Source organism: Bos taurus, chromosome 27 (genome assembly GCF_002263795.3).
Source record: "Bos taurus isolate L1 Dominette 01449 registration number 42190680 breed Hereford chromosome 27, ARS-UCD2.0, whole genome shotgun sequence".
In the NCBI taxonomy this organism is placed as follows: domain Eukaryota; kingdom Metazoa; phylum Chordata; class Mammalia; order Artiodactyla; family Bovidae; genus Bos; species Bos taurus.
The window spans coordinates 42,044,339-42,185,877 of record NC_037354.1 but is presented as its reverse complement, the minus strand read 5'-3'; the positions used below and the strand labels follow the sequence as shown (position 1 = coordinate 42,185,877).

The 141,539-nt window shown below is 47.4% G+C and overlaps 3 protein-coding genes, 2 long non-coding RNA genes and 1 pseudogene across 15 annotated transcripts; 5 read left to right on the top strand and 1 right to left on the bottom strand.

Annotated features, from left to right (window-relative positions):
* The first annotated feature begins 21,603 nt into the window (after positions 1-21,603).
* On the top strand, positions 21,604-43,758 carry LOC104976142 (uncharacterized). Its single transcript, XR_816112.2, has 3 exons — positions 21,604-21,824; positions 36,474-36,608; positions 43,554-43,758. It is a non-coding gene; the product is annotated as an uncharacterized lncRNA (long non-coding RNA).
* Positions 43,759-46,255: 2,497 nt separating this feature from the next.
* On the top strand, positions 46,256-107,074 carry UBE2E1 (ubiquitin conjugating enzyme E2 E1). 2 transcript variants are annotated; one of them, NM_001206216.2, is made up of 6 exons: positions 46,280-46,362; positions 47,264-47,448; positions 50,972-51,022; positions 103,691-103,823; positions 105,205-105,352; positions 106,283-107,074. In NM_001206216.2, the coding sequence occupies exons 2-6, from the start codon at positions 47,297-47,299 to the stop codon at positions 106,378-106,380; spliced, it is 582 nt and encodes a 193-aa protein (NP_001193145.1). In that variant the 5' UTR covers positions 46,280-46,362; positions 47,264-47,296; the 3' UTR covers positions 106,381-107,074. The 2 variants fall into 2 exon arrangements, with proteins under 2 accessions (XP_024842071.1, NP_001193145.1); XM_024986303.2 differs by lacking the exon at positions 50,972-51,022 and having other exon boundaries at positions 46,256-46,362; positions 106,283-107,071.
* Positions 106,613-110,367, top strand: LOC132344085 (histone-lysine N-methyltransferase SETMAR-like; annotated as a pseudogene).
* A 139-nt stretch (positions 110,368-110,506) lies between these two features.
* NKIRAS1 (NFKB inhibitor interacting Ras like 1) lies at positions 110,507-130,306 on the bottom strand. 9 transcript variants are annotated; one of them, XM_015460899.3, is made up of 7 exons: positions 126,507-126,557; positions 126,321-126,359; positions 125,969-126,026; positions 124,119-124,738; positions 122,053-122,163; positions 116,147-116,388; positions 110,507-111,037 (listed from the first exon to the last, which is right to left on the bottom strand). In XM_015460899.3, exons 4-7 carry the CDS (start codon positions 124,255-124,257, stop codon positions 110,795-110,797), a joined length of 735 nt encoding a protein of 244 aa, XP_015316385.1. In that variant the 5' UTR covers positions 124,258-124,738; positions 125,969-126,026; positions 126,321-126,359; positions 126,507-126,557; the 3' UTR covers positions 110,507-110,794. The 9 variants fall into 9 exon arrangements, 8 of the variants coding, with proteins under 8 accessions (XP_015316385.1, XP_015316386.1, XP_059738220.1 ...); XM_015460900.3 differs by lacking the exon at positions 126,321-126,359 and having other exon boundaries at positions 126,507-126,567; XM_059882237.1 differs by lacking the exons at positions 124,119-124,738; positions 126,321-126,359 and having other exon boundaries at positions 126,507-126,567.
* Positions 111,037-124,507, top strand: LOC104976141 (uncharacterized). The gene is made up of 2 exons (XR_816111.4): positions 111,037-115,377; positions 115,497-124,507. It is a non-coding gene; the product is annotated as an uncharacterized lncRNA (long non-coding RNA).
* Positions 130,307-130,507: 201 nt separating the features above from the next.
* Positions 130,508-134,451, top strand: RPL15 (ribosomal protein L15). Of its 2 annotated transcripts, none has more exons than XM_005226176.3 (4): positions 130,508-130,653; positions 130,949-131,131; positions 131,255-131,391; positions 132,608-132,960. In XM_005226176.3, the coding sequence occupies exons 2-4, from the start codon at positions 130,960-130,962 to the stop codon at positions 132,911-132,913; spliced, it is 615 nt and encodes a 204-aa protein (XP_005226233.1). In that variant the 5' UTR covers positions 130,508-130,653; positions 130,949-130,959; the 3' UTR covers positions 132,914-132,960.
* Positions 134,452-141,539: the final 7,088 nt, after the last annotated feature.

Here is a 141,539-nt window from a genome sequence, read left to right as displayed (position 1 = left end):
GAGCGCAGGCTCTCGGTGCACAGGCTCAGGAGTTGTGGTGCATGGGCTTAGTTGCCCTGAGCGTCCTGTGGGATCTTCCTGGACCACGGATCAAACCCGTGTCCCTTGCACTGGCAGGCGGATTCCTGGCCACTGGACCACCAGGGAAATCCAAAATCTGGATTTTTTTAAAGAACTTTTAACGTAGTAAAAATACACATCTAAAGTCTTCCCTCTCGGCGATTTCTGAGACTATAATTGAGACCTCCCTGGTGGTCCAGTGGTCAGGACTCCCGCTTCCACATGGTCAGTTGGTGGACAGGGAACTAAGATCCCCACGTGCCTCAAGGCCAAAAAAGTAACAGAAGAGTTCAGTGAGATGAAGCCTTTTCACACTGCTGTGCAACTGCCACCACCGCCTCCAGAACTCTGTTCATCTTGCAAAACTGACTCTGCCCACGTTAAAAACTGACTCCCCATTCCTGCCTGCCCAGCCCCTGGCAACCGCCATTCTCCTTCTGTTGTGATGAGCTAGACACTCAGGGACCCCAGAGAGAGAAGCACACACTATCTGTCCTTTGGTGACATCAGGTCTTCGAGGCTCGTCCACGCTGCAGAAGAACCTGCCGGCTCTCCTACGACTAGGCTGAGATGGGGAGACAGCATGTCCAGGGCAGACCTGCGGAAACTCAGGCTTTCTCTGCTACCCTCCGCAGCCCCCTCTGCGGTCACCTCCAGGGCCACATGTGCCAAAGCCGACGTGGATTCTCGTGAGCGATCGCACAGGCTCCCCCAGCTGCCAACATACAAACAGCTAGACTGGCCTCTGGGTGTAACGCGAACATCACTCCCACTGCAGCAGGGGCAGGGATGTGTCTGTGGCTGGACTGCTGCTGGGGTTCACACTTGTTGAACTGCACACACTTACACAGTGCTGTCTGTGGTTCCAAATGGTTATCAAGCTTCAGCATCTTTAAAGGGTGGGGGAGAATGAAAAAAAATAAAATAAAATAAAGGGTGGGGGAGGAAAAAAAGCTTCAACAGCTTTAACTTCCATAGTGATCCTAGGAATAGGAGCTAGTATGATCCCCACTTAACTGACAGGGAAACTGAGGCACAGATGGATTAAAGTCCCACGGTCATAGGGCTGGTAAACTGTCCCCTTCCCTCCCCCATACTCCCCCTCCCCTCCCCCATACTCTTCCTTCCCCTCCCCTCCCCATACTCTCTTCCCTTCCACCATACTCCTCTCGCCTCCCCCTGTTCACTCTCTCACCCCCTCCTCACTAAACTCAGTTGCTCTCTTGGCTTCCAAGCAGATAAACCCCAAATTCATGTTGCTCACTGGGATCCTTCTTCCTGTTTCCAGATCATATCTAATTGCTTCCTGGCATCTCTGTGAAAATGTCACACCAGGATTTCAAATGCAGGAGAGGCGGGTTTGATCCCTGGGTTGGGAAGATCCCCTGGAGGAGGAAATGGCAACCCACTCGGGTATCCTTGCCTGGAGAATCCCATGGACAGAGAAGCCTGAAGGGCTCAGAGAGTCAGACTGGACTTAGTGACTCAGCCACCACACTGCAGACCCAATGCCTTGCAACTTCAGCACACTTTTCCACATAACATCCTACATGGAGCCCAACCCTTTGAAGAGTTAGGAAATTAACCTGATACATTGCTGCCATGTAACCCTCAAGCCCCATTCAAGTCTTAACAACTAGCTCGAAAACATCCTTTTCCCAGCAGAGGGATCCAATTCAGAGTCACCCATGCGTAGGTCGTCCTGCCTCTCCTGGCTGCTTCATTCTGGAGCAGCTCATTTCCCCTTGTTTTTTATGCCCTTGACACTTTTGAAGATGATGGTGCAGACTTGTATAGAATGTCCCTCCTTTTGGGTTTGATTCGAGGTTTCCCCTGGACTAGACTTGGGAAGGAAGAATGCTTCTTTGGCAGGAATGTTGCGGAGTGAGGCTGCGTTCTCCGAGTCCTGCTGTGTGGGGCGTGGTCTCAGTTTGCCCCGTGCTGGTGATGTTCTGTTGGTCTGCTTGTTTGTTGCGCTGGAGTATCATTGCTTTACAATGTTATGTTAGCCTCTGCTGTAGGACACCACCAATCAGCGTAAGTGTACATTTACCCCCTCTCTCTTGCGTCTCCCTCCTACCTCCTGCATCTAGGTCATCACAGAGCTCTGAGTCCAGCACCCTGCCTTATTCAGCAGCTTCCCACTAGCTATCAGTTTTATACAAGCCATATGCCAGTCTTTCGGTTCTTTGATGGTGTTTCCCAGGCTCCTCAAAAGTGATTCTCTCCTCTTTCATCAGTATTCTGTGGACGCCATTGAAACCATGTAAATACTTCATTTCTCATCAAACTTGCAATTGAGTCATTTATTTATTTATATCAGTAGGGACTTGTAGTTTCCTATTTTATTCACTGTTATGTATAACGTTACCATCATGGCTTTTCTGCCCTCTCTCATCCCACACCAAGCACCTGTATAAGGAAGTTTTTAGCCGCATCTCTGGCCGTGGAGCCCTGTGTTTATCAAAACCATGTGCCTCATGCCTACACGGAATATGGTTGTTATTTGAGAATTTGTTGCCCAAGTGCCTACAGTTATGACTTGCTTAAGAAGCAAAAGTTGTCGTAAGGTGAAACTCTGTGCTCATGGACCATAACACAGTCTCTCCCTGTTTCACACCAGCGGCCACCCCCACCCATCACATCGACACTTGTGTGGTTTGTAGCAACATCCAAAATTACAATTCAAATTCAATGCAAATCAGTTCATCAGGTGAAATTGCAAATCTTGCAGAGTCTCCGGGTTTCCTGAAGTCGCTGAAACTCACTTAGCAGGCCTGTGAACGACCACCGTGACTGAGGCCAGTTAACAATTACCAAAGGGAAAACCCAAAAATAAGACAAGATAGCAGAAATATCAAGGATTCAGGAAAGGCCTTAAAAATTGACCAGGCCTTCAAATATTTTTGTGGGGGGAGGAGGGAAGTACTCCTCTATGAATGTGACATGCCAGTCAAAAATGCAGTAAAGAAGACTATAGTTTTATCAGAAAAAAAGGTTCAGAGTTTTTTGTTGTTCTCAGAATGAGCGCACGGCTGAGACTACACTCTCAATTTTGTTAGAGGGTAAAGTTGTTTTCATTTGGCCACCTCATGTGAAGAGTTGACTCATTGGAGAAGACTCTGATGCTGGGAGGGACTGGGGGCAGGAGGATAAGGGGACGACAGAGGATGAGATGGCTGGATGGCATCACTGACTCGATGGATGTGAGTCTGAGTGAACTCCGGGAGTTGGTGATGGACAGCGAGGCCTGGCGTGCTGCAATTCATGGGATCGCAAAGAGTCGGACATGACTGAGCGATTGAACTGAACTGAACTGAAAGTTGTTTTCATACTTTTGTGTTTTGTTGTTGTTGCTGTTTTTTGTTTTTTTTTTTTTCTTTGGCTCTACCACTTGGCTTGCAGGATCTCGGTTTCCCGATGAGGGATCCGTGAGTGAAAGCTTGGTGTCCTAACCACTGGACCACGAGGGAATAGCCTCTTTTCTTTGGCGAGATAAAATGCCAATCAAGTCTGTTCCTCTCTTCACTGTAAAGTCTCGGTCCCTTGCCTGAGTGGCCCCTTAACGCTCTGTTCCAGTTCTCTGGGCCGGGGCCCCTCCTGCACACTCCGCAGGGGACTCAGACTCACCCAGCGCGTGAGTCTCTGCCCCCACGATGCTTCTGGCAATGTGTCACCAGCCAAGTGAAGTGAAAGTCGCTCAGTCATATCCAACTCCTTATGACCCCATGGACAGTAGCCCACCAGTCCCCTCTGTTCATGTAATTCTCCAGGCAAGAATACTGCAGTTGGTTGCCATGTCCTCCTCCAGGGGATCTTCCCAATCCAGGAATCAAACCTGGGTCTCCTGCATTGCAGGCAGACTCTTTACCACCTGCGCCACCAGGGAAGCCCTCCCGACCCCAAATCTCCTCTTTCTCACTCCATGACCTCCCCAGCCCCCAGGCTTGTGTTTTCACTTTCTGGTCTTACTTTCCTCCTTCAGCCAAAGAAGAAAATATCTTCAAAAGAAGAAAATGACTTAACGGGGTTATTACAGTCAAATGAGTTCACAGATCCTAACAGCAGTCGCCAACTTGTATTGAAACTTTATTCCACATCTGACCATGAGCTAAGAACTTCATATGATGTGTGTGCACACTCAGTCACTAAATCGCATCCGACCCCTTTTTGCCAACCCCATGGACTGTATTCTGCCAGGCTCCTCTGTCCATGGGATTCTCCAAGCAAGAATGCTGGAGAGGGTTGCCATCTCCTTCTATAAGGGCATCTTCCTGACCCAGGGATAGAACCTGTGTCTAACACGTTGGCAGGTGCATTGTTTTCTGCTGAGTCACCTGGGGAAGCTTTCAAGAGTCTCACATGGACTACTGCAATGAACTTTCTCTGAAACTGAGATCAGAGGCCATATCCTCTTGGAGGTTACAGATAAGCAAATGGAGGCTCCAGGAGGATAATTTATTGAGGTTTCCTCACTGGATGAGTGAAGATCTGAGTCCAGTAGCTCAAGTTCTGAACTGCAAGGCTTTACCCTCTGTATAAAAGGGTTCTAGCCTGTGGTTGCCAAGGGGTGGTGGTGGGGAGAGGAAGGGCTGGGAGTCTGGAACTAGCAGATGCATACGATCGAATATTATATCAAGAATGCATAAACAACAAGGTCCCGCTGGATAGTACAGGGAACCGTATTCAATCTCCTGGGGTAGACTACAACAGAAACGCACATGAAGAAGAATATTTACGTGCATAACTGAGTCACTTTGCTGTACAGCAGAAAGTAACTATTGAAAGTCAACTACACTTCAATAAAATAAATCATTAAAAATTTTTTTTAATGTCCTGGGGGTCCAGTGGTTAGGACTCCATGCTCTCACTGCCGAAGGCCTGGGTTCAACCCCTGGTCAGGGAACTAGGATCCCGCAAACCTCACAGCACAGCCAAAAAGAAGGAGGGAGCTTCTGAGAACTGAACGAGGCTCCCTGAGTATAGGCATCACGGTCATCGTGGTTATTACGCTTCCCTGTGTATGATCTGATCCCCGAAGACGTCGAATGATAGACATCATGCTTCCTCGTGTGTGTGACAGGTTGTTTAGCCCCCAGAACACTCCACGAGTGGCACCCAGTGGCACCCACAGGCATTGCTTAACCCCACCCAGACCCATGACCCTGACCCATCAGCCTTGGGACACCCGTTTGGCTGTGAGTAGTAAAGTAGAAGCAGACCAGCTCACCCCGAAGGACACTGCGCAGACCCCAGTCCCGCCCAGAGCAGCTCCTCGGGGTCTAATCTTGGCCACTGTGCCCTGGCTTTCCCAGGTCTGAGATGGGCGGGACCAGGCAGAGGGACCCAAAAGGAAGTTTGGTTTCTGTCAGATAACAGAGTCATCAAGATCCTTGTGGAGCTCTGTACTGGCACTAGAATTTGCTATCATTACATGTAAACCTGTGTGTTAAATGCCCACCTATGGGATCTGTATGAATCCATCTGCCCCTCAGGGGCTCCCGGGGCCAGCGGGGGAAGTTGGGGTGTCAGTGCAGCGTCCTGCCCTCCCCTACAGAAAACCCCTGTTTCATGGTCCTCCCTCTGCCCAGCCAGCGAGTGCCCGACCCCACCGGACAGAAGTCCCACTGCTCTGCTTTGCATCCTGCCTCTTCCGGCCCCAGCTTTGCAGGGCCCGTTGGTGAGTGGGCGCCGATTTGCCTAACAGGCAGAAAGGCAGGGTTGTGTGTCATCAGCACAGAGGCGAAGGGAAGTAACACCCCGAGGACGCCCTGGAGCTGCGGGATCTGACTAAGGCAGTAAAACCACGAGGTTCACACATCTGAGGGACGGGGGCCAGCAGGTAGGAGAAAGACTTGCTTCTGCTGATACTGGCTCTGGAAGGCTGGGAGGAAAGCAGAGACCCCCAAACCGCCAGACCTCCTCCCAATCAGGGCTTTGGGTGGGAGGGGGGAGCGTTGGGGAGGGTCCTCCTGTCCCGCAGGGGCCTCCCTGGTGGCTCAGACAGTAAAGAATCCGCCTGCAATGCAGGAGACCCAGGTTTGATCCATGGATCGGGAAGATCCCCTGGAGGAGGGAAAGGCCACCCACTCCAGTATTCTGGCCTGGGAAATCCCATGGACAGAGGAGCCTGGTGGGCTACAGTCCACAGGGTTGCACAGAGTCAGACACGATTGAGCTATTGACACTTTCACTTTCATTTTCTCGTCCCCCTGGGGAGGTTGAGACCCAGAAAAGCATCAGGACAGGAACAGGAAGGCTTAGATGCTTAAGGACAGAACCAGCAACCGAGCCAGGTCTGGCCCGGTCTCCAGCACGCCCCCACCATGGGTTAACCTCACACATTCAAGGCTGAACAAACACGAAGCTGTACAATGAATACTGTGTATGGCCTCGTGCAGAAGCCATAGCTTAAGCCTGTCAGATAAGGACCCTCGGGGGAAGGAGCTCTTCTAAGATGTCTTGGCTGGTTGTCAGGACATCTGCCTACCCAACGGGGCCGCCAAATACAGCTGTTCAGGTGTTGCACTGTGCAAGAGTGTCTGGCTGAGGAGGCCAGTGGGCTGATACCTGGCTTTATCGCCACCCACTCAACCTTGTGTCCTGGGCCTGGAGTGGCTTTCCGCCCAAAGGAAGTTGGGTGCCATCAGCCCCCTAAATGGTGGGCGCACCAAGCTGCATTAGCTCACAGGGGGTGCCAGCTGTGGTTCACAAGGGCTCCCATGGAGGGTAGCTACAGTGCTCTGCAGCCATTCACCCTTCTTCTGAAAGGTTTTTTTCTCTGTAGAAACCTCAACCTAAATTCAGTCCTCGGGTTTCGTGGAGCGGACTTCATTCCCATCTCCAGGAATGGACCAGGGACCCACAGCTGTGATCAGTTTAAGGTCGGGCGCCTCACTCAATGAGAGTGTATTCCAGAATCAATCCCGGAAGTCTTGGCAGGGCTTTCCCAGTGGCTCAGTAGGTAAGAATCTGCCTGCCAATGTAGGGAACGTGGGTTTGATTCCTGATCCTGGAAAATCCCACATACCGAGGAGCAATTAAGCCTAGGCAGCTACTGAAGTCCATGCTCCAGAGCCTGGAGCCTCAACAAGAGACGCCACTGCTGTGAGAACCCCGCACACCACACCTAGAGACCAGCCCCCACTCATCAAAACTAGAAAGAAGCCTTCGCAGTAATGAAGACCCAGAACAGGGAATAAATAAACAAATAAAATTACAAAAATAAATACATAACATTTAAAAATTTTAATAAATCTTTTTTGAAAAGGAAGTATCCCAGGCAGCCCTTTGATTGGAGTTGTTCTTCTTGGCAGAGTCAAGGGAAGAAAGAAAGCAAATGGCGCTGTTTGGTGCTTCAGAATCAACTGTGTCTGGCCAGATTCGCTCTCTTAAATGTCCCAGGTCTAGGAACCAACTCTCTTCTCTGCTTAGGCTGGGTTGTACTGCGTTCTGTCTCTGGCAGAGTCCCGACCACTGGAGTGACCGTCAGAGTTTCACCTTCCAGGGAGGCTCCTGTTGCCTCCTCCACTGGGTCAGTCAAGCCTGAGCCAGTGATCACAGGCACCCCGCCCGCCTGCTTGTTAGGAAGACTGGGCAGTGGGCACGCGTCAGCTCACACCTGTCACTCTGCCCTTCCTCTCCTGGTTCTGGGAGAGGCGGCTGCACTGACTTCTCACGTCACTAACAGGACTGTCAAGCAAAGGCCTGAAATTGAAATTCCATTTAAGCTCTTTCTGCAGAGCTGGGTAACCAAATGAGACAGCCGTGGAAAATATATGACTTTCATTTGACGTGGAAAGCAGAGCTGTCTAATTGCTTTTGTCCACTGGTGTATAAAGATTGAGACCAGATGTGTTAAAAAAATAAATAAATAAAAGGGTGGCAGCGAGCAGGGGAAAGAAAGAAAGAAGAAGGTTTCTGCTGGCTGTTGCTTGGAACAGTGCAGCCCGATTTCCTCTGTCTCTCTCTTTCTGTCTCTCTCTCTCCGTCTGTCTGTTGTCTCTTTCTGGGCCTCTGGCTCTCTCTGTTTCCCTCTCTAAGGCAAGGGCCACACGTTAAGTCTTCTAACCGCTTGTAAGTTTTCAGAGCCTCGTTGATTTTGCTTTTCACAGAAGATAAAATTGTGACATTGGCCTCAAAAACTTTATTTTCACTTTCCTCAATTCAAAGGGACGCCTGTGGGAGGAAAGGGCTGCGCCGAGGTCGGCCGCCTGCCCCTCTCGGGGGCGGCCCCGCCAAGCGCGGGGGAGGAGCGGTCCCCGCCCGCCCGGCTCAGCGCCAGGAATACAGGCTTCCCGTGTAGCTCCACTGGAACGGTGAGATGGTGATCGCCTTTAAATAGAACCACCCAGGGCTCAGCTTCTGGGTTTCATTTTGCAGAAGAGCCCTTAAATCTGCTTCCACATTTTTTTTTTTTAACCTCTCCGGTTATTTATAGCACCTGCAGCCACAGAGCCCAGCAGGCCTGCTGAGGCCCTAATGACGTCCTGAGTTGGACGGGTGGAGTTCATATCCTTCGCCAAAGATGCATCTGAAGCATTAAAAAAAAATGTGCAGACTCCAGAGAGAGGTGATGGAGACCCAGGGTGCACAGCCCTGCTGCTTCTGTGTCTGGTGAGGGCAGCCCACCAAAAATGGAGTTCATTTCATTATTACCTTGTTATTTCCAAAATTAATTATTTTCCTGAAAATGAAGACTGCATGGGGGTATTGGGAAAAGAGAAGTCTTCCCAAGTGTCATTTCCTGAAGGTCACCGTGAACCTCGCCTGGGAGGAAGGAGAGGCAGACTCCGCCATAAAACCTCCAGGGGCTCCCCCAGCCTCTTCCCGGGCAGTCATCCTATTGCTTGCCTGGCAAAGGCGCCCCTTCCCATTTCTGCATCTGACTCCGTGTAGTTTCATCTCCAAACACAAACAGGGATCTCAGAGCTGCCAGGGGTCCTTCCTGTGCTCTGCTAGAGTCCCCCATCGTTAATCCCTGGCTGGGGGAAGATAAATAACTTTGATTAATTTCCTTCACAAGATTTACAGGCATCCAGCCCTCAGTGATCATACCGGAAGAGAAAGAAAAGATGGAGGCAAAGAGGCTGAGGTTCCCAAGGCTTGTGCTGGGGCCGGCGGAGCCCCCACTTCCAGGAGGGCCCGTCCTCCACCCCCACTCCCCTACACAGGCCTATGATCGTGCCAGATCTGAGCGCCGAAGAATTCAGGCGTCTTTCCTAACAGGGCACCCTTGTGCATGTGTGCTACATCGCTTCAATCGAGTCCGACTCTTTGCAACCCCATGGACTGTAGGCCCTCAGGCTCCTCTGTCCATGGGATTCTCCAGGCAAGAATACTGGGGTGGGTTGCCATGCCCTTCTCCAGGGGATCTTCCTGACTCAGGGATCGAACCCGCGTCTCCTGCGTCTCCTGCATTGGCAGGCAGACTCTTTACCGCTAGCGCCACCTGGGAAGCCCACGGCACCCTTGGCATTAAATTAACGCCAACCTGATTTCCAAAGGGAGTGACTAATGTGTGGCATTAACGAAAGCAGTCATTGCTGAAAAGAAGGTGATGGGATGCTGAGAAGAAGGTGATGGGATGCTGAGAAGAAGGCGGCAGACTCATCGGGCTCTGTACGTGGCAGCCAGGTGACCTCGGGCAAGTCATTGAGCGGTTCTAGGCCTCCGTGTCCTCGATGGCTCCGTGGGGTTGGGGCAGGGCTGGGGACTCCTGTGCAGTTTTGTTGCAAAACTTCAATGAGAAACGAGAGGGATGATGAATCAGTGGGAGGGCTGCTCTGATTACATCATTACCAGAGCCTCCCTTATAATGTGACCTCAGGATTCAGGCTGACATCTTCCCCAAAACGTGTCTCCCTGTAAAAAGGAGTTTGGCACTTCAACGAATGGAGCTCAGACCCAGGTACAGTGCGGAACCCAGGATTCCACCATGTTCTCCTCCAAGGGCCCACGCAAGAGCTGTCTACCCAAATACCACGCCACCCCCTCTTAAGGAGATGCTCTCCACCCCCTCAAGGAGCAGGCCTGGGGGACCCTTTCAGAGTCACGTGTTTCTGCCATCCCCGCCCCACAGGGCCCTAGGTGACCAGTCCAAGGAAAAGCACTTGAGCCAAGATCAGGCTGTCCCGGGCTGGCCAGCGCCTGTCAACACTTGGGAATCTGAAGGGGAAACCTGAAGGCCCTGGGTGAAGCAGGGGATCCAAAGCTGAGGGTCGGGAAGCTGGCAGGGGGGCGGCGGGGGGGGGGTTGCGGGGAGCATGGTGGGAACCGGGAGCATCCAGAGGAATGGAGCATCCAGGCAAGTGGTTCTCAGGCCCCTTTCCCCCCACTGGTCCCCGACCACGGAGCGCCCTTCTCCTGGGGCAGAGAGGGGAGGCACACCCCACGCCTGGGGCAGTGGCTGACCTGGGTTCCAGGGAAGACAGGGCCACCTCTTAACGCCTGGAAACTGTGAACGCAACCTTATTTGTGATGGATTAATAATTAAGGAACTGGCCATGACATCACCTTGGATCATATGGGTGGACCCTAAATGCAGTGACAAGTGTCTTTCCAGGAGACAGAAAAGAAGACATACAGAGAGAAACGCAGGGGAAGGCAAGGCCTGGAATTCTGCCCCTAGGAGACAGGGCAGCCTGGAGCACACCCCCTCCCAGGCTGGGGGCGGGCCATGGAGATGCCCCCCTCGAGCCCCTGGAGGTGGGCAGGGCTGCCCACATGTCTATTTCTGACTTCTAGCCTGTCACATTTCTGTTTCCTTTTTTTGATCATTGAGTTTTATTTTTTAATTTAATTTTTATTTCAGGTTGGACTAGAGTTGATGTAAGTGAATCATATAAATATATATATATAACTGAATCACTTAGCCATACACCTGAAACTAACACATTGTAAATGAACTATACTCCAACATAAAATGAAAATTAAATTAAAAAAATGAAACTCAGTGATGAAAAAAAAAAAAGAAACAGAAGTGTGTTCTCTCAGTTTTAGAAGCTAGCAAGCTCCAGGAGCTGGTGATGGACAGGGAGGCCTGGCGTTCTGCAGTCCACGGGGTCGCAACAAGTCAGACACGACTGAACAACAACAAAATCTTTTTTTTCTTCAGGTTCTTTTCCCATACAGACCATTAGAGAATCCTGAGTAGAGTTCCCTCTGCTATCTATAGGTCCTTGTTGATCACCTACTTTATGTACAGTAGTGTGTGTATGTTAATCCCAAAGTCCTTATTGATCCTGCCCACCCCATCACATTTCCCCTTCTGTAACACATCTCTGTTGCTTTGAGTCACCACATTTGCGGTGATCTGTACCAGAGGTCACAGGAAGCTAAAACATCTTGTGAACCAAAACCATCTGACTACAGCTGATGTGTCAGAACTCAGGGACAGTTTCCCTTTGAGGAGCCATGCCCTAAACACCTCCTTAGTTTTCATCCCTAAATTTTGCGTCCTGCTGCAGCTGCAAGAAAATAACAGAAATGGCTCCCATGCACCGAGCACGCATTAGGTACCAGGAAACGTAATGTGTTTTATCCTTAACCCTCACCAAAAGCCTTTTTCTTTAACCCTGCCCTCATGCCATTCCCGTTTCATAGGTAAGGAGATGGAGGTTTGGAGAAGAGAGGGAACCAGGGCTGGAAGCCAGAGGAAGCCCTCCAGCCCCAAGGCCGGGTGTGTTCTCTGCTCCCACTTCTTGGGGCAGAGGAGGAGAGGGAAAGAGGAAGAGGTCCTGGTAGGCTATGCTGACTCATCGGATCGGGTACACGTGCCGGCCCCCTGGCAGCTGGAAAGAAGTTGGTCTGAATCGGGTCCCTCTTCTCCTTCCTGGCTGAGGGATCTCTGGCCACCACTCACCCTCTCAGAGCCTCTGTCCCCTCCTGAGCGATGGGATTAGAAAGCTCCTCGTCTGGCGTTAGGATTAAGGCAGAACTCTGTTCAGCAGGGTGCAGAGGTCCAGCGAGGCTTGTATGAGCAAGCAGAAAGCCTCAGGGCCCAGGCTGCTCTGAGACGTGTTAACAGTCTCTCTCCGGGATTTCCCCCTTTGCCTTTAAAACTATGCGTTTCAAGTATTGCTTAGCAGAGTTCTCTGAGCCAAAGACTCACAGGGAGGCTTGGTACAAATGCCCATTCCAGGGCCTCGCCCTGGGTGCACTGGATTAACCTCTACTCCCAGGTAGCCTAGGAATCTGAATTCTTTCATAAGCGATCCCAGATGGTTGTTCAAATCAAAAAAGTTAGGAATCTCTGCACTAAGGCAGCACTTTTAAAAAGAATGTTTAATTTTATAATGGTATATAGTTGATTCACCCCTGGAGAAGGAAATGGCAACCCACTCCAGTATTCTTGCCTGGGAAATCCCATGGGCAGAGGAGCCTGGCGGGCTACAGCCCATGGGGGTGGCAAAAGAGTCAGACATGAGTTAGCGACTAAACAACAACAAAATAGTTGATTCACAGTGACGTGTTAGTTTCAGAGTACAGCAAAGTGACTCAGTTATACATATACATACATATATTCTTTTTCAGAATCTTCCCCATACGGGTCATTACAGAGTACTGGATAGAGGTCCCTGAGCTACACAAGAGAGCCTTGTTGATTCTCTGTTTTACATATTTGTTGCTGTTCGGTTGCTAAGTCATGTTTGATATAGTGGGTGCAGAAGCAGTGCTTCTTAAGCTCTAAGTGAAGTGTTGGTTGCTCAGTCATGTCTGACTTTTTGCAACCCCATGGCCTGTAGCCCACCAGGCTCCTCTGTCCATGGAATACTCCAGGCAAGAATACTGGAGTGGTTCCCATGCCCTCCTCCAGGGGATCTCCCTGACCCAGGGATTGAACCCGGGTTTCCTGCACTGCAGACCAACTCTTTACCGTCTGCCCAGGGAAGGCCCTTAATCTCTGGTGAGCTTGCCAAATACCTGCGGATCTTGTTGAAATGCAGATTCTGGTTCCTCCAACTCGGGGGGGCCTGAGAGTCTGCATTTCTCACAAGCTCCTGGGGGATCCCCATGGGGCTGGTTAGGGAGCCACAGGCTGAGGGGCAAGAGGAATGACCGAGCAGGATGTGGATGGAATTTACAGGCTTTAGTCATAATCCTCAAGATCTGTCAGCGCCTTCCAGGACTTGCACTGTCTGCTTTAAGTATCGGAGCAGTCATGGGGGGAACTTTACCCTCTTTCTACCCACGAGGGTCCCAGCAGCCCGACACCCAGGCAGCTTTCTGCAGGGGAAACAGCAGTGCCCACGGATGCGCACGGATCAAAGTCCAGTATTGGTGCAAGCTCACTCGACCGCCGTGCGCCCACAGGGCGGTAGTGAACCTCCGCCCAGACGGTGGGGCGCACCGTGCGCCCTCCACGTTCCCCGGGCTGGGTTTCTGGTCCTGGAAGTGCTGGGGTAGCACTTTCAGACTGTGTCACCCCTGATAGAAGTTTCCACTCCGGAATCTCCCCTCGAGCTGCCCCACCTGACTCTCACCCTCCCAGTCTCCACGCCTGTCTGCTCGGTGAGGTTAAGCGCTCGGCCCTTCCCACTTTCCTGAATTTTGGTTGCCTTTCCCTTCCGCCTGGGTGCACACACTAATTTTTGTTTTTTTTTTAAACTTTTTACTTTGAAATAATTTCAAGCTCTGAGAAGAGTTGTAAGAGCAGTAAACATAGTAAAATGACGCAGCCCCTTTGAAAACAGGCTTTGGCAGCTCCTTTAAAAAGTTGCTGCTACTAAGTCGCTTCATTCGTGTCCAACTCTGTGCGACCCCATAGACGGCAGCCCACCAGGCTCCACCGTCCTTGGGATTCTCCAGGCAAGAACACTGGAGTGGGTTGCCATTTCCTTCTCCAACGCATGAAAGTGAAAAGTGAAACTGAAGTTGCTCAGACGTGTCCGACTCTTTGCAACCCTATGGACTGCAGCCCACCAGGCTCCTCCGTCCATGGGGTTTTCCAGGCAAGAGTACTGGAGTGGGGTGCCATTGCCTTCTCCATTTAAAAAGTTAAGCCCCCATTCACCATCGGACTGGGCAGTTCTACTCCTAGGTATATTCCGCAAGTGAAAACAGGGACTTGAACACGTAGCAGCATTATTCACAGTAGCCAAAGGGGGAAAACAACACAAGCAACCATAATGGACAAGTGGATGAACAAAATGTGGCCTCTATGTACAACGGATATTAGCCAAGACAAGGACTGACGTTCTGATAAATGCTGCAATGGGAATGAACCTCAAAGACACAATAGTAAGAAAGTAAAAAAAAAAAAAGAAACCAGACATATAAATCCACATATTGTATGATTCCATTTGCAGGAACTCCAGAACAGGTAGATTCATAAATGTAGAAAATATAAACCAGTGATGCAGGGAAGATGGACACGCACTGCTTCATGGGTAGCAGGGATTTTTTGGTTGTTGTTGCTGTCGTTTTGGATTTTTGGCCACACCACCTGCCATGTGGGAACTTAGTTCCCTGACCAGGGGCCAAGCCCAAGACCCCAGCAGCGGAGTCTCGGAGTCTGAACCACTGAATGACAGAGGCGGCCTGGAGGTTTTCTTTTGAGATGATGGAAGCGACTTGCAACTAGAGAGAGGTGGTGGGTGCACAGACCCGTGACTCTATTAAATGTCCCTGAATTGTACACTTTTACATGGGCAACTTTATGTCGTGGGAATTTCACCTCGATTTTTAAAAATTGTGCTAAAATTTATGGGATTCTATTTTTTTCTTTCTCTGAACCATTTATGCTAACTAAATAGTTCAGCATGTATCCCCTAAGAACAAAGACAGCTTACATAACTCCAGTAAAATGATCAAATTCAGAAAATTTAATATTATGCCATACTAATACCTAAGCTACAGTCCATAATCAAATTTTGCCAATTTCCCGATGATGTCATTTACAGCAATTTTTCTCCCAGTGCTGGATCCAGGATCACGTAATGTATGAGTTGACAAGTCTCTTTGCTCTCCTTTAATCTGGAACATTCTCTCAACCTTCAAGTCTTTTTAAAAAATTATTTCTTTTTATTAAAGTATAAATTTACAATTTGTGTTAGCTTCAGGTGTATAGCAAAAGGATTCAGTAATAACACATATATATATACTTTTTCATTATTTTCTATTATAGGTTATTATCAGGTTACTGCAAAAGTAATTAGGGTTTTGCATTGTTAAACTTTTCTGTTTGGTATTGGATTACGTTCTTAAATAAATGTAGTTATGTTATACATCATTTTAATGTGCATTTCTCAATTCATGTTTTTTGCTAATGACTTATTACTAGCTATTTATTTTATATTTATTTTAGACTAGGGAAATGATACTAGACAAAAAGCAAATTGAGAGATTTTCTTGAGTTCAAAATGGGTCGTAAAGCACTGGAGACAACTTGCAACATCCACAGTTGGCCTAGGAACTGCTACCAAATGTATAGTGCAGTTGTGGTTCAAGAAGTTTTGCAAAGGAGACAAGAGCCTTGAAGACTAGTAGGGCAGTGACTGCCATGGGAAGTTGACAGTGACCAATTGAGAGGATCATCGAAGCTGATATTCTTACAACTACAAGAGAAATTGCCAAAGAACTCAGTGTTGACCTTTCTACAGTCATTCAGCATTTGAAATAGCAAATTGGAAAGGTGAAAAGCCTCGATAAGTGGGTGCCTCCTCAGCTGATCACAAGTCAAAAAATCATCCTTTTGAAGTGTCATCTTCTCTTATTCTACAAAACAACTACAAACCATTTTTTGATTGGATTGTGATGTGCGACAAAAAGTGGATTTTACAACAACTGGTGATGACCAGCTCAGTGGCTGGATTGAGAAGAAGCTGCAAAGCACTTCCAAAGCCAAACTTGCACCAAAAGAAGGTCCTGGTCACTGTTTGATGGTCTCCTGCCGGTCTGACCCACTACAGCTTTCTGAATCCTGGTGAAACCATTCCACCTGCAAAGTACACTCAGCAAATCGGTGAGATGCACCGAAAACAGCGATGCCTGCGGCCGGCACTGGTCAACAGAGAGGGCCCAATTCTCTCCATCCAACAGTCACCGCGCGTAGCACTACCAACGCTTCAAAAGTTGAACAAATCGGCCCACATTCTTGCCTCTTCCGCCATATTCACCTGAACTCTCGCCAACCGACTACCACTTCTTCAAGCATCTCGACAACTTCTTGCAGGGAAATCTCTTTCACAATCAGCAGGAGGCAGAAAATGCTTTCCAAGAGTTCATGGAATCCCGAAGCCCAGATTTTTATGCTCTGGGGAATAAACAAAGTTACTTTTTGTTGGCAAAAATGTGTTGATTGTACTGGCTCCTATTTTGATTGATGAAGACATGTTTGAGCCTAGTTATAATGATTTAAAATTCACGGTCCAAAACCACAGTTGCATTGGCACCGACCTAATACAAGGTATTGAATACAATCCCTGCGCTAGAGAGTAGGTCCTTGTCGGTTCCCTGTTTTACATGCAGGAGTGTCTGTTCACCCTAAACTTAATCTGTCCGTCCCCGCCTTTCCCCTTTGGTGACCGTAGTTTGTTTTCTAAGTCTGTGAGTCTGTTCCTGTTCTGTACGTTCGTTTGTGTCATGTTCAGATTCCTCATGTTAGTGACACTAGATTGTCTCTGAGTCACTTCACTTGGTGTGATAACCATCGATAGCTCCTTTTCTCTGTGTGTGGTCTTTGCCGACAGCGCCATTCCTGAAGCGCCTAGATCTGGGTTTGCAGCTGTTCTCTTGATGTGAGTCTCTCACGCTGCCTTGTGACTTGATTCAGGTTGTGCACCTTTGGCAGGAATACCCTGAGGTGATCTGTCCTTCTCAAGGCACCGTGTCAGTTTGTCCCCTTACCGACAGCATCTCCCTTTTTGATATTTGTTTGTTTGTTTGCTCTGGGTCTGTAGTTGTTCCATGTGGGAGCTAGTTCCCCGACCAGGGGTCGAACTCGGATCCCCCCTGTATTGGGAGCAGAGTCTCAGCCACTGGGCGCCTGGGACGCCCCTGATGTTCCCCTTAATCACGCGTTTCAGGCACTGTCTGCCAGCGCTCTCCATTCTAAAGCTACCATTTTCCTCTTTGCATTTAATAACACTGTATGGTGTTGTTAGCCTAGAAAAACTACTAATTCACAAAATCATTTTTTGGTGCCAGGTGCTATTTTCCATTCATTCATTCAGTCTCTATTTAGTCTGCATGTGTGCATGCTTAGTTGCTCAGTCATGTCTGATCCCATGGATGTGGCCCACCAGTCTCCTCTGCCCACGGAATTCTCCAGGCAAGAATACTGGAGTAGCTTGCCATGCCCTCCTCCAGGGGATCCCAAGCATCAAACTCGTCTCCTGCGGCTCCTGCTTTGGTAGGTGGACCCTTCACCACTGAGCCACCTGGGAAGCCCCCTGTTTAGTCTAGGGAGAATATAAAGCCATATATATATAATGATTTAAGGTAGTCCCTGCCTTCAAAGAGCTCATTGTTTTGTTGGGGTGACAAGTCTCAAAGTCTCCAAATTCTGGAGGAGTGATTCTGTCCATTATATTAACTACTTCTTTTCTCAATTTTATAGCTGAAAGCATAAAATGCCCTGATACTGGGAAAGACTGAAGGCAGGAGGAGAAGGGGACAACAGAGGATGAGATGGTTGATGGCATCACCAACTCAATGGACATGAGTTTGAGCAAGCTCCGGAAGATGGTGAAAGACAGGGAACCCTGGTGTGCTGCAGTCCATGGGGTCACAAAGAGTCAGACACGACTGAGCGACTGAACAACAAGCTGAAAGCAAGAGAGACCTGCATGAAAACCAAGGACGGATATATAGTCCGGATGGCCATGAAAACCAAGCACTTGTTGAACCTCTTCCAAACAGTAGGACTGTTTGGTTTAGAATATTCCACTAGATTGAGCGAAGAACTGAAATAATCTTAAACAGGCCAACGCACAGAGTTTTATTGTAAAAACCGTCTCAATATTGTGTGCTTTTAAAATGATCAATACTTTTTCTTTAATATTTTTAGTGGACTGATTCTTTGACCTGTTGGAATAAAACTTCAAAGGAACTGAGAGTCTAGTGAGTCCCACCGAGAGGTGGGTTAAAGGGCTGCCTCATGCCTATAAGCAGACTTATTTTCTCCTCATTTCCCCCATGGGACTCATCTTTCTCGTCTTCCACGTGCATTGTCTCAAGGAGGACACTGACAAAAACACGTTTCTTGTGCTTCTTGCAAGTACTTCTCACACTGTGGTACTTTGTTCCTCTTGAGGGCTAGAAACACGATGATACCTTGTAGAGTTAAATAACAATATATATATGGCTCAGATATTTGAGAGTTCCCACTCTATTATTTGCTTGATTTTCATAATTTCAGATCAATTTTACTATAAAATTACCTATTTTACTGCATAATATATATGTATGTGTGCGTATATAGATAAATCACTTAACAGAATGGAGGCTCAGTGGCTAACGATTGGACAGCAGCTTGGAATAAATGCACTGGTCAGTCATGCTTTCCATGACTTTTTCTAGAAAAGGGCACAACAACCACCTCGTACCTGACAAAAGAGACAAGTAAACAGCCCAGAGAAGGGAGGGGTCAATGGGCATTTTAAGTCACCACTTTTCAAATGTAAAAAATGTTTATTTGCTCTCAACCTGCCTTCGCATAGGTCTGGTTACATTTCTAAATCTGTCAGCTTTGATGTCGTTTTGAAAGCAGCCCTTATTTTGTACTATTAAAGTCCTATATACTCACCATAGAAAAGGTAGAATACAGCACAATAAAAGAAACAAATCACTCACCGTTCCCATCCAGAAATCATCTCGTAGGGACCCCCACGGCGGTCCAGGGGTTAGGGCCCCAGAATCGCTGCCTGGGAAACTAAGATCCCACAGGCCCCACGGTGCGGGGGGCGGGGCGGGGGGACCAGGAATAATCTCACGGGAGTGACTGCAGGGGTGAAACTTTTAAGGCACATTGTGTTCTCTTTCTATGTGAAAGACACGTGTGTGTGCAAAACCCATGAAAAGCGAAAGCTCATCTCTCCACCCTCCCATCCTTCTCCCACCAGAACTCGTGCAGGTCCTCAGAGGCCCAGTCAGGGAGCAAGGGCATCTTTCCCTACCCTCGATTCCCAGTATACAAATAGGGACTGTTCCGACTGGCCTCCCCAGCCCCACCTCTCACTCAGGATGGTCTAAGCCTCTGTGCTCCCAGTGCAGGGGTCCCGGGTTCGACCCCTGGTCAGGGAACTGGATCCCACCTGCCGCAGGTAGAGAGACCACATGCTGCAACTAAGCCCTGGCAAAGCCAAAGAAACAAACATTTGGGGGAAAAAAAAGCAGTCACCACCTTCAAGGCTCTCCCAGCAAAGGAGACACTGTTGGTTAGCCCTGATCACACACTTGGCAGGCCACATGTGGTCCCTCTGTCTGTCAAACGAAGCTGCCTGTCCAGGCCTTTCCAACCTCGTGGTACCTGACACCGGGAGCCAGGCAGCCAGAGGGCGTGGAGGCCTGAGGTCACACCCAGGCCCGGGCCTGCTGCAGCGGCAGCAGCAAGGCTCTCTCTGTTCCCAGACAGCCTTCCGGTGGCCTTGGGCTGGCAGAAGCTGGGGCTTTGCCCTCCGTACGGAAGATGGGCAGAAAGTCTGGGCAGTCTCTGGGCCTGGCACACAGCCCCAAAGGACACACAGATGTCTTTGTGGTGGGTGCCAGGGCCAAACCATGCCATGGAGAGCCATGTGATGGCTTTTAGGGAAAAAAAAAAAAAAGAGAGGCATCTTTCCTTTCAAAGGAAAACCCGTGTTTCAGAACCCCTAGGGAGTAAACAGCCAACAACACGAAATCATTATCCTCTGTCCCTCTGGGACTGGGGGTGAGCTTGCAAGGTTCCCAAGGAACGCATGTGACTTTTTTCTCTAAGGCATGATTCATTCCAGAAAAGTCCGCTTTGTTCTCCGAGTGACAGAGTTAGAGTCAGTACCTTAAACATATACTGGAGCAGTGTCCCCTCTTATCACAAAACAGAAGGCACCCAACTCTACAAGACTCTTTGAAAGAGGAAGGGATACGGGGTTCCGGGTTTTGGGAACGTTATTACTATCTCAGATTGTGGAGAGATCCATTTTAGGTACACATCTCTATTTTACATTAAAATCTGCTTTCGCGTGGGGCATGCCTTGAAGTCTGTTGTGGCAACCCCGACGGCAGCGCCCAGGGACTCTGGATTTGCAGGAAGGACCCAGGTCCGCATGGAGCGGTAGGCAGCCCTCTACAAAGAACCCGCCTGCCAGTGCAGGAGACACAAGAGACTCGGGTTCGATCCCTGGGCCGGGAAGATCCCCTGAAGTGGGAAACGGCAGCCCACTCCAGTTTTCTTGCCTGGAGAATCCCACAGACGGAGGAGCCTGGCAGGCTACATACAGTCCGTGGGGTTTCAGAGAGTCAGACACGCACGCAATCCCCAGGTGGGCAGGACGCAGCCCTCCTCTCAGAGGCCAGCAGGTGCCACCAGCCACTGGGCACCTGCACGGACCCCTTCAGGCTAACCTTCAGCAGCAGGGGCTCAGGCCTTGCTGCCAGCAGAGACCACGCCGCAGACAGTCCGGCTGGCAGGCCCCTTCCCGCCCCTCCCAGCGCGCATGCGCTCTCCCACTCTCGGAAGCAGCCCCGTCTCTCCAGCCTAACGCTGTCCTCCCAGCCGCCCCCTGCTTGTGGCCCTTTAGAAAAGCCCACGGGCCCTTTTCACAGCGAGCTCACATCACAGATTGCAGGCAGGTACACGAGGAGGAAGAAGACCCACAGACACGGGAAAGAAGATTTTTTTTTTTTTTAACCATCATCAAATTACAGAATGGCTCTTGTGAGGATTCAAAAGGGTTTATAGAGGAAAAGTATCCAATCCGAGGAGACAAGAGAAACGGTAGAATTGCAAGGTTGTGATACGGGCTGAGCCAAGCTGAAATGTCTTCGCCACCCCTTTATGGTCCCACACGAGGGGTTAACGCAGAGCCCTCTACAGAAAACATGATGCAAACCACATCTATGATAAATTGTCTAGCAGCCACATTTTAAAAAGTAAAAAGGAACAGGTAAAATCCACCTTAATGGCATATTTTTAGCCCAATATTATACCTTCAACTTGGAATCAATATAAAAAATTATTGAGACCATTTACCATCTTTTTTTTTCACTAAGTTTTATGGTCATTTTTATGTAGTCATACACAACAAGACCAGATATGTTCAGGTTCCACGGGCTTAATGGTCATGGTCATCTTTTCTTCACGGAGACTCTGAAACCTGGTGTGGATTTTACACTGAGAGCGTGTCCCGGTTCAGACCAGCCGCGTCTGGATAGTGGCTGGCATACCAGACAGCCTTGGTCTAAGGAGTCTGATTTTATTTCTCCTCTCTGCTGGATGAGGACCAGCACCACTCGCATTGTCCAGGGAGGGGACTGAGGCTCAGAGCTGATAGTGGCCTGTCACGGGATCAGCAGCAACAGTGGTTTGGTCCTTGAACAGGGTCCTGTTTGAGCCCTGATTTTGCCACTTCTGATTTCTGTGACCTCTGGCAGGCTGTTTCAAGTCTCCTAGGCTCAATTTCCCTACAACTGAAGTAAAAGAGAAAAAATAACTCCTACTCTTAGAGTGCAAGGATTAGAGAGCATGTTTGCAAAGGACTCTCAAGTGGCTGGCACATAGAAAACGGTCAATAAATGTTGGCGATTCTGATAGCAATGGACCAGGCAGAACCTCTCCACTGGGGGTAAGTAACTCACGGCTTCCCTGGCTCTATAAGCCTGAATGGGCCTCTCCTTTGTCGACCTGCCCTCAGCACCTCATGCACCTGTTTGCCCCCAGCAGACCCTGGCTGCCCTGCCTGCTGGTACCTTCGTCCCTGGCAGCTCCCTGTCCCTCCCCTGGGGCCCAGGAATCCCTCCCCACCACCCCATTTTTTCCCCTGTGAGACCTGTTTTCTCCTGAGTGACTGTGAGGCCCATGGAACCTCAATATATCTGGTCTCGTTGTGTAAGACTGCATAAAAACGACCATAAAACAATGGCTTAGAATAACTTTTATTGTGCTCACAAATCTGCAAACGTGGGCATAAATCCAGCTGCCAAATTTGAGAGGTGTTTGTGTTGCCTGTTCAGTGCCAGGCACTCTGCAGATTCTGTGGACGTGGAAACACAAGGCCTCCCCTGGACATGCCTGCCACCTCCGCTCCCGACAGCCATTCTACAAAACTCCTCAGGGAGCTCAGGACTCAGAGATTCTGGGTCTGTTTGCGGGGAGGAGTTTTTAATCCAGGTAGCCCCGTCAGCACTTCCCGGGCTCGGGAAGCCCAGGGTGAGGCTGAGAGGACCGCTGTGTAGGGAGGCTTTGGGTAGGACCTCTGTGTCAGAAATGGACCACCAGGAATTCCCACTAAGTATTTTCATTACTAGAGCTGAAATTTTTTTTTTCCAGTGGTTTAAAATTTTTTTTAATTGAAATACAGTTGATTTACAATGTTGTGCTGGCTTCAGATGTATAGCAAAATGACTCATTTATACATAAATGAAAAAGTGAAGCTGTTAGTCACTCAGTCATGTCCAACTCTTTGCAATCCCATGGACTGTAGCCCATAGGCTCTTAAGTTCCTGGAATTCTCCAGGCAAGAATCCTGGAGCGGGTGAAGTGAAGTGAAAGTCGCTCAGTCATGTCCAGCTCTTTGCGACCCTGTGGACTATACAGTCCATGGAATTCTCTAGGCAAGAACACTGGAGTGGGCAGCCTTTTCTTTCTCCAGGGGATCTTCCGGACCCAGGGATCAAACCTGGGTCTCCTGCATTGCAGGCAGACTCTTTACCAACTGAGCCACCAGGGAAGCCCTTATACATATATACATAGCCACATGTATTCATTTTTACATTATCTTCCATTATAGTTTATTATAAGACATTGAGTAGAGTTCCCTGTGCTATAGAGGAGGTCCTTGCTGTTTACTTATTTTATATATAGCAGTGTATGTTAATCCCAAACTCCTAATTTATCCTCCCCCTCTCCCCCTTGATAACCATGAGCTGGTTTTTATGTCTGTGAGTCTATTTCTGTTTTGTAAAGAAGTTCATTTGCATTGTTGGGATTTTTTTAACTTAAGAAAACTTCACTGTGTTGTTGAGAGAGAAAACCCTAAGAGTTCTCATCCTATATAAAACAATACACAGCAAGAGAACTACAGACTGTGATGAGCTCTGTGAAAGAGGCAAGAGGGTGTTAAAGAGAGACTGAGGGAGGGAAGGCTTCCCGGGAGAGGGGACATCTTTAGGAGACACAGAACCAGAGAATCATCCAGCAAAGTGAGGAGCTGTAAGAAGACCCACTAAGGTTGAAGAAAAGTAAGAGCAGACACCTGGAAAAGGAAAAGGGCTTGTATGTCCAAGCAAGAGAAAGAAGCAACCGAGCCAAAGGCAGCTGGGGAGAGCGGGAGGGAGGTGTCGGTCTGAGAGCAGGGTGTCTGTGGTTGGGTTGGGTACCGTGACTGGTGCTGCCAAGACAAAGCTGTGATGGGAGATGGATGCTGCGGACGGGGAACAAGTTACTGACAGGTCAGGGAACTAAGAGACCCTGAGGTGTATTGAAATGACCCAGAAGGGGGACAGGAGTCAGATGCAGAGGAAGACAGTAAGCTGAGAGAGTAGATCCTCAGTGAATCGAGTGCAGCAGGAAGGCAGCAGGTTGACGGCTGTGTGGAGAGATGCTACGGAGCGGAGTGATGCTGTCCCGACCTTCCAAAGCCATTCGGGTCTTAGAGAAAGGAGGCAGGTTGGTTCGGCCAAAGCCCTGGAGAGCAAAGTGAAAGTGAAAGTCACTCAGTCGTGTCTGACTCTTTGCAACACCATGGACAGTCCATGGAGTTCTCCAGGCCAGAATACTGGAGTGGGTAGCCTTTCCCTTCTCCAGGGGATCTTCCCAACCCAGGGATCGAACCCAGGTCTCCCACATTGCGGGCAGATTCTTTACCAGCTGAGCCACAAGGGAAGCTCTCTGGGGAGCCAGAAAGTGAAAGTGAAGTCGATCAGTTGTGTCCAACTCTTTGTGACCCTATGGACTGTAGCCTACCAGGCTCCTCTGTCCATGGGATTTTCCAGGCAATAGTACTGGAGTGGGGTGCCATTTCTTTCTGCTGGGGATCTTCCCAACCCAGGGATTGAACCCGGGTCTCCTGCATTGTAGACAGATGCTTTCCCGTCTGAGCCCCCAGGGAAGTCTGGGGAGCCAAGTGAACATCTGTTCCTTTCCCTGGCCCAAAGGATATTGTTTTCAACTCTTCAAAACGGTCTGGAATGACAGGACCCAACCTAGAAGCGTGGGGCTCTGTGTATGGGTCTAGCCCAGGGAAGGGGTTGTGGGGATTTTCTGTTTTAACTTATATACTTGTGTTTTGTTTGTTTGAACAAGGAATGTCTGTGCATGATATGTGCATTTTTAAAACAATGAAAACATTTTTAAAACAATTCACGGGGAGAAAGCCAACATAAAGTCTATACCACCCCCACCCAGTAAAGAATCTGCCTGCAATGCAGGAGACCCAGGTTCAATCCCTGGGTCAGGAAGATCCCCTGGAGGAGGGCATGGCAACCCACTCCAGTATTCTTGCCTGGAGAATCCCATGGACAGTGGAGCCTGGCGGGCTACAGTCTATAGGGAAGCAAAGAGTTGGACACCACTGAGGGACTAACACTTTCCCTTTCTTTCACTCCTAACTGAAGAATTTTCACAGGCTATAGTAGCTCTCAGGGTGTACGGTTTGCAGGCCGTTTCCCCAGACCCCCTGAAATCAGCCACTGGACGTCTCTGATGGAGGAGGTGGGCTCAGCTCCGGGTCACTCTTCTAGCATCAGAAACGAGCAGTAAGAAAGCAGAACGGGTCCAGAGGGGCCGCTGGAACTGATGCGGCAAGTTCAAGACAGTCTCAAATATTAAAAGAAGGTGTCCTTATCAATCTGTCATCTGAAAGCTTGTCTTGACAGGATTAACGAGAATTATCTTTTGATAATTGCCAAAGAGAGTTCACAAAATGTAGGAGGCTTCCAAGTCAGTCTCTATTAAAGTGCTGTATCATGGGGTGTTTGTTTCTCCTCAGGCCCTGGTCTGCCCTCCTTTCTGGGGCGATCCCTCAGTTAGTTCCCGGAGAACATTCCAGAAGAAGAACATTCAGTTCCCTCAGAATCTCTAAGGAGCCCCTGGGTGGAGTCTGTGGCATCAGGCGGTGCCGTCCTCGCCTCCAGGGGTTCCGGGCTCTCTGGGAGCTCTGCTGCACCGCACTCCAGGGCACCAGCTTTACCAGCCCCCTCTCGGCCTCCCCCCACCATAAGGGATCCAGGTCTCGCTGCGTGGCGCCCAGGAATCCACACACATTGAACAGGACTCCCTAGGTAATTTTTTCCGCCTCATAAAGTTTGAGAAATATTGACCTAGGGGCTTGACTGAGGTTGTGAAGGGTCATTTCAGAGACATAACATCCGCTCATGAAATAAATACGCTCCCTTTTTCTTGGGCTTCTAGCTTGACGGATGCCATTCATGAAATCAAAAGGTAGACTTAATACATAGAAAGATGGAACGGAAGTTGTCAGGCCAGTGCACTGTTGCATTGTCAGTGAACTTAGTTTTTTTAACGCATTTATTTTTACTTATCCGGCTGCACTGGGTGTTAGTTGCAGCACGTGGGATCTAGTTCCCTGACCGGGGATCCAACCCCGGCCCCCTGCACTGGGAGCTCGGAGTCTTAGCCACTGGGCCACCAGGGACGTTCTAGACGAGGTTTTTAAATAGGCTAAACCAAAAGGCGGGCTTTCCAGGTGACACAAGTGGCAAAGAACCCGCCTGCCGATGCAGGAGAGACACAGGGCCACAGGTGTAATCCCTGGGGCGGGAAGACCCTCTGGGGAAGGGCCTGGCAACAGGGCCACAGGTGTAATCCCTGGGGCGGGAAGGCCCTCTGCGGAAGGGCCTGGCAACAGGGCCACAGGTGTAATCCCTGGGGCGGGAAGGCCCTCTAGGGAAGGGCCTGGCAACAGGGCCACAGGTGTAATCCCTGGGGCGGGAAGGCCCTCTGAGGAAGGGCCTGGCAACCCACTCTAGAGTCCATGCCTGGAGAATCCCATGGACAGAGGGCTCGGGTGGGCTACGGTCCATAGGGTCTCAAAGAGTCGTACACAACTGAAGCGACTTAGCACACACGAAAACCAAACAACACAACCTATCTGTTATACTGAGTTTTGCACGAATTTGTGAATTTTCAAAGTTTTTTCTTTAAATCAAGTTGAGAAAAGTCATCTCTCAACCCCCTGAATGTTTTGAACCTTTGCATTTCAACTTTAGGCCTCATACCCAGTCTTACAGTCCCGCGGCTAAACATGGAAAACAATGCCAGATGCCCTCCTGAACCCAAACTCGGACTCTCCGGCCTTCCTTAAATAACCCAGGAAACCCAGGCGCACAGGGCAGAGTCAGACGGCCACTGTTCCTGAGCCTTGTTTGTGGAGCAAATGGAAAGACTCATTTCATGTTTTATGACATTTCAGAATCGATTTACAACTGCCTACTCCTTCTGAGTCTGGATTTTCCTTTGAAATAAAAAACACTGTAATAAAAAATAATAGGAACATTGAATTGGAAAAATGGTAATGGTACAAAAATAGTATAAAAATAAAATAAAATCATACCATTGTTCTTTAAGATTCATTCAATATTCACTTAAAAAAACAATTAGAATCCAGGCAAGGTTCTAGGCCCTGGACCACAGCAGTAAACTGAGCAAGCATCCTTGGTCTCAGGGAGCTTCTATTCTAGTTGGGAAAAAGATAAAGAAACAAATATATCAAGTGTCGTGTGGTGAGAGATGCAATGAAGAAGAATAAAGCAGGTTTGGCAGTAGAGAGGGCTTCCCAGGTGGCACTCGTGGTTAAGAACCTGCCAGCCAGTGCAAGAGACTAAGATAGCAGGTTCGATCCCTGGGTCGGGAAGACCCCCTTGGAGGAGGGTACAGCAACCCACCCCGGTATTCACGCCTGGAGAATCCCATGGACAGAAGTGCCTGGTGGGCTACAGTCCATGGGGTCGCAAAGAGTCAGACACGACTGAAGTGACTTAGCACGCATGCATGCATGGGGTAGAAAGTGGGGCAGGGTGTGGGGCAAGGTTCCTGCTTTTGGGTGGACCAGGCAAGACATCTGAGCAGAGACCAGAGAGGAGTGCAGGAGTGAGGCAGGGCGGAGCCTGGGGTGGGGACAGGGCAGCAGGAGCAGAGAGAGCAGGGGGCAAAGAAGCAGGAGATGGCTCAGAAGGCTGGCAGAGAATGCCACGTCACATGGGACTGTGTCGATGTCAGGTCAGATTCTGCTCAGAGGCGGGAGGCCACTGCAGGCCTTGGGGCAGAGCCACCAGCTGATCTGACTCAGAATCTGTAGGTGCAAACGGTCGGAGGCTGCGGGTGGAAGCAGAGGGGTTTATGATGCGGGTGCGCCGCTGGCTGCTGGCTGCAGGGGTGGCGGGGAGGTGGCGGGGGATGTCCCCGTCTTGCTTCCTCTTGGCTGTCAACTGAGAGCTTTAAGATTCTCCCACAAAGACATGACAAGCGGCAAGTCCAAGTTCATGAGCCCCGTCTCAGTTCAGGCGTGTATTCGCTCAGTTCTGCTCGCCACTAGTCCTTCCTAGAGCAAAAGTCTCCAGGTTAGCTATACGTCAACAAAAATTCATTTAAAACTTTTAAAAATAAATAAATACCATTTCCAGGTGCACACACACATACACACACACACACACACACACACACACACACACAGTCTCCAGGTTGTAGGGGCCACAGGGCCCTAACCAGATGATTCCATCCTTACCAGGGAACAAAATGTCACACCCTAAGACCTTTCAGTGCAAAGATTCTATGATCTCTCTGCTTCAGACATTCCTTGAGCTTTCTAAGGCAAATTCTCCTTGCTCCTGGAGACAATACCCTTAAAGGGCAGACAATTTATGAATATTCAAAAGAACAGAGTACTCAGCTTAGGAAGCTGGTTTACCTATAGTGTTATTGACTATGGCAAATGGGAGGAAAGCTTTTCCTAAAATCCCACATCAACATATTTGCAAAGGCTGATAAATGTAACGGGAGCCCTCCCAGGGATGCTCCGTTGTGAAAGCAGGCCCTTGAAGACTGCTGCAAGGAAGTAATCTCGTGGTGGAGCTTGATGCATAGACAGGCCACACCGGTGTGTGGTGTGTGTGCTCAGTCATGTCTGACTCTTTCGTGACCACATGGACAGAGGCCCACCAGGCTCCATGGGATTCTCCAGGCGAGAATACTGGAGTGGGTTGACATCTCCTTCTCCAGGGGATCTTTCCTATCTGGGGATGGAACTTGGGTCTCCTACATCGCAGGCAGATTCCTTACCACTGAACCATCTGGAAAGCCCCAACGCAGGGCCAAGGGAGAGCAGAAGAGATGCCTCGTGTATACCCTTAGGCAGCTGCCCACCTTCTCCACCTCCTTCCTTTATTCATTCACCAACTCATGTACTGACCCATCCATTCATCCATCAGATTTATTCCATCCCTACCGTGTGCCAGGCATATGCTGAGCACTGGGAACACAGAGACTTAAAAGCAAAAACCAGACAATTCCTACTTGGAAGGAATTCGCACAGTTGGAGCCCCAGGTTTCATTCCTCACCCAACAGGTGGAGGGGCTGCGATGCCCAGAAAAAAGGTGGGCTCCCGCAGGCTCCTACAGTCTCCGGACCTGCCTCCAGCCCCTCACCCCCTTTTCATGAGCTTTTCACTCTAAACCCATGGATTTATCTCTGAAATATTCAAGCACAGGGCAGTTTCAATTTTAATTCTTGAATTGATGGATTTAATTCTTTTTTTTTTAGTACTCAGAATTTTTTATTAAAAAATTTTTTTTCAGGGTGATGATGGCTCAGCCCATCTGACTTGTGAGAAGCGCTGGATTAAATCATTTGCTTTTGTTTTCCCTTAACATTTTCTTACAAAAGTTTTCAGGCATCCAAGAATGTTAAAAGCCTAGAATATTCCATCTTGATTTACCAGTTGTTAGTATTTTGCCATACTTTGTGTATACTTAACAAAAATTAAGAGTAATCCATAATATGATACAATATCCTGTGCATATGAAAAGGCACATATATTTCTGGACAGTGAAAATTAACACAACATTGTAAATTAACTGCACTTCAATAAAACTTACAAAAACAAACAAAACTAGGTGAAAAGAACTTTCTGACCCAGAGTCTGGGCCCCGGAAGGCAGTTTTTGTATTCAAGAGTTTAAAGTAATTTTTAAGTGCTCATCATGTAAATGTGAAGAGACATAAATTCAGGATATGAATGTATACATATAAAATGATCCCTATTTGGGAAAAATAATATATTTAATCATAAACATATACATGGAGAGAAAATACTGGGAAGAAAGTCAACTATATGTTTCCTTGGTGATCTCAGGATTGTGGATTTACAGGAGAACTTTATGTTTTCTCCATTATTATTTTCCAAATCTCCTATGCTGAGTGTGTGTTACTTCTATTGTCATTCAAATGTAGCTTTTTGAAAATCAGGTTTAAATTATTGCTTCCCTTTGCATAGTGCCGTTTACTCAAACTTCAAAAATGCTGCACAGAAACCTTTAGAAAGGGGCTGCTAAGTCCCACTGAATTCTCCACGACAATCATAAGCCCATCTTCATGTTAGAGATAAGCAACTGAGCTTTCTGAGAACCCCAGAGAGTCAGAATAAGAACTGGGCTCAGTGCCAGAGGGGAAGGTGTAGACGGATCGCCCTAGGGGGCTTGTGAAAACACAGATTGCAAATACGGCTGAGGCAGGACCACACAGGAGAAGCAGGGCCTGGGGGCAGAGACCCGTGTCAGGAGCCCCGCTCCAAGATGCGCCTCGGTGTCCTCACCTGGACATCAGGAAGATTCGTTTCTGCCTCGTGGGGTGGTTTTGAAGGTCAAACAGGAAGCTCATGTCTATGGGCTTCCCAGACTGCAGTGGTGAAGAAGCCGCCTGCCAATGCAGGAGACACAAGAGACGCAGAATCGATCCTTGAGTCGAGAAGATTCCCTGGAGCAGGAAATGGCAACCCACTCCAGTATTCTTGCCTGGAGAATCCCAAGGACAGAGGAGCCTGTCGGGCTGCAGTCCACGGGGTCGCAAAGAATCGGACACGACTGAACGACCGAGCACACGCACGCACGCAGGGCACCTGGCACAGGGCGTGGTCCTCGGGCACACTCCACGATTGTGAGATCTTTCTCACCACTCCGGGCTTGCTCCCCGGGTTACAGCATCCTCACGCCTCAATGCCCGCCAGCCTTACTGGAAACTCTCAAAGCCTCTCTTATTCAAAGTGCCCGGAGCACAGTCCCCACCCACCCACACGTAGATGTAAATATCGTCTAAGGGGCCTCTGTTTGCAGGAAAGCTTGGGAAAATACTAGATCTTTCTTTGCTGCAGAAACTTACTTGGCACTTTTTTTTTTTTTTTTTTAAGGTAAGGGGATCTTTGGTTGAAATGTTTGCTTGGGGGCTAAGAATTAAAACATGTTCCTGAACCCACCAAAATCATTTTCTGTGACAATCTCAGTCTTGAAAAGGAGTGCCAGGAACCTTGGAGGAAGAAGACAGACTTGTGGGTTTTTTGTTTGTTTCGCAGATGCTTCAAGGGGTTTCCTCTGACACAGATGGAAGAAGAGGGTGGTGACAGGGAGCACAGGCGGGGACGGGGGTGCAGGGAGGGGTAAAGAAGACCCAAGGGAGAGGTATCATTTATGCGCAAGCTCCCTGCTCCCTGGGCTGTCCGGTCAGAGCCAAGGCTGGGGGTCACACATGCGAGGGGAAACCCAGCAAGGAGGAAAGCGTCTTAGAATGGGAGCCATCTGAGTCTTATTTCCCCCTTTTTGCTCTATAGGGATGGAATTGCCCTAGGTGAAATAGATAACCAGTGCAAGTTCGATGCATAAAGCAGGGCCCCCAAAGCCAGTGCACTGGGTCAACCCAGAGGGATGGGGTGGGGAGGGAGGTGGGAGGGGGTTCAGGACGGGGCAGGGGAAGGGGGACACATGTGTACCCACGGCTGATTTGTGTCAATATATGGCAGAAACCATCACAGTATTGTAATTATCCTCCAATTAAACTATGTTAATTAAATGCATTTTTTAAAAAAAAGGATGGATGGGGAGGGGAAGGTGGGGCGCTGCCTCCTCGTGGCTCCTGGACCGCCCACCTGGGCAGGTGCTGGGCTGGAGCCCAGTGTGTCTCTCAGCCCTTGCTGTCTCCAGGGTGACCGCACGGCTTAATTACACAGTCAGATTGTTGGCTCCGTCTAGACAGCGAGGGTGGCGAAGGCTGAGATGGAGACGAGGAAGAGCAAGGGGACTCGGGAGGTCTCTGAGGCATCCAGGCGCCGTTTTCTGGGCCCCCTCCAGGTGGGAGCGGGCCGCTGGCCTCCTCTGCTCCTGGACGCACACGCAGGGCCTGGCTTCAGGGACGTCCTAGTCTGGCCCTAGTTAGTTTTGCTCCAGTGAGTGGCATCAGGGAGCCCTGAATTCTCTCCGAGGCACCGCCCCCCGGGCAGACAGGTCACCCACCCCCACTGAAAGCACAAAGGCTGCAGAGAGCCGGCGGTGGTGGGGGGGGCGCGGGGGCCAGGGAACACAGGACAGGCAGCATCAGCGCTCCGGCCCAGGTGCCCTTACGGGACCACCGGGACCACCAGGGCAGTCTGGGGAGGATAACTTTTTTCTATGATACATGGTTTATTTGCTCTTTTTATATTATTATGGAGATATTGGAGATACAAAGTAAATAAGTCACAGTTATCAAAGACAATAACATCATTATCTTGGTATTTATGATTCCAGATATTTTTAATATGACAATGTACATTTTTTTAAAGCAGGTTTTTTTTTTTTTTTTAATTTTTGGGAAGGATAACTGAATAGCATCATTTTAGGGGACCTCCCTGGCAGTCCAATGGTTAAGACTCAGCTTCCAATGCAAGGGGCGAGAGTTCGATCCCTGGTCAGGGAGCTGAGATCCCACAAGCCATGTGGCACAGCCAAGAAAATATTTTAAAAACCAATAATCACAACCTCATTTTACAACAGGAAACAAGGAGGAGAGATTAAGTGTCTGGCCCCAAACACACAGAAAGTAACATACAGAATGACATAGAGGGCTTCTCTCGTGGTCCAGTGGTTAAGAGTCCACCTTGCAACGCAGGGACACTGGTTCGATCCCTGGTCAGGGAAGGTCCCACGCGCCGCGGAGATACTAGGCTTGGGCATCACAACTACTGAGCCAGTGCTCTAGAGCCCAGGAGAAACACTGAGCCCACGGGCCACAACGCTTGAAACCTGAGCACCCTAGAGCCTGTGCTCCAGAATGAGAGGAGCCACCGCAGCGAGAAGCCCACATGCTGCAGCTGGAGAGTAGCCCTCACTCATCAACTGGAGAAAGTCGTTGTACAGCAACGAAGACCCAGCACAGCCAATAAATAAATAAATGAAATTTAAAAAAGAGTAACGTTGAGGCAGCCAAGTATGCAGTGTGAGTAAATAATATGATATCTAATAAAGAATAGATTAATCTTGCCCAATTTCATATGAAAGTGAAAGTGAAGTCGCTCAGTCATGTCCGACTCTTTGAGGCCCCATGGACTGTAGCCCACCAGGCTCCCCCATCCATGGATTTCTCCAGGCAAGAGTACTGGAGTGGGTTGCCATTTCCTTCTCCATGGGATCTTCCTGACCTAGGGATCGAACCCAGGTCTCCCGCATTGTAGGCAGACGCTTTACCGTCTGAGCCACCAGGGAAGTAAGTTTAGTTAAATTATACTCTGGTCTTCAGACGGTAACAGATCAGCCTGCAGTGCAGGAGACCTGGGTTCGATCCCTGGGTTGGGAAGATCCCCTAGAGGAGAGCATGGCAACCCACTCCCGTGTTCTCGTCTGGAGAATCCCCATGGACAGAGGAGCCTGGCGGGCAGGCTTAGTAGTTGTGGCTCATGGGCTTAGTTGCCCTGAGGCATGTAGAGTCTTGGACCAGGGATTGAACCTGTGTCCCCTGCATCAGCAGGTGGATTCTTAACCACTAGACCACCAGGGAAGTCCCCAAATGATCATGTTTAGTAGCTTTAGAGTAGAAATAGGCTATGTGAAAGTTTCAGGAAACTTTTCTTTTTGGAAACACCCAGGCATGATAAAAGATGCTCTTTCAATTTTGTGACATAGTTATCTTAACCACAGTTTGCTGAGATCTTGTTGTCTCTCTCCCATATTAGGCTGATGTATACACATTTTAAATCTATTTCAAATATCTTGAGTATGTGTGCATGCTAAGTCGCTCAGTCGTGTCCGACTCTGTGATCCCATGGACTGTCGCCCACCAGGCTCCTCTGTCCCTGGGATTCCCCAGGCAGGAATACTGGAGTGGGTTGCCATGCCCTCCTCCAGGGGATCTTCCTGACCCAGGGATCTAACCCTCGTCTCATACTTCTCCTGCATTGGCAGGCGGGTTCTTTACCACTAGCACCACCTGGAAGCCCTCAAATATCTTATTGGCTTTTATACAAGTTACAGTAAACATTTCCAGGATTGGGATTATTACAGTTATCAAAGTAAACATACTGTCATGTCTGATGTTTGTAGCAGAATGAAAAGGGCGGGAAAAAAACCTACCAGCGATTTCAGCGGCAGAAATCTGGTGAAGACTGCAGTTTTCACAGCTATCTTTACTGTGTGTGGACGAAAAACGCGACGGCTCTGACTGAGGGTTCTGGGGCTTGAGATGCCTTTTGCCAAGTATGATTTCACACCTTGGAGAGGACAGATGCTCATCTGAGAGGTTTAACCCAGAGGACCCACTGACGGCCGTGCCTTTTAAAATGGACTCAACCACAGCCTTTAAAAGGGAAATTGCATGGTCATTGTGTTTGGGTATAATTGACCAACGAATTTTCTTGATTCAAAAATCCTGGGGAAGAAAAACCTAAACATCTTTTATAGAAGCAGCAGAACAGAGCCTTCCAAAAACCCACATGGTGTGTCAATATTGTTTTAGGACCACGTGAAGCTATTTGGAAATCAATATGTAAACGTTTTTATGAAGTGAGCCATACGTCAAATGAGAAAGGACAAAAGGAATACAATTGGGAAGAAGAAAATACAGAGTGTCTGTTTATGGCATCACTTAATACGTCTGTTTTCCTCTAGGCAAAGTTTCTTTATTATTGTTGATGTGATTCTTTTTATTCCATTTTCTGTACCACGAGCAGAGTGCAGGTAAGTAAGAAATGATTCTGATTGTTATTTTATATCCATGCTGTATGTCTTCCTTCATAAATACCTATTCATACTGTGGTTATACAAGTAATCGGAAGACATCAGTGAAAGTCTGAAAAAAAAGAAAGAAAAAAGCAGAAACAGAAAAACGTCTTCTCCATCTGCTAATGCAACGCCTGATGGTATTTCTGGTCGCTGCTTTGCTACTATAGGGCACTTTCATAGCTCGGCTTCCCACCCGGGGCCTTGCAGTCAGGCGGCTTGAGTTTACACTCATCTCCCCTTCTCACCAGCATTTTGACCGCAGGTAAACTGAGTTTGAGCAAGCTCCGGGAGTTGGTGATGGACAGGGAAGCCTGGCATGCTGCAGTCCACGGGGTCGCAGAGTCAGACACGACTGAGCAACGGAACTGAAATTGCTTAAACTTTTTGTGCCTCAGTTTCTCAGCTATACAACGGAGATGATAAGAATAGTACCTCTTGGGTTTTGAATCAGGGGATTCAACCAAGTGCAGAACAGAAATACTCGGGGGAGGGGGGGAATGCCAAAAAGCAAAACCTGATGGATGGACACCAAGGAAGTGGGGGAGGGGTGGGAGGATGAACTGGAAGATTGGGGTTGACTTATATACACACACGATTGATATTATGTATAAAATAGATCACTAGTGAGAGCCTACTACATAGGACAGGGAACTCTGCTCGGTGCTCTGTGGTGATAGATCACTAATGAGAACCTACTGCATAGGACAGGGGACTCTGCTCGGTGCTCTGTGGTGACCTGAATGAGAGGAAATTCAGAAAAGAGGGGATGTGTGTGCGCATTGCCAGTTCACTTTGCTGTGCCCCTGAAACCACCACAACGTTGTAAAGCAACTACACGCCAATAAGAGTTAATTAAAAAAAAAAAGCCTAAATACTAGGTGAAATTTTTTTAATTAAAAAAAAAGTTTTTAAAAACTTGAATTTGCTGTATCCTGGCAATTATTTACATAGCATTTACATAGCATTTACAATTATATAGCATTTATTTATTATTTATATAGCATTTACATTGCATTAGGTATTACAAGTAATCTAGAGATGGTTTCAAGTGTACGAGAGGATGTGCAGGTTATACGTATATACTACGCCATTTTACATAAAGAGACTTGAGCATCCTTGGATTTTGGCATCAGTGGGGGACCAATCCCCCAGCCGTACCGAGTGCCACCGAGTGCCAAATGTATTGGTTTTGTCTCTTGCAAGAAAACTGAAGATCAGAGAGGCTAAATGAACTTCACAGCTCTGGATTCAGGTCCAGAGGTGTTTTTTAAGACACATGAGAAATGGTACGTGTTTCAGCTGCTCCAGAGATGCCTTTGAAGGAAGAAATCTTCGCCTCCTGATGTCACGAAGCAGGAAGGATCCAGTGTCACCCAGGTCTGGACTGTCTCGCTCCCCATGTTTAACTGGAATGAATCACACCTTTCTAGGGAAACTCAGGTTTACAAGATACAGAAGAGATAAAGGGGTCATGTAAACAGTACCACGAGAAAAACAATCAAGCAAATCTAAAACACATTCTGCAAAACAAACTGGCCGAGTCTTTTCGACAAGCCAGTGCTGCGGTTCAGGGAAGGCAAGAGACGTGGGACAGCTGGGCGCGGCTCTGGGTAAAAAGGGACGAAACAAACCCAGAATGTGTGGCCTTGAAGAGGACTTTGAGTTGATCCTAAAGGGAAATCAGAGCATTGAACATGTACAGAATATTTAGACAAAACTAGGGAATTATTGCTAGTTAATAATGAAAGTGAAAGTGGTTCTGTTGCTGCTGCTACTAAGTCGGTCGTTTCAGTCGTGTCCGACTCTGTGTGACCCCAATAGATGGCAGCCCACCAGGCTCCGCTGTCTCTAGGATTCTCCAGGAAAGAACACTAGAGTGGGTGAAAGTGCTTCAGTCAAGTTCAATTCTTTCTGACCCCATGGGCTATACGGTCCATGGAATTCTCCAGGCCAGAATACCGGAGTGGGTAGCCTTTCCCTCCTCCAGGGGATCTTCCCAACCCAGGTCTCCTGCATTGCAGGCGGATTCTTTACCAGCTGAGCCACCAGGGAAGCCCAAGAATACTGGAGTGGGCAGCCTATCCCTTCTGCAGGGGGTCTGAACCGGGATCTCCTGCATCGCAGGCGGATTCTTTACCAGCTGAGCCGCTGTAACTGTAAGTGTAACGATGGTATGTGTTTTTTGTTTTGTGTTTTGAAGAAGAAGCAGGTTGAAGAATTTAGGGTAATTCGTCTTGACATCGGTTTACTTTAAACTGTTTTAGTAAATTAAAAGACAAATATTATCAATTCTTCAATGTGGGTGTTGAGGTGAGTGTAGGGGGATCCTTGTGCTATGCTTTCTACTTTTATGAATGTTCCAAATTTTTCATAATAAAAAGGAAACGAATGAAACAGACAAAAAAGGACTTTTCTAGAAAGCAGAAGCTGTGTGTTAAAGATGTTGCAGAGATGGCCTAGTGCCACACGTGACCAGATGTGCACCACTCGGCCACGGCACACACACACAGCTCTGCCTTCCACGCCTTCCACATCACGCATGTTTCATGAGTGCTGGTCGCTCAGTCCTGTCCGACTCTGTGCGACCCCATGGACTGTAACCCGCCAGGCTCCTCTGTCCGTGGGACTCTCCAGGCAAGAAGACTGGAGTGGGTTGCCATTCCCTTCTCCAGGGGATCATCCCAACCCAGGGAAGGTTTCATAAGGAGAGGACTCGAAGTCCCATTTAAAAAACTAAACTAAAACACCCTATACTACTAAGGAAAACCTCTCCAGCCATTCCTATAAAGGGCCAAACCTAAATTATCTGTGTAGCATTTATGTACAATAAATAAACAATGGAATGTATCAATAATATGTGTTTATGATGCAAATATATTGGAGTGCCAATAATTATTTTCTTTAAATAAGAGGATGACAGACGATTTTGGTAACGATGGATCCATAAATGGGGACAGAACTAAGAAAATCTCTATAGAATTTGAGCTCCCTATTCTGGCTGGGCTCTGCTCTAAGCCATTCGTTTACAAGTTAGAAAGTCTGAGCAGAGTAAATGTATGCACCTCCAAGTTCATAAAATCTTGATCTTACTCTCAAGCCAAGTTCAAGGAAAATCACAAGTTTTCATTTCATTCTCTAGCAGCTTCCAAAAATAACATCTTAAATATATACCTCTTTAGACCAACCACCATCCCAAGGATTTATTTTAAGCTAAGACACAACTGGAACTAAATAAACTCTAAATATCGGAACATAAATCTCAGGCTTAGAAAGGATCCTTCTCGTTTTCCCCTCTGTCGCTGAAGGACACAGCAGTGCCAAGGGGTGACCCAGAGTTGTGAGTAATGAGCTTTTCCACTGTTGAAGGGTTTCTGAATACAAATTTCTATACAATTATATGGAAAGAAAAATCTGTTTTCAAAAAATGTTATGTTCTCAACTCTGTAATATAGTAAAAATTTAGAACTCGAAGAGGACAAATATTCCCCCCAGTTACCCAGTTCTAAATCTCTGTCTTAGAACAGATGGAACCTAAATAGCTTATAGATGGTGCAAAAAACGACCTTTGCAAACCCAAACTGCTGCTGCTGATGGTGTAATTGCTTCTGGGAATCCAGTGTGAGAATCTGACGCAGAGAAGCATGTGAACAGTGAGCGGTTTCACCACCATTTCCCACACTCGTCCACACTGTGATCCACAGGCTGCCCTGAGACACGTCCTTGCGTTTCAAGCATCTTTGAAAACCCCAGCTTGCCCACCGCCAGTTTCCTTTCAGACCTCTTGATTTAACACTTTGAAGGGGCCGGACTAACCTGCCATCTACAAAGAAAGAGAATGAATTCCGCCTAAGAGACACAAATCCTCTGGAATGATCCTTCACCTGACAGCTCTCCAAACAACTGAAGCGAAAGCGTCACATACTCGGCTGTTCTGACTCACTCACTGAGAGAGAGGAGCACTTCTGGGCAAACTCGGATGATTTCTGACTTACCTGTTTGTTCAGCCTCTCAGACTCGTGCTACAATGACCCCTACTCAGCAGGTGGCCACGCGGCTCCCTGGATGCGGCCTTGGGCTCGAGCTAGAATGGGGCAGAGGTCCCCACGGCAGTGTCCCCTGGTGACAGGAAGCAACCAAAATAGTGTACGAGTACAGGGTTGGCTGCGTGTGCTTCTAATTTATTAACTCTGGAACAGCCAAAGGAAGTCTGAGATTGCGGGATTAAGTCCTGAAAAATACTAATTAGACCAGAATAATGTGTTAGATTCAACAATGATAGCTCTGGTCATGCCAGGCCCTGGACTAAGCAGTTTATAGACGTTTCTTATTTAACCTTTAAAAAAAAAATCTTACATGGATAAGCAATAAGTTCCTACTGTATAGCACAGGGAGCTATATTCAAGATTCTACAATAAACCATCATGAAAAAGAATATGAAAAAGAATGTATATATCTGAATCACTTTGCTGTACAGCAGAAAGTAACCCATTATAAATCAACCATGCTATCGCTCAGTCGCTCCGGCGGGTCCAACTCTTCGCGACCCCATGGACTACAGCACACCAGGCTTCCCTGTCCTTCACCATCTCCTGGAGCTTGGTCAAACTCATGTCCATTGAGTTGGTGATGCCATCCAACCATCTCATCCCCTTCTCCTCCTGCCCTGTCATCCTCTTCTCTTCTTGCCCTCAATCTTTCCCAGCATCAGGGTCTTTTCTAATCATCAACTATACTTCTATAAAAAATGAAAAAAAAAAAGAAATCAGGTTTATTATTCCAGTTTTACTTAGGCAGCAGCAAAAGTTGGGCAGGTTGAAGAACTTTCCAGACGTCACCATCCATCAGAGGGAGTGTGGGCCTGGGAAGAGGCCTGCCTGTTCCTTAACTGTGTTCCTCCCTGGGATGGAGTCGCGGGGAAGGTCGGAGCCACGGGAAAACCTGGCATGGCTGATTTACAATGCTGCGTTTATTGCTGCTGTACAGAACAGTGATTCAGGTGTTCATACATATACATTCCTTTTTTAAGAAATATATTCTTTTCTATGATGGTTTATCGTAGGACTTCCATGGTGGCTCAGAAGGTAAAGTGTCTGCCTGCAATGCGGGAGACCTGGGTTCGATCCCTGGGTCAGGAAGATCCCCTGGAGGAGGAAATGGCAACCCACTCCAGTATTCTTGCCTGTAGAATCCCATGGACAGAGGAGCCTGGTGGGCTACAGTCCATGCGGTCACAACGAGTTGGAGATAACTGAGTGACTAACACACGAATAGGACTTTGAAGATTCTCCGTGCTATCCAGTGGATCTTGTTGTCCATCCATCCTACACTTTAAAACTTCCATCTGCTGACCCCAACTTCCCACTCCATCCCTTTTGGCAACCACAAGTCTGTTCCTAAAGAGACTTTTCAAGGAGACTGAAGTCAGGGATGAGGCAAGGCAAGCTGGGATATTTGCTTCTAGCTTCACAGTCATGTAGGGCCCACATCCATCCCCACTCCACTGTGAGATTACAGATTGTCTTCCATTCCGTGAGTGTAATTCAGGAAGCAAGTGGTGTGTGTGGGCACGCACACGCAGTGGAGAAGTGAGTCTGTGCCTGGCCTGATGTCTGCAGCGGAGGGTCTGTGAAGCGGATGACTCGGCCCAGTCTACGGAGAGCAGTGCCGACCGGCTAGGACAACGGCACACTCAACCCTTGGAGGTTCCCTCTGGCTGCGAGTGTCCCCACGGGCACCCCACGTTTGAGGCGCAGCCATGTGCATGCCACCAGACCCCACAGTCCACTTGAATTCCTTCAAGGGAAAGTTCTGTAGCTAACCAGTTGCCTGACCTTAGAAAACTCATCCAGCATTTCCGGAAGGTGGCTAGGCGTCGTTTCAGGCCTCACCTTGGGGCCACGCGTGCTTTCCTGGGAAAAGCAACACAGACCCCACATGTCCCTTATTGAGAGTTGGATAGCGTCATCCCACACCTGTGAACCATGGGCCACTGGAGGAGGTGGGAGAAGGGAAAGAGGACACTATCAACGCCAAGGATGATGTCCATCCCCTGCCGTCTATGACTGTGTCAGTTCAGTTCAGTCGCTAGTCATGTCTAACTCTTTGCGACCCCATGGACTGCAGCACACCAGGCCTTCCTGTCCATCACCAACTCCTGGAGTTTACTCAAACTCATGTCCATGGAGTCGGTGATGCCATCCAGCCACCTCATCCTCTGTCGTCCCCTTCTCCTATGGCTGTGTATTGCATGCCTACTAAGTGCCAAGCACTGTTCTAGAATACTTCTAAGCAGACGTGTTCTCGGCTATCGCGGGCTTTAAATTCCCAGAGCTTCGGCATTAAACGTGATTAATTAAAATGAGTGCAGAGAATTAGGACTCAGGAGCAGCTTCCCTAAGCCCAGGCTCCCCCAGTGGCTTCCTCATGGTTTGCAGACTTTTTCCTCTTTTTCCTGGCTTTCCTATCAAACTAATCTTCTTAAGACACCCCTTAGGCTAAAATGCCTCTAGTGTCTTTCTCTTGTACTTTGATCCTGTAGTGAAGTCCGGGCTTCTCAGCTCACCTTGGCCGCTGCTGCTAAGTCGCTTCAGTCGTGTCTGACTCTGTGTGACCCCATAGACGGCAGCCCACCAGGCTCCCCCGTCCCTGGGATTCTCCAGGCAAGAACACTGGAGTGGGCTGCCATTTCCTTCTCCAATGCGTGAAAGTGACAAGTGAAAGGGAAGTCGCTCAGTCGTGTCCGATTCTTCGAGACCCCGTGGACTGCAGCCCACCCGGCTCCCCGTCCATGCTCACCGTGGAGCCCTCTGCAAAAGCCAGGGGACTTCTTTTCACCCTTCCAGCCACCACTCACTTCTTTTGAACAAATTTGTCTACTCGTGGTCTCTCCTGTAACTTCCGGAGTTTTTCTGCCTCTATATATTGTTTTTGTTATTTAAAGATATAGCGGTTTGATTTTTACAATGTACTGAAAGAAGGCACGGGCTTCTCAGGTGGCTCAGTGGTAAAGATTCCGCCTGCCAAAGCAGGAGCCTGGGGTTTGATCCCTCGGTCGGGAAGATCCTCTAGAGGAGGAAATGGCAACCCCCTCCAGTGTCCTTGCCTGGAGAAAGAACCCCAGGAGCAGAAGAGCCTGGCGAGCTACAGTCCAAGGTATCCCAAAGAGGCAACGCAACCGAAGCACACAGAGAACGCCTCTCAGACTTCATTTCTGCCACGACACCGGGCGCTGTGCTCAGCACACACAGGCAGTTAATACGTATTTGCTGTTTGACTAATTTGGGGCTGAGACTTGAGTCCTGTCTGCTGCAAAGACAGAACTCATCAAGTAGGCTTAGCAAGTTCACATTGGTATCTTTGCTGCCAACTGCTTCTGGGCCTTGCAGTTACTGAGGTAACTTTTGGATTCAAAAGTGGATCCTTGACTTGAGATTTGCCACACCAGGGAATGGAGGGGGAGTTGATCTTTTTAAAAAAGTTTCACAATAGCTACTTAAGAGCGTGAAATAAAAAACAATTTTCCCGTACTCTTTCATCCCTCCAAATTTCAGGAAACTGAAAATGTGTTCCGTTCAAGAAAAGGTTTCAGAAACTAATGGACCAACCTGCTCAAGCTGCAATCCAGTATGTTCAAATACAGTGTGTCCTTATGTTATCAACGTGTAGGAGGCTGAAAGCTAGTGTGTTTAGAGAACAGGCTCCTCAGAGGAGATGCTAAATTATAAACGGGGAAGAATGCTTCCATACTAAGTGCCAGTCATTTGTCGACATCAAACCCACCTTTTTGCTGTTGCCTGAGAAACCTTTCAACTCTTATCAAATCTTGGTAAATTTTGAAAATCACATGGTTGTTCAATGCCTCCATGTGGTAGAAAAAATAATTTAGCTCTGTCCTAGCTTTGTGATAGCAACCTTCAGGGCCAATAGAGTCCTTCAAAGGAATTAGTGTTTTTTTGGGGGAAAAAAAAAAAAGCCTGTGGAAAAGACAACCCAAATTGAAGATAAAAACCCCAGATCTCATTAGCCTCATGGAATTGATCTTCTTTGCAAACCTTCTTGATCCTTCTATCCTTCTATATAAGGAATGACTTTTTCAAGCAAAGGAGCAACATAAAATAAAACAAGTTGAATGAAATCTGCAGTGAGTCCATCTTTTCGGAAAACCTTTAAAGAAATTCTTTTTACATTCCCAACATAAGAGCTTTTTCCTTTTGACCAAAAAAAAAAAAAAAAAGGAAGTCTTTGTATCAAGTCATAAGGTAGCTTTAAAAAGTCATAGTAATAAACGTTAATTTGTTTGACAGTTCTTTGGATGTGACGTTGGCCAAAGAGAACGATCAGCTTCATGAAATATTTGAAGTTCCGTGCAAGCAACAAACCAAAAACAGGAGTACTCGAAAGTTCGATGGGGTCTCTTTCTTTTGAATCAACTATGTCGTTTCACCTCCTGGGGATCAGTCAGTACATTGAACTTCAAGTGCTTCTACTTAAAGATAATTGATACTCTAAAGATGGCTTGAGGAAGAGAATTTGGCTTGAGAAAGAGAATTGGATCATTTTGAGAATCAGAAAGAGGCATTACTAAACTGGAGCCCAATTTTTCAAAGCCCAGGGATGGCCGAGGGCTGCACCACGCGGGCCTTTTGGCTGAATGCATCTTTTAAATGTAGATTGAGCCTTCTTATCAAAGCAGCCACTGTATACATGTGCATTTGCCTGCCCTTGACTTTCAGAGTTGGGGGGAGGGGTGGAGGGAGATTTTCCTGGCACACCCTTTGGTTTCTTCAGGATAATATAGCATGACAATGTAGTACCTACTTAAAATATGCCAATCAATATGAAATAAAGACATAATAAGGATTATTCTCAGAGTGGGGAGCAGGGAACTTCAATAGTGATCATTAATTGGTTCAAGTACAATACATGTTATAAATTCAGCGATTCCCTTCACTTGCTTCCATTTTTTTCCACTTTCCCAACTATGCTGATTGTTTATGTTCTTTAAAATATTATCAAAGTTCTTTACATATTGAATATATTTAATATGTTGTTCTTTAACATAATTGAGACTCTCCCTTCTTCCCCCTACCAAACATTGCCAGAAGAAACAAAATCATCTCCAGACACCATGGACCACAGCCGTAATTCTGCCACCGACTTTCTGCTTGACCTTGGATAAGACACCGGGTTTCTTGGCCTGAATTTCTTCATCTGCAACATGAGGAGTTTGAACTCAAAGATATTATATCTTAGGCCCCATTTGGTAAATAAAATCCTCTGACTCCCCCACTCTTATCTTTCTCCTGAGGAGGTCTCTTATACTATCGTCAATTCCGAGTCATAAAGACCCCGTGTCCTGACAAAATTCCTGAGAAGTAGGATCAGGGTGGGATTATGAATACTTTACTTTAAGCAACAGTTAACAAACCATCTAATTATAGATACATATTTGTTCTTTCTTACAACTCACCGGTCAGTACGGCACAGGTATGGCCCTTCATAGATGAGGAAAGGGAGGCTTAGAGAGGTCAATTTGGCTCCTTAGGCCTTGCAGCTAATAAGCAGAAGAGCTAGATGGTTATAAATGAATTATTATTATTTTTTTATGACAGAGACAACTGTTGATTTAAAATAATCTGACATAAAGAATAGTCTTCCGAGAGCAGCAGATTCTTTTCTTAACATTTTGAGGTTTTTATTCCCCCCTTGGCAGGCAGGTCATTCCTGAACCATAAAGCGCTAATCAGGGTTAGAGATAAGAAAGACTAGGACACAAATGCGAGCTAGTGTCCCTCTGGACTGGTGGTTGGGAAGGCACTCCCCTACAGAGGAGGGGCCCTTCCATGTCATGATTTATTTCCCCAGGGAACAGTCTAATTCAAGCATCAACGAAACACAAAATACCATGTTCGGTTTTTTAAAAAAAATATTATTATAGTTAGTCTCCAAACATACGATTTACGCAAACCAAAATTAAAGAAAAAATTCAGCTACCATCCTAGTCATATGAGCAAATAAACCTTTTATTTTCCTGCATTCTTCACTGGTTGTATTCACACAGTTCAGTTCAGCCGCTCAGTCGTGTCTGACTGCGACCCCGTGGACTACAGAAGGCCAGGCTTCCACGTCCATTACCAAAACTCTCGGAATTGCTCAAACACATGTCCATCGAGTCGATGACACTGACAGTGTGAACATGTATTTTAAATAATCAGGAACCCACATTTTAGTTAAGAGGAAGTCTCAATTTTAATAACTGTCTTCATATTATTTTTTTCATCCCTACTGAGTTCATGTTTGTTTACTGTTTTCCCTTAAATTTATATCTTTTACATCCAAAGTACATGTATACGGCCTGGTTTTAAGCAGATTCTTTTGGATTGTTTTCGTATAACATACAACAGAGAATGTTATTCTTATATGCTCTACCAGGACTCCTGAAATCAGACAGACATGTGGGATCTTTTCAAAATTTCTAAGCATCTGAGTGACTAAGGGATTGCTCTGTCTGGAGATAGGAGGCTGAAATGATGCCCTATATATATTTTCTTTCTCAGCTTTTAGACCCCTTGATACCATGACAATTCTTGGTAGGTACATGTTTCCTGGTACCTCACAATTACTTTATGAGTCTTAGTAAAGTTGGAGTTTCATGTTGAGGGCTAGGAGGGGTTTAGGTGGGTGGTAAGCATGCTTGTTTTCCTGGTTAGTGGATATGCCATGGGCTTTATAAACTGTGTTGTACTGTGGTAACTGAAGCCACACTGTTGCCATGGAAAAGGATGGCAATTTGAATGAGATAATTTAGAGTGGCCCATGGAAATCTGTCTGGACAGTCGCTTAATGTACTACACCTAGTACGTGTAACCTCATACGTATTTCTTCAATTTCCTTCAATTGAAATGAGGAATAAATGAGAAACAGAACTGTAATTTGATGGTTAAAAAAATTAATCTTGGTAAGAATACTAAATGAACAATTCAGAATTAGAGCGACTTTTATAAAAATAGTATGATTATTTGAATGGCGTTTGTATTGTAGCTGAAGAACGTACAGCGGTCCCCCAAACTTTTAATCTAAATTCTGACACCAAAAATTCTAAATCCAGTCTAATGTAGTACAGAGTTTATTCCCAGTGATTTCTCATATTCATGAGACTGTCGCACGTTGGTTGGTTTTACCTGTAACGAAATCCTTTGTATCACTTTTAGAAAACACCACCTCTGTCTATAAAAATGACTGGAAATATTTAACATTGTAAAATAGCACGTGTCTGGGCAGAAAAGTCCCGTTTCTCACAGGGGAGCCTGCACCGACCTCTGCTCCTAGCAGGTAAACCGTCAGAGGGAGAAGCCAGGTCAGCCCACAGAAAAGCCTGTCGTGGGGTTCCTCATTTCCCCTTAGGCTGATCACTTTTTAGGAGCAGTTCCCGGGGGCATTCTCTCGTCCAAAGTCCTGGCTACCGGATCACTTTTTTTAAACCAGTCGGCCACCCTCGAGTCCCCTTGGCAAAAGCCCCTTGGGAGAGGACTTCCTCAGGTCACCTCCCAACTCCCGGCAGTTCTCTGCACCCACACCCTCTCCCAGCGCGGGCGGGGGCGGGGTCCCCAGGCCACGCGAGACCTCGGCCCCCGGCCCGGCGCCCGAGGTGCTGAGGTGCGCGGTGTGGGGGAGGGGCGCGGGGCGGGGCCTGCGCGGGCGGGGGCGGGGCCTGCGCGGGGCGGGGCCTGCGCGGGGCGGGGCGGGGCGCGGGCGAGCGTGTGTGGCGGGGGAAGCCATTGCCTGTTTAATAGTTGCTGCTGCTGCACTTCCGCTTCTCTCCCGGCGAGAGAGAGACACGAGTGGCCAGGCCCAGCCGCAGCCGCAGCAGCAGCCGCCGCGGCGGCACGGAGCAGCCAGACACAAAGAGAGGTACGGGGATCCCCCCCGCCGCCCGCCGGCCCCCGGCTGCGCCGCCGGGCCTCGGGGCCGCCCCTCGCCGCCCGGGCGGCCGCTGGGCGCGGGGCCGGGACTGGGGGGCGGCGGGGGGCCGGGCCCGCCCGCGGGGGGATGGGCGGGGACCCCGGGCCGCGTGGGGCGCGGGGGCCGCCCGCGGCGGGGGTCGGGGGGGGCCGCCGGGGCTCGAACTGTCAGCGCGGCCCCGGGAGCCCCCCGTGGCCGCCAAGGCCCGCGGAGGGGGAGGGGAGGGGCGCCCCGTGCCCCCGGGGCGGGGGCCCGCGGGGCTACTAGCCCCCCGGGGCGGCCGCGCTCATTGTTACCCCTCCGCCGGGGAGGCCCCGCACCCCTACCCCGGCGGCGCCCGCGCGAGTGCTGGGATCCCCGCCCGGCCGCGCCCCCGGGGGCCGGCCCGGGGCTGGGTGGGGGGCCCGGCCTCGGCGTCCCCGCCCGCCGCCCGCCACCCCCACCCACCGGCGCCCGCTCCCCGCCCCCGTCCCCCCTTTCGGCTTCCTCCCTCGCCCCTCCCCGGCCTCCCCGCCCCGCCACCTCGCCGAACTCCGCTCCCGGCCCCCGCGACCCCCGGGGGCCGCTGCACACCGCTCGAGGCCGGCGGGCCCGGCCCCCGCCCGGAGGGGAGCCTCGGGGGCGGCGGAGGGGCGGCGCGCCGCGCTCCCGGCCGGTCCCCGCCGCGGCCCCCACTCGGGGCCGGGAATACAGACAAACAGCCCGCGTCCGACTCGCGGAGGCCGTGATGGGCCTGGAGACTCGAGAAAGCGCGTGGAGGGCGGGGGGCGGCCGGGGCCCGAGCCCTCCTGACAGCGCCCGAGTTCCGCGTCTACACCGGCCTTTCTATTTTGTCTCCCTCCCCCTGCAGGGGCTGTTTGCGGGGTGGGGCGGGGGGTTCGCTATGTCGGATGACGATTCGAGGGCCAGCACCAGCTCCTCCTCGTCTTCGTCCTCCAACCAGCAAACTGAGAAAGAAGCAAACACCCCCAAGAAGAAGGAGAGCAAAGTCAGCATGAGCAAAAACTCCAAACTACTCTCCACCAGCGCCAAGAGGTACCGAACCCCACCCCCGCCCCCCAAAGCAGGCTTCCTATTGCCCGCACGGCCTCCGGCTGCATTGGGTCCGCCTCCAGTGAGGGTAGCTTACTCGCTCCTCAGGGCTTATGTGTTCATAAAAAGGGAAAAAAGGACCTTGAAAGCCCGAATTATTTCTCTGTTGCTGCTTCTGTTTTTTCTTCTGATCATTGTCTCCATGCAGCTGTTGTGGCTTGCCTTCCCCATATCTTGCTGCAGTTTGTAAGAATCCGCATGAGTGTTGCTAGTGACCTCCAAATCTGATTTCAAATTATTTGTCCTGTTAATCACTAATCTGTGACCCTCCCCAAGACTGTCATCCCACTTAATTACTAATACCTGCCCGGACAGCTCTATCACTGCGATTTCTATCACCGTCTTACTTCCTTCTCACCTGTTGCACATAGGATCTTTCTTTGAATAGTGCTTTCTCCACAAATTGCATAAGGAATAACTAACTCACATTAGCAGAGTAAAAAATTTAATAGATGGAAATGGATGTTTTCAAATGGGATTTAAAGAGGTTTTTCTGATTTAGAGAGTTGAGGCAAATTAATAAATCAATAAATGATGTAAATTAGTTATTCCAGGCTGTTTTGGGGATTCTTTGTTCTTTTTGAGAACCTCCACTTAAATTTCAGGGACGCTCAAATTTTTTTTTTCATGCTATTTTCTTTTATGCTATAAACAAAACAAAAACACTTTTGTCAACACAAGTTGAATTCACGCAGTAGCTCTTTTTCTTTTTTCTCTCCCTCTTATGTCTCTGATAGAAGTTACTTTTAACCTCCATCATCCTTCAGTAGTATCCTCTGATCCTCACAAGCCTTAGTCTACAGCAGATTCCTTGGAGCCCCCTTTCCTTTTCATAAATCCTGCTGTCCGGTGTACAGTCATTAAACTTTAAAGTGGCAAACCAGGAAGATAGTAAGGAATCGAAATGGTAGCTTAGATAAAGATGTCTGTCTTAAAAGAACGTAAAAAAAAGAAAAGGAGGCTTTAGGTTTCTCCACTGAGTAGTGAGCCAGAACTTTGAGTTAGAAAGTTTGTCCTGTCATTTTCCCTGACTTGAAATTTGGAAAGTTGATGAAATGCTTTGGTGACCAAAGCACAGGAGACGAAGAAAAGGCTCTGGCTGCTGTAAACAGTGTAGACGTGTAGAGTTAAGTGGCAAGGTGCCTTGGCAAGATTCTCATTTCAGAGAGGTCGTTTGATCGCATCTCAGCTTCCCAGGAGTCCTGAGCGGCCCTCTGCGGTCAGCCCTGTGCTGGTTCTCCCCGAGCCTGGCGTCTCCCCTGCCCACTTTGGATGGAGCCGTCTCTTTATTCCCCCTCCCTTTCTCTGGGCTCTCTGATCCAAGCTGGGGGCAGCTTTTGGCCCGACCTAAGGCAGAATATTTGTGTTAGTTCACTAGCATTTTTATATTTTGCTGGATTACCCTAGTGTACAGGAATATATTTGGGGATAAAGGCACAGGTGTCAAGTATAAAATTGTCTGCTTTATGTAGGCAAATTAGAGACGGTTTTTTTTTCTTCATTAGACACAATTTGTCTATTTATGCTAAGGAAGTTAAAAACTCATTTGGAAATGCCTGGGAAAGAGATGGTAGGTGTAAAATAAATGAAAGGCGGGAAGCTTCCAACAATAATTTTATCAGGTTAACATCAGCTTTAGCTCCCTGGGAATCTTGCTGAAGGAGTGGCTGTTACCATAAAGCAGAGCTGTGGTTAATAGTAAAGGTGAAAAAACAGGGGGCCTCGTATCCACGAAAGAACAAGGGGAAAAGGGAGGTTGCTGGGACCCTGTAGATGCTGCTCGGGGAAATTGATCTGGAAGGTGGGAATAGAATTGGGGCGGGCACATATACTAGGAGATGGGAAGAAAGACAAGCCTGAGTTGGCCGACAGGAGGTTACTTAACTGCCCATTAGAAGGAAACCACTTGTTGGTTTTTAGTCTACAGCTGAAGGGAAAGCCCCCACTGCAGGTGGACTGGATAAGAAATACTCTGTGGAACATGTGTGGATTACTCTTACAAATCTTTTCCCAGTATTCTGGAAGTAGTGTGAATGTTTGCTGTAGAAGTGAAGTCCATAAAGCTGTCTGGTATTATCTTTTTTAGGTGTTAAAGAAACAGCTCCCTTTTCAGTGAATGTTTTATCAGAGAGATTGGATTGACAAGGAGGATTTATGCCAGTTGTGCTTAGAGGGAGGTGATTTTGCCCCTGTACATACATACACAGCCATTCTGGTAGATGCAGGTAAAGAATCGGGAAGCCCACGATCCAAACTGCCTGACATACAATAATGAGTCAGACACCGGGGATGCCAAGGCCCCAGAGCTGATAGGATGATCGCAAAAGAATTGACAAAAGAATTGAGCAGGACGCAGATAAGTAGATACCAGAGATAGCAAAGCCCTTTCACGACAAGAAATGTCCTCCAATTGGAAAGTTTAAGGAACTTCCCTAATCACCACCCCAATCCGAAGTAAATTTCTCTTGACTTATAAATGAAAAAAAACTGCTTTCATAAAACCTTTTGCAATCGTAGCTAGCTAGTCCTGTCATCCTACCCTCAGAAAACCTTTGGGAAGAGAAGAGCATCCATTGGGATTGATTGCTTTTAGACCCTGTGTATGTTTTGTACTCCTGTACTGCCTATGTGGGGTTTTTAAATTGTAGCACAGCCCTTTAGGGCTTGATTCGATAGGGTCAGGAAAGGTGATAAAGACACCAGGCTGGGTCTGGAAGGTGGCGGAGGCTTCATGGCCGCAAACTTTGGTCTGAACTGATGCTCTGGGCACCTAGGTAGGCCCAAGACAAAGGCCGGGCCGGCGTGAAGGCCGGGCGGCGTCGGCCCGGGGCGGGGGATGGGCTCCGTGCAGTGGCGGGGCGCTGCGGGGACGAGAGCTCGCGGGTGTGTGTGTGGGGGGGTCCCGGGTTCAGAGCCCGTGCGGGGTGCGGGCCGGGGCTGCCGGGAAGTGCGGGGGCCGCCGGGGTGTGCGGGCCAGCGGGGCCCGGCGGCCGGTGCACCTTGCGGGCCGCGGGCGGGGTGTCCGGGCAGGGGGCGGGGGCGGGCCGCCGGGGTCCCCGGCCGGGCCGCGGCTTCGTGCGCCGCGGGCGGGGCCCTTCCGGGGGCGCCGCGCGGCCTGCGCCGCCCCCGCCCGACGGTCAGGCGGCAGGGCGGTCAGCGCCCGCGGGGCCGCGCGGGGAGCGGCCATGTTGGCTGCGTCCTGGGGACGCGGGCGGCCTGAGGGGGGCGCCGTGCGGGGCGGGGGAGACGCGGGGCGGCTGGCGGGCGGGCTGCGCCCCGCGCGGTCCGCTGCGGGTCGGGAAACCGGCCGCGGGCGAGGCACTCCGGAAGGGTCGCGGCGGCGACGGCGCCGAGCGGAGCCGAGGGGCGGTGCGCGAGGCGGGCCTCGAACCCGGGCGGGGGTTGTCAGCCCTGCGCGCGGCCACCCTGACGCGCTGTCTTTCTCTCCCCTCGCCTCCCGATCCAGGATTCAGAAGGAGCTGGCGGACATCACTCTAGACCCTCCGCCCAACTGCAGGTGAGCGCCTGTCCCCTGGTCCCCCTTCTGAACTGTAGAAGTCTCCTCTTCTCCTTGTTTCGAAGTTTTGCTTTTGTTCATTGGCCGGTGATTGTGGGGCGCTGACCCCGAGCTCACGCTGGAATCCCGCCTGGGCGGAGGCTCCGCCGAGTCTGCGGCCGCCGTGCGGCGGGCCCTCTGAGGGGACGCCTGTCCGCGTGCTTCTGGGACACCCCCTCAGGGCTCCCGAGGGTGCGTGGGACCCAGACGCTTAGGGACATTTCAGTTCAGAAAACTGCCGTCTTTGTTCTTCAAGTTAATGCAGCGGTAACACTGCATCTTCACAAGTTACGTTGTGTGCATTTTTGTGTTGGACTTTGGGCTGACCGATTCAGGATGTAGTTTGTGGCTTTGATAAAGACGTTTTTACTTTATTTTATAGATATTAACTCTTCCGTGGAGATGTTTTTCCTCAAAATTGCTTTACTCGAACTGTGTGTATATCATGCGTGTTTCAGTTTCAAAACAACTTGATACACGCTTTTGAAGGATTTGGTGATAACTTGATTTTATTTAAAATGGCCACTTGGCTTTTGTTGGGTCAAGGCGGAAGACTGGATGATTTTACTAAATCAACGTGAAGTGACGAAGGACTTGCTGCTGCTGCTGCTAAGTCGCTTCAGTCGTGTCCGACTCTGTGTGACCCCATAGACAGCAGCCCACCAGGCTCCCCCGTCCCTGGGATTCTCCAGGCCAGAACACTGGAGTGGGCTGCCATTTCCTTCTCCAATGCATGAAAGTGAAAAGTGAGAGTGAAGCCGCTCAGTCGTGTCCGACTCTTCACGACCCCATGGACTGCAGCCCACCCGGCTCCTCGTCCATGGGGTTTCCCAGGCAAGAGAACTGGAGTGGGGTGCTGTCACCTTCTCCGCTGAAGGACTTAGGTACTACAGTAGCGCCGTTTGAGAGAGGTTAATTATTCCGTTGTCTTACTCCCACAGTCTGAAAATTAACTGTAACAGTTAAGCTAAATCTTAGTTCTCAGGATTGATAATTGGAATAGGGTGAGGTGTTTTAGAAATGTACTAAACTTATATAGCATAGGAAGAAGTTGTTACTAGCGAGTAACAGGGGTGATAAACAAATTTAAAATGCGCCTGTGGAAATATTCAGGTTGAAAAACGAAAGGGAATATTTTGCTTATGAACACTGAACTTTCTAAGCTGTGGTTAATGGATTAAGTGGGGAAAGCTTTAACACTGCCGTTTTTGTAACATGTTCTTACGTTCGGTCAAGTGTGGGGTGTTGCTTGGTAAAATCTTGTCCTGTTTTCTGAGTTTGAAATGCCCTTAAACTATAGTTTGTAGCCAGTTAATCGTTCTGGAGGATTTCTCTCTTGGCTTTCAAGAATCTTTTCAGACTGTCTTTCTGAACAGTTGAGAAATGGGCCAGGCTTAGGCCTGGGATATTTTCCTTTTTCATCTTGGTGGCAGCTTACTTCGGCTGGAGGCCTGTGGCTCCCTTGGTTGGTTGTATTGAACCCATGGGCATTCCCCAAGGTATGTCTGCTGCCTGTCCTTATCACCCACATATTTGATATCACGTCTCTTCCATGCATGTCTTGTGGATTCAGACAGCTTTAGCTGATCTAGGTTTTAAAACCAAGCTTTTAAAGCATAGTTTCAAAACTAATAATGTTTATCAAGGCATAAACTTCTTTCTTAAATTTACAGTTTAAAATTGTAAACAGTTTGAAGGTTTTCATGGGATTAATCATTTTCTTTAAGAAACCAGTTGTCAGTACACTTTAGTTTCCTAGCATTTTAGCTGAGCTCCCGTGTGAGAGATTTGTGTTGCTCAACATGTAGAACTTCTTATCCTTGGAAAACCCTCCTAAAGACCCTTAAAGGTGAAACCTCTGACCATCAATCACCTAAAACTGGATGGGTTGTTGGGTTGTGGACGCTGGGGACACAAGCTTTAACATAAACATTTTGAAAAAATTTTTCTTCAGTTTCAGAGAAAACACAAGACATTTTTATTTTGGGAGGGAAATATGTATTATGTTGATTTCAAAAGTAAAGACTGCCTTATTTTTCTGAAGACATTTTTCAGTAGGGCTGTTTAAGTGCTGTGAACTGTGATTTCTACTTTTGGTTGGTTTACTAGTGTTACTGATAGAGTGTTATACAGTACCCCAATAGTCAGCTAACGTAAACGAGTTTGGTTTTAGGTTTTGTGTTGGTACCTTATAGGATTGAATCATTTACTATTTTAATGTATATTGTTATTTGAGATGGAAATGGGTAATTTGAAGCTACTTTTTGAAGTTCGTGTTCAGCTCTTTGTGATCCCATGGACTGTAGCTCACCAGGCTCCTCTGTGCATGAGATTCTCCAGGCAAGAATACTGGAGTGGGTAACCTTTCCCTTCTCCAGGGGATCTTCCCCACCCAGGGATCTAAACCAGGTCTCCCACATTGCAGGCAGATTCTTTACCTTCTGAGCCACCAGGGAAGCTAGCTTCCAATTAAAATGTGTGAATTAAATGATACATTGAATGTATGCATGTTTATTTCTTTATAATTTTCTTAGTGTTACTCAGCATGAAAACTTGATAGCTTGGTTCTTAAAATTTTTTAATTTCGACAATTGTAAACTATATTTTGAGTGAGTTAAATAATTAGCTTTCAATTGATGTATATTAAGCTTTTGTAGAACTGCCTTTCTTCAGTCACTATTGAGTGTGTGGCTTTAAATTTAGCTACATTACTTTATTAAAGTATAGTAGTTGGCGCATAGTAACCTCTCAGTAAACCATTGATTATTGCAGATCAATGGGAGAATTGCTTCTCCTGAAGGTGCACTGGATGTGTTGAGTATTTTTAGCACTTGACAAATATATGTGAACTTACTGAGCTTCCAAACCTGTGTGAAATGCAGTTTCTAACAGTTATGTTTGAGCACATCAAGTTAAATTCTCAGCGTTTCATATTGAGTAGATGTTATTTTGAAGAACAAAATGAGGAATATATTCAGTTGTTGTTCAGTTGTGTGCTATTGTGTGACCCCATGGACTGCAGCACCCCAGCTTCTCTGTCCTTCACTGTCTCCCTGATTTTGTTCAAATTCATGTTCATTGAATCAGTGATGCCATCCAACTATCTCATCCTCTGTCACCTCCTTCTCTTCCTGCCCTCAGTCTTTCCAGTCATCAGGGTCTTTTCCAGTGAGTCGGCTTTTCACATTTGGTGGCCAAAGTATTGGCACTTCAGCATCAGTCTTTCCAGTGAATGTTCAGGGTTGGTTTCCTTTAGGATTGACTGGTTTGATCTCCTTGCTGTCCAAGGGACTCTCAAGAGTCTTCTCTTGCACCACAGTTCGAAGGCATCAATTCTTTGGTGCTCAGCCTTCTTTGTGGTTTAGCTCTCACATCTGTGTATGACTGCTGGGAGAACTGTAGATGGCTTTTACTAGATGTACCTCTGTCTGTTTTTTAAAATGCTGTCTAGATGTGTTACAGTTTTTCTTCCAAGGAGCAAGCGTTTTCTAATTTCACGGCCTCAGTAACCGTCTGCAGTGATTTTGGAGCCCTGAAAATAAAATGTCACTGTTGCCACTTTTTCGCCATCTATTTGCCATGAAGGGATGGGATGGGATGCCATGGTCTTAGTTTTTTGAATGTTGAGTTTTAAGCCAGCTTTTTCATTCTCTTCTTTCATACATTCAGTGACCTCAAAAGTGTTTTAAACTGTATTTTTAAAATTACTGTGTATTGCCAGTTAAATAAAATTCCTTGGTATCTCTGAACTATTACATTTGTGCATATAAATATGATCATAACTAGTCTCCCAGTTCATGTACTGTGCTTTCGGTTAGGCTTTTTCCCCTGCATTTTGGCGCTCTCTCGTTTAGGAGAAGAGTGCTGTCTTAACTACTGTAATGATTTCCTAAAGCATTGGATTGTAAAACTATGCCTTTTAGATAGCTGGTGAACTCTGGGCCCCTGGAGTCAGTTTTGTAGCTGTTATTTACAGCCTGAGGCTCAAGCTTTGCTAAATTGACTAGTTAGAGCTATATAACTAACCTGTAGCCATAAATGTCTGTAGCCTGTATGTCTGCACATAATAAATGACACATTTTGCACAAGTCCTTTAAACTTCAGATTTCTCTTATTAGATATATCAGAATTTTGAGTAAATACTCATTTAGTGCCTCAAAACCTAAAAATTAAGATTTGAGGCAGGGTGCTATTTAGGACAAAGTGTCTTAGAGAAGTCATTAAACATTTCAGGCATGGGTGAGAATAATAAAAATTTCCTTTTATATGAGATGACTTTATTACATTTTGAGCATTATTTTTGTGTTTTCTAAATATATGAACCCAACTAAGTCAGTGCTTTTTATTTTGGGGGGAGACCTAGAATGAAACCAGATACAGTGGTTTTAAAGTTTTACAGCTACACTTACCCTTTTTTTAGTATGATACAAAGGCTAATGTCAGGAGCATTAAAAAAAATGTAAAGCAGTTTTCTCAACCTTCTTTTCCTCATTGACTGAAAGGGCTGAGCACCTGGCCGGCCTGCCTTGCAGTGTTGTGAAGCTCACAGGAGAGTAAGAGTTTCCTGACGTGTTAGATGGTGATACTGTTAGAGCTGCCCATTTAGCTGCCTTTAACAGCTCATCATTTTTCCTAACATTGCTTGTATTTTATTGCTTGTATTTTAAGTACAATTTTAGGCTGTTACATGATTATAAGAATGTATGTTTTTGAGAGGCTGAGATGCAGAAGTTGTGGAGTAAAGAGTGAAAGATACTCCTGGTGGTCTCTTCTGACCTTGCCCTTAGAGAGGTGCTCTGGGTCAGCACTGATTGTGTCTGCGACTTTACATTTTGTATTCTGTGGTTTTATAAAATCTCCTGGCATTAGTGGTAATAATAGTGAGATGTCAGTTTAGAAATCCCAGGCTGCTAACCTTGGACTGAAAAGAGATGATCCTCTTTGAATAGTAAAGGCTGATCATTTCATCCAAGCATGTTTTGTATGCTTGCTTGGGTTTAAGAAACAGGTTCAACAGAAGTCTTCCTGTACAAAGCCCTGTCTCACCTGCTGAAAAATAGCCTTCCTTGTATATATCTTTAATTTATCTGTTACCTGTCTAAAAGTGAATTGTTTCCCAGATGAGTAGGAACTCTTGTGGGTGTTGTGCTTCCCAAAAGGACCACATTTGTAAATTGTAAAACTATACTGCTGTTGTTTCCCATAAAGCGGAAAAGAATTCCTGTGTGACCCAGCAATTCTACTCCTAAGTGTTGTCCCAAAAGGATTGAAAGCAGGGACTCTGCATTGAGTCAGTGTTCATAGCTGCTCACAGTAGTCAAAAAGTGCGAATAACCAGGTGTCCATCAGCAGATGAGTGGATGCACAAAATGTGGCCTATCCGTATAATGGAATATTTTTCAGCCCCGAAAAGCTGTCCCCACCCACCGCTGCACTGCACACACAGCACGTGGGATCTTAGTTCCCCCGGGGGGGTGAGGGGTGATTGAACCCTCACCCCCCGCAGTGGAAGCGAGAGTCAGCCACTGGACTGCCAAGGAATTCCCGTGGAGTGAAGTTCTGATTCACGCTCTACACCATGAATGAGCTGGAAAATAAGCTAGACAGCAGGACAGACATTATTACATGATTCCGTTTACATGGTGAGCTAATTAGAACAGGCAGATTGGAGGGTTCCCAGGGGCAGGAGGGAGGGGGAATGGGAAGTTATCTCTTAAGGGGCAGTTTCCGTTCGGGGTGATGAAAATTTTGCCACCAGATAGTGGTGATAGTTGCACAGTGTTGTCTTGTAATTAATGGTACTGAAGCTTACACTTTCAAGTGGTTTAAAATGGCAAATTTCGTATTATATACTTTACCACACTAAAAGAGGGAAAAAGAAAAAGACTATATTGCTGTTAAAATGTTGTTGGCATCTGAAGGGAAAATTGCTTGTGGTTTAGGGGGCAACACTACAGTTTTTTGGATTTGTGTAAAGGAATGTTAGGTTCCTGTCATAAACCTTTAGTGCCTGTCACATGTAAAAGTCGTTGCCTTCAGGGACTTCATTGTTTCGGAATCTTGGTAAGAAATGCACATATAGATCTTGGGTTGTACTCGGAAGTGTCAGTAGTACTTGCAAAGTAGTAAGTGCATGTGACGTTTTTTTAAAGGTTCAGAGGAGGGCGATATTACCTGGCATGAGGGTTCGTATCTGGGGCCGCGCAGGAGAACAGAAGTGAGTGGAGAGAGTGAGGGAGCCTGCTGCGGGACAGGGGGTGCCTGTGCAGGCCACGGGGTCACAGGAAAGCAGCCAGGGCACTGCTGGGCGCCAGGGAGCCAGTGTGTGGCCAGGGGCTTCCCGGGTGGCTCAGTGGAGAAGAACCTTCCCGACAAGCAGGAGCCGTGGGTTCCATCCTGGTTGGGGATGATCCCCTGGAGGAGGAAATGGCAACCCACTCCAGTATTCTTGCCTGGGAGCACCCATGGACAGAGGAGCCTGGTGGGCTACGGTCCATAGCGTTGCAAAGAGTTGGACACAACTTGACAACTAGACAACAGCAAACGAGGCAGTGAGAAGGGGTGGGAGAAGCAGCAATGAAACACGTGCTCCTCGGGGTCACTGGCAGGCTTCGGGTGTGACTTCCTGGTGCTGGAGGGTCTCCAGAAACCCTTCAAACCGGAAGTGTGATCCAGTTAGAGCTGAGCATCCAGACAGAGAAGCAAGGGCTGCATGGAACTCCTGCCGCAGAGTCCAGGTGAGAGGGCAGGTGGGCCTGGGATGGGGGCAGGTGGTGGCCTCAGAGTGGAGAGGGGAGAGCGGTGGAGAGTACTGGAGGCAGAGACCTTGGCCACTGATTGAGGTGTGGGCTGCTTGAGAGGGCTCAGGGGTCCGGGGAAGACGGTGGTGCCGTGAGCACAGGCTGGGGAGGCTGGGAGACTGGCTCCCGCTCCCGGGGCGAATGCTTTGTGGACCCTGTACACACAGCGCTGAGCGCCCTGCTGCTCCTTGGTAGGCCGTCAGTCAGGACTTGCATGTTGATGGTACGCTTAGGCTTATTATTATCAGTCATCGAGCTCTCAAATCTATCTCACCTATTGAGATTAGACAAGTTAGACTTACAAACTGCCCAAAGGACAGCAACCACGATTCTTGTTTTTATTCTGATCCTACATATTCTTTTCCCCCAACTTTTTAAATCTGGAAACTTTCAAACTACAGAAGAGTTGAAAGAATATTACAGGGAGCACCAGCCTTCACCCCCATACATCAACTGTTAAAACTGTACCTGTGCTTTGCCTCCATCTCATCTCTAAATACGGAGAAGGCAGTGGCACCCCACTCCAGTACTCTTGCCTGGAAAATCCCATGGATGGAGGAGCCTGGTAGGCTGCAGTCCATGGGGTCGCTGAGGGTCAGACACGACTGAGCAACTTCACTTTCACTTTTCACTTTCATGCATTGGAGAAGGAAATGGCAACCCACTCCAGTGTTCTTGCCTGGAGAATCCCAGGGACAGGGGAGCCTGGTGGGCTGCTCTCTATGGGGTCACACAGAGTCGGACACGACTGAAGCGACTTAGCAGCAGCAGCAACATCTCCATATATTTATTTTGCAGAACCATTTGGAAGTGAGTTGGGATGCCTGTGTGTGGGTTTCTGTGCATTGTGTGTGTGGGCTGGCGGGGTGCCGAGGCTGGGGCTGGCCGTGGGCGACTCCGGTAGATGCGAAGGTGGGTAATGACATCCACCCGATCGCCCCGGGAGGAGGAGAGTTGAGATTTGCACTCTGAGGGATGGGGGAGCAGCGAGGCCCTGGCCAACACAGATGCCAAGTAGGGGGAGCTCTGAGCTGTAGGGGAGGGCAGGGACGTTTTTCCTGTGGTCGTGAAGTATAAGCGCACTCTGTAGACGCAGAGGAAAAGAGTGAGAAGGCAGGAGAGGGAGCGGCAGGGTTCTTTGAACACAGTTTGTAGGGAAGACAATAGGGTCAGAACTGAAATGGGAAAGTGAGCGCTGGTCGCGCCCAACTCTTTGAACCCTATGGACCGCAGCCCGCCAGGCCCTCCTGTCCACGGGCTTCTCCAGGCACCGACACTGGGGTGGGTGGCCGTGCCCCTCTCCAGGGGCTCTTCTGGGCCCAGGGGTCAAACCCCTGTCTCCTGTCTCCTGCATGGGCAGGTGGATTCTTTGCCACTAGCGCCACCTGGGAGATGGTGAGTGGAAAAGCGTGTGTTTTGGAAGGCTGCTGCCCCCAACCTGATGGTGGAGTGACCGTGTCTAGAGGACTGAAGCCTCTGTGGCCCTCGAGGAACACTCCACTCCAGCTGCTGGAAAAGCAGCACCCGCCCCCGTGTCCTTCCGTTCGTTCTTTCCTGGGAGACTTGAAGTTCCTTGAGAGCAGGGATTACGTCTTTGCATCCCTACATTGTCCAAGAGAGAGTAGATAAACTACAATACATGTTTGTTAAATTAAAATACAAACACAGTAACCCAATTTGAGTCTGATAGTTTAATGGGATGCCCTCATTACCCTCTTCAGAAATTACTGGAAAGAGCTGGAGAAACGGCCATCGCAGTTTACAGCTGTCCATTGCTGGCTGTCTTTCCAAGATGGCATCCAGTCTCTCTCGGCAATTTTCACCTTCCCGGCATCACAGAGGAACTCTTTGTGGTATGAAAGACGGTGCTACAGCTAGTTTGGGAAGATGTATGCAGAAAATACCAGTACCAATGTTCATGGGTTTTGACTTCAGAAGATTAGTTTGCCAAGAAGTGAGCATGGGTTTAGGGGTGCTGAGTAAATTGGGCTTCCCTGAGCGGCTCCCTGTGCCCAGAGCCTTTCCAGAGTGGGGTATGTGGAGGTGCTGGCACCTGCTAGAGGCATCTGACAGATTCCCCACCACCAGCGAGTGAGGTAGGGCTGCGTAATGAGCCCGTGCTTGTTCCGCCTCTCCTATGCAGTCGTGCCCTGAGTGAAACAGCAGGCCCAGAACCTGCTGTCAGAGTGTGCTCCTCACCCCTGGGAAACCTCCTCCTCCAGAGGCGGAGGCACTCAGCAGGGCTCCTTGCTGGAGCGTGCCAGTGATGGTGGGCTGTTGTAGAGTCCTGGCCACGCTTTGTTGTCGTTTAATCACGGAGTCATGTCCCACTGCTTGTGACTCTGTGGACTGTAGCCCTCCAGGCTCCTCTGTCCATGGGATTCTCTAGACAAGCATGCTGGAGTGGGCTGCCATTTCCTTCTCCAGGGGATCTTCCTGACAGGGAATTGAACCCACGTCTCCTGCGTTCTGGGTGGACTCTTTACCACTAAGCCACCGGGGAAGCCCTGTGCCACACTACGTAGCTTATGATAAACTTGCAGGAGGCCAAGGTGATGTTTCCGTCAGGAAGGTCCTGTTGACTTTGCATAACTGAGCGCCAGAGAATTGATGCTTTTGAGCTGTGGTGTTGGAGAAGACTCTTGAGAGTCCCTTGGACTGTAAGGAGATCCAACCAGTCCATTCTGAAGGAGATCAGCCCTGGGATTTCTTTGGAAGGAATGATGCTAAAGCTGAAACTCCAGTACTTTGGCCACCTCATGCGAAGAGTTGACTCACTGGAAAAGGCTCTGATGCTGGGAGGGATTGGGGACAGGGGAGAAGGGGACGACAGAGGATGAGATGGCTGGATGGCATCACTGACTTGATGGATGTGAGTCTGAGTGAACTGTGGGAGTTGGTGATGGACAGGGAGGCCTGGAGTGCTGCGATTCATGGGGTTGCAAAGAGTCGGACACGACTGAGCGACTGAACTGAACTGAAGTTACCACTGGGTTTTGTTACCTGGGCAGCATACTGTTCATTAATACTGTAATCACAGGGGGTGCAGAGCTCTCCTGGGCCAGGCCTAAGCTGTTTTTTTGGTAGTTCGGCGCATCAGTCACCTTCCCTGGTGGCTCAGACAGTAAAGCGTCTGCCTGCAACACGGGAGACCTGGATTCGATCCCTGGGTCGGGAAGGTTCCCTGGAGAAAGAAATGGCAACCCACTCCAGTATCCCTGCCTGGAAAATCCCATGGACAGAGGGGTCACAAAGAGTCAGACACGACTGAGTGACTTCCTTTCCTTTTCCTGAGGAGGAGCGTGGACTTGAGACACAGAGAGTTGAGATGTGTGCACTTGGGAGAAGCCAGCTTGTAGAGGTTCTCAGAGGCCTCCAGCTCATCTGGAGAGGAAGGCACGAGAAGAGAGTCAGGCTGAAGACTGGGATGCCTTCTAGACAGAGGTGGTGGAGGCTGAAAGAGAAGCCAGAGGAGGACACAGAGAGAAAGGAGAAAAAGGAAGAGCAGGGGGTCAGGAAGCAGTGAGTGGGAAGAGTTTTGAGTGGAGTGGCCATCAGCTCTGAAGCAGTGCTGCTGAGGTGGGAGGCGCGGAGACCGGCAGGTGTGTGTCGGGTTTTACACCTTCTCGCTGTGGGTGACCTCCACGAGACAGAGCCAGTAGAGGGGCTGACTGTGGAGAAGGAAAAGGTGTTTATGTGTGTTACTTTTCCCAACTAGCAGATTTCATTGTGTTTATCCAGGGAAGTGATTCGGTGTTGCCAGATTTTTACACTAGTGTAATTGTTCTTAACATTGTGTATATTATTTCTCTTGGGAGGGGGTCTGTCATTTTCAGTGAATTCTCAAAAGGACTGGGGGGGGTTCCTTTTCCCTTCCTTCACTAGAAAAGTTCCTGCTTTCCTAGATTCAAGGCCTTTGTGATCGTTGCGGCTAACAACTGTGGCGTGGATGCCGTATGTAAACAGTGCAGAGGTTCATATGTTGTATTTTGATAAATCCCTTCTGCTGGACTTGGTTTGAAAATACTAGGCAGTGGATAAATTGGAAAATCAGTAAATTGCTGCTTGCATCCTTCAACTTTTTTACCTGCTTTGATTTGCAGTGGTTTGTGCTTTTCACACTTGTGAATGCCCTAGAATAAATGGGTTTATGTGTTTACTTTTAACACACCGGAAGTTATTCATCATAGTTGATTTTTTTTCAGCCTTTTAAGGTTGACTGTCACGTTGTTTTACATTGAATGTACCTGGAACTCTTAAAGATCTTACAAGCATCACCTTTCCAATCATCTTCCAGCCCCATTTTATTAATTTGTTTCAGATTATCCCAGGCACTCTTGGGGCTGTGTAACTTGATAATTGAAACTGACCCTTTTTCTGAGGTTGATTCTCCAGACACGTACTTGTAAGTTGCACACCGTATGCCCAGACAGTAAGGCGCCTGGGGTTACTGCTGCGCGTGGGCGATAGGTTGGTCTCCCCTGGCTCCTCCCATCAGAGCCACGTGTTCACGCAGCAGTCACGCAGAGAAGCAGATGCCAGCTTCCCATTCCGGGTGGGAGCAGGGGTGGGGGGTTGCACAGCTGTCCTAAGGGATCTAGTTGGTGTCTGGTTACTCACCTCACAAAAGTTGTCAGTCAAAGCACTACGCTTTTAGCTCCAAAATACACTGTATTTCATTGACATTATTCCACTTTGTTCAAAAATGGAATTTTGGATTATGATTGCTATTTTTCACTTTTTAAAACAGTCAGAGGTCATTATAGTAAATGAGTACTTGGAGGAGAAATTATTTATGATCTCTCTTATTCAAATAATTTTGATAAATTTGTAAGGTAACACTGATGACACAGACTACCTTCACTTGCATGGTGGGGGGCTTCCGACTTGAGTCCCGCTGCTGGCTCACGTGGGGAGATGGAGGTGTCTCATTTAAGACTGGCCCAAATTATTTTCCAGCCTGCTGTTCAGTTACTCAGTTGTATCTGACTCTACGACTCCATGCTTCCCTGGTGGCTTAGATGGTAAAGTGTCTGTCTGCAAGGCAGGAGGCCTCGGTTCGATTCCTGGGTCGAACCAGAGAAGGAAATGACAACCCGTTCCAGTATTCTTCTCTGGAGAATCACAGGGACAGAAGAGCCTGGCCTACAGTAGATGGGGTCGTTTGGATAAGTTAGTGGCTTAGACCACCTGGAAGAGTCAGAGCAAAGGTCTGGGAGTTGATGACAGAATAAAGAAATTTTCTGGGTTGGGAGACATTCAGCTAGTTGAGAGTATTTGTTGGTGTCACAGAAGCATTAGGTACTGGCAGAGGAAGACCGACAGGAACTGTGGAACCACAAGGGGTTTGGTTACGTGGCACTTTGCTCCCCAAATAACTTAAATTTCTCCTGCCACCATCAAAGCCCTTCCTCCTTTATGGAAATGTATGTCAGTGTTAGGAAAGTTACTGGAATTGGCTTTGTAAAATTTTATTTCTTAGCTGACTCTGCTAGAACACATTTATCCTAAAGAAAAGAAGATGGTTAAAGTGGTGTCCATCAAAGATTCTGAAAGAAAACATTTGTTTTATAACAAGCACCCAGGAGGATTTTATATATATATATGAACACAAGAGCGAACTTTTCCTCTAACCTAAGTAAGCAGTTGAGCAGATGTGCCCTAAGTGGTGATAGTAATGTGTGAGCAGAGACTGGCAGTAAAGGCAGCAGTGCCTTGTATTACTGATAGTGTGTGATTCTGCTTTGGCCTTGGTCCTTTTCCTGAGTAACCCTTTCAAGGAAAGTCCTCAGAATGCATACGTTTATTCTTCAGCCTGATTGGCAAGCCCCCAGAAAGTGCTGCTGATCTGTAGCTCAGAATACTGAGATGTTTTCACATCCAAAATTTATTTATTACATAGTAAACATTGCCAAGAGCTTCACAGGTGGCTAGGTGGTAAAGAGTTCACCTGCCATTGCAGGAGATAATGGGTTCGATCCCTGGGTAGGGAAGCTTCTCTGGAGAAGGAAATGACAACCCGTTCCAGTATTCTTCTCTGGAGAATCACATGGACAGAGGAGCCTGGCCTACAGTCCATGGGGTCGTAGTGAAAGAAAATGAAAGTGAAATCGCTCAGTCATGTCCGACTCTTTGCGACCCTGTGGGCTGTAGCCCACCAGACTCCTCCATCCAGGGGATTCTTCAGGTAAGAATACTGGAGTGGGTTGCCATTTCCTTCTCCAGGGGATCTTCCTGACCCAGGGATCGAACCGAGGCCTCCCGCACTGCAGGCAGACGCTTTACCATCTGAGCCACCAGGGAAGCATTCATTGGGTCGTAGAGTCAGATACAACTGAGTAAGTGAACAGCAGACTGGCAAATAATTTGGGCCAGTCTTAAAATAAACCGTACATTAAGGACACAGTTCTTGTTAGAACCAAAATTTGAAATTGCTTTTTGCTCTTCCTGGCCATGGCTGCGGGATGCTGTGTAGATATAAGAATTTCTTTTACTGCCGTGTACTATAACTGTTTGCGTTTAGACATACTGGGAGGAACTCCTGTCTTACAGGGCCTGCAAGTTAAAATCCATGGTTGCGAAAGAAACCCTAAACAGTCATTAGGCTCTTGGAGCCCCAGTCAGTTGTTACGATGGAAGTTCTGTAGCTTGGAGGATTGGACGTTCCCTTCTCTGAGTTTCTGTGTCCCGTTTACTGTGAGATGAGTGACGTTTCATTCACAGGTGACAGGCACTGTGTGTGTCTTTTTCCAGGGCTCCTCTTGAAACCTTTCTACAGTTAGAGGCTATAGTCCAACTCCCGTGGCTTTCCAAAGGTTAAACTTTAGAACCTGGTAGTAAGCCCCTCTGGTCGGACCAGCCCACGCAGTGCGATGGTAACACCTGTCGTCTGACCTGGAGGTGCCGGAAAAGACATGCCGTCTTGTTGTTTAAAGGCTAAGTCAGATCTTGAGTCTTAATGACACAATGCAGGCTTAGTCTGCCACTTCTTTTCGGGCTGAAATCTTTGTCGCTTTGCTCTGGCATTTCTGGCTTCCTTATTCCTTGCTGTGCACTCCCCCCCCCCCCCCCCCCGCCCCTGTCCCTTCAGAACAAAAAAGTTGGCCAGTTGGGGGAGGTTTTCTGTTTGTTCTGAGCACGTGCACTTGAACCAGAAAGGCTTTGTGACACTGGGCTTGTTGAGGAAGAGATGTAACTGTGAGTCTCTAGACTCTGTGAATCGCTGTTGGCCGGAAGTTTGAAAGTGTGGTTCGTTCCCCAACAGATGCTCACCAGGCCCAGTAGGTTAGTAAATGTTAGTAAATGTTCCTTGAATGACTTTTTAAAACATATGACATCCTGAATACACGTGATTTGCATCAGAAGAATCGTCTGTGATAATGACAGATTTTTGTTTGTTCCAGTTTAATCTCACTACTAGTTTTGCAAGTGTCTTGAGGCCTGGCATGGTTATGAGTGACTAGCTGGGGTGTGCGGGTCACCCTGCCTGCCTGTTGCCCTGGGGCCCGTGGAGCGCTCTGCAAGTCTCTGCTCCGCGTCTGCCGTGGCGTACTAGCCGGCGGCCCTTTGACTTAAAACACAGCTGTGTCAGGCTGCTCTACACCACACTCAGTTGCTCGTCTAACATTTACTGGGCATTTCCTGTTGTGCCAGGTACATGAGATAGAGCAGTGGAAAAGCGCTCATGGAGCTTACGTGCATGTGGAGGGAGGAACAATTTTAAAAACGTATAAAATTGTTCTCATCACGAGAAAAAAAATGTTTTCTCTTTCTTTAATTTTGTGTCCGGTATGAGATGATGGATGTTCACTTACTGTGATCATCATTCCGTGATGTATTCATACGTCAAAACATTATGCTGTACACCTTAAACTTATGCAGTGCTGTATGCCTATTACTTTTCAATAAAACTGGAAGGACAAGTGTACAAAAGAGTAATTTCAGGTAGCAGCACTAAGAAATTAGAGTAATGGCGTAGTGAGTGACAGGGCCAGTGGGAGCATTGGTTGATGCCAGTTGGGAGAGAGGGCCCTGAGTGAGGACAAGGAGCCAGCCACCAGAGGACATTTTTAAGCCCAAAGACAACAAATAGAAGACTAGACATTATGCGTGAGGGTCTAGAGCAGTAGGAGGTGAGGTGGGCAGCCACCAGATTGTACTGATTTCAGAAGGCCATTGCAAAGTTTTAAATAGAGGAATGATCTGTACCACCGTGATTGGCCTAGTCTCACAGAATTTCCAGCTCATAAAAAGAGAGCTTATGGAGTTACTCTTTGTAAATATAAATATCCCTGTTGTTTTTTGGGGTTTTTTTGCCTTATGAACAGATTCACTGACATTTCTTTATGTAGCTTTCTATTACATCTGGATAGGATAGATCTGTCATACCTACTGTATCTAGATGTCTTATATCTAGAAATTTTATAAAAGTGAAAGATGTGCTGCCCAGAGTCTGTGTCCGAACCCGTGAGGGGACGTGTCACGGCGCTCCGCTCGCCTGTCTGACATGCCGGGTGGGCCAGAGTGTGACTGCCCTGTGCCGTCTGCGTAGCTGACAGAAGCAGCTTCCTGGTTGGGTCTCTCCTGCTTGCCCAGCTTCCAGCGGAAGGGCAGGTGGTGCGGGGCTGCTGGGGGGAAGCCTCAGGACCTCGGCCTCTCTCCCCAGCAGAGCAGGGGCCGTGGACAGAGCTGGGCCGGCAGGCGGTGCGGCGGCCCCGGTGGGCTGGGTGCAGCCTGGTGGTCTCCCAGCGGCCCTTCCAGGCTCGATCTCCGCAGCCGGAGGCCTCGCGTCTGTGCGATGGGACTGTGGGGTGTCCTTGATTCGGTAGACTCTTTAGTGAAGTGATAGTTTGCCGTACCTTTAGTTAATGAAAGTGGAAATACTTGGACTAAAAAGGACATGTAGGCCAAACCCAGGGAATATTGCTAATAAATTGATTAGAGTTAAAATCATTCTCAGGTGTGTGTTTGAGGCTTTAGCTACTGAAATTCTGATGTTATAGATATGACCTGTGAAATGTAATTCCAGCCTATCTTAATAAATGATTTCGGGAGGTTTGGCGTTGCATTGGTAAGAAATTACACAATTTCTTACAGAAGAGTAGGTTTTCTTACTGAAGAAATGGTCCTCATGATTTTTTTCGACTGACCTAATAACAGCTAAGTTAAGGGCTTCAAGGAAATTGTTCTTATTTACTGTTAAAGAAAAAATTACACACTTAAAATTTATGCATGTCATCCAAAATTCTTAAAAGGGGGCACAATTTCAGCGCAAATGAAACATGGGTATTTTGCTCGAAGGGAAGCTACACCAGTAATACAAAATAATCAATACAAAAACGCATCAAGTAATTACGTTTGACTTTTAAATGAACTGTAGTAATTATACTGTAAAATGAATGAACGTGTCCGATATTTTGGGCATTCACTTTATGGAAAATAATGAAGGAACAGTGGGAAAGCCTGATTTGTGATACTCTGGACAGCTCTTTTTTTTTTTTCCTTTTTTTAATATTTATGTTTTTGATTGTGCCTGGTTTTAGTTGTGGCACGTGGGATCTAGCTGCCCTGTTCAGGAATCGGACCCCAGGCTCCCTGCGTTGGGAGTGCTGGGTCTTAGCCCTGGACCACCAGGAGAAGTCCCCTGGACAACTCTTTAGAGTTCACATACATATCGTATCTTAATTCAGCTTCTTTCTGCCTCATACTCTGTGCTGTGGAAATTTTGAAAATAGCTTAAAATTTAGTGATGATAGCAGCTAACACATCAGTATGATTTTTATTCCCACTTTAAAGATGAGGAAAGAGAAACTTAAAATGGTCAGGTAGCTAGCCCAAGATCACTTGGCTCTTAACTGGGGGAGCTGGTGTTTAGGCCCTGGCCCATTAGAGCCTCCTCCCTAACCGTCCTCTGAGTTAGACCTCACTTAACGATACTGCCCATTCAGTTTTTACTCAGCTAAACTGTGGAGGTTTAAAAAGACGGGGTTATTCACAAGTTAGCCACTGACTGTGTTTCATCAGGCTGGCCATTTACCCCTCTGTGTGTTCTCCAGCATAGGTTTAATCACCAGTGCATTCCGCTTTAAAAACCTGAAGGACTCCAGTTGCCCTTCAGATTAAGTACCCCCCATTCTCTCTGAGGGGTCACGCTGGTTCTTTGTTGTGTCGTGTGGGCCGTCTCTTTGTTTCTGAGGGTGGGCTCTAGTGCCCGGCTCCGTAGTTGTGCATGGCGGTGGTTTAGTCCCAAGTCGTGTCCCGCTCTTGACCCTATGGGCTGCAGTCTGCCAGGCTCCTCTTTCCATGGGGAGTCTCCAGGCAGGAATATTGGAGTGGGTTATCATTTCCTCCTCCAAGGGGTCTTCCCAACCCAGGGATGGAGCCTGGGTCTCCTGCTTTGCAGGCAGATTCTTTACTGACTGAGCCATATAGAAGGCCCTCACGGGCTGGCTCCAGGAGGCCTGGCTCCTGCTCGTTGCTCCCCTCTGTAACTTAGCCATGTTCATCTCACTCCCTGGTGCATTCCCTCTCCAGTTTCCATCCCTACTGTTCTTACAGCCCAGACGGAGGTGAGTCATCCCGTGCGGTGCTCTCATCTGTGCCCTTTGGCACTGTATACTCTCCTCTTTACAACATGGATCACACTCAGTTACCGCCGTTTATGTTTTCTTTAAGATCTGATTGCTTTATTTCTTGGGCTCCTCAGGTGGCTCAGGGGTAAAGAATCCACCTGCCAGTGACAGAGACAAGGGTTTGATCCCCGAGTTGGGAAGATCCCCTGGAGGAGGGCTACAGTCCGTGAGGTTGCTGAGAGTAGGGTGCAATTGCACACGCATGCCTTTTTATTTCTTGAGCCTAACACCAGGAGATGCCTAAAAGGTTGATTTATACAGTATTTGTATAATATTTATACAGTAATTGTATAAATGTTCCTTTAGTCACTGAAGAGATTATAGTCAAGTTGAAGTGATGAAACCACAGTCAATTTTAATCTTTCATGGATGGAAATAGGACTATTTCTGCTACTTCACATAAATGTAATATATATCCCTAAGATTTTAAATATAGGTTTGGTTTTTAAGAAAATACACAGTGTATCCAGTGATTGAAAATTCAGATCAAAATGGGAAAATGGGATCATGACTTGGATACTTAGCAGTGCTGGTCAAAGCATTTGCTGGTGAAGGCATCGAAGTTGCTGCATTATATTAAAAGAGGTAGATGTAAATTACTTTTTGCAATAAAATGTTAAGAGTAGCAGGCACCATCAGGAAAAAAAATGTGAAAAAAAAAATTAAGAACAACATTTCCTTGGCTGTGCGGCGTCTTCGTTGCTTCTGTGTGGGCTTTCTCGAGTTGGCCGAGTGGAGGCCCGTCTTCGCTGCTGAGCAGTGGCTTCTCGGGGTGCGCACTTCAGCAGCTGCGGCCCGCGGGCTCAGTGTGGGGCACAGGCTCAGTTGCCCTGTGGCACGGGGGGATCCCATCTGTATCCTCTGCTTTGGCTGGTAGATTGTTAACCACTGTGCCACCAGGGAAGTCCTGAAAGTTATTTGACTAAAATTATAAACTGAGCATTTATTTGTGTCTTTGTACATATAGCAATGAGTTAGATTGTATGGAGATGGATGTTCTCAGCATAAAATGTCATAAAGCAGGTAGTGAGCTGGACACCGTATATAAGGTTCATAGGACAGAGCCGTGTTCAGTGTTTTCTCTTCATCATGCCTCTCTTCCATCTAAGCTTTCTGTCCGGTGACGGCAGTGATTCCCAGTTGTGCCTCTAACCAAGCACACCTCGGGGGTGGGGAGCCTGCCTTCAGAGCCGAGGGTGGAAAGGAGAGAAGAGCCCCAGCAGTCCCACAGCCTGAGCCAGGGCGGAGGGGGTCGGCCGGCGTCGTGAGGGGCAGCCCCAGCCTCGCTATGCTAGGGGCCAACAGGGAGGATGGGGGGGTTAGGGTTCACGGGCTGGGGCGTCCGTGGAGGGAGGCTGGGGCTCTGGAAGGCTCTGCCCTGCGAAGGGAAGGGGTCTGAAGAGGGCTGACTTGTTTCTTGAGGTTAGAAATGGGGCCTCGCTTATTCTCCCCACAGACTACATTTACATCCCCACATGTGCTCTTTTGTATAAATAAGATCCATCTGAAAGAGAAGCAGAAAAGGGCGCAGGAGAAACCGCGGAGCTGGGTTCCGGGCAGAGGCGCCCTGGACTTTGCCATCACTCTGGACACACTTGAGCTGTAGAGTAATTTTGAAAACAGTTTTGCCAAGAAAATACCTTTGGAAAAAATCGTGTATTGTTAAACTTGTTTTCTGGCCCTTCAGAACCCTTTGTTTTCTGCGCTTTCCTTCCCCTCCCCGCTCTTGGTCTCTCTCCTGATTTCTTTCTGGGGCGTAATTGACATGCAGCATATTAGCTTCAGGAAGACAGCACAGAGACTGGACGTTGGTGTGTGTTCTGAAATGATCACCGCAGCAAGTCCAGTTAACGTGTTAGCATATGTAGTTCCTGGTGATTCTCCTTGGGATGAGAACTTCTGAGATGTCCTCTCCTAGCAGCTTTCAGTGTGCAGCGGTGGTGACTGCAGCCTCCGTGCTGTCTGTGACCCCCCTGTGCATTCTTGCTGAGAACTTGTGCTTTATGACGCCTTCACCCAGTCTGTTCTATCTGTGAGCTTGGTGTTGGGGCGTTCGATTGCACGTGTCAGTGAGGTCATGTGCTGTCTGTCTTTCTCTGACTTGGCTCAGCATCGTGTGCTCAGGTCCATTCACAGGACTGCAGTCTTTTCATGGCAGAGTAATATTCCTCTGTGTGCGCTGACGCATCTTCGTGCATCTCTCAAGGGGGCACTTAGGTGGTTTCTGTATCGTGGCTGTTGTGAATAATGCTGCAGTGGACCTGGGGTACATTTAGACAATCCCAGAAGTGGAATTCCCAGATCATAGGATAGTTCTATTTTTAGTTTTTTGAGGAAGTTCCATCCTCAACAACTGCCTTCCTTCCCACCAACAGTACACAAGGTGGGACCCTTTATTCCTTTTTTTTTTTTTAATTGAAGTGTGGTTATTCACAATACTATGTTTCAGGTATAGTAGTTCAATATTTTTATAAATTATGTTGCATTGAAAGTTACTACATGTAATAGCTTGTTTCCTGTGCCGCCCAGTATATCCTTGGTGCTTATCTCTTTTATACATGGGGATCTGTATCTTAGTCCCACACCCCTAACTTCCCCCATATGCCCCTCCCAACCGGTAACCCCTCACTAGTTCTCTGTACCCGTGAGTCTGTTTCTGTTTTGTTACATGCATTCTTTTTTTTTAGATTTCACATGAAAGTGATAATGTAGAATATTTGCCTTTTTCTGTCCGACTTATTTCACCAAGCGTAATACCCTGTGGTCTATCCATGTTGTTGCAAATGGCAGAATTTCGTTCTTTCTTACGGCTCAGTAATAATTCCGTTGTGTTTTGTACATCTTTATCCATTCCTCTGTTGATGGACCCTGAGGTTGCTTCCATATCTTGACTCTTGTGAACAATGCTGCAGGGAGCACTGGGGTGCATGTATCTTTTTGAATTGTGGCGTACTCTGGGTCTGTGCCTGGGAGTCGGGTTGTTGGGTCTTGTAGTAGTTCTTGGTTTCTCAGGGACTCTCCACCCTGCTCTCTGCAGTGGCTGCCCCAGTTTACACCCACCCACTGTGCGTGAGCATCGCCTTCTTCCACACCCTCACCGGCACTTGTTACTTGTAGACTTTCAGAATGTGGCCATTCTGATGGGTGTGAGGTACTGTTTCATTGTGGGTTTGATTTGCATTTCGCTGATGATTAGTAATGTTGAGCATCTTTTAATGTTCCCGTTGGCCATCTGTATGTCTTTTGAAAAATTTCTGCTCAGGTCTTTGCTCATTTCTTAATAGCATTTTTTGATACTGAGTTGTATTAGCTGTTTATTAGTGCTGTGTATTTCTTAAATGCTTGATCTCTGGACCGTGCTTGGGCCATGCTTTAGTCTAGTTCAGTGAGCCCTGCAGGATGGTATTCAATTTTATTCTCAACTCTTTGCGTCAGGGCTTCTGATATCCCCTTGACAGGACCACGGATGGGTGTAGCGTCTCAGTTGTTAGATACTGTAAATAGATTTACGTTTCACAGATGTCGGTAGTCTAATTGCCCAATTCCCATTATATATGCAAAAACAAAATCACAAATAATGAAGTAAAGTTTATACCAGTCAGGGATAATTTGTTTTTGGCAAGCTGAAATCATCTGTTGAATCTGAAAACGTGCTGAAATCTTTAGGTTTAGAAAATGAACAGAACGTAAGGAAGGGCCGTGTGACTGAACGTTGGGGTGGGGCAGTTTGGGTTCTGGTTGTGTGTTACCTGGGGCTGTGGATCACCCCTCACTGCTCCACTCCATTCACTGGTGTGGAACCTGCCCCTGCATGAATGTGGCCCTGCCTTTGTGCGCCCCCCTACCCCCGCCCCCGCCCCTGAGAGCCGCAGGGGTGTGTGATGCCCCCCGCCCCCTGACAGCTGCAGGGGTGTGTGCCCACTCCCCCCACCCCCCGCCGAGAGCTTCAGGGGTGTGTGGCACGGGCCCCGGTTGGAGCACTGGCTGCCCCATAGGGCTGTGCCACTGGAACAGCAGAAGCAGGAAGTCCTGTGAGGCGGTTGCTGTGGGGCAAGCTTTGCTTCAAATGTAGAGACACCATCTGAAATGTGAAGCGCTGTACTGGGGGTGCTGTCAGGCCCATTTTACAGATGATAGGGTGAAGGCACAGGCTCCAGGTGGCAAGTGAGTGGAGGGCTGAAGAAGAGGCCAGGCCCTCCAGCTCAGGACCCGTGTTCTCCACCATTCTGCTTTGTTACTGCCTAAGGCTCTCTATGTTGCAGGTAACGATAATTCAGTTTTAATGCATTCAAATAAAAAGGGGTTGTTACAAGGACACGCAGGTGTGTGACTTTACCAGTCTGACCTGAGACGTTCTGGGTGACGGCGGAGGCAGGGTCCTTGCCCTCCGTCTCATCTGCGCTGCTGTCTGCACGCGGGCCTCCTCTTTCTCACACTGCAGGTCGCTGCTGCCTGCCCCCCTGCCTGCAGCAACAGCACCACAGGGACTCAGGGAGAAGCTGCCGTTTTTTGTTTTTTGTTTTTTTGGCCAGTTCCAAAACTTCTGGGTGAGGGCCCGGGTTAGTGCTGTTTGATTGACTCCTGGACCAACCAGCTAATTTGGTCACTGGTCCAAATAACACTAGTGTTGATGATTAAGTTAAGAAAATGGAAGGAACCTGTCCATTTGGTTCCTAATAACTGGCCGTTGAGGTTCCTGGGCACTTTGCGCCCTCTGAGGATGGGACTGTGCCAGCCACACAGCCGCACAGTGCCTGGAAGATGGTCGGTGCTCAGATGTTTACCAAGTGGGGAAAGGAATAAGTGAATGATCTTCCTGAAAAAGGAGCACGTCTAAAAATAGACTTCAGTTTTCTGATGGCTGTCCAGGGAGTGCCGAGGATGCAAATAGCCTGTTGGAGCGTTCTCAGCCGGGGAGAAGTGCCGTTTCTCCTGGGCTGGGAGTGGTTGTTCTAACTGCAGCGCTGCCCATCTTTCCCTTCCTCTCTCTTCCCTCAGTTTGCGTCTCAGGACTGCCTAGTGTAAAGTGGAGACGTTTATTTTTTATTTTGTACTACTTGAAGAGAAGTTTTGTGCTGTTGTTCCTAAGCTAAAAAAAAGTCGTGGGTGTGTTTCCCTTGAAAATGAATCATTTGATTGTCATATATTAAAAAGTAAGAATTTAATAGACTATCCCAGTGGGAGAATTTGTTTCCTAGATACCTTTGGAAGCAACTACATTAATTAATTTACATGCGATACATAAATTACTTATTTGACTTCTTATTTTCGAGAACCTTTGTTTTCCCCATTTTTAGGTGATTAACAGTGATTCAGGCAGCGCTTGCTCTGACAGCCATCCTGAAGCAGTGGTTCGAGTACGAAGTGTCAGCCGTAGAGAAGGGCGCTGCAGAGCAGTGGCCGTGTCGGTGGGGCTGGCGGGAGGGTGAGCTTCTGCGTGCGGCCGCAGACTTTGCTGCCCATAGGAAGAAATTGAGGGCATGAGTGAAGAAAGAGGCTGCCTTAAGATGCCGAAAGTTCTACATCAGACGCTGTCAACTTTTGATGTTGGCGACCTAACAGCTTAACTCTTGTGTACAGATGGTTTTTGCGATGTCTTGGGGCAAGAGCCGCACTGCCTCATTATTACAAAGCCAACCTGTTGTCTGTGCTCTGAGGAGAGCTGGCTTTCTAGTCTCACAAAATGTGACTCACATCTTACCTCTGCCCCTTAGCGCTCTAACTTGGGGCAGACCACTCAAGCCCTTACAGCTTGCTCATCAGTGAACTGGAGATAATAACCCCAACCAAGTTATGCGGAGGGCAGGCATTCGTCACCGTTTCGGGTGGTTTTTCTAAAACATATCAAGTCGCTTCACTCTGTCTCTTGGAGCCCTTCGGGAACCTCAGGCCCGTCTCAAGCCGCCCCTTTGAAGTCACTGCTAACCTCCTTCCCCTAGTCTGCTGGTCCCTTTGAGATGAGAAACTGGATAATGGTTTTTTCTTACATTTTTCTTCTATGAATGTTTTAACCTGCACTATTTTCATGATGGAGAATTCACCTCGGGAACGGTCCTTCAGTCTGGATGTGCCCTGGGTGCTCACTGCACGCAGTGCCCAGAGCCCCACAGTTTTGAGTGCATGCACGCGTGTCCTCAGTCACTTGAAGTGTGTGCAACTCTGTGGACCCTCTCTGGAGCCCTCCAGGCTCCTCTGTCCATGGGATTCTCCAGGCCAGAACACTGGAATGGGGTGCCATGCCCTCCTCCAGGGGATCTCCTGGGCCCGGGGATAGAACCCGCGTCTAGGTGCATCTCCTGCATTGCAGGCGGAATCTTGACCGCTGAGTCACCAGGGAAGCCCTTTTGAGTCAGTATGTCTTTACCTAATAGGTAAGTGGAAAAGACAGATCAAGCCTGGAACCTATTTCTTTTCTAACTTTGTAGTGTATGAGGAGGACGTGTTTCAGAAACGTAGTTTTAGGAGGGTAATTATGTTAGATGTCGTTAGTTGGCTTTGGGTTTACTAAAGCCATTGACGTTTGCCATATCTCGGAACTTTAAAAAGGAGCTATGCGGTTCCCTTTCCCTTCTTTTAAGTTGAGGAATTTCTTTTAAAAATTAAAGTAAATTTATATTGAATTTTGTTTTAGGACTTGTGGTATTTCCTGGAATACATACAAATCAGTATGAGGAATCAGTGTTTGAATCAATAATACTTAAAATTTAGAAGACGCTCAGTTAATTACTTGCTCAAAGCAACTGAGCATTAAGTGTGTGTTTTGTTTTAGTATTTATCTATTTGGCTCTGCTGGGGCTTAATTGAGGCATGCAGGACCTAGTTCCCTGAGCAGGGGTCGAACTTGGGTGCTCTGCGCTGGGCGTGCAGAGCCTCAGCTTCCGGGCCACCCGGGAAGTCTCGAGTGGTGTGTGTTTAGTGCCCTGGTTCTCGAACCATTTTCTTTCTCAGTTATATTTAACATCTTAAAAAATATTCAGAAGCCACAGCCCACCCGAGTGACTTGTCATCGCTGGGGAGTGTTCAGACACTTGTGTTAAGACTGCACAGGCCACTCGCCAGCAGGCAGATAGTGTGCGTGTTGCCTGTAGTATACTTCAGTCCTGATTTCTGTTTTCATGGCATAATACATTACTGAACAAAATAAAAAGATAGTTGGTCAGTTTGGGAAACGTTTTTGTCTTCACTTTTTGAACTTTTAGAAGGAAAACCTCAGGGTAACTGTATAGCTTTAATCAGTTCATAAATAATTGAACCCTGGTGAATCGAGACTGTTAAATTTCAGTGTGTGGTTCTGTGCACCATCAACAGAAACAACCCACAAAGTAAACGGTTTATTTCAGCTTGTAGTGGCTTTGTACTCAAACGCATTCGGCAGAAGGTGAGCAGAGGGGTTCGGCACCTGTTCTCCCTGAGTTCTGAGCTGTGTCTGATGACTTCAGCCGCTGCTTTCGTGGTCTAGTCGTAGCACAGATAAGATACATGTATCTCAGGAAAAAGTTTCTGAGAGTTCACTACTGATGTTATAAGACTATGCTTTATGTTCATAGGCCTTTTGGAAAAAAAGCTGCTTAGATATAGTTGAAATATATTGAGACAGCGAGAACTGAAGCATTTTATTAAAGTCTTGTGAACAAGTTTTTAGAGCAGTTTTTATAACTTAAAATAAATAGATATATTTAAAGTGAACATTCAGCTAATAAAAGTAGCCATCCATTCAAAAAAATTTTGGAAACAGCTGATTTAGAGTTCTCCATAAAAATATTTTTTCATTTCACTTATTGCTCATAAATTTTCACTGATAATGCATTCACTCATTGAACATCAGATACCATCCCTGTAACATGTGTAAATGACACAGGCAAGGCCGAGGCCCCATGGAAGGTCTTAGTCTGGAGGAGCAAGGAATTTTAAACGAGAAATAAAAGGGCTATAAATTTTACGCGGAAAACTAAGCTGTTTCGATTTTCCTGGTCAGAGGCAACTCTGGTTCTTTCTGCCAAAGCATGATACAGGTTTTTCTTGGAGATTTTAGAGTTCAGTTTTTTCAGTCCAGTTCCTCACGTTATGGATGAGAACATTTGGGTCTGGGGAGGTGGTGTGACCTGCTTGCAGTGGCAGCGCCAAGGACCCGTGTGTTTGGGAGCGAACACCAGGCTTCTGCCTGCTGCCCATGCCCCAGTCAGTGACAGACAGGACCGTGCATGCCGCTGCTGGCGGGCTTCACGCTCTCTGTGTACCAGTCTCGGTTCACTCAGAACAAAGGCAAAGCTCTTACGTTAAATAGTTCATAGTCTAGAGTGAAAGACTGGCAACTGAAAACAGGTTTATAAAGCAGTTATTTGTTTAGCATATGGATTAAGATGATTGGTTCTCAATTAGATCGAATTAAAGTTGTAGCTCCCCACTTAGTAGATCTGTAAATTTGGGAGAAACATAAATCTCTGCACCTCAGTTTCCTTGTTTGTCAAATGGAGATAAAAGTGCTTATGACCTCATAGGTTTTTAGGATTTAAGTATGTATTGTACATAAAACACTTGTAACAGTGCTCTATTCATAGTGAGCCCTTAACATGCAATAGCTTCTAATACTAAAAACGCAGTATTTTAAAAAAAAATTTTATTGGAGTATAGTTGATTTACAGTGTTGTATTAATTTCAGGTATAGCAAAGTGAGTTAATCATGCACATATCTCCACTTTTTTAAAAAAATATTTATTTCTTTATTTGCCTCTGTCACGTGGGATCTTTTGTCTTTGATATTTCTTTATTTGGCTGTGTCACACGGGACCTTTTGGTGTGGTATAGGAGCTCTGGTGGTAGTGCACGGGGTTTTGGGGTGGGCAGACTTGGGCTTCCTTACCCCATGGCTTGTGGGAGTTTTGTTCCTTGGCCAGGAATCTGAACCCGTGTCCCCTGCATTGCAAGGCAGAGCCTTAACCACTGGAGCACCAGGGGAGTCCCCACTGTTTTTTGTTTGTTTTTTAATTAAAAACATTTTTTCTATCAAAGTGTACTTGATTTTACAGTGTTGTGTTTCAGATGTCCAAGAAAGTGAATCAGTTTTCCATATACGTATATCCACTCTTCTAGACTCTTCCCAGATACGTCATTATAGAGTTTTGAGTAGAGTTCCCTGTACTATAAATAGACCTTAAATAGATAACTAATGAAAGCATTCTCTTTAAAAGCTATACTATTCTGGTTTTCCTCCAGTTTACAGAAGAAGAAGTTGAAGCATAAAGTTAGATAACTTGCCCATGATCACACAGCTGGAAGTCTGGGGAGCCAGGACTTACAAACTGGGAATCTAACCAAGTGCTCTCTGTGTAGACCCAGGCCAAAGTGTGTTCCAGACTTACTACCAATACTAGGAAAGTATTTGGTTGGTTGGTTTTGGTTTTGGCTTTTGTTTTTTTTTTTTAATAGGGTCGCCTACATCTGATTTGAGTGAGAATGGTTTATTTAATAAATAGCATTTATTTTTTGAGGAACTTTTGAGGATTAAATGTTGATAGTATATAGTATGTAGTTTCAATAGAAGACAGACTCTTGATAATGTGGAAAATTGAAAATTACAAATCTTTGTCCATCTCTTGTAAATTTCCTTTCCTTTCCACATACCCATTTATTGGTTTTGCTTTATATTACACATTGATATTTTTAAGTCTCTGTGGGTGAAGTGTTTCATACTGCTAGTATATAAGTGACAGCTGGTGCATGACTTTTAATATTCAATAAGGCTTTCTTTTAAGCAGCCTATGGCTCCCCTGGCGGCTCAGTCAGGAGAGTCCGCCTGCAGTGCGGAAGACCTGGGTTTGGTCCCTGGGTTGGGAAGATCCCCCGGAAAAGGAAATGGCTGCCCACTCCAGTAGTACTCTGGACAGAGGAGCCCGGTGGGCTGCAGTACCTGGATCACAGGAGTTGGACACAACTAAGTGACTGACTCTCACTTTTCAGGGCTTCCCTTTAAGCAGGACGGAGTTGGGATTTCTTTTCTAATCTGACAGTCTTTGTATTTAAATTGGAATGTTTAGCCCATTTACATTTAGTGTTATTGTTGATGTGATTGGGTTTAAAATCTATTGTCTTAGTATTTGTTTTCATTTTATCCCATGTGTTCTTTATTGCCTGTTTCCTTTTTTATGCCATCTTTTAGGTTCAGTTAATCTTTCAGTGATAACATATGCTTTGTTGGGTTACTGGCTGTACCTCTGTTTTTTTAGTGGTTGTTTTAGAGTTTATAGGATTCCCTTGTGGCTCAGATGGTAAAGAGTCTGCCCACAATTCAGCAGACTTGAGTTCCCTGGGTGGGGAAGATCCCTTGGAGAAGAAAATGGCAACCCACTCTAGTACTCTTGCCTGGAAAATCCCATTGATGGAGGAGCCTGGTGGGCTGCGGTCCGCAGGGTCGCAGAGAGTCGGACAGGACTGAGCGACTTCACTTTCACTTAGAGTTTATGAGCCACGTCTTTAGCGTACTTCAGTCTGCCTTCAAGTGAAATTATGCCCTTTATGGTACAGAGTCCTTCAGTGTTTATTCCTTCTACTGATATGCTAGTGTTATCATAAATTTTATTTCTGCAGGTTATAAACCCCATAATACTTTGTTACTATTTCCACTTTAAATAATTACCCTTTTAAGAGATTTAAGAAATTAAAAATTTATATTTTCCAAATATATTACTGTTTCTGGTGTTGTTTATTCCTTTTTATAATTCCAGGTACACACCTATTATCATTTCCTTCCAGCTGAGAGATTGCCTTTTAACATTTCTTACAATCAGATTTGCTGGTGATGAATTCTTTCAGCTTTTGTATATCTGAAAAAATCTTTGTTTTGCCTTTGTTCTTGAAACATTTTTGCTGGGTATGGAACTCTGGGACAGTTTTCTCTTCACGTATTACACTGTGGCTCCTCTGCTTCCGTCTGGCTTTGTCTCCGGTGAGCAGTCCGCCAGTGGCCTCGTGAGCCAGCCCCGTGCCTCCCCAGCACACGCTCGGTGCTGAGTGCAGTCACCCCGAGCTTGGAGGATGGCTGCGACAGCGCACTGTCTCTCAGCTTTGCTGTCTGTGTCGTTGCTGGGTTTGTTTCTGGTGATTGGTTTCTCTCCTTGCATTTTCAGACTTTTCTGTATCTGGTAGTTTTCTGTTGATTGTGAATTTACCGTTTTGGGTGCTGGATATTTTTGTACTATTAAGCACAGTCTGGTTTTTCTTTCTTAAGTATTTATTTTTGGCTGTCTCGAGTCTTCGTTGCTGTGCGCGGACTTCCTCTAGTCATGCTCCGGTTTCTCATTGCGGGGGCTTCTCCTGTTGCAGTGCATGGGCTTGGGCATGTGGGCTCAGCAGCTGTGGCTCACAGCCTCAGTTCCCCATGGCATGTGGAATCTTCTGGACCAGGGATTGAATCTATGTCCCCTGCCTTGGCACGCGGATCCTTAACCACTGGGACACTCAGAAAGCCCTTAAATATATTTTGAGCTTTATGTTGAGGTACAATTAAGTTACTTGGAAATAAACTGATCCTTTCAAACTTTGTTTAAAGTGACAGGGCTTCCCTGGTGGCTCAGACAGTAAAGCATCTGCCTGCAATGCGGGAGACTCAGGTTCAATTCCTGGGTTGAGAAGATCCCCTGGAGAAGGAAATGGCAGTCCACTCCAGCACTCTTGCCTGGAAAATCCCATAGACGGAGGAACCTGATAGGCTACAGTCCATGGGATCGCAAAGAGTCAGAGACGACTGAGCGACTTCACTTTCAGTTCAGTTCAGTTCAGTCCAGTCGCTCAGTCATATCCGACTCTTTGTGACCCCATGAATCGCAGCGCGCCAGGCCTCCCTGTCCATCACCAGCTCCCGGAGTTCACTCACACTCAACGTCCATCAAGTCAGTGATGCCATCCAGCCATCTCATCCTCTGTCGTCCCCTTGTCCTCCTGCCCCCAATCCCTCCCAGCATCAGAGTCTTTTCCAATGAGTCAACTCTTCACATCAGGTGGCCAAAGTACTGGAGTTTCAGCTTTAGCATCATTCCTTCCAAAGAAATCCCAGGGCTGATCTCCTTCAGAATGGACTGGTTGGATCTTCTTGCGGTCCAAGGGACTCTCAAGAGTCTTCTCCAACACCACAGTTCAAAAGCATCAATTCTTCGGCGCTCAGCCTTCTTCACAGTCCAACTCTCACATCCATACATGACCACAGGAAAAACCATAGCCTTGACTAGATGGACCTTTGTTGGCAAAGCAATGTCTCTGCTTTTCAATATGCTGTCTAGGTTGGTCATAACTTTCCTCCCAAGGAGTAAGCGTCTTTTAATTTCATGGGTGCAGTCACCATCTGCAGTGATTTTGGAGCCCAGAAAAATAAAGTCTGACACTGTTTCCACTGTTTACTCTTCTATTTCCCATGAAGTGATGGGACCAGATGCTATGATCTTCGTTTTCTGAATGTTGAGCTTTAAGCCAACTTTTTCACTCTCCACTTTCACTTTCATCAAGAGGCTTTTTAGTTCCTCTTCACTTTCTGCCATAAGGGTGGTGTCATCTGCATATCTGAGGTTATTGATATTTCTCCCGTCAATCTTGATTCCAGCTTGTGCTTCTTCCAGCCCAGCGTTTCTCATGATGTACTTTGCATATAAGTTAAATAAGCAGGGTGACAATATACAGCCTTGACGTACTCCTTTTCCTATTTGGAACCAGTCTGTTGTTCCATGTCCAGTTCTAACTGTTGCTTCCTGACCTGCATACACATTTCTCACGAAGCAGGTCAGGTGGTCTGGTATTCCCATCTCTTTCAGAATTTTCCACAGTTTATTGTGATCCACACAGTCAAGGGCTTTGGCATAGTCAATGAAGCAGAAATAGATGTTTTTCTGAAACGCTCTTGCTTTTTCTATGATCCAGCGGATCTTGGCAATTTGGTCTCTGGTTCCTCTGCCTTTTCTAAAACCAGCTTGAACATCTGGAAGTTCACGGTTCACGTATTGCTGAAGCCTGGCTTGGAGAATTTTGAGCATTACTTTGCTAGTGTGTGAGGTGAGTGTAATTGTGCAGTAGTTTGAGCATTCTTTGGCATTGCCTTTCTTTGGGATTGGAATGAAAACGGACCTTTTCCAGTCCTGTGGCCACTGCTGAGTTTTCCAAATTTGCTGGCATATTGAGTGCAGCACTTTCATAGCATCATCTTTCAGTATTTGAAATAGCTCAACTGGAATTCCATCACCTCTACTAGCTTTGTTCATAGTGATGCTTTCTAAGGCCCACTTGACTTCACATTCCAGGATGTCTGGCTCTAGGTGAATGATCACACCATCATGATTATCTGGGTCGTGAAGATCTTTTTTGTACAGTTCTTCTGTGTATTCTTGCCACCTCTTCTTAATATCTTCTGCTTCTGTTAGGTCCATACCATTTTTGTCCTTTATCGAGCCCATCTTTGCATGAAATATTCCCTTGGTATCTCTAATTTTCTTGAAGAGATCTCTAGTCTTTCCCATTCTGTTGTTTTCCTCTGTTTCTTTGCATTGATTGCTGAGGAAGGCTTTCTTATCTCTTCTTGCTATTCTTTGGAACTCTGCATTCAGATGCTCATATCTTTCCTTTTCTCCTTTGCTTTTCGCTTCTCTTCTTTTCACAGCTATTTGTAAGGCCTCCCCAGACAGCCATTTTGCTTTTTCACATTTCTTTTCCATGGGGATGGTCTTGATCCCTGTCTCCTGTACAGTGTCATGAACCTCAGTCCATAGTTCGTCAGGCACTCTATCTATCAGATGTAGTCCCTGAAATCTATTTCTCACTTCCACTGTATAATCATAAGGGATTTGATTTAGGTCATACCTGAATGCTTTAGTGGTTTTCCCTACTTTCTTCAATTTCAGTCTGAATTTGGCAATAAGGAGTTCATGGTCTGAGCCACAGTCAGTTCCTGGTCTTGTTTTTGTTGACTGTATAGAGCTTCTCCATCTTTGGCTGCAAAGAATATAATCAGTCTGATTTCAGTGTTGACCATCTGGTGATGTCCATGTGTAGAGTCTTCTCTTGTGTTGTTGGAAGAGGGTGTTTGTTATGACCAGTGCATTTTCTTGACAAAACTCTATTAGTCTTTGCCCTGCTTCATTCTGTATTCTAAGGCCAAATTTGCCTGTTACTCCAGGTGTTTCTTGACTTGCTACTTTTGCATTCCAGTCCCCTATAATGAAAAGGACATCTTTTTTGGGTGTTAGTTCTAAAAGGTCTTGTAGGTCTTCATAGAACCCTTCAACTTCAGCTTCTTCAGCGTTGCTGGTTGGGGCATAGACTTGGATTACTGTGATATTGAATGGTTTGCCTTGGAAACGAACAGAGATCATTCTGTCATTTTTGAGATTGCATCCAAGTACTGCATTTCGGACTCTTTTGTTGACCATGATGGCTACTCCATTTCTTCTGAGGGATTCCTGCCCACAGTAGTAGATATAATGGTCATCTGAGTTAAATTCACCCATTCCAGTCCATTTTAGTTCGCTGATTCCTAGAATGTCGATGTTTACTCCTACCATCTCTTTGACCACTTCCAATCTGCCTTGATTCATGGACCTGACATTCCAGGTTCCTATGCAATATTGCTCTTTACAGCATCGGACCTTGCTTCTGTCACCAGTCACATCCACAGCTGGGTATTGTTTTTGCTTTGTCTCCATCCCTTCTTTCTTTCTGGAGTTATTTCTCCACTGATCTCCAGTAGCAATTTGGGCACCTACTGACCCGGGGAGTTCCTCTTTCAGTATCCTATCATTTTGCCTTTTCATACTGTTGTTCATGGGGTTCTCAAGGCAAGAATACTGAAGTGGTTTGCCATTCCCTTCTCCAGTGGACCACATTCTTCAGACTTCACTTTACTTTACTTTAAAGTGATAAGAACAGCTGAAGGTTTAACTTTCTGTCGCCTCTGCAGAGGCAGTACCATTCTGAGTGCCCTGGGGATTAGGAGATTTTTCTTCTCTGACAAGTGGAAACACAGACTCCTCTTAGCCTTGAGGGAGCCCTGGGGCTGTACCCTCGTTCCCTGTGTGTGCGCTCTCCCTGGTGTTGTAAGGTGGCGCCTCTGGTGCGTGTGCCAGACCTCCAGGTTCTCTCCCTGGGCAGCTCTCTGCCTTCCAGCACTCGTGTGCCCTGGCTACCTGAGTTCTGTCTCTGCACCATAGGGAACGTGTGTGTGTGTGTGTGTGTGTGTGTGTGTGTTTCTTTCTCTGGAAATACTGCCCTGAGCTGCCTGATGGCCAGTGTTTAAAACTCATTGTTCATGTATTTTTTCTCTGTTGTTCACAGTGTTTGGGAACATTTTGTCCCTGTCTCATCCATGTTGACCAGAAGCTGAAGTGACATAAAAAGGCCAGGATATTTTTTTCATGAATAAAAGTCATTAGAAAGCAGTACTTTTTATGTTGTTCCAGTTTTTATACATTTATTATAGTAATACTTTCAGAAATGTAGGTGAACCGTTTTGAAAAGATACAAAGTTACTGGATTCTTGTTGCAATGATGGAGGGATGGGAATTAAGTTCATCTTAAGTGGCTTGTGTTTCAGATTTTGTCTGCTATAAATGAATAAAAGATTTTATTTAAAATTTATCTTGACATTTGGAGACTAGTACTGGTTCTGGCCAGATCAACTGCACGTTGCACTTAGAGAATTTTTAGTTATTTTGGACTGTTGGTTTCTTTTTTACTCCTCCTTTTACTGACTTAAGATTAAGTGTGCTTTGAGAGTATACTAGGTCTAATATGACTGTAGGTCAGATCACATCAGGAAATGTGTGTTGATTATAAGACATTGTAAATGGCTACAGTGTTGGAGATTACAGTTCTGTTTTCCACGGATTTCTGTTGGATTTGCAGATGAAGTGTTCTGAATCCGATAGAAGATGTGAATGTCAGATACTCAACTCTCACACTTCTTTCATTTCTAAAACTTGCCTCTTCTGAGCCAGGGCCGTCAGCTTGGGGTTCTGGAGCTCCTGCTGTGGTCGCCAGTAGCCCAGAAGCCACACGACTTCTGCTTTGAACACAGTGTTGCGCATACTCTTCTGACTCAAATTTGGAATCCTATGGGCTGGTGAGTGAAAGAACCGCGTGGAGCCAAGAGTCCCAGTGTCACACCACCGTGCCAGATGTGCCTGTTTTGTGGCAGTGTGTTTGTGGGTGGTGGTTTGGGGTTCTGGTAGGAGCGGGCTGAGGGCATTTTGAGGGAGAGCTGCTGTCGGGGGCAAAAAAGAAGACTTCATGTTGTGATTACTCTGGATTGTTACCCTGGACCAGAAAGTTAGTTTACCGGGGAACGTGTAACTAGATAAAAGTAAGGATGGTGTGACTTGCAGTTTGGTTGTAACAGGTGGTAAATCTCAGATGTAATAGGCTCTGTTTCTAGGATCAGCTAAGAAGATGGATTCGTGCTCCTTTGGGGAGCTCATTCTGGATTTCCTTTTGTGGTCACCTTTCATGGCTCATTGGGGTTTTTTTCTGGTTTGGGGTGAATAGCAGTTTTTATGACATGAAGTTGAAAAAATTGTAAGTATATTTTTACTTGTTTTTTGTGTGCTGCACTTGGGGTGGGCTCTCCGGGTTCCTTGCTCCAGTAGCTAGTGTGGTGTGTGTGAGCGTTCCCTCCACTCCCAACAGCCGCCCCCCAAGTCAAGAGTTTGTGTAAGACGTTGGGTGGAGGGTAGGATCTGTTGTTTTGGCAGAGGTGAAGGCATGCCCCAATATTAAACTGTTTTATTGCCCTGGCCTTGTGGTAAGGTAAGGAAATGAAGTGGATTTAGGGTGCTTAGAGATAGAGACGTGTAGGAACTCCCCGGTGGTCCAGTAGTTAAGACTCTGCGCTTCAATGCAGGGAGCACAGGTTTGATCCCTGGTCAGAAACTTAAGATCCTGCATGCCACACGGTACAGCCAAAAAATCAATAAATAAGTAAAAGATACAGCTGTGTGTGTAGCATTTTAATATATGTTACAGCGACACAGGAAAACAGTGGGGGAACAGTGGATTGGTTTAATAGATGGTGTGGGGGAGACTAACTCACCCTGTGGAGGCAAATGAAGGTGGGTTCCTACTCAGCACCATGTGTGAGGAGATCTGGATGGATTAAAGGCCTGCGGTGGGAGGTAAGCTGTAGAGCCAGAGAAGAGCGTGTAACCCCTAGGCCAGGAAGCACCTTTCCAGCATATATTCAAAAGCGCAGACCTTAAGGTGAAATGAAATAAGGTTATCACGTGAAAGTAAAATGTTCCGGGTCGTGGACTGCTCCTTGCCTCAGGCTCCGACGCCAGGCGGGGTGCACGGAAGACCCTTGGGGGAGGGCCCGGGTCGGCAGAGCGCGGCCATACTGTGTGCAGCAGGTGGCAGCCTCTGCGCTCAGTTCTGCCATCCTGCGCGGCTCTGAGCCTAGAAGCCTGCACGTGGCGTGCTCCCCTTCCCCTGAGCACCTGTGGAGGAATAGTCCAGATCAGCCTTCTGAACAGTACAAGGTCTGCAGCAGAATTACTTGTGGTGGCTGTTTAAAAGAAATATTCTTTTTTCTCCGCGTCTCCCTCCCCTGTTGTCTCAGTATGTGGAGTGGAAAGGATCTGCCTTTTTTCTGAAAGCCTCAGAGCAGTGATGGCAAAACTTAAAGAAAAGGTCCAAATGGTAAGTATTTTAGGACTTGGAGGCTGTGTTAAAACTATTCAGTTCTTACCCATAGTATAAAGCGGAAGCGGAGACGTGGGTTTGATCCCTAGGTCCAGAAGACGCCCTGGAGAAGGAAATGGCAGCCCACTCCAGTATTCTTGCCTGGAGAATCCCATGGTGGGCTATAGTCCATGGGGTCGCAAAGACCTGGACACAATTTAAGCGACTAAACAGCAGCGGTAGCAGCAAAGGAACTGTGATTTGTGTGTGTGCTGTGTGTGGGCTGAAGCCAGTTCTGGTGGTTTTTTCAAAAGCTATGAATCCTATTAAATACGTAGACTTGTGGTACTGCTTTTGTGGAAGACTGAATTAAGTCCCAAGGTTAAATGAGAATTAACTGAGAAGTACATCTTTTAAGTATCTGCTTTTAATGAATATATGGGTTAATTATTCATTTGACCAACCTCTTGATGGTATTTTATGGGAGAGTTATATGCTTAATAAATGCTTCACATTTATGAAAGCAGTGTTCCCTGAACAGGTTAGAGTTTTTGAGTGTAATTTTTACTACTTTAATTATTTTGTGAGATAATAGCTTGAAATTAAAATAAGGAATACTCTTTTTCAACTTACAGATTCACAGAGCAGTTATTGGGGGTATGTAGCTAGTGCATGATTGGAGCATTCATTCACTTCCGTTTAGTTGCTCAGTCGTGTCCGACTCTTTGTGACCCCATAGACTGCAGCACGCCAGGCTTCCCTGTCCATCACCAACTCCCAGAGTTCACTCAAACCCATGTGCATTGAGTCGGTGATGCCATCTCACCGTCTCATCCTTTGTCGTCCCCCTCTCCTCCTGCCTTCAATCTTTCCCAGCATCAGGGTCTTTTCCAGTGAGTCAGTTCCTCGCATGAGGTGGCCAAAGTATTGGAGTTTCAGCTTCAGCATCAGTCCTTCCAGTGAATATTCATGACTGATTTTCTTTAGGAAGGACTGGTTGGATCTCCTTGCATTCCAAGGGACTCTCAAGAGTCTTCTCCAACACCACAGTTCAAAAGCATCAATTCTTCAGCGCTCAGCTTTCTTTATGGTCCAACTCTCACATCCACACATGACTACTGGAAAAACCATAGCTTTGACTAGATGGACCTTTGTGGACAAAGTAATGTCTCTGCTTTTTAATATGCTATCTAGGTTGGTCATGGCTTTTCTTCCAAGGAGTAAGCGTCTTTTAATTTCATGGCTGCAGTCACCATCTGCAGTGATTTTGGAGCCCAAGAAAATAAAGTCTCTCACTGTTTCCACTGTTTCCCCATCTATTTCCCATGAAGTGATGGGACCAGATGCCGTGGTCTTCGTTTCCTGAATGTTGAGTTTCAAGCCAACTTTTTCACTCACCTCTTTAACTTTCATGAACAGACTCTTTAGTTCTTCACTTTCTGCCATAAGGGTGGTATCATCTGTGTATCTGAGGTTATTGATATTTCTTCCAGAAATCTTGATTCTACTTTGTACTTCATTCAGCCCAGCGTTTCTCATGGTGTACTCTGCATATAAGTTAAATAAGCAGGGTGACAATATACAGCCTTGACATACTCCTTTCCCAATTTGGAACCAGTCTGTTGTTCCATGTCCAGTTCTAACTGTTGATTCTTGACCTGCATACAGATTCCTCAGGAGGCAGGTAAGGTGGTCTGGTATTCCCATGTCTTGAAGAATTTTCCACAGTTTGTTGTGATCCACAGTCAGAGGCTTTGGCATAGTCAATAAAGACGCAGAAGTAGATTTTTTCTGGAGCTCTCTTGCTTTTTCGATAATCCAGTAGATGCTGGCAATTTGATCTTTGGTTCCTCTGCCTTTTCTAAATCTAGCTTGACATCTGGAAGTTCACGGTTCACATACTGTTAAAAGCCGGTCTTAGAAAAATTTGAGCATTGCTTTACTAGTGTGTGAGATTAGTGCAGTTGCACAGTAGTTTGGACGTTCTTTGGCATTGCTTTTCTTTCTTTTCTTTGGCACTGTTGAGTTTTCCAAATTTGCTGGCATATTGAATGCAGCACTGTCACAGCATCATTATGTGGTGGTAAAAATCAAACATGCTTAAAGCAGTCTTTGGGCTTAAAAAGGTTGATCTCTAAAACATCTCCTTTCCTGTGTTTGGGTAGTTAAAGGGTGTGATATGTAGCCCTCTCTATAGCAATCAGTTCTATGTTCTTACTAGTTTGTCTTTTATTTTAAATTTTATTGAATTAGTGCATATCTTAATAATTGATGTGAGATAGTCAAGGCTGTGGTTTTTCCAGTGGTCATGTATGCTTGTGAGAGTTGGACTGTGAAGAAAACTGAGCGCTGAAGCATTGATGCTTTTGAACTGTGGTGTTGGAGAAGACTCTTGAGAGTCCCTTGGACTGCAAGGAGATCCAACCAGTCCATCCTAAAGGAGATCAGTCCTGGGTGTTCATTGGAAGGATTGATGCTAAAGCTGAAACTCCAATACTTTGGCCACCTCATGCGAAGAGTTGTCTCATTGGAAAAGGCTCTGATGCTGGGAGGGATTGGGGGCAGGAGGAAAAGGGGACGACAGAGGATGAGATGGCTGGATGGCATCACCGATTCGATGGACTTGAGTTTGAGTAAATTCTGGGAGTTGGTCATGGACAGGGAGGCCTGGAGTGCTGCGATTCATGGGGTCGCAAAGAGTCGGACACGACTGAGCGACTGAACTGAAGGTAGCTTTTATTTATTTGATTTCAATATAATGCCTTCATGAATTATGTGGGATTTTACTGTAATTTTGACCTTTAAAGTGAAAAGATTAACTTGATTATTGGAAAGCCAAAATGTAGCTTTAGATTTTTATGGCAGCCGTTAACTGATACTCAAGTAAGCAAGTGAGCAGCCACTATTTCTGTGGAAATTTGATGACTTTATTGCTTTTAAAATACTTGTGTGGGTTCAGTAGTGGTTAAAGGCCCAGAGCCCCTTGATGTAGTTTTCCTTTTCTTCTCAAGGCTCAGTTCAGGGCTGTGTCTCAGCCACACCCTCCAGATGAGGGCCGACTGGGATTGGCACGGGGCTCTGGCTTTAGATCCCTTGTGTGTTTGGTTGTATCATACTGTGAAGGGTATTTGCAAAGCTTTTGAAAGCAGCGCAACCCTTTCTTGAGACAGATTTCAGGGAAGTAAATCATTTACAACAGTGAAGCCTTCTCTCCCCTTGGGGTACAGTTGGAACACCGTTGCTTGCAGTAGGTATTCCCCGTACGTTACCGAGGCCCACTGACTTGCTCTTGTAGGACAGCAGCCTGGGACTCCTTACTGAATTTGGGCCAGATTCTGAGCTGCCTTCTCCTCTCTGCTTCCGTTGACGCCCGCTAGAGCCGCTCTGCACCTCATAGATGCGCACTGCCGCTTTATTAGACCGTTGCCCGGGGAGCTCCTGCTGGCTGGGCCCCGGGGCCCCCACAGATTAGCAGGGACGGGGCTTTGGAAAGAGCGGCAGGGAGTTCAGAGGTCAGAGGAGAACAGATAAGTCACGTTGTGATGGGCAAGAGGAAGACAGTGAGAAGCGCCCTTTAGTTTTGAGACTGGCAGCTCGTTGTTCACCGTTAAGAGGGTTGCCGGGGAACACTGAGGGCGAGGCGGGGTTGCCTCTCAGGCAGGGGGTGAGTGCGGGGAGGGCAGAGTTGAAGTCGGCACTGAGGACAGGAGGACGCTGCGCTGGAGCTCGTGGGGGGCTATTTCAGCCTTTGTCCAAAGAGTTGTTTTTCTTTCTCGGGAAGTTTGAACGGGATTTTTTCCTCTGGCTGTGCCTCACGGTATGTGGGATCTTCATTCCCCGACCAGGACCGAGGCTGGAAGCCTGTGCCCACTGCAGTGGAAGCGTGGGGTCCTTGGCCCTGGGCCCCAGGGGAGGCCCGGCCTTGTGTTTTAATCACTTGTTGTCGGCCCTTCTCTTGGCTGGCACTGTCATGGGAGCAGGCACCCACTTTGACACTTCTGTGAATCTTGTAAGAATTTTGAACAAATACTCCTGTCTAAATAAGTAGTTTCTAAGTGGCTGATACGTGAGCACACACGGGTTTATCTTGTCAGGCTCCCCTGCCCCGTGCTGAGCAGCCCCTGCTGCCGCTGAAGCTCTCCTTCCTCCCTGAGAAGTCAGCCGTCCTCCCAGACCGAGGCCTCTGAGCGAGCTCTGCTCGGCCGTGTGCCCATCCCCTGAAGAGGAGGGTGGCTCTGGGGGCTCAGGCTCGGGCGCACCCTCTGCCCCAGCAGCCGTCCCCGATCGGGTCTCTGTGGGCTTCTTGGCGCTCCGGGGCCGCCACTGCGCCTGCCTCTGGCTGAGCCTGCCGACGGCTCTGGCTGCTTCTGCTTTCTCAGCCGCGTGTGGGTTGCTGCACGGGCAGAGCGTCCTGGTTGCTGCTGCAGTTCATTGTGCCTTGTGCGTACGTGGTGTGGACTGTGCCTGTCTGCGGGTCTCTTACACCTGCTGTCTTGGTTCTTCATCAAGGCCCAGTCCAGCCAAACCATGCTGCCAGATAAACTGATTAAAAGGATCCATTTTGCTCAAAAGTGTTTCCTTCCAGTATTGCTTTACCTGCGGTAAGGCATAAACCCATTTAAATAAGTGTTTTTAAAAAATGTTAAACCTGATGTGTTTTAAAATTAATTTATTTTTTATTGAAGGATAGTTGCTTTACAGAATCTTGCTGTTTTGTCAAATGTCAACATGAATCAAAACCTGATACTTTTAACTTCTTGAAATAGACAATAACATGTTTATAACTATTGCATAAATAGCAAACAAATGAAGCATATACCTAATGACATTTTATGAGCTAAACTCAGGGTATATAGTTTTCTGAAATGTTACTGTCTGAAGCATGCTGGATTATATACATAAACTCAGCATTTCGTTTTTTCACAGATAAAATAATGATGTGTCTGCATGTGCTGGGGCAGGCACCTGGGATTTGTGCTGGGCACGCTGGGGTTTGTGTGTGTGTGTTGATGTATCCGAGGCTCTCTGCTTTACTGCTAACCCTTTGGGGTCGCCGCCGTGAAGTAGCTGTGATTTTCCCAGGGACGGTTCTGTTCTCCCTGTGCCTGCTCTAACCCAGGTTGTTCGGTTTCCATCGTCTCTTGATTAGGCGCTCTGCTCTGGTCATTGAACGTTGAAAGTGTAGCTTCCAGCTTCTGAATGGGCTGACGTTTTCCCTGTTTGGGGTTTTCCACTTCTTAAAACTGTGACAGTGTCTTCACTGTACTCCGTAGGCAGTACAAAGCCATTAAAATCTAAACAGCTCGCCAGGCATTTAAGGTTCTCTGGGATCTGTTCTCCTTGTTTCTCCAGTTCCATTTTCAACTATATTCCTGCAGGAGATGCCCGTCACACACACGTCGTACCTGTGTTCAGTCGCCCCTTCCCCCGGAAAAAGCCTGTTGGCCCTCCAAGCACGACTTAGATGGCGCGTCACCACAAGCCTTCCCATTTCACTCTGGGACGAGCTTCTGCTCCACGTCTGTTCCAGCTCTCTGTTTTCGTAGCCAGTTTATGCTGTACTGCAGTGGTACAGTGTGCATTAAACTATAATGCATACTCTTGGGCCAGTATCTTATGCTTATTTTCTGGGAGCTAAGTGGATGATCCCTTGGAAAAATAGCTAATACATACCGTCTTGTACTTGGAGGAACTTGAATTGGTAAAAACGGGTTTGTGTCACATGGTTTTAAAATGTTAACTTTGTTTCCCTTTCCATCTTTTCTTGGTTTTTGTTTTTATTAAAACTATACACCAGCATAATTTAAAGGATCTAGTATTTCTTTAAGGTTTGTTTCAAAGGAACGACTGTTTCCAGTACCTTTCCCACGTTTTGCTCTCCAGAGGCAGCTGCCTGTGTGCTCAGTCGTGTCTGTCTCTGGGTGAACCTGTGGACTGCAGCCCTCGGGGCTCCTCTGTCCGCAGGATTCACAGGCGAGAACACTGGGGCGGTTGCCGTGCCTCCTCCAGGGTTTCACCCACCAGGGGTCAGACCCGGCTCTCCTGCCTCAGCAGGCACTCTCCTCACTGCTGGGACGCCCCCAGAGGTAGCTACCCACACTTCTTTGAGTTAGTTGTTTTGCTGTTTACCTCCCTGTTTTTAGGTTGCTGTTTAGTTGGTAAATCGAGTCTCTCTGCGACCCCGTGGACGGTAGCCCAGCAGGCTCCTCTGTCCATGGGGATTCTCCGGGCAAAGAAGACTAGAGCTGGTTGCCATTTCCTTCTCCAGAGGATCTTCCCCAGCAGGGATGGAACCCGGGTCTCCAGCTTAGACAGGTAGATGTGTCCACTGCGTAATGGTCACTACACTAGGTTCAGGTAGCATCCGCCGCCGCACAGAGGGAGGGGTGAGAACCTTTGGAGGCTGCTCTCCCAGCGGCTCTCAGGTGTGCGGAGGTGGTGGCTGTGGTTGCCCTGCTGCCCGTGATGCCCCGTGGCTCGCTTATTGTTGAGGTCTGTGCTCCCTGACCACCTTCACCCATAAGCGCCCCCGCGTCTTCTCCCAGCGGCTTCATCTGAGCAGTGTTCTTTGCTGGGTGCAGCATCTTCTGTGTCTCTGGATGTTGATGGTGAGTTTACTCTGGGCTTTTTTGTGATCTCTGTGTTCTCTGGTTCTCCCCCTTCCCGTCTGTCTTGCTTTTTGTCGGCAGTGTTGGAGGAGCCTGCCCCTCGGTCACAGTTCCTCAGGCAAGCCCTGGGATCAGTGATCAGGGTCTTCCTGGGCCATCAGTGCTCCTCTGGTGCCAGGGAGGAGGGCTGGGGACTCAGGGGCGCCCAGGGTGTGCAGACGCCCTCGGCTAGGCTAGGCCCCTGCTTCAGAGCACCCTCAGTTTTAACCTCTTCAGAATGCGAACCCCCAGCCAGTGGGCTTTCTGTCCAGTGTGACAGTGACCACAGCGTCAGCAGCCTGGAAGAGCACACGCTTGTCCTGCGGTGAGGGGGCTGCTGGGCTCTGGAGGCCGCGGTCCAGGCCCGGTTCTCTTCTGACTCAGAGGCAGGGGGAGAGCTGGGCTCCTGCCCCCCCGGGTTGGCTGAGCCTCGGTCTCGTGCGCTGGGCACACATGGCCTGACCCTGTGGGGTGACTGTCCGGGCGGGGACGGCACTGCCCGGCTCAGCAGCAGCCTCACAGACAGCCCTGGGACGCGGGTCCCTTGGGCGCACTCTGAGCCAGCCCTTCGGCCTGGCCTGGCACTGCCCCAGGCGTAGGCTCCGGGTCTTCAGGGAGTGGACGTGGTCTGACGGCCCGTCTCTCTGGGGTCGCTGGGCGTGGTGTGAACCCTCTTGTGATGGCCGTGTAGGGATCAGTCCTGGACGGCACGTCCTTGACCACTGTCTGCTCGCCTGCCGGCTCCCCCTTGGTGTCGTCTCTTGTCCTGTGTCCCATCTTTGTAGGTTCGGCCGTTTCGGAGCATCCCCTTGCTCTTGTGCAGGTGGCGCCTGGAGGAGGAGGAGCCTCTGGCGCACGTGTTCACACTGCCATCTCACGCACGTGCTCCAAGACGGTTGTTTCCCTCCTCTGGTCCAGTATTCACGTTAGGTTTGGGTTTTCTCTTTTTCCTTAAAAGTGAGAAATTGAAAATGTCTCCTTCATTTTTTGCGTCTGTCTCTTCTTTAGCCTTCCTTTCCAGCTGCATACTGGGCTCTCAGCTGCATCCTGCTCTGAGCCTTGGGCTTGCCACAGGTGTCTCCTTTGCTCGTCATCAGAACTTCTCTTGCCTTTTGATCTTTTCTCTAAAACTTAATCCTGAATAGGCATGTCCTCTCAGTAGTTAGTTCTCTGAAAGTTTATCCCATGTACAGTTGGAAGTCACCAGCCGACATTTCTGTTAGGACCCTTTTCTTTTCGGGGAGAATGCGCTTCAGTGTTGAACGATTAGAGTCCTTTTCGGAGGCGACTGATGTTAGCCTGAGGTACATGTGTGTGCGCTGCTTGTGGTGATTTGGGAGCCAGAATGGTGGCTGGCCAGTGGCCCCGGGGCAGAGCCCTGGGTATCTGTCACTGCCGCAGCACTGGCCGCGTGTGTCTCGGGCAGCTGTGAAGCGTCACGTGTGGACGCCACACCTGGGTCACCTCAGCAGCTGCTGCAGCGCCTGAGCCCGAGGAAGCTTGCCTCTGCTCAGCCAGGAGGGCGTGTGTAGGTAGCAGGACGGATCTGGCGATGAGGTTTGGCAGTGAAAAAGGAGCCGGGGGCTCCCCCAGCCCTGTCTATTCAGTCTCTCAGCCCTTGGCAGACATCAGCAGCCTTCCCCTGTTCACCCCTCACCAGCTGGGACTGAGAAGGAAGCCAGAGATTCCCCAGCGCAGTAAATAGCTCCGTTCACCTCCTGACCTGTGATTTCCTGGTGGCTCTGAGTGGCGATGGAGAGGGAGGGAAGAAAAGGCCTCAGATGCCCGGCTTCACAGAGCGCTGTGCAGGGCACCCCAGGCGGGGCTGCCCCGCGTTTCATCGCAGGTCAGTTCAGCGCTTGCCAGCCCCCCGGCCGCCGGAAGCCGGAGTGGTTCTGAGCTCCTGGGACCCAACTCACTTCTCAGCTGCAAAAATAGGTGTCATGTGCTAATACACCTGCTTTTTAGTTTTGGGTTTTTTTTTTCTATTTCCACCTGAAGAATTGTGTTCCTTTTTTTCTCTTTGCAGTTGAGGAACATAACATTTAGACTGTTAAGTTGGTTGAACTGATGCTCGTTTCTCAAAACCATCTTCGGTTTTCATTAAACTGAGGATTCTTACCATTTTTGGAGTTGTCACATTGTTAGAAAAACCCCCTGTCCTCCTCACTAAGTATGTACTGTGTAGGGTGTATGTATTTTCAGTTAATTCATTTCTGCAAATAAAGTGGATCTGTTTTTTAAGGAATTTTAATAACACTTCTTAGCAGATGACAAGATTTTCTTGTTCCTGTTTAGTTCCAGCGTCCATCCCAACGTGGAAGAGAAATGAGATAATTAGGTAGCAGAAGAAGGCAATGGCACCCCACTCCAGCACTCTTGCCTGGAAAATCCCATGGATGGAGGAGCCTGGAAGGCTGCAGTCCATGGGGTCGCCAAGAGTCAGACGCGACTGAGCGGCTTCACTTTCACTCTTCTGTCTCATGCACTGGAGAAGGAAATGGCAACCCACTCCAGTGTTCTTGCCTGGAGAATCCCAGGGATGGGGGAGCCTGGTGGGCTGCCATCTATGGGGTCACCCAGAGTCGGACACGACTGAAGCAACTTAGCAGCAGCAGCAGCAGGTAGCAGAGGCAGGCTGGTGTGATTAGGTGAAAGTGGTGTGAGTCCGGAGGCAGTTGTATCAGAAGCTCCGTGATTATAGCGGAAAGAAAACACACAGCAGGAAACGTGTTAGCAGGAAAGCCTAGCTGCCTTTTCCAGAGCCGGGACTTTCCCCTTTAGGACTTCGTCATTCAGGCACATTACTTCACCTCTGGAATCTGTTTCCCCATCTTTAAAATGGGGATAATGTGACTTTTCCTGATCCAAAAGATTTGGGTGAAGATCAGAGAATTCAAAGTTTATGAAATGATACGCTGCTCTGCAAATGTTGGGTATTGTCGGTTGGTTCTTAGAACGATATTTTAAATGTGCATATGTTAGGTCAGAACAAACTGATACCTAATAAATCCTGGAGAATTGAATTCAAACTTTATTTTGCTTATTATACTTGGAGAAATTTTTATCTAATTTATTGAGGCGTAACATTACATAAAATTAAATTCACCCGCTTCCAAGTCTTCCACGTTTTGACTCTTCAGCTGAATTGAGTAGATGGGTGTTCGGTGATGTGAGCAGGTCGTCTCAGCTGGCGGTTGACGTTTTTAACGTGTCTGCTGAGTGGCCTGTCAGGTCCCCTGCCTTGATTTGAAAAGGATTCGCTTCCTGCTCTTGGAGCCTCCTGGGTTGGCATGGCACTGAGCCTTCTCTCCACTCCACATGGGGGGCAGGGTGGGGAAGGGAGCGGGAAGGAGCCCCAGGCTGAGGGGGGAGAGTCCCAGGCTTCCCCAGGCTCCGTGTTGAGAGTCAGGAGGCCTCGTCACAGGGCCAGAGGTGGCAGCAACGACAGTCACTTCCTGTGAAAGACCGTTTCACGTCGTCACCCAAAGATGCAGCGAGTCAGGAGGTCCCCAAGGAAAACGTATTTAGGTTTTGGCACAGGAATGAACTTGTCAAAATCTCCTCTCCTCCCCTTGGTGACTCTGTTCTAAACCACAATCTATGAAAACTGGGCTTCCGTAGCCCGGGTTGAGTACCCCCACCCCTGAAACCCTTAAAGCGCTGGTTTTCTGCTCAGAAATCCTGTTTACCCAGGACCTCCACATGACTCACCTTCTCTGATACTTTTCTCTCTTAGCGGTGGGTTCGATTCCGTGTTGTCTACTCTTTCTAAAATGGAAACACACGTTATTGTGAAAGTTAAACATGATTGTTTTTTAAATCCCAGTAATTTAGATCTGTTTGAAGGAGAAGGTAAATCCCCTGCCTCATTCTTCAGGTATAACCACTGTTACAGTTTGTTTGTATGGTATGTCTTACAAAAATGAGATTGCTTTACATACCATTACACACCTGCTTTTTCAGTTAACACTACGCTGTGGGTGTCTTTCGTCTTAAGCAGGATGCGTGCTTCATCTCGTTTAAGAGCTGTGGAGTCTGCCTTTATACGGTTGTACCGTGGTCTCTCTAACCTCTCTCCTAGTGGTAATTTAGTTCATTACAAATATTTTTCTATGATACATAAGGTCCTTATAAATATCCTAATACTATAGCCATGCGCACATGTCCATTCATTCCCTTAGGTTAATTTCTGAGAAGCAGAATTTCTGTGTCAAAGGGTATCCTGGATTTATATTTGAATAAGTTGCATCTGATCACAGACTGCCAACTCGCTGTCCACAGCAGTGGAGGAGAGCGCCTGTTCCTCCTGCAGTTAACACGGAGCCAGTCAGTCATTTGAATCTTTGCCAGTCCTTACAGGCTGAGATGTGCCTCGTGTTGAATTTGCATTTCCTTGAGTCTGAATAAGATTGGAAATCTGCTTATTGGCCTCACGGGTTTCTTTTAGTGCCTGTGTACTTTGAACGTTTTTCTGAAGTCGAGGTACTAACCCTGTCTTGTACCGGAGGTCTCTGCACCCACCCTTGATAAACTGTTCATGACTTCTTTCTCTGACGGGTCTTCAGTTTTGCTGTCATCACATCTGTTGTCTTTCCCTGTGTAACTTCGTTGGTGTCTCAGCTTTGGTTCCCCGAGAAGGAGGCCCTTGAGAATTGGAACGCAAGCCGTTTCTGTAGTGTTAGGAACGGAGGGAGAGGCGGGAGTCAGTCTGGGAAGGAAGGGCTGTCCACGAAGGATGCCTCCTGGCCAGAGCCCACCAGGCGAGAGTCTCGGGACGCGCCGGGGACACGACCCACCCAGCCGTCAGCTGGTGGTGAGGCGGCTGTTGGAGGGTGTTTCTGCAGTTTATCCCTGCCTGACAGGAACATCCTAAAGGGTGCAAAACCACCTTCACCACGCAGTGTGTCTGGGGCTGGAGTCTGAGGCTCCCTGTTACCACCCGTCAGGGACCAAGGGCCAAGCGGGATGCCGGGGCTGCCCGGGCCCCCCGCACCAGCCGTGCGGTCTCTACACAGGGTTCCCCCCCCACCACCCCGCGCCAGCCATACGGTCTCTGCACAGGGTCCCCCCCCACCGTGCCTGCTGTGTGGTCTCTGCCCAGGGTCCCCCTGCACCTGCTGTGTGGTCTCTGCCCAGGGTCTCCCCACCCCACACCTGCCGTGCGGTCTCTAAACAGGGTCCCCCCCACCCCACGCCAGCCATACGGTCTCTACACAGGGTTCCCCCTACCCCGTCCTGCGCCTGCTGTGTGGTCACTGCCCAGGGTCCCCCCGCACCTGCTGTGCAGTCTCTGCCCAGGGTCCCCCCGCACCTGTCATGCGGTCTCTGCACAGGGTCCCCCCACACCTGCCGTAGGGTCTCTGCCGCAGTCAGGTGGCAGTGGGGGAAGGCAGGACCCTCTCCTCTAAAAAGGCCCTAGCTTGGGGAGTCCCGCAGGCTGCCCCCGGTCCACTTCCAGAGGGGTGGGAACCAGACGCCTGGGGGAGGAGTGTCGGGGGTCTGTGGATTGTGCGGTGAGCTCGCTGCAGGGAGCGTCTGCCGCACCTCCTGCCTGTGACAGTCACGAGGAACCTCTCTCAGGCACCACCCAGCGCTGGGAGCTGACCCAGACGAGGTTTGAGGGCTGCCCGGAGGCGCTGGCGGCCTCTGTGCAGGGCTTGGCATGACATGTCCCCACCCTCAGGTAGAAAACCCTCACGCATATTTTCTTCCAGTTCCTGTTCAAACTTCTAAGGTTTTGTTTGTTTTAAATACCTGATGAAATTAAAGATCAAACACTTGTTTTAATGGTTAGCCAGTTGTGTTAATATGATTTTAAAATAATTTCCCCAGCAGTTCTCAAGTTTTTAAAGAAGTTTCAGGACCCCGTTATACCTTTAAAAATTATTATAAGCAAGAGCTTTTGTTCATGTAGTTAATAATTACGGATTTTTATTGCATTCAAGATTAGAGCTGAAACATTAAAAAAAAACAAAAGCTCATTTAGAAATAACCCAGGACATGTTAACGTGCAAGTCTGATTTTCCAAATCCAAAAACCCAGATGAGGGTCACTGTTTTACGTATTTGCAGATTCCTTCAGTGTCGGACTTAAGGCAGCAGCTGTACTATTCTCTCTGCTTCTGCACTGACTGTCCTCAGATCATCCTGTCGGGAAGGCTCCACGGTGCAGATGCGAGAGCTGCAGAGGGGAAGAGGCAGACGGTGGTTCAGGGCTGTGGGTAGCTCTGACCTGTGGGCTGCCGCAGGGACTCGGGATACTGCTCTTCTGCTTTCTTCCCTGATGGTGTCAGAGCCAGCTCGAGCTCAAGGCGCGTTTGTCCTCCAAATCCCCCTGGGTCTGTGCTGAGGAAAGCGGTAGGGGCTGGACCGAGGACGTGCAGCAGCTGCATGGGGCGTTTGCTCAGAGCCCAGGAGGGGTGCAGGAGGAGAGGAATCAGTAGCCTGGCCGGCCAGCCCCAGCCTGGTGCGGGCATGCGGTCTCAGATCCCCTCTGTGTGGATTAGCCACAAATGAGCCAAACTGGAGTACTTTCAAGGGCAGTGAAAAATTTTAATTATTAAGTAAAAGCTTTATTAAACAATGCAATTAAAATAATTGTAGAATTCACACCACATAATAAGTGACCCAGAAAGTCCGCTGCTGTGAGACAGTTGAGGCAGGTCTTCGTCTGACTCTGGAAGGGCAAGGCTGGGCCTTGCGCCCCCTGCCCACGGCTCCCTGCTCGCCCGCCTGCAGTGTGGAGGCGGCACAGACGGCCAGTGTGAGTGGGGGGAAACCTCAGTGAGGGCTCTGTAGCCAGAGGTATGTTCTAGAGTCTTGTCTTGGAACCGAGTAGAGCCCGGGAAGTTCCTTTTTGAAGATGTTGGTGTCCTGTAAGTAAGTAGCTTCTCCTTGTGGCCCTGTTGCTGTTGAGGGTTAGCACTGAATGTCTGGAGGGTGCACGTATTAACAGGTGTGCCTTACCCCCACCCACCGAAGTCTAAACAGGAGGCTCTGTCTCCACTGGCTGCCTCTCACTGACCTGCAGGGCGGCTATCGTCTCTGGACAAGCGGGCTGTGCTCCACTGCCCCAGGGAGAGCCCGACTAATCGCTGGTTTCTACTTACAGTAGTCCCTGAACAGTGCGGGGATTGGGGGTCCCAAGTACAACTTTGGACTCCTTCCAAAACTTCCAACAGCCTACTGTTGACCGGAAGCCTTACCAATAACAACCATCGATTAACATATATTTTGTATGTTGTATGTATGCTCAGTCATACATACATACATACATACAGGTGGCTCAGTCGAGTCTGACTCTTCGCGACCCTCTGGACTGTAGCCCGCCAGGCCCCTCTGTCCACGGGATTCTCCAGGCAAGAACACCAGAGTGGGTTGCCGTTTCCTCCTGCAGGGGATCTTCCTGACCCAGGGATTGCACCCACGTCCCTTGCGTCTTCCAGCGTTGGTGGTGGCGCGGGCTCTCACCACTAGCGCACCCGGGAAGCCCGTTGTATGTGTACCTACGTTTGTTTTATGCCTTCATGACATACCTGTTTCTTAATTTTTTTGATATTTCTAGGCTCTGCAATTAGGCTGTGAGTTTTTTCAGATTGTTAGAGATCCTCCCCAAATTTCCCAATGTATCTATTGAAAAAAATCTGTGCATAAGTGGACCCCCGCAGTTGAAACTCGTGTTGTTCAGGGGTCAGGAGTCCTCACTCGAATAGCAGTTTTATAGATGCTAATGTGAACACCGCACCTGAAAACTCAGGGCTCCAAGGCTGATACCCTGGCTCTGGCTGCTTCAGTGGAAATAGAGGGGTAACGGCCTGAGAGCCTGACCTGCTCAGACCATTTCTCTCAATTTCTCTGGGAAAAATAAATTAGAATTGTTCTAAGTCAGGCTTGTCTGGTTCCTGCAGAAAAGAGCTATTGTCTGGTCCACCTTAATCCTGAATAGCTACCTGTTTGACACCGTATAGGAACACGGCCTCTGAGAGTCTGGGCGTGCTGATTGTCTAATTCTCCGTGATCCTTCCAATGTGTTGTCCCCCCTGTCCTCCGCAATCTGATTTTTTTTAGGCCCTTCATTTGGGGCTAATTCGTCATTTCACATGCTCGCTGCCTGCCCTCACTCTTTACCCGGTAGTTCAGAGGTTAAAGCCCGATTCTGGGCTCAGTTAACCAAAAGCTCTAAAAACTCAGCTGCCCCTCATTGAGAGGAAGGGACCTCTGAGGGCCTTGATTTCTGAGGCCTGCAGTTCTTTCAGTGTCCCTGCTGGAGTCTCTTTCAAATTGTCTTAAAATAGTTTTCTTTAAAAAGTTGTGTCCTTATTCGGTGTCTACGTTTTTTCAATATTGGAATGTGAATTTCCGGAAGGACTGGATGTTGCTTTTTCCTAAAGCAGTAGCATGTAAGATAAAACTACAGCTGATGGCCAGTTGGGCAAGATTGAGCTTTTGTGGGGTTTTGTTATTTCACCTAACTTGGAAACACTGTCATATAATCCTGAACAGTGGTATATATTTTGACCAGCTAATTCGGTGTTAATTGCTATCAGGCCTACAAACCTGTACTGTATGTAGGGAATTACTCTGTAGAGACTTAGTCTGATGTGAGAGAGGTTGTGCACCCACGTAGCTTGTAGCAGTTTAATCCACAGACAAGGCTTTTCTGATTGGAAACACGTTTCAAAAATGAGCTCTCCAGCTCTGCAGGCCCAGATGAGCCCGTGCTCCGTGGAGAGTGTGTCACGAGTGCCTTTGACAGGCTGGCTGCTCTCCTGCGGGAGACGGGGGGTCGCTGTCCTCAGTGTGGGTGCAGCCAGCCTTGGGCTTTGTGGGAAGGCCCCTCCCTTGGTGGGCGTGGACCGTGGTGGTTTCCACTTGAGTTTGTCTGAGTGAGTTCCCCTTCCTGTGCAGGACAGTGTGCCCCCTGCTTGGACTTACCGTTCCAGAGTGACTGCCTGGGTACACAGACGTGAGCTCCTGCATGGACCCCAGCTTTCCTGGGCAGTCCTTTAGGTGGGTCCTTGGTCTGAAAGTTCTTCCCGAGGGACGGTGCTGAAGGGCACCCCAGGCAGCCCCGCCGTGTGAGCCCGTGAGGAGATCGGCCGGGTGCCCTGTGTCTAGACGGTTACTGTTTTCTGAAGGGGCGCCAGAACAGCATGGTTTTGGGGTCTGTTTTTATAAAATTCCTCTGGATGTGTTCAGTAGCTGTCACCAAGAAGGTTGCTTTCATTCTCTGGAGCGATGTCTATTGGGAGTGATTGTGGGGGATGAGGAGTCCCTCTGGTCAACTGAGAAAAGATTCCTGCTATTCTCTCATATTCATCTTGAATTTCTTAGCATAAGGAGAGTAAATTAAGAATGGACTTTGAGTCATATGTTTGTAGGGAACATAGATTTGATGGCAGATCTCTTCCTGTAAGCACTTCTCAGTTCTGTGTTTGGTTATTGATCTTACAGACTGAACAGAGCTAAGCATCACCAGGGTTGATGCTTGTTTTTTTTACTGCAAAGAAGTACAGATGGAGAAGGAGAGACCTAGAGAACACAGCAGGTCATTTGAATCTGTTAGAAGATGGGAGAGTGGAGCTGATGTTTGTTGCCATTTGTGTTCTCCAAGGCTGCCTTCTCAGACTCTGATGTGCTCAGGCATCGTTCGGGGACTGTGTTAAGATGCAGATTCTGTTGCCGTAGGTCTGGGGCCTCAGAGTCTGCTTTTCTAACAGACACTTGGGGGATGCTGATGTTGCTTTTGTTCAGGGACCACGTTTTGAGTAGCAGGGGTCTATAGAACTCTGGGGTATGTGCAAATCTACTTTTTTGGGATCTCAGTTTTCCAACCAGGAATGGAACCCAGGCCGTGGCAGTAAAAGCACCAAATCCTAAACACTAGACCGCCAGGGAACTCCTCAATCCAACTGTGATTGGTAACAGCCGTCTGGATCGCATTTCGCCTGCTTTCTCTGTACTGGGCACTGAGCAGCAGAACAGTGATCGGGAATGGTGGTGGCGTCTGACAGCGCGTGGGGCTGCAGACAGACGCGGTTCTCTTTCCCACTGACGCGCACACTCCTGTCCGGCTGCGACATGCAGAACCCTCCTCAGACGGCGTCACCCACGGAGAGCGCGGCTCTCAGGCTCCCGTCGGGTGTGGGCTCCGCGGCCTGTGTGAGGGCAGCGGTGCCCTGTATGCGGAACTCGTTGCTGTCACGCGCCTTCTGCGGGGAAGAGGAGGAGAGACGGGACCAGCCCGTCCAGTCTTCGCGTTTCCCGGGGGTGTGGGTGCCTCCAGGCGCCTGTCCTTCTGAAACACGGGTCACTGTCCTGTGGGGCGACCCCGCGGGTCCGTGGGGGCTTCTGGGAAGAACGCGCCGCGCCGGGCCGACCCGCCTCTGCCGTCCCGGGACCCGCCTGCCCGCGCGCCCCCACGCCCGGCTGCCCGGCTGCGGCATGCTTGTTGGGTCGTCGTGTCCCCCGCCGCCCATGCATGGTTGACGCTGTTCAGAGAACTGCGACCTGTGGGACTCCTTTCTGTTTAAGATTATGGAGAAAGGGGGAAGAGCCCCCTTCAGAGGGTCAGAAATGACGCTTTCACCAGAGGTGACGCGGCTCTGAAGAGCTCTGTGTGCTGAGAGGTGTTTCTCGTAAGTGTGGTTTGCGTTTCCTGCGGTGCACGGAGGAGAGGGTTTCTGGCTCCTTCCCAGCCGGGCCGGTGTGGAGGCTTCGGCGCCCCTCCCCGTGTTCCTGGACGGAGACGTGTTGGAGGCCCGCACCCGCGGGTCTGGAGGACGGGGGCCTGTGCTCTGCGGAGCGCCCGCGTTACCGGAGCGGGCGCAGCGACGGGCCCTCACGGGCTGCGCCGCCGGAGCCGGGCTGCCGGCGCCCTCTCACCGCCGTGTGTTGTCCGCAGCGCTGGCCCCAAAGGCGACAACATCTACGAGTGGAGGTCCACCATCCTTGGGCCCCCGGGCTCCGTGTACGAGGGCGGCGTGTTCTTCCTCGATATCACCTTCACACCGGAGTACCCCTTCAAGCCTCCAAAGGTAAGGGGCTCCCCGACTGACGCTGAAGTTCAGATATTCCTATGAAAGATGGATCCGGCTTTTAAAATGGGGGTTTTAACCATAAAAAGCAGATCCTGACAAATCTCTTAAGTACATTTGAACATACATAAAACACATCTTTGGGTTGACTGCCTCTTCTGGCAAAGACCATTTCTAAGTAAGTGTGTTTCCATGGGGCTTAAAATCCTGCACATCTCCCCATAAGTAATCTCCTATTTCCCACTCATCAGGAAAAGTTTCTAACCAGTAAAAACAGTGTCACGGTCTCCACACACGGACGAGTACAGGGACTGTTAGCGTGGCCCCAGGGCTCGGATGACATGCAGATCCCTGAAGTGCTCCATATTTAGAGCAAGGCAGCTGGAGACGCTCCTACCGACCAAGCCTCGGACTCCCTCGGGCCCTTCAGACCCCGGCGCGGGCTCTCCTCCAGGGTGGGGGCTGCCAGTCACTGTCCCCTGGGAGGCTCAGGGCCTCTTCAGAGTCGGAAGCAGAGCCAGTGTATTTCACAAGTGAGAACTAAGAGAACAGACAAAACAACCCTCGTGTGGCTGATGTTGCTTTGCCTGCTGCTGTGGTCCTTACCCGTTTCTGGCTCCACCCCCGGAAACTGTTAAAGTGAATTCTGTGATGTAGGCCTGCAAGACAGCTGCAGGATCTGATGTAAAGGTCAGAAATGAGCAGAAACAAACCGCATCCGCTGATCCATTTTTCAGCCTTTTGGGTGTGTGATCAGTGTTTGCTAAGCTGTTTGTCTTCATGTTCCCACTACGGTGTTTGAATAAGGTGCTGAAGTTTGCTTTGAGGCCATGTAGTTCTACCAGCTAACACAAGAGGTCAGCAAACGACTAGCTATTCAAACTCTAAAACGTTAGGAAAATATGTACATTAAAACTGCTGAAGATGAATTCAAGAAACATACAGGGAACTATATCCAGCCTCCAGGGGTAAACCATAATAGAAAAGAATATTTTTAAAAAAAAAGACTGTTTTTATGTGTCTGTGTGTATGTATGTATAATTGAGTCACTTTGCTGAAAAGCGGAGATTAACACAAAATTTGTAGATCAACTATAGTTCAGTTTAAGAGGCAAAAAAGGAAAAATTGAAGTTACCTTGCTTTTTGTTGGTGATTACTTCTTAAATGAGATTGTATCTGTGAATACTTTCTAATCTCAATTTTATTAAATCGTCTCTTAACACAGGCCTTTTTAAGTTAAATTGTTACTTTATTCACTTTTTTTTTTAAACCAATGTCTTTCTTTAAAAGTTTTAATTAGAGCCATTTCATTGAAAAGGTTTTTTAGTAAAAAGTTTCATTGTGCTGTTTAAATTTTGTTTAACACTACCTTATTTTTTAGGTTACATTTCGGACAAGAATCTATCACTGTAATATTAACAGTCAAGGAGTTATTTGCTTGGACATTTTGAAAGATAATTGGAGCCCAGCACTAACCATTTCTAAAGTCCTTCTTTCTATCTGCTCACTTCTCACAGACTGTAATCCTGGTAAGCTTATGGCCGTTTACCTTGTTTTATTCCTCCTCACCTGGGAAATAGTGGTTTTTTCCATTAAACTAAGATTTTCTAAAGTTCAGATTTTATTTTTGTACAAGCTTTCAAAGGAGAAAAACTTAATTGTTTTTCAAAGAAATATCTAGTCAACAGTTGTTGAAAAACGCAGCCGCTTCCCCAGCTGATGTGCTCTAGGAACAAGGTGTTTTAATCTGCAGGCTTCACATCAGATTGCCTTAGATTTTTACATTTTTAGTCATTCCCTCCTTTATTTATTTCTATTCTGCTTTTGCATATTTCCCACGAAGTTCTCCTAAAACGACACGCTTGTGAGTGTTTTTGCGTCTGACCTGCCCTCTGCCTGCAGGTCCACCCCACAGCTGCCCCTAACTGGACAGTGGTTCCCTGCTGTATACTTAGTGATGACCAGACTGTGGTGCTTTCTGAACCTTCATTTTCCTCTAACTAAATTTTTTTCTAGATAAGCCAAATACAAATTTAATTACTAAAGATTCTGTTTAGGTTTCAGAGAAGCACTGCTTAACTGAAAGTACAGGTTTCGACCTGGCAGCTTTGGCCCTTTCTGGGTAAACAGTGGAGAGGTCAATAGTTTGATGTTGCAATAGCCTCGAGGGCCTCACCGTGTTCAGTGTCAAGACCGTGGTGCCGTTGAGCAGAAGGTGGTCCTGTGAACGGAGCTGGGTGTTGACAGTAGTCAGGGCCATGAGCCTCCTGGACCCTGACACGGAGGAGCAAACCCTGCGGTGGGGGGAGAGGAAAGTCTGGAAGGAAAGGCATCCAGAATGGAGGAGGGGTTGGATGACAGCCACCTGTCCACATTCTCCCAGGCTGGCACTGACCTACTGGCTAAGATTGAAATGTCCTTTTCCTTCCCTCAAAGTAATGTGCATTCTTCTCTTCCAGCCGACCCCTTGGTGGGAAGTATTGCCACTCAGTATATGACCAACAGAGCAGAGCACGACAGAATGGCCCGACAGTGGACCAAGAGATACGCTACATAAACTGGGTTTTCACAGGTCTTCACATTACTTGTCTGTCACAGAGAGAGCTGCTTATGGTTTTGAAGGGGTGGGGGAGGGTGGGAATTGGTAAAGAGTAGGGTATTTCTATAACAGATATTATTCAGTCTTATTTCCTAAGATTTTGTTGTAACTTAAGGTATCTTGCTACAGTAGACAGAATTGGTAATAGCAACTTTTAAAAACTGTCATTAGTTCTGCAATATTAGCTGAAATGCAGTACAGAGAAGAATAGACATTTGGGTTCAGTTGCTTGTAGACTGTAAATTTAAAACAGCTTAATTTCGTACAGGTTACACATGGCCATTTATGTAAAGTCCTTCCAAGACTACACACTTTTTTGTTTTGAAAAATTGGAATTTGTTTTCCCTCCTTGAAAGCGAACATTGATATTTAACGGCTTTTAGAGACTGTCATCTCATATATAAAATGGACACGTGGCTATAGGATACCAATACAGAAAATGAGTAGTTATGTATTTTATTTTATATGCCAATCTACTTTATTGTGAAGAGAGAGAGGTTTGAATCAGGACTTTTGAAAACCTGTAGTAAAATACCTTAAGCTGTTAACTGTCAGGCGTGGAGTAGGTTGCTCAGTGGATTGGCTCTATGTTGTGGACTACTCAAGTCTGCATTTGTTACTGTGCTAATAAACAATATTACAACCACCACCAGCACTGCTGCATTCATTACTTTCTTCTGCCTTTTTGGTAGTTTTTCTTCTTGCTAGATCTTTTACTATTAAAACAATCTAGAGTTAATGCAGACTGAACACGTTGGTTTCATTTACCCAGCACCAACTGGGCTTGGTATGTTACTCTTAATTTATCCAACAGCCTTGCAGGATAACTACTGAGGTGCCTTAGAAAAGGTTAGATAATCTAAGTCATTTTCTTCCAAAGATAAGAGTTCTGCTACATCTTTTTAAAAGCATTTTCCAGTTTGTAGATGCAGTGGTAGAATTAGGTTGGTGCAAAAGTAACTGTGGTTTTGCAGTGTTGCGCTTTGCCATTTGATGTTGGAACACATTCTTAAATGTGGTTATGTGATACATCATTTTAATGTGCATGTCTCAATTTACTTTTTTTTTTTTTTGCGAATGACTTATTACTTGCTAACAAAATGATGTTAGACAAAAAATAAAATCAATTTTCTTACTCGATCTCAAAATGAGTTGTGAGCAGCAGAGACAACTCGAAACATCAGTGACACACTTGGCCCAGGAGCTGCTAACACAGCGCAGGGGTGGATCAAGAAGTCCTGCAAAGGAGACGAGGGCCTTGAAGACGAGGAGCACGGTGGGCGGCCAGCGGAGGCTGACCACAGCCAGCTGGGAAGATCTTCGAGGCTGATGCTCTTACAGCTACACAAGAAATTTCCAAAGAACTCAAAGTCAACCTTTCTATGGTGATTTGGCACTTGAAACAAACTGGAAAGGTGAAAAGGCTCTGTAAATGGGTGCCTTATGAGCTGACTGCAAACAAAAACTCAATTTCTCAATCCAGTGCAACAGTGACGTGCAACAAAAAGTGGATTTTACACAACTGGCGATGACCAGCTCAGTGGTTGGACTGAGAAGCTGCAAAGCACTTCCAAAGCCAAACTTGCACCAAAAGAAGGTCCTGGTCACTGTTTGGTGGTCTCCTGCCGGCCTGACCCACTACAGCTTTCTGAATCCTGGTGAAACCATTCCATCCGAGAAGTACGCTCAGCAAATCGGTGAGATGCACCGAAGACGGCGATGCCTGCAGCCGGCACTGGTCCTCAGAGAGGGCCCGATTCTCTCCATCCGACACTCGCCGCGTAGCGCAGAGTGGCCCACATTCTTGCCTCATCCACCACATTCACCTGAACTCTCGCCAACCGACTATCACTTCAAGCATCGCGACAACTTCTTGCAGGGAAAACTCTTTCACAATCAGCAGGAGGCAGAAAATGCTTTCCCAGAGTTCACGGAATCCCGAAGCACAGATTTTTATGCTCTGGGGAATAAACAAAGTTACTTTTTGTTGGCAAAAATGTGTTGATTGTACTGGCTCCTATTTTGATTGATGAAGATGTGTTTGAGCCTAGTTATAATGATTTAAAATTCACGGTCCAAAACCACAGTAACATTGGCACCGACCTAATACAAGGTATTGAATACAATCCCTGTGCTAGAGAGTAGGTCCTTGTGGGTTCCCTGTTTTACATGCAGGAGTGTCTGTTCACCCTAAACTTAATCTGTCCCTCCCCGCCTTTCCCCTTTGGTGACCGTAGTTTGTTTTCTAAGTCTGTGAGTCTGTTCCTGTTCTGTACGTTTGTTTGTGTCATGTTCAGATTCCTCATGTTAGTGACACTAGATTGTCTCTGACTCACTTCACTTGGTGTGATAACCATCGATAGCTCCTTTTCTCTGTGTGTGGTCTTTGCCGACAGCGCCATTCCTGAAGCGCCTCGATCTGGGTTTGCAGCTGTTCTCTTGATGTGAGTCTCTCACGCTGCCTTGTGACTTGATTCAGGTTGTGCACCTTTGGCAGGAATACCCTGAGGTGATGCTGTCCTTCTCAAGGCACCGTGTCAGTTTGTCCCCTTACTGACAGCATCTCCCTTTTTGATATTTATTTATTTGTTTGCTCTGGGTCTGTAGTTGTTCCATGTGGGAGCTAGCTCCCCGACCAGGGATCGAACCCGGATCCCTGCTGTATTGGGAGCAGAGTCTCAGCCACTGGGCCACCTGGGACGTCCCCTCCCCTCTTTAGATTAGGGAGAATATAAAGCTATATATATATATATATATATATAATGATTTTAAGATAGTCACTGCCTTCAAAGAGCTCATTGTTTTGTTGGGGTGACAAGTCCGAATCACATTTGCACCAACCTCGTATCTCCACGTGAGAAGTGGCTCTCGTGGAGAAGTAACTACAGCCACAGTGGGAGGAGCTGTAGGGTCCAGAGTGGAGGTTCATATCCATTCACTACATGTTTAAAAAGAACATAGTCATGCTGCACACTAACAGAGCCAAGCTGAGTTCAGCAGAGGAGCAGACTGCAGGATGGTTTTTTGTGGGTTTCTCTGCCACACTGTGGCATGAGGGATCTTAGTTCCCGAACTTGAACCTGTGCCCCCTGCATGGGGGAGCGTGGAATCTTAACCACTGGACCACCAGGGAAGCCCCCCCCCCCCATATATTCCTTGTAAATGCTGTGTGCTGTGCTTAGTCGCTCAGTTTGATTCTCTGTGACCCATGGGCTGTACCCCACCAGGCAGCTCTGTCCGTGGGATTCTCCAGGCAAGAATAATACTGCAGTGAGTAGCCTTTCCGGTCTCCAGGGGATCTTCCCAATCCAGGGGTTGAACCCAGGTCTGCCACATTACAGGCGGATTCTTTACCGTCTGAGCTTTAAATAATTGTAAAAGTATTTATCTGTGTTTGGGAGGAAGAAAAAAAAATAGAGGTTCAACACTCAGTAACTATAAGAGAAGGCAGGGAATGATTTAACCATCTGAGTGATAGTTCTTTAACCAAAAATAAGTAATGAGAAATTGTAATTATAAATCGGCCAGAGCTGCCATCACATAAGTTTTGTATCTTACATGCTGTAGTTCTTGCCTTCCAGTCACTTAACAGCCAACTGAGTTTAAATTCACTGAGCTTCACCATCTTAAAAGTACCCCAGGTAACTGCTGTTTACTGGACCTTTTAAATCATTAGTTTGTTGTTGGACCACGTACCTCACATTTAAAACCAATACTTAACTGCTTTGATGGTTGAAACGACTTGAGTGGCTTGCTGCTTACTTTTCAGGTAGTTATATGGTAACTGACTTGTTCACGGCAGAAGCTTTACTAGTGTTTAGCAGCTTCCTAAAGAAGGAAGAAGCAATGTAAACGTATTTACACCACCTACTCAATTCATGCTAAATTTCAACAAAGTTAAATCATGCTCTTTATTCTGTTCAGCAAGATCTCCACCAGATGAAGTTTAGCTTAACTCAGTACTCCAATTGTTTACTGTTTGTGATCCAATCTGGACACATGTGAGGTGTCATTTTAGAACCCTAGACATGAGACGATTAGAAGTCTGCATAAAGTGACCCAGGATGACCGCTTCTGAGAAAAGTTAAAGGTGAGCAGAGCTACTCGGGTCCTCTGCGTACAGCCAAGCTTTATTCAAGTACAACGTGATGTAAATGGCACAGGTGCTCGATTCAGGGACAAGTTTCAAACAATGAGGGTGCAAATACATGATTTCAAATCAGGCAATACAACTTAGCCCAAGTAACTTGATGATAACTGAAAGCGCATCAGAGGCTTCCTAAGGACCAAGGCAGACAAACGGCCTGGCTTGAACACGGTCACGGGTACCTAGAGGCAGTCCTGACTGAAGGACGCCGGCGCGCTTCGAGTCCTAGTTCTCCGAGCTCGAGTTCCCTTTGTTCTTCCTGCCGGGCAGAGGGAAGCTGGATTTGCTCTGGGGCTGCGAGAGCTTGCTGGCCAGCAGGGTGAAGGGCTCGATGAGGGTCTTGCGGTCAGTGACCGTCACCTCCCACAGGCGCACCTTCTCGCTCCTGGCCCACTGCTGTGCCACCTCGGCGTCCACCTGTCTCTGTTCCGAAAGGTCGATCTTGTTCCCTAGAACAACGATCGCCACCTGGAGGAGGGACGGAGGGAGAGGTCACACTTAGGAGCTCCTAGACCAAACGGAGAAGGAAGACTGTACGTGACCTGCGTGGTAAGAAGGCGGGGCAGCACCTCACTGCCGCCTCTGTGCATTTTGTTAAAAAAAAAAAGGAATGCTGTAACCTGTGAAATGCCTGGGGTGTGAATGGAAGGGAGACGGGAAATCAATGCCTGGGGTACAGATAACGGTCTGACAAGCGTGCCTGCGTCTCAGTTTAGCTCTTACCTGCTGTCTGGGAAATCTGCGAGATGTCCTTGAAAACACAACAGGGCGCCCCGACCAGGGGAGGTCTGCACTCGGGGGAGCTGACTCTCCACTCACGTTCATCCAAATCACAGCAAAGTGCCTGAGGCAGGCACTGAAATCCCTGCTGAGCGCGTGCCCCAACGGGAACATTGTGTGTTAAAGGCAGGGCGAGCGAGCCTTCTCTCAGAGCGAACACTCGCTACGCTGGGCGACGCAGGCAGCAGTCACAGGGCAGCCAAAGCCCGGGGGAGGAAATGGCATCCGGGTATTGAGGCGCCTGCCAAGCTGACTCAAGCCGGAGGTGGGGAGGCGGCGGGGGCACAGCTCGGAGCCCTGGGCGGCCCGGCCCGTCCCACCGTCAGAGGCCGTCCAGCCGGGACGGAGCAGCGCCCGGAGCCCGGTCTTCCTGGCTGGTCTGTAACTCCTGCCTCTCAGCAGGAGCCGCCCTCCCGGCGCGCTCCCCGCCCCCCAGCTTCACCTGCGCCTATCCTTGTCGTCTGCTCTTCCCGACAGGACAGCAGAGGCAGCGCGCTTTGCCCGCAGACGTCCCCGCGGCCGGCGTCTGCACAGAGGCCTGCCCTGCGGCCAATGGGACAGGCCCTGCCCTGTGGTGCCAGCGGCGGGGGAGGCGGTCCCCTCGGCTCCGCGCCCTCCCCGCCCGCGTCCTTCCCCGATCCGTCCCCGCCGCTTATCGCCGAGCGGCCCCTGGTCACCCCACGCGCCGCCCGTCGGGATGCGTTCAGCCTGTGGATGACCCGCCGGCATGCTTGCAGCAAGAAGACAGAAGCAACGGGAAGGGAACTTCTGTGTACTTCCACCACCGCACCTAACCGCCCTCCGCATCCTCTAAGCCCACGTCCACCCTCTAGGATCGGGTGTCGCTCCACCAACCATCCCCTCGCTCCTGCACCTCTCCACTGAGCCATCCTGCACACAAACAAGTCTCATCTGAGAAACAAACCTTCTCAACATCCTTCTCCAGCTCCCGGCCCGCTTTGTGCTGGGTGCCAAGTCGTTTCAGTCCTGACTCTGTGCGCCCCTGCGGACTGCAGCCTGCCAGGCTCCTCTGTCCATGGTGTTCTCAGGTAAGAATACTGGAGTGGGCTGCCATGTCCTTCGCCAGGGCATCTTCCCCACCCAGGGATCGAACCCGGGTCTCCTGTGTCTCCTGCACTGGCAGGCGGGTTCTTGACCACTGTGCCCCTGGGAAGCCCTGTCCCCTCTATGGGACAGAACATTTATCCTCTGACTCCAGGCTCTTGAAGAGCTGTGTTTGCTGTGCTCAGCCCCCTCAGCCAGTCCAGCAGACTTTGAAGTGCTCCGCGTTTAAACACTACTTCTCGGCTTTGTTGATCTGCCTTCAGCATCTGACAGAGCCTGGTCACTCCCTCCTTTTTAAAGCGCCGACTTCACTTGCCTTCCGGTCTCTTTGCCCTCATCCCTGTCTTCCTCCTGCTTCAGAGGCCACTTCCTGTGCAGACTCCTCAGCCGCGGTCTTCTCAGTGCTAACCACTAAAGGTCAGTGTGCTTGAGAGCGAGCTATTGCACTAAAACACGGCTTTGCACCTTGTCCCCCACGGTCAGAGTCAGCATAGAGCAATCAGTTTAAAACTAAGTCAAAAGGAGGTTCAGCTTCCTTCACATGAAGCAAAAATGAAGCTACAAAAACACCCTTCACCTAGAAGAGTCACGAAATCCAGACATTTAAGCCCAGGGTTGTCAAGGCTGCAGAACAGGCGCTCTCACTGTATTCCTACAGAGGGCAGCTCCGCACCGTCTTTACCCTCGACTCGAGATCCTAACTTGTGCTGGTGGATCTTCAACTATCGGCTAAAATGTATGTACAAAACAATAAAAGTCTAAGATTATTCACTGTAGCATGGTTCATAATACCACATGACCCGAGATAACCCGTGTCCCATCAACCGGAGGCTAATTACATATGATACATCTATAGTCATACAATGAATACGAGGCAAACTTAAAAAAAAAAAAAAAAGGAATCCTGAGTACTCCTAGGGAAAGGACTCCAAGATGTATTACGTGAAAAATACAAGGTGTAGAACGATAAGCCACCTCAGGTATAACAGAAGAATAAGAAAAAAATATGTACCTTTCTATTTGCTTGTATTTATATGAAGAAACCCTGCAAGGGTGCCCCTCGACTAGGAAGGTGGGAAAATATTTAAAAAACACACTTGGGTACCAGAAATGGATGGCTGAGGATGGGTGGGAACCAGAGTTCACTGGAGTCCTTTTTATTTATGAACCATGTGCAAACATTCATTTTCTTAAAAACATGAAAATAAGTCATCTAACCCAGGCTACACCCTGCCCTCTCTTTGCCGCCACCCTCCCCTCCCGCCCGCCCGCCCCCAGCGTGACAGGCACCTCCCCCCCGGGGGGGCCTCAGCCGGCACCCCCCCCAATCCCCGCCCCACGAAGCAGCCCCTCCGGAGGCCGGCCAGGCGCCCCTCACGTCCCGGGTCTCGGCGAGCAGTCTCCGCAGGAGGGAGGCCTTCCCGCGTGGCCTCCCGCCTCCCGCCAGCAGCTCTGTGGGAGCAGACTGTTTCATGTCTCCCGTGTCCCCGGCCCCTCACCAGAACAGTGCCGGCCCACAGCCCGGGAAACGTCTGCGGTCCAAACTCGCCTACACGGAGCTACCACCTCGGCCAGAGCAGAAGGGCTGTCACTAAAAGTCTGTAGATGGGTTTCCCTGGCGGCTCGGCGGTACAGTCCGCCTGCCAGCGCGGGAGACACGCGTTCCACCCGCCACAGAGCAGCTATGCCCGCGCGCCCCAGAGCCGGCTCCGCAGGAGGAGAAGCGCAGGGAGAGGGCCGCGCGCCGCAACTACAGAACGGCCCGGCTCGCTGCAACTACAGCAAGCCCCTGCGGCAGCAAGACCCAACACGGGCAGGAATGAATGAATAAAAAGGGCAAAATAATGCCGTCTGCAGCAACATGGATAGCCCTAGAGATTGTCATAGCTGAAGTCTGAAGAAGACAAATACCACAGGAAATCATTTACATGTGAAATCTAAAATATGACACATGACCTGACACAGAAGCGGACTCTCGAACAGACCTGCGGCTGTCGAGGGGAGACGACTGGGGAAGGAGCGGGGTGGGGGGCGGGGTCAGCAGATGGAAGGGGTCAGCCTTCATGCACAGATCGGAGAAATAAGGTCCTGCCGCACAGCAGTTTGTTACCAACCACAGCTCCACCTACGTCAGCGTTCTTGAAATGACAAGGTTACTGAAATGGAGCACAGGTGAGTCAGTGACTAAGGAGGGAGGGCTGGGTGGGGAATGCCTGTGGACATAAGAGGTCCAGCTGCTGCTGCTGTTACGTCACTTCCGCCATCGCCGACTGTGCGACCCCATAGATGGCAGCCCACCAGGCTCCTCCATCCCTGGGATTCTCCAGGCAAGAACACTGGAGTGGGTTGCCATTTGCTTCTCCAATGCATGAAAGTGAAAAGTGAAAGTGAAGTCGCTCAGTCGTGTCCAACCCTCAGCGACCCCGTGGACTGCAGCCCACCTGGCTCCTCTGACCATGGGACTCTCCAGGCAAGGGTACTGGAGTGGGGTGCCATCCCTTCTCCAATGCATGCATGCATGGTAAGTTGCGTCAGTCGTGTCCAACTCTGTGTGACCCCACAGATGGCAGCCCACCAGGCTCCTCTGTCCCTGGGATTCTCTAGGCAAGAACACTGGAGTGGGCTGCTGTTTCCTTCTCCTGAGGGACCCCCTGCAGTGCTGGGAAGCCCCCCAGCTGTATCAGCGTCAGTGTCTCAGCTGTGTTATCTACGATGCTGCTGCTGTCGTTTAGTCCCTAAGTCGTATCTGACTCCCTGTGACCCCGTTATTTGCAGCCCACCAGGATGTCCATGGAATTCTCCAGACGAGAATACTGGAGTGGGTTACCATTTCCTTCTTCAGGGGATCTTCCCGACTCGGGGATCAAACCTGTGTCTCCTGCCATTTCAGGCAGATTCTTGACCACTGAGCCAGCAGGGACTACAATAGTTTTGGAGGGTGTTACCAGCATTGGGGGAAACTGGTGAGGGATCTCTGCTGTTTCTTAAAATTGCATGTCAATCTACAATCATCTCAAAATTAAAAGTTTGACATGAAAAAATATATGAGAATTAGGTTAAGACCATCCGGTGATGTTAACAGGTTCATGACACGGTTCCCGAGGCACTGAGAAGGTGGTCTTGACCTGGAGAAAAGCCTGCAACAAGAGAGCTCCAGGCGGGGAGCCAGTGGCTGAGGAGGACTGCCAAGGGAACAGAACCATCCTGCTGACAAAGTGTGCAGAAAGCAGACCCCTGGAGCGGCCCTGGGGTACGAGGACAGAGAAACAGACACGGGCCAGATCATCAAGGGCTTCACAGTCTGTAGTAAGAATCTTATTTTCAAGTGGTACATCAATAGAACCCAGTAATTATTCATTTTTTTCCATTTCTTTCCTTTTTTTTTTCTTTTTAAGGCTGAAGACAATCGTATTTATCCAAGAAGACAATAAAAAATAAAAAGTCCTAGGAAACAGTGGTCCCAAATGATATGAAATGAACTATGTATGTGAGATATGGAGTCATTAAAGTTCAACTTTACATGTAAACAAGCAAAGGCAGAGAGTCAAGCTCTGGTCCTGGTTGAACCCAGTCAGTCCTGTATTTCCTGGGCTAGGAAAAAAAAAGTCATGACGACTATAGATATTATGAATACAACTGAATGCTTTTAAAACATTTTAATTGCCCGGAAGTCCATGCTACAATTTAAACAGAATTCACAGTTGGCTTTTTTTTTTTTAACAACCCACTTACCTCTTTTTTATCTTTGAACTTATCAATTTCTTTCTTCAGAAGCTCCACTCTTTGAAAGGATTCCAGGTTGTTCACGCTGTATACAAGAACAAAGCCGTCGGCAAATGAGAAGTAGTGCTTGGGCAGCTCCACGCCTTCCTGCAGGCCTCGGGTGTCGTAGAGGTGCAGCTGCTCCTTGACGCCTCGGTCCGTCTCCACTGATGCCATGTACACGTCCTCCAGCGTCTCGCAGTCCCCCAGTCCTGGGCGAGAGGCCAGTCATTCTCTTTTAAGCCTTTACTGCACCTGTTACCACGCTGCCTCTGCTGTTTGGCTGCCTGGCGTGCAAGATCTCAGCTCCCCGGCCAGGGACTGAACTCGCAGCCCCTGCACCAGAAGGCGGAGCCGCAACCACTGGACCACCAGCAAGTCCCCAGAAACTACTTTTGTATATACCAGTATCAAGGCATTACGTCATTCATCTGAAATGAATAATGTTATGTCAACTTTATCTCCATTTTTTGAAAAAGCTATTCGTTTTTGGACAACTCCACCAATTTTTGAGTATTTTGTCATCGTGTACAAGTTGGCTTTCTAGGTTCCTTATTTACTATACCCAAGAATCCTATTTCCACTTACTTATTTAAATTGAAAAGTAGTTAAGATTCTTTCTTCCATATAGGAATATTTAGGAATAAAAGATAAAAAGATATATATATCTATAAAATATATATCTCCATATAGGAATAACAGATAAAAATTTGGCAATGACATTTACTATTATTTTTTAAAAGTAACTTACAAGAGTCAGAGAACTTAATGTCTAAAATGGTAATTAAAGTCTGATTTTTAAAGTAGTTTCAACAACTAAGTGGCCCTGTTTTCTTCTTCATCAGAGTCAAGGACAGGACTTGGGTAATCTTGATTTTTCTCTGGACAATGTCCACCATTTCCAGGGTCTGTTTAAAGGACTCAAAAATGCACATGTCCAGTCTGGGTCTAAGCACCAGGCCTTAATTCCCAGGTACCTACTGTGCACTTTTGTGTGACGTCTTGCATGTCCTTCGCACCGACAAGACTTGTTACCCTCCCGCCCACACCTGTCGCTCCTCCCCGCTTTGTCCCGTGATCGCCATCCATCTGCTCAGTCCTGAGTGTTCTCTCTGAATGAAGCAAGTATGGGTGAAAGTGAAAGTTAGTCGCTCAGTCGTGTCCGACTCTCTGTGACCCCGTGGACTGTAGCCCACCAGGCTCCTCTGTCCATGGGATCCTCCAGGCAAGAATACTGGAGTGGGTTGCCATTTCCTTCTCCAGTGGATCTTCCCAACCCAGGGATCAAACCCAGGTCACCCGCATTGCAGGCAGACTCTACCGACTGAGCCACCAGGGAAGCCTGGTGAACATGGATGGACGTATGGGTGAATACGGTCCCAAATCAGCCCCTCAGCTGCTACGAGCTCTGCTCAATCCACCGCCTGCTCCCACTCCCCTGGCTTGCGCCCTTCTCCTGAACCACTGCCAACAGCTCAAGAAACACCTGGTCAACCCCTCATCCTCTCCAGACTCTGCTGAAATGTCAGCTCTGTAGGTTTTCTTTGGATTATCCTCTATTCTCCATCCTGTGCTTCCTGTGTCTTGCACATGTAAGACCATTTCACCCGTCCATCTTTTCATATCTGTCCCCTCTGAAACTGGAGGGTAAACTCCTCGAGAGCCAGGACTGTGGTTAATCTCTCTCTAGTTCTGAGGACCAACAAACTGACTTACGGATGTACAAAGTCCTCAGAGATCATCTGAGTGGAATGAATGAGTGAGTGAGCTCACGCCTGGTGCCCCGATTTCAACCCCCTGCTCCCGGGAATGATGAGCCTTGAAACGGGCATCTTACTCTGCTCCATCGGGGTGCGTTCTGTCTCTGCAACTCGTCCGTAACTTCCTTGAGAGAAACACCCATTTGGTGTACACGGCAAGTATTCAACAACAGTTTGCTGACAAGGAGGTTAAGATGAGAAGATGAACACTCTGATTTCAATGACTAGTGTGATGGGAAGTCCATGAAGACACAAACGTGGCAGGGCTTCGATTACAAAAAAATTTTAAAACAAAAACTACCAAGACTTTGGTCATGTTGGATGTTTTATCCACCAAAAGCCAGTCTGGTTCCCTTCCTCCCATTAGGCTTAGACTTTCTGAGATTTTGTCATCCTATAAAGCGTGTGAAGTCAGACTCCTCGCCAGCTCTCCGATCACCTCTCCCCCTCCATGCTGCCCCATCCCAGCGGGAGACTAAGCTGCACTCCTGCAAAGCACAAAATAGAGGCTGCTGGGATGGAAACAGGGCAGAGTGAAAACAGGCAAGTCCGTGGCCTGCTCCCACACTGTGGGGCCAGCTCTGCACCCTCTAGGCAGAGGGATCTGGGGAATCCGACCACCGAAAAAGTTAAAAACCCTAACTATGCTAACCTCTAGGGTTAACTATTAATAACAAATGCCCCACCCAGGTCACCTTATAATGAAGCAAAGTCACGAATCCTACCCACGTGCTCAGAGCTTTAAATTAGCTTTTCAGTTCGCCATTGTTAATTACTAAGCAGACAACCAAGGGTTACCAGACTCCTGAGAAAGAGACCAAAAAGCAGGAAAGAGCGCCTGGAAAGAAAGAGACTGTGCAAAGAGAAGAAAACAAACCAAAAACTACCAAATACCACACTTAGAGAGATAAGATGGTGCATTCATGAAATAAGAACAGGATACGAAGAAGTAAAAACTGAATATAAGGGCCAAAACGTAAAGATGAGGAAAATCCCCATAAAGTACAACCAAACACCGAGACAGAAAACAGGAGAGGAGAAACTAACACCAGGGGTGAGGCCAGAAGACCCAGCATCCAAAACGAGAGCTCTGGGACCTCCATGGAGGCCCCGCGGCCTAAGACTCGGCGCGTGCAACGCAGGGGCGAGGGCTCCATCCCTGGTCAGGAACTAAGACCCCACACGCCATGCGGTGTGGCCAAAGCATTTAAAAGACAGCATGTGATCACAGGAAGAGGTTAGATTCGGAACACCACCTCAGCGTGTATGCGCTCGGTCGTGTGCGACTCTGCGACCCCCCTGGCGGACTGTAGCCCGCCAGGCTCCTCTGTCCATGGGATCCTCCAGGCCAGAGTACTGGAGTGGGCTGCCATTTCCTTCTCCAGGGGATCGTCCCAACCCAGGGATCGAAGCCTCGTCTCCAGCATAGAGAGTCACAGGGACAATAGTAAACAGCTTTACTCGGAAGCCCCAGGGTCGCAACTGTGCCCAGGCACAGAGGGCCATCTGAGGCTGTCATCGCCCAGGGCCCCATTTCATCGTGAAACATTCTTCACCCAAAGAAAGGACTGGAAGATGTGCTCCAGCAGAAGAAGGGCGTAAACAAAAGATGACAACAGGTCTAGAAAGGGGAACTGAAACCCAGAGAGAAGAAAGAAGCCAGGGGAAGTCCTGCGGTGAGAGCTGTGCAACAGGCCCAGAGGATGCCAGGTCCCAGAAGGTCTCACCAAAGAGCGTGCGTGTGTGTGTGCGTGTGTGGTGGGGGGTTATCTGACACAGCAGACCTCAAAGGAAACAGAAACATCAGGACATGCATAAGAGTTAGGGAAAGATGTAAACAAACTAAAGAAATGATAAACAGGGCAAATGTTAGCCTCCATAAACAGAAAAAGAAGAAAGAAGACAGTGCATGACACTGCTCAGCTGAGAACACCCACAGGTGCCAGCAGCTCAAAGTGTGGTCTGCCAGAGACCCCCCGAGGCCTCCTTCCAGGGAACCCACACGGGCCAAGGGTCAGACACGAGTGAGCAACCAAACACAACGACATGGGGAAAACTTCTTTCGTAACAACACTAAGGCATTCACCTTTTGCACTATGTTGACATTTGCTGGTGATGCAAAGGTAACGGTGGGTAAAACCAGTGTTGGCTTAGTACAAATTCAGGCAGGGGTACCAACTGTGTTAGTGGCTGAGTTCCTCACCACCTCCTATTGCACTCTAAAAAGAAAAAATCAATTTCATTTAAGAATGTCCTTGAGAAAGCAGGAAAAATTACCAAATTTATTAAATCCCAATCTTTGAGTATGTTTCTTTATCTTTTCAATATTCTATGTGATTAATGGGAAGACTGCATTAAGTATTTCACTTAATGAATAATGGTGACTGGAGGAAAAGTTCTTGTGTCCGAGTTGCAAGCTGAACCAGGCTTTTTTGTTTTTAAATGACACACAAAAAACCATGGGTTTTTGGGTATCTGACAGACATTTTCTCAAAGATGAATAAATGGAATCTATCGTTTCAAGGAAAATAACTGACAATATATGTGGTTAATGATAAGATTTGTGAGCTTTCAAGCAAAAAGGAGAATTCTATCCATTGGCATAAACTTGATAGCCTCCCAATGGCAATGACATTGGTGATGACATTAACAAATGTTATTCGGAAGATCTGCTTATCTAGGTTAACCAGTATTTTCCAAATGACCCATTCATGATAAAAAACTATGCTTGGGTAAAAAACCCATTTGATGTGCAAGACAGATCAATGTGATTTTAATGTAATACAAGCTCACTGATGTGGTTTCGGGGTTCACACTGCATAACCATCAATGACCGAGTTTTAGTGAAATACCAAAGCAAATCCTGAACTATGTGCAAAGCTATTAAGATACTCCTATCTTTTTCAACCACATACTTGTGTAAGGCCAGATGTTATTCATGTATCTCAACTAAAACAGCACACAACAGCAGGCTGAATGCAGACACAATCGGTTACGATAATCCAGCCGCTTCCTACTAAGCTGGACATTCGATTTTCAGAAATGTAAATCCACAATCATCTCACTAAATTGCTTTTGAAAATATAATTATTTTTCATAAAAATGTGTTCCCTTAGCATGTAATAAATTTATTGTTCTTACTCTAAGTAGTACATTTAAAATTTTCCTCAGTTTTAATTTCTAATAGAAATGTCGTAAGACACAGCCTACATAAACAAAAGCTGTGGGGGTTTTGACAGGATAAAGGGATTCTTTTTTCCCCCTTGGGCATAATTTGTTTTTTGTACAAATTAGAATCTGAGGGTAAAAAATTCAGAACCGTTAATGCAGCATTTATGACAGGAGTGATGGTTTTGGGGAAATCAAAAGGTTTTCAGAATTTCTGACACAGGCACATCATGATAAAAACCGAATGTGGAGTTAACCAGAGTTGTTAAATATTATTTTGGGAAGAAGGCAGAAGAGAATCAGACCGCATCAAAATGGTCAATAACAATAAGATAGAAAAGTGCTCCAGGGTTCTTGCCACTGACAAACACTTCAAAGATCCATGATTCTACCTAAGAGAAGCCTCATTTCCTTCAGCTGTGTCTGTGACCTCCTTAAAGCCAGAGAGGCCTCATCATAGCCTGGATCACAGAGGAAATACAGAACAATTTTTAACTCAATGAATGGATAGATGAATGAGATAATCCAATTCACAAAAGTAGGTCATATTGCAGCAAACAGCTGTCTCTTCCATTCTTAAAACCCATTCAGCGGTATTGGAAAGTCGTGTATGAAATGAGAATGAGGGATCAGTGTATCCTGAAGTCAGTGAGTCTGTGACTCCAAGACTGCTATTCATGATGTAAATACTCTACTGGAAACCACAGACAACATTGTCTTGCCTGTTATAACTCCTGTTTTAACAGAGTAAGTGCGAGCACTCTTGAATATCGACAATATAAAAACATTTTCTCCTTGCCCCTACATCCCCCTTCAGTCTCTGTCGACTTCTACAACCTTCCTGGTCCCTTTAGACGACACCTCACCCATCTCTAGGTCAGCGCGGCCAACCAAAGACCCCAGCCAGTTCCCAGAGCCTACAGAGAAACTAGAGAAAAAAAATCTTACCAATAGTATGATTCCCATAAAGGAGCTGCTCCAAAATCGCTGTCTTCCCCACAGATAGCAAGCCACAGACCACCACCTTGCAGCCTTTCCCCATCTTCTCTTCAGAGATCGCTGTGAAGAGACGAGAAGATCTTTAAAGAAAAAAAAAAATCCTTTCCTTTTTCTATGTTTAAATGTAATCAGTAATATGTACACAGGGGGATACTGGGTATTTCAAGTATAAAAAAGAAATACAGAATAAAGTTTATTCTTCCAAACCCCATTCCCTGGTTCCCACAAGCTCCCTTAGAGCAATCAGTGCTATGGTTCAGTATATATCCCTGCAGAGGTAACCTAGAGAAATGCAAGAATACACATATAAACACGCTTGTTTTCAAAAAGAATAGAGACATCTTAAAGACTATTTTAATATTAATTAAGTCTACAGCAATCCAAACAGAATCCTAGATAAATCCAATCCTTGAAAGACTGCCTGCTCATCAATGTCTACCTGGAGAAACAAGCATTTAAGTAAAACTTTAAGGAGCCATGAAGATAACAATTTGGATAGAAAATGGACATCATTAAAAATTTGGATGGAGAATGGATGTCATTTTTTACAAGAAGCATTAACACCATCAATGCCAACGTTAGTCTTTTCTCAGGAGAGTAAGACACTGGATTTGGGGCTGTCTTAGTCACAATTCTGAGGCATGGTTCTTCATGCTAGAAAAATTGCTCAGGCACTTTAAACCGAAAGAAAAGGAAAACTCATTCCTCTTTGCTTCCTCACATAACCAAGGAAAAGAGAGATCAGGTAACAAACATTTTATTGAATTTTCCTCAAGTTTTTTTTTATCTTCCAGAAGGCAAGGCAGAAACGGAAAAAAGACTCATTAACTACAACAACACAGCCAAGAGAATTCAGATTCCACATTGCCTTCTGTCACCTTCCAACACAAACCTTAATCATCATGTCCTCCAGTTCCCTTACCTAGAAGTGTGGAGGGGCTTCCCGGGGGCTCCGTGGTAAAGAACCCACCTGCCACCGCAGGAGACGTGGGTTCGATCCCTGGGTTGGGAAGATCCCCTGGAGCAGGAAATGCAACCTACCCCGGTATCCCTGCCTGGGAATCCCATGGACAGAGAAACCTAGAGGGATAGAGCCCATGGGGTCACAAGAGTTGGACATGACTGAGTGACTAAATAACAACAAAATCAGAAGTGTGGAGCATGCGGCAACTCTGACTTAAAAAGGGTGCCACAACTCCAAGGCAGAAAACAACAAACGTGTTCAAATAAGCATCTGATAAGGGAGACCCGTGGACATCATTCTGTATGTGCATGTCGCACACCACTTGTTTTTAACCAAGATCTAAAACACTAAGCGAAAACGAACTTTCCATCAGCCTTCTCTACTTTCTCAAAGTCTGTAATTTTTTTAAACTGAGGTATAGCCGATTTCCTTGGGCCTTCCCAAGTGGTACTCGTGGTAAAGAATCCACCTGACAATGTAGGAAACACAAGAGGTGAGGGTTCAACCCCTGAGTCCGGAAGATCCCTCTGTGGTATTCTTGCCTGGGAAATTCCACGCAAAGAGCCTGGCAGGCTACAGTCCACAGGGCTGCAGAGTCAGACACAACCGAGCACGCACAAGGTGCGGAGCGGGTTTCCAACAGTAGTGTCAAGTGTGCAGAGTGACTCGAAATTTTTATGGATTATACTCCATCAAGTCATTATGAACGACTGGCTATATTCCCTGTACTGTACAGTATACCCTTTTAGATTATATTTACGGAAGTTGTGTAACAGTTGTTCCTCTTAACCCCCTCCTCCTGCGTTGCCCCCTCCTTCTTTCTCCCTATGGCAACCACTAGCTTGTTGTCTGGATCTGAGTTCATTCCTGTTATACTCACTAGTCTGTTTTTTTTAATTTCACCTGTAAGTGGTAACATACAGTATTTGTCCTTGTCTCTTATAGCCTCCAGGTCCACCCACGTTGCGGTAAATGGCAAAACGCCATTCTTTTCTTCTGGCTGAGTAACACTCCATTGTGTGTGTGTACTGTGTCGACTTTATCCACTCACCTGTGGATGAACACTTTGGTTGCTTCTGTGTTTCGGCTGTTGTAAATAACGCTGCAGTGGACACTGTGGTGTGTGTCTTTTCAAACGCGTGGTTTTGTTTTCTCAGGATGGGAACCCAGGAGCGGCAATGCTGGCTCATATGCTAGTTCTGTTTTAGTTCTCTGAGACACCGCCATGTCGTTCTCCACAGTGGCTGCCTCAATTTACACTCCCGTCAGCAGTGTAGGAGGGTCCTCTTTTCTCCAGTTCCTCACCAACACGTGCTATTTGGAGACCTCCCGATGACAGCCATTCTGACAGATGAGAGGTGATCTCCCACTGGGGTTCTGATTTGCATTTCTCTGATGATGAATGACGCTGAGCATCTTTTCATGTGCCTGATGGCCACCTGTATGTCTTCTTTGAAAAACTGTCTATTCAGATCCATCACTCATTTTTAAATTGGATTGTGTGGGTATTTTGATAATGAACTGTTATATTCTGGATATTAACCCTTATCAGTCACATTATTTGCAAATAGTTTCTCCCATTCAGTACGTTGTTTTCATCTTGTCAATGGTTTTGTTTGCTGAGCAGAATCTTTCAGGTTTAAACAGATTCCATTTGTTTGTTTCCTTTGCCTTAGGAAACAGATTCAAACAAACGTTGCTAACATTTATGTCAGTGTTCTGCCTATGTGTGTTCTACGTTTTATAAGAGTTTTATAGTTTTCAATCTTGCATCTTTAATCTGTTTAGAGTTTATTTTTGTATATTGTGTTAGGGAATGTTTTAATTTCACTCTATTATATGCAACTGTCCAGTTTTCCCAGCACCACTTACTGAAGAGACTTTTTTCCCCTCCATTGTATATATTCTTTCCTTTGTCATAGATTGTCAAAGTCTACAACTATGTATAACCCAAATCAGCCACAACACCAACCACATGGAACATTTTAAAGCTAATATTATTATAGTGCAGTAATAACACAGTACTCATTTCCAGAGCGGTATGCTACATTTTACCAGTAGATAAATAATCATCACTTACGTGATATAACCATTATTTCTTAGGTGGCATGCTCTCAATCTTTCTGAGAAATCTTCCCAAGAATATTTATCACCTACTTCCAGGAGAACCACTTCTCTTAGGGGACTTTCTTTTCAGTTTCAGAGTACTTGCAACAGAAAAATTCTCAGTCTGTCTTTATAAGGGCAGGGTTTGGTGTAACACTAATCATCTATGGTATGGTAACACCTATGTCAGCGACCATGGCCTATATTAAAAGTTTTCTACAGATACTTCTGAATTTGTGATTAATGTCATTTCCTTTATCATAGGATTCTATCCTCTTTCCATATTGTGGTCTTCTGTAAGTTATACTACTGAATCTTTCTTTCAAAGGGTTTTTAGTATTAGTTAAAATTTGGGACTTCCCTGGTGGTCTAGTGGCTAAGACTCTGTGCTCCCAATGCAGGAGCCCCGGGTTCGATCCCTGGTCAGGGAATTAGAACCTGCATGCCACAACGAAAGATCCCACATACTGCAGCTAAGAGCTGGTGCAGCCAAATAAATTTTTTTAAAATGGGATTTGCATGCCAAGTGAGAATTATTTAAAAAAATAATATTAATAGTTAAAATTTAAAGAAAGTTGCCACCTATGAGAGAAGAGAACAAGAAATTGATGGCAGCACAAACTATTTCTGTTGTCAGAAAAGTTTGCCGGTGGAATCTACATTCTGATTTTTCTACTATTTTCTATTGTTACTTGCCTTCCTCCAAAACAGTCCCACAGAATGTGTAAATACCAGTCCTCACCTCTCCCCTACTGTCCAATCAAAAAGTCCCCCATTGCCACAGACTATACCAACCTTCACACAATTCAAGTGCTGTAAAAGGACAGGTACATACTGCAGTTGAGGGAAGCCGCTGTTTTAGAAGAAAAAAAAGCCCAGTGATTAACAGCAACAGACTCTGTGAAAGGGAGGTGGGTATGAGTGCTAGGGACTGTAGAAAACTGAGAAAATGCTGAAATCGACAGACTCCTGAGAAATCCAGAAATCAAATATTCCTGAGACTCTTTGGAAGTAGTCTTAATTATCTGCTTTAAAAGTGGTATACTACAATTGTACTTTAATCACTTGTGACTGGCAGATAAAGTATGTTAAAAATATGCATTATTTTGTATTTGTGTATAAGAAATTGCAGGAGTTATTTCAATACCTCAGAGGAAACTTCATCAAGGGCAAACAGCAAAAGGAACTGAAAAAGAGGTAATTCAGACACTAGATAAGGATTTTAAGGTTTTTTAGGAAGGAGAGAAGGAAAGAAAGAGAACAGAACAGACCATGGTAAATATCTTACACCAAAAAGAAAACAAAGATGAGAGTGTGATTACTTAAAACATACCTGAAATAGTCCAGGTTCTTAGCTGTCTTCACGTGGAAAACAATAATAATACATAAACCTGAAGATCAGTGACCTGCTTTATCATCAAATAAAAAAACATGAATTCTGAGGTACAAACTATTGTGTGTAAAATAAATAAGTTATAAGGCTACATTGTACAGCATAGGAAATATAGCCAATATTTTCTAATAATTATAAATGGAATATAATTTAAAACTGCAAATCACTGTTGTACACCTGAAACTCATATAATATTGTACGTCAACCATGCCTCTATAAAATTCATTTCTTAAAAGTATGAATCCTTCAAAAAAATTAACATCTAAGGTAAGATTCTGAATGAATAACATTAAATACACACAAAAACACCCCATTTTCTATGCATGATGATGGCAGGGACTCTCATGACATACAAGGAACCTGTTCTCACACTTATTTATATATACTCATATTTACAAACAAAAATTACTAAAAGCTTAGTTCTCTAAGCATTATAATATTTCATAATTCCCAAACATAATAAATATGCACCATTTCCTTCCAAATATAAAAGGAGGTCATCTTCAACGCCCTAAATGGGCCGGGAGTCACAGGAAGAGACAGGGTGGCCCAGCCGCTTACTAAAACCCGGTTTTGAAAAGTCTGAAAGGCTCCAGAGTAGACAGCTGACCTCCAAGGCCTCCTCCTAACACTGAAGCTACGAGCGCGGAAACTACTTACCCAGAAACCATGTTAACACAAGGTTAACACCAAAAGCGGTAGCTAAGGATGCTTGTACGGTCCCTACCCTAAGAAACTGCTGGACAATAAAATTCAATCTGGGATCTATGCACCCCTAATACTCTGATGGATTAATAATGACTAAGAAAATGTGCTTAACAGACAAAGTCCGATAGTCTTAAATACATATTGGTTTGCCTTCCAGGCTTCAATAACATGGCTAGAGAATAAAAATGTGATCTAATCCATCCTATTGAAAACACTGAGCCCTGACAGTATTCTCTTTGAAGAGCCATCGGAGACAGCTGACAACCCCAAATTGTCAGTACCGCTGTTCTAAGGAAATCATTCCAGTTTTAAAGTAAAATACAACTTTTTTATGTAACCAGAAAAATATTAACACTGCAACACTGCTGACTTCATAAAGAGATGTTAGGGATCTTATCATGTAAGCATAGCAGGAGGAAAATTTCTACTCCTGCGCATTGGTTTATGTAAACATAATGGATTGTGTGTAGTACTTCCACTTACCCATATATGAATAATTTTACTTACATAAATATATATTTAAGAGTTTTGCAAACATTACACATACTAAATACAATGAGCACATTCCAGCTTACCATTCTTCTACTCATTCAGTAAATATTTACTTAGGGATTACCATAATTCCTGGATTGGGAAGATCCTTTGGAGAAGGGAATGGCAACCCACTCCAGTATTCTTGTCTGGAAAATTCCATGGACAGAGGAACCTGGCGGGCTACAGTCCATGGGATTGCAAAGAGTTGGACACGACTGAGCCACTAACACTTAACACCATAATGACAAGCATTAGGGATAAAGCAGAGTGCAAAACCAGAAATGATCACTGCCCTCAGAAATTTCAAAATCAATTGAAAATACCGATCCAAATCTTGCAAAATTACTACGAGACACTGCAAATTAAGAAACAAAACTGCAAAACCTAATTAAGAAATTAGCGGTGATTAATCACATTGCCAGAATCCTCTTTCCAAATGATGATTCCAACTTTGCAATCAATAGTGAAAGTGAAGTCGCTCAGTCGTGTCCGACTCTTTGTGACCCGTGGACTGTAACCCACCAAGCTCCTCCGTCCATGGGATTCTCCAGGCGAGAGTACTGGAGTGGGTTGCCGTAGTTCTTGACTAATGTTTCTCATACCCCACATCTGATCAGTAAACCTTTGGAACACATCCATGGCTGGACCAGTTAGAGCCTCCATCACTAATGAAGTAGCTGAAGGCACCATCTTCTCTCACGTGGTCTCTCAAAGATGCCCGTGTCACATTCCCCAAGTCCGTGAGTGTTCTTTACCTGGACTTCTAGGTTACAAGCCTTCTGAGATTGTGACTACATTAAGAACCTGAGAGGGGGAGTTCACCCCGGATTATCTGAGTGGACCCAGCGTCATCACAAGTGTCTTTACAAGGAGGGACAAGAGGGTCAGAAAGAGAGAGACAGAGATTTGAAGATGCTACAATGCTGGTTTTGCCAATGAAGAAGTGAGGAGCCAAGGAATGCAGGTGGCCTTTAGAAGCTGGAAAAGAAAGGAAATGGATTCTCCCCTAGAGCCTCTAAGAGAAAACACAGCCCAAGAGACAACCCGATTTTAGCCTAGTGAGATTTCTGACCTACAGACCTGTAAGACAACAAATGGGTACCGTTTTAAGTCTGTGAAACTGCTGTAATTTGTTTCAGCAACAATAGAAAAATGAATACAACTTCCTAACTGGCCACTTTTTCCCTTCTTCCTTTTAGCCTCAAATGATCTTTTTTTTGGCTGCGCTTGCTCGTGGGATCTTCTAATAATTCCCCCCAGTCAGGGACTGAACCCGGGCCATAGCATTGAAAGCACTGCAGAGCCAGAGAATTCCCCCAAACGATCCTTTTTAAAATGTAGGTCACATGAAGTCACCCTTCTGCTCAAACGCTTCCAGCGGTTTCCAATCTCAGAAAGTCTGCAAACCCACAGTCCTCATAAGGAGCTCCACCTCTTTGATGTCGCTTGCTAGTTTGCTCTGTGGCTCGATTCCAGCCACACGGCTGTTGTATTAACGCAGGCACTCGCCAGCTTTGGCACTGTTCCCTCTGACCGAGATAGGGCCCGGGGCTCAAGTCTTTCCTCAAATGTCACCCTGAAGATTCCGGCCGAAATTTCTACCCCCATCCCAATACTCCCTACCGCTTCGCTCCCGTCAACATCTGTCCTTAGCACTTACCACAGAATACAATATATGTATGTTGATTGCCCTATTCCAAGAAGCTAGAGTCTTTGCCACGACCCCAGCCACCTTCCCAGCAGCTGGGCGCACACGAAGCACTTCATAAATCAAAGCCCCGTCAGGACTTTTACAAGGGCACCACTGCAACTAGGCAAGAACACAAGCAAGATCGGGAACGGGGCTGGAGACCAACCAAACCCGTTAATTTAGACGACAAAGGAGTCTCCTACACCTTCGCCCCATTTCAACTTAGAATGTGTAAAAGAGTTTAACCACTTCATTTCTCTAAAATGAAAATATTCTGGAGGTGCAAAAAAAAAAAAAAAAGCCAGTATATAAACTGTCAATGAAGAACGCAACACAAAATGTCTGCATTTTCTCGGCTTCCCCCCACCCCCGAAAACGCTCGCACCTGCCGACCAGATTGTGGCATATAAATAGGTTAAAAAAAAAACAAAACAAAACCAAACCCGTGGTTCTGACGGAGCAAACCCAGGGCCAAACCTGCACGCAGGAAAAGCGCCACCCGGGCGAGCCCCGTCCGCGCCCCGCGCCCCCGCAACCCCATCTGGAGGAAACCCCTCAGAGCGGGGTCTGCGACCCCAACTGCTCCGGGAGGGGCGAAGCCGCCGCCGCGAAGCCCCCGCGCCTCCAGCGGCCCACCCGGCAGGACCCCCGGCCTGTGCGCGCGTCCGTCCAGGGAGAGGGGGCGCCCGCAGCCCCCAGCAAACCCGCCCGAGAGCGCCGCGGCCCCGGGAGCCCCGCCCCCAACCTGCCTCTCAGCCGCAGATGCTCGGCTGCCCGAACCTCGCCGCGGACCGTCGCCGCCGGCTCTGAGACGCGCGTTCCGAGCAGCAGGGGGCGGGACCCTGAGGCAGGTCGCGCCCAATCCTGGCCGAACTCCGCCCACCCGGGCTCGCTGCCGGAACTACATATCCCGTGAGGCCCTGCGCCACAGCCGCTTTCCAACGGAAGGAGGCTCGCTGTCGTGGGGGGTGGGGGGGCGGAGCGCCAAAGGGATTGTGGGAGAAAGGTTCAGTCCTTTCCGTCAGGCGGCAGCCATCAGGTAGGCAGCGTCAGGATATTCGCCGCTTCATCCGCCGCCGATCTCCCTTCACGTCGGCCATCCAGGCTTGGGGGCCCTGCGTCCTGGGAGTTTCTCCTGCCCCCTGCGCGGCGCGGGTTCGATTGCGACGCGGGGCAGCGCGGGCGCGGAAAGGCGGCCCCCCGGAGCGGGCTGGGGGGGATGCAGTGATGGCGGCGCGGACCCGAGCTGGGCCCGGGGCGCGGAGGAGAGGGACGCGCGGGGGCTGAGGTCCGGGAAGCCGGGCCTCGGGCGCCCGAAGGCGAGGCCGGCGGGCCGGGAGGAGCAGGCGTCTTGACCCGCGCCGCGCCGTCACCGCGCCTGCCTTGTGTCGGCGGGCGCTGAGGCGGGCGGCTGCCCGCACCGCGCGTGCTGACACCCGCGTGTCCCCAGGGTGAGCCGACATGGGCGCCTACAAGTACATCCAGGAGCTGTGGAGGAAGAAGCAGTCGGACGTGATGCGCTTCCTGCTGCGGGTGCGCTGCTGGCAGTACCGCCAGCTCTCGGCGCTGCACCGCGCCCCGCGCCCCACCCGGCCCGACAAGGCGCGCAGGCTGGGCTACAAGGCCAAACAAGGTGAGGGGCCCCGGGGCGGGGGGCGCTGACCGTCCGGCGGCCGGGGACGCGCCTGAGCGGGCGGCGTGGAAACCCGCCCCGAGGCCGCCACCCTCACGGCCTCCGTGCCCTCCACTCACATAGGCTATGTCATATACCGGATCCGTGTGCGCCGCGGGGGCCGCAAACGCCCAGTTCCTAAGGGTGCCACCTACGGCAAGCCTGTCCACCATGGTGTCAACCAGCTCAAGTTTGCTCGAAGCCTGCAGTCGGTTGCGGAGGTAAGAGACTGAGTGCTGGTCACCTCCTGGAGGTGATGGAGAAGGATGTGGGCCGCTGTTCGGTGGTTCATTTGTACCTAGGTGAGCCCTGTTGTGTTTGGAATGTGGCTTGGTGAGTTTTATTCTTGATAACCTCAGTAAATCTTCTCCAACACCTACTTAGGGAAAAAAGTGCAAGATCTTTATAGATGCAGTATTTTTGTAAAGACAACTCTCCATCAACATTAAAATTGGACACGTGGGGAGATAAAGCCTTTTGTAAGGGGAAGAGAAATACATAACACTGTGTTAGGTGTCATCCAGTTTGGTTTGTAATGATAGAATTCCCATTTTCTAACACATAAATGAATAGGTGGAATTAGGTTCTGACATGATACAGAAAAGGGTTTCTCGCCCATCTCCCCTGACCCTCCTCCCAGCTTAAGTGGTAAACAAATCTGCCTGCAGTGCAGGAGATACAGGTTTGATCCTTGGGTGGGGAAGATCCCCTGGAGGATGAAATGGCAACCCTCTCCAGTATTCTTGTGTGAAAAATCCCATGGACAGAGGAACCTGGTGGGCTGCAGTTCATGGGGCCACAAAAAAGTTGCAAAGACAAGGACTAAGCACAAACATGCAATCTAGTTGAGTTGCTACCAGAATTTAGTTTTCATTTGGGAATCTCTCATAGGTCATATAAATTAATGTGAACCTGTGGAGCCTAAACTTTTAAAGGGCAATTAAACATCTTAAAGAGGAAGTCTCCCCAGGTGTTACTGGTTATGAATTGTCTTTCTTGGCCAGTAAATTAAGCTATGCTCTGTTGAAGAGGTTGGCCAACATGGGCCTGTTGCCTGCCATAAGCTAAAAGTATTTTGTTTTAAAAAGGCATAGAAGACCATGCAAGAGACCTTTGTAGCCTTCAGAATTCTCTTAAGTTTGCTAACCCTTCTTGTACTAGAAAAGTGCAGGGTTCCAGAATACTAAGTTTGGTTAGCTAGATATTAATATTTCACACCTTAATTGGCAAGAAGGTAATAAGAAAGGTTTCAAATAAGCATGTTGTGTTATTTTCTAGTAAGTCTTCCTTCTACTTGGGGTCCCAGCCTATGGGGAGATGCTGAGTATTTGAGTAGTTTAAGTCAGAAGCCTTCGTCACTTGTCTAGTGAATTTGCTGACTGATTTGTTCCTGGGATGTGTGGAAGGCTGACCTTGGGCCTTTGTTTCCTGTCCTAGGAGCGTGCTGGCCGCCACTGTGGGGCCCTGAGGGTCCTGAATTCCTACTGGGTTGGTGAAGATTCTACGTACAAATTCTTTGAGGTTATCCTCATTGATCCATTCCATAAAGCTATCAGAAGAAACCCTGACACCCAATGGATCACCAAACCAGTGCATAAGCACAGGGAGATGCGGGGGCTGACGTCTGCAGGCAGAAAGAGCCGCGGCCTGGGCAAGGGTCACAAGTTCCACCACACTATTGGTGGCTCTCGCCGCGCAGCGTGGAGAAGGCGCAATACTCTCCAGCTCCACCGCTACCGCTAACACGTGATGTTTGTAAAGTCCTTACCTAATAAACAATTTAGGACGTTCCTGTCTGCTTAAAAGTGTTTTTAATTTGTCTGTTAAAGCTAGTCTGCAGATTGCTTCATTGAATGCATTGTCAAATTATGAAAGTTAAAGTGCAATAATGTTTGAAGACTTATTGAAGTTACTTACACATATAAGTGTATATGAAGTGATGGTGTATCTTGTCTTTAATAAGGGAAATGCCTTTGTGTTTGCTTTATTAGGGAGTTGATGTGTCTGTGTTTAAAGTGCTGTTTGGTACAATAGGTGTAAAATTCTGTAAAAGAGGAGTGCAGACGCTTAACCCTGTAGGTTTGTTGATGCATGTGGTGAGACCTGCAGCTTATTGGGGTGATGCAACACTCTGCAGTTTTACGGAGTTTGGCAGGGACAACATTTTCAGTTGGATTTTCATTGGAAATGTGAAGGGTGTCCTGATCCTTTCTCATGATCATATGCAGAAAAATAATGATATTTGTGAGTAGGGCCCACATTTAGGCTTAATCTAATATTACATTTGTGTAACTGCTGCTTCTGAAAGGCAAAAAGGAAAGTAATGCCACCATTTTTAAGAGAATTGAATAGACCTGTTGCAAGAGGGTTCTGACGAATCAATCCTGGTTTACCTAAATTAAATGGCCTTGGCCTCCATGGTACCACTGAAGTTCATATAAAGCTCCTGGTTCAGGTTTTGGGATCTGTAGAATACTGAACTTCGTGCAAATGGTCGTATTTACACTGGTGTTGATTAAAACTGATGGAAATAGAACATTAGATAAGTGAGGGGGGAGTTAATTAGCCCTAAGGTTTGTAAGGTAGTGATAGGATTGGGAGCTTGGTGTTCATCAGATCCCTTTCAAGTGTAGGACAATAGGAAAAACTTGGATCCAAAAGTTCAGTGTTTTCTCTGTAGTATTAGTTGTGACCATCATGAACTCTCTAAGCCACATTAGGGGATGGGGGAAATCAGGGTGGTTATATTTAAAAGTATCATTGCTAAGTGTAATCTGTTCTCTAGGGTCAAGTCACTCCATTCTTAAAAGGCTATTGAGAAAACTCATCGTTGGTGCCAATGCAAGTTCAGTTGGCCTCCAACTTCATGTTGTCTACAGTTCCCATCCCTGCGCAAACCAGCCTCACAGTCCAGACTTGCTGGGCCGCCAGCTGTGGTTGCCCTTACTGCCTCATTCTGCTGGTTCCGTCATGTCTTCCCGTAGACCAGGCTTCTGTTTCCCAGGGTGGATGTGAGTGTAGGGAATACAGAAGAGGAATTACCCCAATTCTTGGCTTGCTATCTGCATAAATAGTTTGATTTTGAAACTGGCTTTCTTGAACCAATTTTTTTTCTTCAAGGGTCTTTAAAAAGGCCCGCTTAAGTGATTTCCAGAAAACAGGCTTGCAAAACCTTTTAAGACCCGAATTCCTTCCAACTCAAAAAAATCTTAAACCATACTATTTTGTGTGTAGAGGTTGTTCAACTACATAATAACAGAATAAATGTCTATTAAACCAAAACAAATGGACCTTCTGTTATCTTTTGTCATTTAATACTAGTAGGCTTTAACGCAACCCAGCCTGCAAGAAGACCTCAAAATGATGGCAGAAACAGTCAACGGTTTCAGGGGAAATGTATAGTATTTAGTTTTTCTCACATCTCTTTGGTCCTTGCATGAATTAGAAAAACTTGTTTGAAAGTTTTTTTCCCAACTATTCGGGTTGCCACTTGGGGAGGGGAGGTCAAAGGTCGGGGTTCCCTATATTCAGATCACAGTGTGAATAGCTTCCACAGTCTTCCTTGCCCCACTCTGTAGTCTCACAGCTGGCCTCATTCTGTAATAGCTCATCCCACTCTCCTGGCAGTTTCTCAGGCACTTCAGGCCCTTTCTAATGCCTGTATACAGGAACACTCAGCAGGTAATACATGTCACCTCAGAAGCTTTCCCTGATAAGCCCATGAGTTGTGTTGGTTCAGATACACCCCAATTGATTATTAGGATTTTCTTCAGCAGTAGGGCAGTTGGATTTTTACAACCCCAGAAGATGAAGACTTGTCATTAAGGAAGCAGACATGAAGCAATCGCTCAAGGTCGCCCAGTGGCAGTCTGAATTACTAGCCTCTTAAACATTTAAAGTTTGGTTATGTAATACACTGACATGGCTAAAAATTCAAAATAAAATTAAGGACTACAGTAGAAGTCTCTCTGCCTCTCCAGTTCCCATTCTGGAGGTAGTGTGATCAGTATGTTTTTCCCATCAGGAGATACATAAATACAATATATATGTATTTTTCCTTTTTTACCCAAATGGTAGGATGTTACACATGTTGATTTTTTTTTCATGTAGTTCTATATCTCTGAAGGTATCACTCAATGGACATGAGTCTGAGCAAGCTCTGGTAGATGGTGAAGGATAGGGAAGCTTGGCGTGCTACAGTCCATGGGGTCGTAAAGAGTTGCACATGACCGAGTGACTGAACAACAACATATCTGAGCTTATTCTACACCAGTTCATCAAGGGCTTCCTTGTTCTTTTTATGAGTGCACAGTATTTTGTCATAATGTGGCCCCTGAATATCTTTTTTTTCCAGTCTCTTTTACAAAGTTTTTTGCGTATATCTTCGTTTATCTGTAGGATTAATTCCTAGAAGCACAATGGCAGAGTTAATGTACAGTATGTATATTACTGTATGATTCCATCTATATGACATTCTGGAAAAGGCAAAATTACAGAGACAGTAAACAGGATCAGTTCAGTCACTCAGTTCATGTCCTGAAATAGTTCCTGAATATTTCCTTCCAATGAATATTCAGAACTAATTGATTAGTTTGATTTCTTTGCAGTCCCAGGGACTCTTCAAGAAGAGTCCTCTCCAACACCACAGTTCAAAAGCATCAATTCTTCGGCGTTCAGCCTTCTTCACAGTCCAACTCTCACATCCATACGTGACCACTGGAAAAACCATAGCTTTGACTAGACGAACCTTTGTTGGCAAAGTAATGTTTGTGCTTTTTAATATGCTGTCTAGGTTGGTCTTGGCTTTTCTTCCAAGGAGTAAGTGTCTTTTAATTTCATGGCTGCCGTCACCATCTGCAGTGATTTTGGAGCCCCCCCAAAATAAAGTCTGTCACTGTTTCCATTGTTCCCCCATCTATTTCCCATGAAGTGATGGGACCGGATGCCATGATCTTAGTTTTCTGAACGTTGAGCTTTAAGCCAACTTTTTCACTCTCCTCTTTCACTTTCATCAAGAGGCTCTTTGGTTTTTTGCTTTATGTCATAAGGGTGGTGTCATCTGCGTATCTGCAGTTGCCAATGGTCAGAGGGAGGAAGGAAGGAATAGGCAGAGTACCGAGGATATTTTACGGCCGGAAGCCACGCTGTATGATGCTCTGTAATATCACTATACGTTTGTCTAAGCCCCCAGAATGTACAGCTCCAAGAGCGAACCCTACTGTGAACTATGGTATTTAGTGATAATATTGCAGTGCTGGTTCATCAGCTGTAACAAATGTGCCGTGCTGGAAGAGGATACTGATGATGGGGGAGGCTATACGCATGTAAGGGCAGAGGGTTTATGAGAAATTTAACTGTGAACTTAAAACTGTTAAAAAAACTGTTTATCATAAATAGCAAGCAAGCAAAAAAAAAAAAAAAAGGATGTACTGACAGAGACATCTCGTCCAGTCTGATAGAATTGTCATCTACTTTTATTTTTACTCTTCTGAGTGTGGCAGAAGCAAAGCCACACGCCATAGCTTTTTCCTGGGTATACACCTGACCTATGTTTCACCTAGTGGCCCTACTTTAGGTAGGGGTCTTAGTGACATTCTTGCCAATATGTGAAAACAAATGACACATCTCCTTCCAAGGCAATCAAGAGCTGGTGAGTCAATGAAGGCCAGTGATTCTGATCTCGTAGCTAGAAAGTGGTAGAAAAAGCTGCTCAACCCCATCAGTCCGCATGAACCAGAAAGCTTTGTTGCGTTAAGCTACTGTTAATTGCACTCTTTCTTATGATAGCATAGCCTCTTTTGACGCTGACGAATTCAGGAAGTCGAGCCTGCTTTTTATGTTTGTCTTACTTTGTCTTATGGTGACCTGTTGTAATCCTTTGGCCATTTTTCTATTAAAATCCATAACCTTTAAGTACCATGCTATATTAAATGAATTGTAGGGTGGCTGCTACCTTACTGTTGCTATGTTGCATCATTTCTCTGCTCTTAAGTTTCTTGAGGGTGACTTTACGTAATGAGCTTCCCTGAGAGCTCAGTTGGTAAAGAATCCGCCTGTGATGCAGGAGATCCAGGTTTAATTCCTGGGTTAGCAAGGTGCGCTGGAGAGGAGTTAGGCTACCCACTCCAGTATTCCTGGTGGCTTAGCTGGTAAAGAATCTGCCTGCAATGCGGGAGACCTGGGTTCGATCCCTGGGTTGGGAAGATCCCCTAGAGAAGGGAAAGGTGACCCACTCCAGTATTCTGGCCTGGAGAGTTCCATGCACTGTATAATCCATGGTGTCTCAAAGAGTTGGACATGACTGAGCTACTTTCCCTTCATTTTACTTCACTTATGTAGAATAAGTTCTCAAAAGTTCAACTGTTTGTTTTATCCTTTCAATTCTAAGCTCTCATTCCATCTCCAAATTCTGAAATCCCTAAGGGAAATTAGTTAGGTATATTGCATCAGTCAGGTAGACTAGATTAGGCTACAGTAACAACCTCTACATCTCAGTGGCTTAAAATTAAAAAGGTTTCTTTCTTGAACAAACTACATGCTCATGGAGGGCTGGTCATGGTCCTCATCTCAGAAACCAGGCTATTGGAATGGCCACTGTAGCACATCACCAGCCTTCCATGGCAAAGGGCAAAGGGAGCGTGGTACAGCATACCCGAGCCTTCAGAGCTTGTTCTCAGGAAGTCGTCTGAAGCAAGTTCCATGGCTCTACCTGAGTTCGATGTAGGGAAGTGAGATTTCACCAGGTAAGAGAGAGAACCGAATATTTGTGAACAGTTGAGCTTTTATAAATATCCATCATTTGGAGAAAAATTTGCATTATTTGGATTTGTCCTGGAAGCATCACACAGCCTGACATACCAGCAGTGAGGTGACATGCGACATCTGTATGCCCCTAGCTACGTCTTGACCACCCGACAGAGACTCACCCACAGTGGTGGTTTTTACCCAGGAATCCTTTCTCCACCACCCTCCTCCAGTTCAGCCTTGGGGGTTTTTACCCAGGAATCCTTTCTCCACCATCCTCCTCCAGTTCAGCCTTGGGAATGTGGGTTGGATGTTTAGCCTGTTCGTAGATTTTTAGCTGTTGCTATTCATGCTGCAGTGAAAATAATCAGTATATATGTAGTTTTCAACCATTTCCATATAGGAAAAATAAACTTAGAGCCTGCTAGGAAACACTGATCAAGTTTCCTAAAAAACAAAATCTGCTGCAGAGGTGGCACAGTTAGCCTGTACCTTTAAAACACATCGTCAAAGCACTCAGATTTAATGAAGCAGCTAAAACACGCAGCTCACAGCTCACTCTCAAATCCTCGGAAAGGGCAATTCCCTGCCTCCGCCCACAGAAATTGATTAATCATTTAATATAATTGGTATGCTAGGAACATCTGAACTCAGGCGCTTGCAATTCTCATTGTCATTTAGAGACAGCTTCATTATTTGGCAGTCCTAGTTGGTTTAGAAACAGTAATTGATGGGTAATATAATTATCTAATCACTAAACTTCTTTCTGCAGAGACAACAAACATACTATTTAGGTTCCAGAGGTTGATTATTAGCTGAGTGAGGAAATGTCACTCATCAGAAAGGAAAATTGAACTGATTATCTGCAGCCCATTGGCTTCTAGGTAGGTAGAGTCTGTGGGGAGGACCTGTTAGAATCCATTGCTGCCAACACGTCTAGTGCAACAGTGTGGCCAGAACGAAAAATGTGTAAATTCTCTGCCTTCCTCCCAGTTTAGCAGTTCTCTGATTTGTTCATTCTTATTTCGTTTTTGTATGAGATATGTTGGTACAGTGACTGCTCACAGATTTTGCCCCTCTATGCTCCATTCTTTTCTTTTCTTCTCTCTCTCTTTTTTTTAAAAATAGTCCGTCAGTGGAGAACTGGAGGCCTCCAGAGTCAGATCAACAAAAAAGCCTAGGGCAAGACTAGGAAGGGCCAAACCCAAAGCTAGAAACCACCATAAACGCTGTTAGCTGCCAACAGAAAAGCTTTACGCTTTCCTAATGGAACAGGAGAAATTGTATGTTTAGTTATGCAACAATATCATTGGTTTTTTTTTTTTCTATTTGGGTGTTTTTGGTGGTTTTTTTCTTTCATTTTTTTGCCCTACCATGCAGCATGTGGGCTTTAGTTCCCTGACCAGGGATGGAACCAGCGCCCCCTGCATTGGAATCACAGAGCCTTAACCACTGGCCCACCAGGGAAGTCCCTCACTGATTATTTTTCTGTGATTTGTAAAATACGTCTGAAGTTCTGGAAATGCTTTGAGTAACAGCATTCTCATTGTTTCAAAATGGTGCCTTTGGTCTTCATGAATATCATGAGGTGTTAGGAAAGCCGCTGCCTTTTTTAATAAAATAAAACTCTCATCTTGAGGTCTGGCAGACTTGTAACAGATTTTAAGTAGGATCGGGAGGCTGGACTAGCCGAGATTCCTTTGACTTTTGAGGGCTTTTAGTGGTCACCATGGCCACCTCCTTGACACGCCCCCACCCACCCTGATAATACTCTGTAGTGTAGATGGGACCAGGAGAAATTATTTAAAGAAGACTTTTATTGAATCTAGAGGGTTTAATTGGTTTGGTTTAGTCACTAAGTCATGTCCGACTCTTGAGACCCCATGGACTGTAGCCCACTAGGCTGCTCAATCCACAAGATTCTCCAGGCAAGAATACTGGAGTGGGTTGCCATTTCCTTCTCCAAGAGGGTTTAATTATGAGGGTTTAATTAATTAGAGGAAGGAAAGGCATACACCCAACTAGTTTTACAAGACAAAGAATACTTTTTGGGACCCACTCTTGAGGGTTTCCCTGGTAGCTCAATCGGTAAAGAATCTGCCTGCAATGCAGGAGACTCGGGTTTGATCCCTGGGTCGGGAAGATTCCCTGGAGAGGGAAATGGCAACCCACTCCAGTATTCTGGCCTGGAGAATCCAATGGACAGAGGAGTCTGGCGGGCTACAGTCCATGGGGTCGCAAAGAGTCGGACACGAATGAGCAACTACATCACCCATGCCTTCGGCAAGCTTCTTTGCTCCACCTGTGCGTGCACCGCTCACGATAAACATGAGACGACGCTGTGAGTTTTGGGGGCAGCGGTTAATTAAAGACAAGGACGCCAGAGTCAGACCGCTTGAGTTCACCCCCTGCACTCCCATTTCCTGGACAAATCATCCTGGGGAAGTGGCTTCGCGTCTTTCAGTATAAACCCTGTCATTTGTCAAGTAGGTAAAAGTCCACCCAGGGTCAGTCAGCATTTCTCAGTGCCACCTGGGGAGAAGGAATACTCCAAGAGTCTGGGTGTCTAGTGAGACTTGGTAGAGAGAAGCATTTCTGTAGGCGAACAAAGGGGTCTATTATGTCATGACGACCTGTGTGAAACTTCTCTTAAGAGCCGATTCCCTTTCCCCTGACTATGGTTTTCCCCAGGTTACCACTTCGTCAAATACTGAGTCTTCCAAGTGGACCAGGAAGAGCCCTTTTTCTGCAGGTCTCCTGCAGGTTGTCTCCTGAATTGCAGGCAGATTCTTTACTGACTGAGCTACGAGGGAAGCCCCCAACAGTGGGTCCCAAGAGCCCTTTTTCTGCAGACCAAAGACCTGGATTGTCAATTTATGGATCACTGATATAAAATGCTCTTATCCAAATGTTGTTAATTCTCAGTAACCCTCTAATCCTTAATAATTCCTCAGGGACCTAGCATTGTTTCTAGATATGTAAAATGTCTCTAACTCTAGCGTATGTCATAATCGACTTGGATATAAAAATAAATCCTGTTGTGTCCTCAGTACAATCAGAAGAAATTTTTATCCTAACATTTTTCCCTAAAGAAGCTGAACTTGGAGACAGAAGCGGATTCCAGCTTGGGAGCCCCCGTGTGTGGTTTATCACAGATGTGTGTACTGTCCGGGAAGTGGACAGAGAGAGAGAAGCCAAGTCCCAGGGGTCTCAGTCTCACAGCAGGGGTTCTGCCCGATTCCATGGGAGCACTGGAGAGGGAGTGATGCCTCGGAGTGCATCCTGACACATGGCAGGGAAACTGGGCTTTCACACTTTTCCCTGCACTAGCTGGTCACGGGCTGGGGTTACCCGGGGCAAGGAGACCCAGGAGGCCAAGCGGCCCCTGTAAGTCCAAGGCAGCCTCGCTGAGGGTCACAGGTGCCCAGAATCTGGGGGGTGGGCATCAGCGAGAGCCAGATGCCTCTGGCGCAGCACCCACAACTCCACCCCCAGCAACATAGGGATTCCATTGCCCCCTCGGTAGCTGCTTTTGTTTTTGTTCTTAAAGAAAGCATTGTCATGATCAACAAGTTCTTTGGCCAACATTTCAAGTATAATAAAATCAGCAAACAGTCCTGCATGA

Bases quoted from the DNA above. Each gene is read 5' to 3' on its own strand.
- UBE2E1 (NM_001206216.2), top strand. From the start codon at position 47,297: ATGTCGGATGACGATTCGAGGGCCAGCACCAGCTCCTCCTCGTCTTCG. The intron at 47,449-50,971 runs GTACCGAACCCC...CTCCCGATCCAG, and splicing joins CTCTCCACCAGCGCCAAGAG to GATTCAGAAGGAGCTGGCGG. The intron at 51,023-103,690 runs GTGAGCGCCTGT...TGTTGTCCGCAG, and splicing joins GACCCTCCGCCCAACTGCAG to CGCTGGCCCCAAAGGCGACA.
- NKIRAS1 (XM_015460900.3), bottom strand. From the start codon at position 124,257: ATGAGCCAGCATTGCCGCTCCTGGGTTCCCATCCTGAGAAAACAAAAC. The intron at 122,164-124,118 runs GTGAGTGGATAA...GTCTCTTCACAG, and splicing joins ACCAAAGTGTTCATCCACAG to CGATCTCTGAAGAGAAGATG. The intron at 116,389-122,052 runs GTAAGATTTTTT...CCTCTCGCCCAG, and splicing joins TTATGGGAATCATACTATTG to GACTGGGGGACTGCGAGACG.
- RPL15 (XM_005226176.3), top strand. From the start codon at position 130,960: ATGGGCGCCTACAAGTACATCCAGGAGCTGTGGAGGAAGAAGCAGTCG. The intron at 131,132-131,254 runs GTGAGGGGCCCC...CCACTCACATAG, and splicing joins GGGCTACAAGGCCAAACAAG to GCTATGTCATATACCGGATC. The intron at 131,392-132,607 runs GTAAGAGACTGA...TTCCTGTCCTAG, and splicing joins GCCTGCAGTCGGTTGCGGAG to GAGCGTGCTGGCCGCCACTG.